At 43.0% G+C, this 131915-nt stretch overlaps 2 protein-coding genes across 3 annotated transcripts; both read right to left on the reverse strand.

Annotated features, from left to right (window-relative positions):
• Positions 1-16819: 16819 nt before the first annotated feature.
• Positions 16820-32107, reverse strand: LOC124551329. Of its 2 annotated transcripts, none has more exons than XM_047126345.1 (6): positions 32057-32107; positions 28328-28451; positions 27975-28155; positions 24393-24478; positions 23521-23671; positions 16820-17223 (listed from the first exon to the last, which is right to left on the reverse strand). In XM_047126345.1, exons 2-6 carry the CDS (start codon positions 28400-28402, stop codon positions 17147-17149), a joined length of 570 nt encoding a protein of 189 aa, XP_046982301.1. In that variant the 5' UTR covers positions 28403-28451; positions 32057-32107; the 3' UTR covers positions 16820-17146. The 2 variants fall into 2 exon arrangements, with proteins under 2 accessions (XP_046982301.1, XP_046982302.1); XM_047126346.1 differs by having other exon boundaries at positions 28328-28445; positions 32057-32087.
• A 15573-nt stretch (positions 32108-47680) lies between these two features.
• On the reverse strand, positions 47681-116945 carry LOC124551290. Its single transcript, XM_047126292.1, has 9 exons — positions 116838-116945; positions 101454-101563; positions 75959-76035; positions 75100-75190; positions 72907-72998; positions 72453-72579; positions 68428-68519; positions 64019-64157; positions 47681-48202 (listed from the first exon to the last, which is right to left on the reverse strand). Exons 3-9 carry the CDS (start codon positions 76031-76033, stop codon positions 48099-48101), a joined length of 720 nt encoding a protein of 239 aa, XP_046982248.1. The 5' UTR covers positions 76034-76035; positions 101454-101563; positions 116838-116945; the 3' UTR covers positions 47681-48098.
• Between the last annotated feature and the right edge of the window lie 14970 nt (positions 116946-131915).

Genomic DNA, 131915 nt, shown 5'->3' on the forward strand with positions numbered 1-131915 from the left:
TTGAATACTGCTCACCAGTGTGGGATCCGTACCAGATAGGGTTGATAGAAGAGATAGAGAAGATCCAACGGAGAACAGCGCGCTTCGTTACAGAATCATTTAGTAATCGCGAAAGCGTTACGGAGATGGTAGATAAACTCCAGTCGAAGACTCTGCAGGAGAGACGCTCAGTAGGTCGGTACGGGCTTTTGTTGGAGTTTCGAGAACATACCTTCACCAAGGATATCTCGAGAAGAGACCATTAGGATGAAATCAGAGAGATTAGAGCCCACACAGAGGCATACCGACAATCTTCCTTTCCATGAACAATACGAGACTGGAATAGAAGGTAGTACCGATAGATGTACTCAATGTACCCTCCGCCACACTTGCGGAGTATGGATGTAGATGTAGACTTTTTTGTTTCGAATGATCATTTCCGTCATATCCCTGAATATTGATCATAACTTCTGAAACACCCAGTATACAGTAGCCATCGAAATATACACCGTACGGCGGCAATTTCATCACGTAGTATCTATAGTGTGATTGACGTCGGATTGGTGCTTCATGGTGTAACGCTTTGCATTTCCGCCTGTGTGTGTGTACGACGCATCACCCCTCACACTGTGACGAGACAGGCGAAACACCAGTTGGTAGCGGCGTGGTCTTCTAGTGCGTCTAAGCTGCGCACGGAAGATTGCTGGCTGTCCATATCTCAGCAGTGACGCCGCTGTTTCCTCGGCGCGAGACGATGTCGGCAGGCGTTGAGCTGCGTGTGCGTCTCGCATTACCCTACGCAGGAGCTACGCGCCGGCTCAGCACCGCTCACGCACTTCCTGCGGGAGAGAAGCTCCCAGCTTCTCGCAGCACAGCCACGCGTGTACCACAGTCCAACATAGACAGTCACGACACTCCTAACTACATTTTTAGTGTTTCCCACCTCAATTGGGAGAAACGGAACTCTTTAAAGGATCACTTCGTCTGCCTCTCTGTATGTCTATCTTTCTATCCCTTTTCTCAGGAACGGGTAGACGCTTCAATTGAAATTTATGTCACAAATTCAGGTCCACGGTCACTTGGCGATGTAGAAAAGTAAATCTCCTAAGACAGTGCAGTCAAAACATACGGCCATTTCTGTCACATATTTTGACTTTCGTAACCTCACTTATAAAAACCCACAGGGTTGACCTAAAATCAAAAAATTTGCCAAGAAGCAAGGTGCCACATTACAACCGAAGAAAAAAAATCAGGAAATTATTAATTTGTAACCATATCTCACGAAAAAATAAATTTTTCGCCGTTTGTTATCAGACAGTTTTTCTGTCAGTCTGTTGAGACTCCCTTTCTCTCTGGAAGCGTAGACGTATCACTTTAAAATGTATGTCACATACTGAGGTCTATAGTAACTTAGTGGCGTAATGAATCTAAGCTTCTAAGTCAGTGCAATCAAAACATACGGCTATTCATGTCACGTACTTTGATATTCGCAAATAGCCGGCCGATGTGGACGAGCGGTTCTAGGCCTTTCAGTCTGGAACCGCACGACCGCTACGGTCGCAGGTTCGAATCCTGCCTCGAGCATGGATGTGTGTGATGGCCTTAGGTTAGTTAGGTTTAAGTAGTTCTAGGTGACTGATGACCTCAGATGTTAAGTTCCATAGTGCTCAGAGACGTTTGAACCACTTCATATGCGCAAATACACTCATGAAATCCTACAGGCTACTTCGTGTTGCATAGAATCATGACATTTGCCTGGAAGCAAGGTTTCACAGTACATCCATAGGAAAAAAGTCCAAAAATTGGCAATTTGCAAAAATACGATGCAAAAAAAATTATCATTTATTATCAGATTTCGTAAAGGAAGGACAACCAGTGATAAAATTGCCTGCATTCAGTGGGTTATGGAGGCAAGAGAATTCGAGAAAGAGGTGTAGCTCTGTTTTATTGATTATGCCAAAGCCTTCTACTGTGTCGATTACAATAAATTATGGTAACTACTCAAAAATATGAGAGTTCCAGATCACCTCATTCATCTCATACGGAGTTTATACCGACCAAGAAGCCACGGTGAGGACTATGTAGGGAATAACTAAATGGATCAACTTATTTATTCAATCTGGGTTCATACTACGAACTTACTTATTTAATCTGTATGCATAGCACGTTCTGAGGAGTGCCGGGATAGATGTAGAAGAAACTGGAATTAAAGTGGCTGGGCTATATGTAGACAACCTTAGACACGCAGATGATCTATGCTGTTGGCGGAAAGGGGAAGAAGAGTTCAAATGGTTCAAATGGCTCTGAGCACTACGGGACTTAACATCTATGGTCATCAGTCCCCTAGAACTTAGAACTACTTAAACCTAACTAACCTAAGGACATCACACGCATCCATGCCTGAGGCAGGATTCGAACCCGCGACCGTAGCGGTCGCGCGGATCCAGACTGTAGCGCCTAGAACCGCTCGGCCACCCTGGCCGGCGAAGAAGAGTTACAGATTGTCTTGCTGAAGGTTGAAGAAGAAAGTGAAAAAGCTGCTCTTAGACTGAAAGTCGAGAAACGAAAATCGTGGCAACTACAACCATCATTCCATGGCATATAGGAGGTAAAACAACACTGGTACTATCTATGTTCAATTATCTCGGTTCCCAATTTCTAATGATGTTGACTGCAGCCACGAAATCAGCAGACGCTTCCTGCTTGGTAGAAAGGCAATGGTTAACCTTCACAAGGTTTTAAGGAGCAGAGATATAACTTTAGCAACAAAGATCCGTGTTGTAAGTACAATGATCTTTCCAACTGTATGGATATGAATCCTGGACCAGCAGAAAGGTGGAACGGCGAAGGATATACTCATTTGAATTGTGATGTTGGAGGAAACTCCCATGGACTGCAAGGAGAACGAATAGGTCAGTATTAGAGCAAATAAAGGGAGAGTGCTCCCTGGCAGGTCTGATACTAAAACAGAAGATCACCTACTTTGAACACATCATAAGAAGACATCTGGAGAAAAAAAAAAACAATGCTGAAAAAGATTGAAAGGACTAGGAGAAAGGGGCGTCAGAGGATGAGATGGATCGACGGCGTGACAGAAGCACTGTGTTCCAACGCGAAAAGCCTATGGGAGAAAGAGCAGGACGGAAGAAATTAGCGTGCTGCCGGCCGGAGTGGCCGAGTGGTTCTAGGCGCTTCAGTCTGGAACCGCGCGACCGCTACGGTCGCAGGTTCGAATCCTGCCTCGGGCATGGATGTGTGTGATGTCCTTAGGTTAGTTAGGTTTAAGTAGTTGTAAGTTCTAGGGGACTGATAACCACAGATGTTAAGTCCCATAGTGCTTAGAGCCATTAGCGTGCTTTGGTTCACGGAGCACGGACAGTCGGAACAGATTGAACGAATAGAGAGAGAGAGAGAGAGAGAGAGAGAGAGAGAGAGATCAGATTGCCTGCCCGTCCGTATGTTGATACCCTTTTTTATCAGGAGCATGATGAGGTATCAAGTTGAAATTTATGTCACACACTAAAGTCTATTGTCACTTGGCGTTGTAATGAATGTAAGCTTCTGAGTCAATGCAGCCAAAAGGTACGGCTATTTACGTAACTGAAAACTCGCGAATCAAAACTTATAGCGTACTTCCGCATCGCGACATTGCTACTCGCGTAGTTCGAGATCCAATGACTGTTAGCAGAATATGGAATCGATGGGTTCAGGAGGGTAATACGGAACGCCGTGCTGGATCCCAACGACCTCGTATCACTAGTAGTCGAGATGACAGGCATCTTATCCGCATAGCTGTAACGGATCGCGCAGCCACGTCTCGATCCCTGAGTCAACAGATGGGGACGTTTACAAGACAACAACCATCTGCACGAACAGTTCGACGACGTATGCAGCAGCATGGACTATCAGCTCAGAGACCATGACTGCGGGTACCCTTGACGCTGCATCACAGACAGGAGCGCCTGCGATGGTGTACTCAACGACGAACCTGGGTGCACGAGTGGCAAATCGTCATTTTTTCGGATGAATCCAGGTTCTGTTTACAGCATCATGATGGTCGTATCCGTGTTTGGCGCCACCGCGGTGAACGCACATTGGAAGAAAAAATGGTTCAAATGGCTCTGAGCACTATGGGACTTAACTGCTGTGGTCATCAGTCCCCTAGAACTTTGATCTACTTTAACCTAACTAACCTAACGACATCAGACACATCCATGCCCGAGGCAGGATTCGAACATGCGACCGTAGCGGTCACGCGGTTTCAGACTGTAGCGGCTAGAACCGCTCGGCCACTCTGGCCGGCGCACATTGGAAGCGTGTATTCGTCATCTCCATACTGGCGTATCACCCGGCGTGATGGCATGGGGTGCCATTGGTTACACGTCTCGGTCACCTGTTGTTCGTATTGATGGCACTTTGAACAGTGGACGTTACATTTCAGATGTGTTACGACCCGTGGCTCCACGCTTCATTCGATCCCTGCGAAACCCTACATTTCAGCAGGATAATGCACGACCGCATGTTGTAGGTCCTGTACGGGCCTTTCTGGATATAGAAAATGTTCGACAGCTGCCCTGACCAGCACATTCTCCAGATCTCTCACCAATTGAAAACGTCGGGTCAATGGTAGCCGAGCAACTGGCTCGTCACAATACGCCAGTCACTACTCTTGATGAACTGTGGTATCGTGTTGCAGCTGCATGGGCAGCTGTACCAGTACACGCCACCCAAGCTCTCTTTGACTCAATGCCCAGGCGTATCAAGGCCTTTATTACGGCCAGAGGTGGTTGTTCTGGGTACTGATTTCTCAGGATCTATGCACCCAAATTGCGTGAAAATGTAGTCACATGTCAGTTGTAGTATAAAATGGGTCAAATGGCTCTGAGCACTATGGGACTTAACATCTATGGTCATCAGTCCCCTAGATCTTAGAACTACTTAAACCTAACTAACCTAAGGACAGCACACAACACCCAGCCATCACGAGGCAGAGAAAACCCTGACCCCGCCGGGAATCGAACCCGGGAACCCGGGCGTGGGAAGCGAGAACGCTACGTTGTAGTATAATATATTGTCCAATGAATACCCGTTTTTCATTTGCATTTCTTCTTGGTGTAGCAATTTTAATGGCCAGAAGTGTAGTTTTTACGATACGGAGCATAGATAGTGGCATCAAAATCGGCACTAACTAAAAAAATAGGCCAAATGCTACTAAGTCTCGTGCACTTAGAGTTCCGTACAAACTTTATTATGTGCGTAGATTGTTCATCCATCCCCGGCATCGAGAATCTAGACGATTTATTCCTGTTACTAATATCGATATTAGCGAGATACGGATCCCGGGAATTGCAAGACCCCATCAAAATTTCTACAGTATTTTCTGAGCCTAGCCCGAACTTACCAAAAGAAGCGTCCAGAGAAATTCAGAGAGAGGAGATTCAATAAAATCCTTTCCATTTAGTCACTAAAACATGGCTACAGCTTACATTTTACGTTTGCATGATTCATACGCGCTCTGGAAATGGTACATTAACGGACTGTTTATCAACGTTTCTCTTGTAATCTATAGAGGCATACTGAAGAACTAATTTTCCTTTTAAGATAAAAAAATTGATCGTATACTGCAAAAAATGTTTTGCAGAAAGTCGTCGTATATCTACTCAAGAGCGAGAAGTTTTCTTCAGTACACATTTGGTGAATTCAGTAAATTTGGAACGTAGGAAACGTGTATGGAATACAATGCTACATTAGTTAACGTACCAAATAAGCCACCACAATATAGCTGAATGGAAAACCACACATACGTGATAAAAGAAAGTCAAAAGGCATTAAACTGTTTAACACAGAAGAAACCAGTTCCATAATTGTTACTACATATGGCCCATAAACGATAGCCTCCTTCAACATACTCGGTTTTGAAGCAAAAGTGCTTCAATTTTCAAGAATAGCCTTTCTTCGAAAAGTCGAGTGAAGTGTAAGAATGAGCGCATCATTAGACTCTTTTCAAAACTGTCACGCATCAGAAAAACTGCCTATCATAAGAAGAACGGACAACAGGAATATATGTTTCTCGTACATGATATATGTGTTCGTATTGCCGTTCTGCAATTCTGAACATATTCGAAAGTATTTCTTCCTGAGTAAGTTGCGGCTTATATCACTGAATCAGTGAGATTCACCTGCATTTTTTCACGATCATTCCTGTCTCTTGACAATTTACTGATCATCATAACACAAAAATGTAACAACTATTAGGTTAATTAAGTAGAAAAATAATCAAAAACAAACATTAATCTTAAGGCTGGATTTCTCGCCGCTAGGGTCGCTGGTGTCGTTCCGACTGTCAGACGGTGACTATTTTCGTTGTAGTGAGTGTCGCGACTCTGTGTGTGTTAGACTGGGCCTGTAGTTTCAGCGTGTAGGAATTTGGCTCAAAAGTCGCCTGTGGTCAACTTCGCATCAAGCCAAGTAGTGCCAACAGACAGAGATGAAATTGGAATGTCATTAGGTGTCTGAAGAGTGGAGACTTGGATCTGGTTCTGCTGCTTATGTAACATTTACGTACAGCATGAAGCTCTAGCGTTTCCCTTCTATACGCGTTTGCGACTCCGGTCGTATTAGCGGTGTCGTTATCGGTTCTGGCAAACAACCAAATCATCGTCAGATTATCTGTTGAAAAAGAAAGAATAGGTACGTACTACCTAACTCATACAGGACTTTTAAAGTTTAAAATTTAATCAGATGGGTAGTCCTGGTTCTTACTGTTGCAGATACTTTTAGGCCTTATGGATGAAAGTTAAATTGTTGCGACAGGTTCCGCATCAAGTCTGTTTGCGGTATTTATTTTTGTCGATACAGAAACTGAGAACTTTGATTCATACATATACGCAGTCCTTTTATTTGGCCATAGAGACATTTAAACACAAGAAATGCTACATTACAATTTGTTTGGAAGTTTCATGGTAAACATTAGTTTGCGTTGTGTCCTGGTACGCAGTTACGTAGGCTTAACACTGGACTGATTCGAAATAAAACTAGTTTTACTTCAGAGTAAACTAAAACGAGTAAAGAAAATATAACACAGGATACACAGTGGTAGTATGGTACGAAAGCCCTACTGGTAAAACAAGAAGGAATGATAAATCGTCATTGGTACACATTTAGAATATTCAACTCCGTCCATATTAACGACTGTTGTTGTTGTTGTTGTTGTGGTCTTCAGTCCTGAGACTGGTTTGATGCAGCTCTCCATGCTACTCTATCCTGCGCAAGCTTCTTCATCTCCCAGTACCTACTGCAGCCTACATCCTTCTGAATCTGTTTAGTGTATTCATTTCTTGGTCTCCCTCTATGATTTTTACCCTCCGCGCTGCCCTCCAACACTAAATTGGTGATTCCTTGATGCCTCAGAACATGTCCTACCAACCGATCCCTTCTTCTAGTCAAGTTGTGCCACAAAATTCACTTCTCCCCAATCCTATTCAGTACCTCCTCATTAGTTGTGTGAACTACCCATCTAATCTTCAGCATTCTTCTGTAGCACCACATTTCGAAAGCTTCTGTTCTCTTCTTGTCCAAACTATTTATCGTCCATGCTTCACTTCCATACAAGGCCACACTCCATACAATAACTTTCAGAAATGACTTCCTGACACTTAAAGCTATGCTCGATGTTAGCAAATTTCTCTTCTTCAGAAACGCTTTCTTTGCCATTGCCAGTCTACATTTCATATCCTCTCTACTTCGACCATCATCAGTTATTTTGCTCCCCAAATTGCTAAACTCCTTTACTACTTTAAGTGTCTCATTTCCTAATCTAATTCCCTCAGCATCACCTGATTTAATTCGACCACATTCCATTATCCTCGTTTTGCTTTTGTTGATGTTCATCTTATATCCTCCTTTCAAGACACTGTCCATTCCGTTCAACTGCTCTTCCAAATCCTTTGCTGTCTCCGACAGAATTACAATGTCATCGGCCGACCTTAAAGGTTTTTTTTTTTTTTTGTCCATGGATTTTAATACCTACTCCAAATTTTTCTGTTGTTTCCTTCACTGCTTGCTCAATATACAGATTGAACAACATCGGGGAGAGACTACAACCCTGTCTCACGCCTTTCCCAACCACTGCTTCCCCTTCATGTCCCTCGACCCTTATAACTGCCATCTGCTTTTTGTACAAATTGTAAATAGCCTTTCGCTCCCTGTAGTGTACCCCTGCCACCTTCAGAATTTGAAAGACAGTATTCCAGTCAACATTGTCAAAAGCTTTCTCTAAGTCTACAAATGCTAGAAACGTAGGTTTGCCTTTCCTTAATCTAGCTTCTGAGGTAAGTCGTAGGGTCAGTATTGCCTCCTGTGTTCCAACATTTCTACGGAATCCGAACTGATCTTCCCCGAGGTCGGCTTCTACCAGTTTTTCCATTCGTCTGTAGAGAATACGCGTTCCTATTTTGCAGCTGAGACTTATTAAACTGATTGTTCGGTAATTTTCACATCTGTCAACACCTGCTTTCTTTGGGATCGGAATTATTATATGCTTCTTGAAGTCTGAGGGTATTTCGCCTGTCTCATACATCTTGCTCACCAGAGGGTAGAGTTTTGTCGGGACTGGCTCTCCCAAGGCCGTCAGTAGTTCTAATGGAATGTTGTCTACTCCCGGGGCCTTGTTTCGACTCAGGTCTTTCAGTGCTCTGTCAAACTCTTCACGCAGTATCGTATCTCCCATTTCATCTTCATCTACATCCTCTTCCATTTCCATGATATTGTCCTCAAGTACATTGCCCTTGTATAGGCCCTCTATATACTCCCTCCACCTTTCTGCTTTCCCTTCTTTGCTTAGAACTGGGTTTCCATCTGAGCTCTTGATATTCATACAAGTGGTTCTCTGTTCTCCAAAGGTCTCTTTAATTTTCCTGTAGGCAGTATCTATCATACCCCTAGTGAGATAACCCTCTACATCCTTACATTTGTCCTCTAGCCATCCCTGCTTAGCCATTTTGCACTTCCTGTCGATCTCATTTTTGAGACGTTTGTATTCCTTTTTGCCTGCTTCATTTACTGCATTTTTATATTTTCTCCTTTCATCAATTAAATTCGGTATCTCTTCCGTTGCCCAAGGATTTCTACTAGCCCTCGTCTTTTTACCTACTTGATCCTCTGCTGCCTTCACTATTTCATTCCTCAAAGCCACCCATTCTTCTTCTACTGTATCTTTTTCCCCCATTCCTGTCAATTGTTCCCTTATGCTCTCCCTGAAACTCTGTACAACCTCTGGTTCTTTCAGTTTATGCAGGTCCCATCTCCTTAAATTCCCACGACTATAAATCTAAATTTACGATAAAACATCCTGTAAGAATCGTGTTAGAAACTGCAGAGAGGGAATTGAATATCTGTGCAGGTCTCCAAGTACAATCTAGTCAGGCAAATAGTTTACAAGAATCAGATTTGTGTATGACTGTCACACGTGTAGGCACATCAATATTCAGATACATGCATAAGGGAGTTACACGGTGACATACATTTAAAGGCTGAGCATTTCATATTCTTCTGAGTAGCACTTGGGAGTATGATCAGTTAACTGAACTTTTGGTGTTCTACTGGAAATGTATGAGCGCCATCTATCACTGCATAAAACTTTGAATCATTTATTTCATTTCAATAACTAGTACACCATCTTTAAATCTGTCCTATCTCTTTTAAATAGCATTACTCTTTAAGAGATACTGTTCAATGTTGATATATAATGTCAACTTATAAGTAGCTATTCAGTACATGGACTACAACTAATAGACATGTTCCTTGTTTTCTGTTTCAGGTGAGTTTCAAGCCTGATTGCGTCGCAGCAAACTTCTTACCTCGTGTTTGTTACAAACTTGTAAGTACCACTGCAAATTTTTTATTGAAGTAGGGGTTGTCAGTATCCCCATTTTGACGGGTTTAAACCTTCTCCGTTTTGAATAACATTTCACGTGATATAGTCCGTTCGTTACGCGAGAGCCTGCCGCTGTGGCCGAGCGGTTCTAGGCGCTTCAGTCCGGAACCGAGCTGCTGCTACGGTCGCAGGTTCGAATCCTGCTTCGGGCATGGATCTGTGTGATGTTCTTAGGTTGGTTAGGTTTAAGTAGTTCTAAGTTCTATGGGACTGAAGACCTCAGATGTTAAGTCCCATAGTGCTTAGTGCCATCGTCATGCGAGGGTTTAAAGTAAGACGCACTCTTGTGATCTTAATTGTACTTAAAAAATTCAGTTTTTAGTCCGAAGAAGAGACAAATTGCCAGATGTGCGCTAATCACCCGTTGTATTCAGTAGCACGTCTGAAGTTGACAAACAAAATGGCTTTAGTTATTATGCATTTCGCGAAATGTTCTTACAACTGGATCCGTCGTCAGACGGCAAAACTAGCGAAATGCTAGTGCCGAGAAAGAAAAAAACAGAAAGAAAAAAAACAGAAAGCCGAGTGTAATAATGGATGCCGTAAGGTTTTGCTCGTGGCTTAATAAAGGTACAGGCGACTAACACTCACTGTACTGAAAGCCCCTCATGTCTTTGTGTGGATCTCACAGAGGCGAACGTGGCTTTAAAAGTAGAAGTTAAAAAATCCAGACTTTGCACTAAATAGAAGAGACAGGTTCGTAAAAAGTCTCGACTTTTAGAGTAAGCCTTTCAAAATCGGTTGAAGAGTGTTTTATGGATGTAGCAGTTACTATCACAGCTGTTGCAATTTTTGTTCTGTTCTGGCTCTAATGCCTTAATGCCTGACAGTATGCTACAGAGACTTCAGACGTCACAAACCTGTGTAAATTGGATCGTAACTACCAGGACTGAAAGTCTCTGCAGGAGCCGTTTTCTTTTTCCAAATGTGACAGGGAGACACCTTCTTGTTATCTACAGAAGCGTCAGTATAACCGCTGAGTCGTATACCTTTCAATAAGCTATTCTTTATATAGTCGACTTACAAATCGTCAACGCCCAAATATGCTGTATTACGGGCAGCCAAAGCCGAACTGTAAACCTCTTCGCACACGATATAAAGAGAACTCTCAGTACAGAAAAGGACCAGCGTCAGCTGATTCATCTGTAATAGATACCAGGACACGTTTGTTTTAAGGATAACGAATGTAGCGCTACCATACAGTGACTTTCATAATACACTCGCTAGCCAAGCAAAATAGGGAAGGAGAATGCTGTCTGTGTTTCTTACGATTTGTGCGTGTGTGTTGCCCGTGTGTAAGCTCTCCTGGCCTCAAACTACTTCTCTCTTACCTGCATGTCGTAATCTTCACTGTGCTCGATCTCGCTGCTAGGGTAGCCGGTGAATCATGCGAACGGTAGCGAGTGGCAGTTCAGTGGGTTGTTGAATTGGGGAAAGTCTATGGCTGATATGATAGTGGGGACACTCTACTGATGGTAGCAATGGTATTTTTTGTTGTTAGAACGATTTTTTTATGTTTCACGGTATTTTATGAATTGACAGGAATATTGTTCTTCTGTGGCTGGTCCTTTGTCATTAATATATCGTCTTCATATCTACTGCATTTTGCACCTTCCTGAAATGCTACACAATTTATGATCACAACTTTTTTCTACCCTTTTTTACTTATTTATACGTGCCCAGAACATATATATATATATGTGTATATATATATATATATATATATATATATATATGTGTGTGTGTGTGTGTGTAAATATATATGTATGTGTGTGTGTGTGTGTGTGTGTGTGTGTGTGTGTGTAAATATATATGTATATTTGTGTGTGTGTGTGTGTGTGTGTGTGTGTGTAAATTTATATGTGTATGTATGTGTGTGTGTAAATATATATGTATGTGTGTGTGTGTGTGTGTGTGTGTGTGTGTGTGTGTGTGTGTGTGTGTAAATATATATATATATATATATATATTCCACGTGATACCCAGGAATTTCGCTGTACGAACTGCCTTATCATTGACGACAACCAGATCATCCATAGACCTGTTCTGCCAGTTCCCAGCATTTGAGTAGGTGCTGGTGATCTTGAGTTTCACCACTCTCACACGGACGTATCCCCATTTTTTCATGTTTACCTTACATCGAGATACTGCAGTTACAGTCGCCTGAGAACTTTCCATGTCTCGTATGGGAGGTGATGACTAGCAGCAAGTTCGTCTGTAGGTTCATCCCAATGTTCCTCTGATTATGAAGTACGCCAGGGTTATGTCCTACACATTGCAGGTGGTGTCTGAATTGGTTGTGTTGTCTGCAGTAAACTTTTTCTGGATTTCAGTCTGTGGCATGTTCATGTCCAAAGAGGGAATTTCTTTGGTCTGTTCCTGCTTCTTTACTTCTGTTCCAGCTGCAGTTCTACTTCGGATGTCTGGAGGTGCTACGCCCAAGAGAGAACAGATTTTGTTAACCGCGGTTGCCCGCAGGCAGCCTGTCACAGCACTTCCTGTTTTATTTAGAGCAATATTTACCTGTTTAGTACGTCTGGCGTTCTGCCACATATGTGATGCATATTCTGCAACGGAGAAGCACAAAGAAAGGGCAGATGTGCGGAGGACATCCGGATGTCCTCTCCGGTTGTTGCGTGTTAGTTTTCGAATAATGTTGTTCCTAGCATAGTTTCATTTTTGTATCTGTGCAGTGTGTATTGAAGGTGACGCAGCGGTCCAAATTTACTCCCAGATATTTTGGAGTGCCGCAGTGTGTTAGTTGTTGACCTCTCCAGGTTATGCTCAGATTCCTCCTGGTCTCTATGTTCCGTAAGTGTAATGCCTTTCAAGGGTTTGGACTCAGGTAATTACTATCATAATAGTCATATAGTGGCTTAAGACCTGTAGTTAGTTTTTCTTCCACCTCGGAGGTCACAATAGCTTAATTTTTTCCACACTTCTATCATTACCCTACGTATTAGTAAATAAATGAATAAAGAAATTGTGTAAAAAGTAAGCAGTGGCAGTAAATGTTTTCTCAGCTACAAAGATCGAAGAGTAAGGTAAACATCCAACTCATTCGCTATATGTTCAAGAAAGTTTCACCAGCTGATTATGCAAGGGGGCCTAATTAAAAAGAAATGACTAATATTAATGAATTAACGCAATAATTTTACTACCTGTGTGACCGGTTACGAATTCTCGTAACCAGTTGGCTCTGACTATTATTAGCAGGCAATCTGACTGCATAAAATAAAAATAAAGAATGACAAGGAATTTCCATTAACACAATTGATTAATTAAGTCCCCTGCAACTATAAAAGCTACTACACAACAAAGCACAAGTGTAACTGTTCTGTGTGTGGTAGTGTGACTCAACGTACATGTATCTGGCTCGGTTCTTTCTCAGTACGACAAAATATTTTAAACACCATTTACAATCAACTAATTGAAAAACCAGAAATACTATAATTGCACATAGAAGCCGGAATTACATGTCTAATAAATGAACACGAGCCAGATGGTTTGTTGACTGTACCTGTGAGCAAGAGGGATTGTTATTAAAGAAGACTGTAATACCTTTTTACCTCATTATATATTGACGAAAATATTCCATTACACAAACATCATAAGTCAAAAGCCCACTCCTTTCTCAAATATATTCTGACAATTGCATCTTATTCCATCTATACATTACACCAACCGAACAGTACAACATTTCAGTCAACACTCAGATCGTCTACTCTCTCACCCAACAGAACAACGACTGCCCTCGACATCCTCTGAACTACTACTGCACCAGTGGAGGCGGCGGAATAATAATCTTTGGCGCAATCTCTGGCGCTGTGACTCAGTGTAGCCACCTTTCAATTAACACTCACCGAGATCACGAAACTGTTCCAGGGAAGTGTGATAGAACAGCTCCTGTTCTTCCCACACCTAAATTTGTCGGATAGCTTGGACAGTAATCTGAGACTGTTCGCTGAAGACGCTGTTGCGTACTGACTTTAGCAAAATTTTTATTTCATGCGATGCGTAGTAGTTCCGTAAAAATATGGATGAATGTAAGTTAATGCAGATGAATATGAGAAACATTCGTGGTATAAACATGGGTGAACATAAGTTAATGCATATGAATAGGAGAACCATTCTTGTAATTTAGAATACAGTGTTAGTGGCTTGCTGACACCGACGCGTCAATTAAATATCTAGGCGTAACGTTGCAAAGTGGTATGAAAAGATGGAACAAGCACGTAAGGTCCCCTGCCAGTAATGCTACTTGTCGTACTGTGGTAGGTTTCAGTGTGCGTATGGGGGCGGTAGAATGTCGGGTAATTGGATTCCGTTCCGCTAAGCACACTAGGTGCTTAGAAGAATCGAGATTTTGCTTCCCTAGACAACTATTGCAGAGAGATGGTGAGTCTTCTATTAATGTCTGATTTTGGAGCTGGCGTACTGTACACATTTCTTCAAGCAACTTTCACGAGCTTCTCCATTGTCCCATCGTTGTTCAGTCGAATTGTTTGCCATAATTCCATTTCATTATGGTTTAATAATATATTTGATATTACTATATTTACATCTTTTCAAAAAGGGTCTTTTTAACTGGATAAATAATTATTTCATTGATTATGGCTTCACATACAAATGTGCTGTGTGTTAAATTACTACTATTTTGTGCTATTCTGTTCGTGTTATAAGTGTATACTAACATTATGACATTAATTCTTTTTCTTAATCAATTTAAAAGTTTCCACACGTCAGTATGCACAAACATATATTTCAGTAGCTTGGAACTTGTGGTTGCTTTCAACATACAGCAAGGTCAAGTCAGCCTTTCTCAAAGTGTCTTCTTCTGATATACCTTGCTAATTTATGACCCTTCTCATTCACTAGATGCTTTTCTGTGCTTGTTCGGAAGCCGGAACTGAGACAGGCTCAGTACATGTACTGCCCTGTGACCAACTAGTTCATGTGAGCAGAGGAAAAGTTAATTAACGCAGATTCTTTAATAGTTCACTTTCAATCCTCTATTACTATGCTTCCTCAAAGCAAAATCTGTAAGTTTCTTTTCTTGTGACCGCCAATGCAATGCTTGAACTACAAGACACACTTATCAAAAGAAGCGGAGTGAAAACCAGAAAGAAAGAAAAAATAACACTCGCAACATCAGACCTGGGAATTTTGTTTAGTGACTCCCTGTGCTGTTACTACCAGAGGAATTTTCTAAAATTTGCCAAATAGCACTACACTTAAAATATAGACAAAAATCAGTATAAAATTTAAATCCATGTCTTTTTAGGGAACCCGACGACTCTAGCAACAAGTTCGGCCACCACCTGATAAGTTTCATCAGAAAGTGGTGTACGACGCAGATAGCAATTGTAGAGCAGACATGCCACTAGTTAAAATTAAAAATGAGCGTGTTATCTGTGGAAACGTAATAATAACAACAGCTGGAAGAAGGGAGTGGAAATACAAACAAATATGCATTATGTAGATTTTGATACTTTTGTGAAGATTTCAGTGTTCGGCATGTTTTTGCTGTGTGTGTCGTATTGTATTTCACAATAATGTTCCATAATAATTAGTACGATGCGATGCGTAATGGGCATTTATTATGCATGTATTTTATAAGGAAAAATAACAGCCTAAAGAAGTGGTAATACGTAGTTTATTAATTTCACTAAAAATATATTTAATCATTAATCTGTACTTGTCTTTCTCGAGCAAAGCACATGTAACGTAACATAAAATGTACAATAATAGGTTAAAATTTTTTAGAAAAGCAGTAAATTACTCTTTTTTAGCGCACTGAACAACACATCCTTCACATTCCATTGCTTCGACAATTATTGTATGGAAACCATCATCTCTTTGATGTGAAATTTTTCTTTTTTGCAGTATTTACATTCACAAACATTTTCAGAACGATAATATCTCGTACAGAGTTTGGATTATGGCAAAAGTACGTGAAAGAAATCAACCATTAGTTCTACACGTACGATTGTCAAAAATAACAGTATTTTCCTAACACTTTTGCAGATTGTCATTGAAGCTTCTTTATTAATTAAGAGTATTTCTTTCTACACAAATCTTACGATGGCTTTTATGTAGTGATCTTAGAAAAGTATGTGCAGAAATTTATTAAACGCCATTAGTACTGTCTTTCTTTCTACCAATTCTGAAGTAGTTCCGGAAAAATGTATCAACACTTGGCTTGAAACGGAAAATTTTGTGAAAGGGGACGAGCGTAATAAAACACATCGTTAAACATTTTTTCACCTGAATCATTTGATAATGAGGCGCTACCAGTTTTTAAATTTCCTCTGAATTTACAATCTAAAAGAAAAAAAAGGAATTTAACGAATGAAATCGGTACTACAGAAACATTTATCTATGGGCTTAATAATAAGTGTTCTCCAGTACGGTGCACATCTTGTCCTAATGGAGTTTTAGCGTCTGTAGTAAACTGAGAAAAAGCAATGAAACATCAACTCCTATTTTGCATAATAATCGGACGCGATGCATAGAAGTGGATGTCATAACAGCATAAAAAAACATTTGACAGTTGCTTTTGAGGAATCTCAATCTATTTGAAGCTATATAAAGTTGAATACTTCACTTTTTATATTGAACTTCTAACATGATTGTACCTCTTAATAAGTAGATTATGGCTGCATTTCTAAATCTGTTAAATAATTATATGAAATACTGAAAATCGAATTTTTGTTACCCCTGTAAGTCGTTGAGATAGGCAGCCTGTAACTGTATAGCTTTAGTCATTTAGTAATACAGGTCCCTGAGCAACCTCCAAAATTTTGTCAGTGTAGTTAGAGTATTGTATACAGATGCAACAGTAAACACAAAGCTCAGACATCGCCGAATATTAAAACCGCAATCATCAAATTAATATTGGTAATTCACATGTGTGATAATACGAGGTAAATGTGTTAAAATCCATACATTAGGTATAAATAGGAAAAATTGTATAACCACATTATGATAGGCCATCGGCCTTGACCACCCATCACATGACGTTGATACAGGTTGAAATATTAACACGGCAAAGGTAAAGGGCATGCACTGTTTATATTATCTATGGTCTAAGTTACAGTCAGCACACAGAATTTTGTAGTCGCAGAACTGACGTGGTTCAACTCATTTGTCAACAGCGATGTGTTGCAGATAAAGGGTAGAGACGGAAACTTGCACAGATCTCCACTTGGCTTCTCACACGCGCTGTCTTGCCTAAGTGCGTTCCTGGCTGCGTTCGCAGAGTGTCTGGCACAGGCTGGACACCACCAGTAGGATGTACACATTCAGCACTGAAATGAAGCAAGCGTGATATCACATCAGCTGACACTGAACATAAATACAGGCTGTTTCAAGAAGATTTAACCAGACTATGTATTCTACATCAGTGAACATCGAAATTTAGAGCAAATTGTAACCCGCAGGACTATGAACAATCAGCCTCGTGACCCCCTGAAAACCATCAATTCGACACTAAATTAGTTAGTTAACGATTATTTTTTCACATCACGTCCTTCAAATCTGCACCCCACGCTTAACGGTGCCATGGATGTCTTACATCAAGCCATGGAATGAACAGTCTAATGACTACAGTATCAATACACTTTACTGAATTGAAGTCGCTTGCCGCGTTCTTATGTCTGACTGTGACGGAGAATCTCAGGGACTGCTGTAGAGATTTTGATACAGGTTTCACTAACGCACTGATTCACAACGAAGGGTTGTGTATGCAGATTCGTCAGAAACAAAGCTTGCAAGGTACGTTGTGGTGAGAAATAATTGTTAAGAAAAAAATTCGATACGTTGAAACGTTTCCGAGTTCAAATGTTCAAATGTGTGTGAAATCTTATGGGACTTAACTGCTTAGGTCATCAGTCCCTAAGCTTACACACTACTTAACCTAAATTATCCCACCAGCTTGGTAGTGAAGGATCTTGTGTGTAATATTGAAACATTATCAAATAATGCAGTTCATGAAATAAGTTCGTGGCTTGTGGAAAATAATGTGATGCTAAATCACAGTAAGACTCAGATTTTACAGTTTCTAACTCTCAACTCAACAAGAACTGATATTTTGATCAGACAGAATGGGCATATTATCAGCGAGACGGAACAGTTCAAGTTCCTAGGCGTTCGGATGTATAGTAAGCTGTTGTGGAAAGCCCATGTTCAGGATCTTGTTCAGAAACAAAATGCTGCTTTATTTACCATTAGAACAGTATCTGAAATAAGTGACAGTTCAATACGAAAAGTAGTCTACGTCGCATATTTTCATACGCTTATGTCATATGGTATTATTTTTTGGGGTAATTCTTATGATTCAAAAAGGGTATTTTTGGCTCAAAAACCGGCTGTTCGAGCTATGTGTGGTGTAAGTTCGAGAACTTCTTGTCGACCCCTATTCAATAGTCTGGGAATTCTGAGATTGCCCTCACAGTATATATTTTCTTTAATGTCGTTTGTTGTTAGCAATATTAGCTTATTCCCAAGAGTTAGCAGCTTTCACACAGTTAATACTAGGCAGAAATCAAATCTGCATGTGTAATGCACTTCCTTCACTCTTGTGCAGAAAGGAGTGCACTATTCTGCTGCATCCATTTTCAATAAGCTACCAGAAGAACTCAAAAATCTTAGCACTAGCCGAAACGCTTTTAAGTCTAAACTGAAGAGTTTCCTCACGGCTCACTCCTTCTATTCTGTCGAGGAGTTCCTGGAAGAGCTGAAAAATTAAGCAAACTCCAGTGTTCCATTGTTGTTTTTCTTTATTTAAACTTACGAATTGTCGCCTGAATATGTTTCTTATATTTCATTTTATCTGTTTCTACTATCGTGTTATAATTTCATGTATTGACTCGTTCCATGACCATGGAGACTTCTTCTTAATTTGGTCCCACGGAACAATAATTAAATAAATAAATAAATTCCAAGGACAAACACACACACACAACCATGCCCGAGGGAGGACTCGAACCTCCGCCAGGGCCAGCCGCACAGTCCGTGACTGCAGCGCCTTAGACCGCTCGGCTAATCCCTCGCGGCGTTTCCGATTTAATTAGAATCGAAGTTAGCCAATCCACTGCGCGAGCAAATTCAAGCGTCCCACCATATACAACTAATGACAGTTGTTCTGATAGCGTAGATGGTGGCGCACGAGACTGCGCAGCCCCTGGGTCGGGTCGCCACTTACTACTGCCCGACGTCCAGTTTCTGTATCACGCCCATCTTCGGTTTTAGGAAACCAAACGAAGAACACGTTTGCAGACACCGCCCCTGGCGGGCCGTTTGAATTTCCGCGCACAGGGGCCTAATTGAATATGGACAGGTACCAACAGACAACTGAACACATTCCTAGAACATCTAAATTCACAACACAAAGACATACAATTCACCATGGTGCTAGGTGACAAATCCATTAACTTTTTAGACCTTAACATAGATATCACCACAAATACACATACTTTCAAAATTTACAGAAAACCCACAACAACAGACACAGTAATACCCTCATTTTCACAACACCCAATAACACACAAACATGCAGCCTTCCATTCCATGGTACATAGCCTCACATCCATACAAATGTCAAAACCGAATTTCGAAACAGAAGTAGACACCATTAAATGTATTCCATATAACAATTGATATAACCCCGAATTAGCTGACAAAGAAACAAAGAAAGAAAATCTTGCCCTACATTTATGCCCTCTCTACAATAACAACTACACCAAAAACCCACTGGTGTACTATTCTATATCTAGGTAAGCCATCAGACAAACTAGCCAAAACACTGAAATCCCAAAACTATAAAACATCATTTTATGTAAGAGGTACTACAGTTAATCTCCTATTCAACAGCAAGGACAAAACAGATAAATTAAGCAACAGTGGGGTCTACAAAATAACTCGCACTGACTGCAATAAACTGTACATTGCTCAAACGGACCGGGCCCCAGCAACAAGGCTGACTGAACATGAACGTAGCTGGAGATTAAATAAATCAGACTCCACCTCTGCTGAACATGTCCTCAAAGAAGGACGCAAATATCTAACACACACAGAAGTGCTACATATCGCCAACAAAGGCAGAAAACTCAGCGTACTAGAAGCACTTGAAATTAGCAAGCACTTAGCTCTAAATCCCCAGTTGGTCCTAAATGACCAATTGCAACTGAGCACATCACCACTCTCAAACTTTACACAATACAGTAGACCTGCTACTAACCACAAAGTGTCCCAATAGTAAACAAATTCACACCCCAGTATAATGTAATATCCCTTATGTATTTACATTCCTAACTGTAACTCAACTGTAACAATGTAATATTTGGTATATATTAATGCACAGTTTTCTAATAACAAAATGTAACCCCCAAAGAAAACATTGCTGTTGTACAACCTACAATTAATGTCCAGTACAACTGTTTACAACAAATACCAAAAATTGTAATTTTGTTATAATGTGTATTCTAAACAGTTCCAATTATTATCATACATGGTACTGACAAACCATAAAATATGATTTATTGTGTTAAATAACTGTTTTACAGAAGAAAAGTCGAAAGACCCGTTTGACAATTCCAAAGACAATACCACAACTAAAGATAGTATGTAAGTGCGTTATATCTTAGTACAGAATGCTTGGTTCTTAAGAACACAAGCTCCTTGTAAACAATAGCCAGTAGTTATCTGAAGATGGCCTAATAAGCCGAAAACTAGTTCATACAAATAAAAATCAGTAGAACAAAAAACCGCCTAACTGTTATTCTACCCTCAATAATTGAACAACCTCGATGCTAACTCGGAAACGGTGTAACTTATGGAAGTTTTTTCTTAATAGTTATTTCTCACCATAACCTACCTTGCAACACCCTTACAAGCTTTTCAGACAGTTCGTGACTACCCTGTATAAATTATTATCGCTACGCCAGACAATTTCTCCAGCTGTAAAAGCTGTCAAGCCAGGACAGGTCATTGAAGTGGACCGAGAGTAAACTGAACGAAGACGAAAGTAATCAGAAGCAGCAGATACGAAACTTGCGGTGACCTTAACATCAAAATTGGGGGCTATGAAGTAGATGAAATCAAACAATTGTGTTGCCTTGTAAGCTAAATAACACGTGATGACGAAGCAGTGAGGACATGAGAAGCAGACTAGGAATGGACAAGAGGAAACTCTTGGCCACAAGTTGTCCTTTAGTGTTACACATCAGCCTTAATTTGAGGAAGAAATTTCTGTAAAGGTACGTCTGGAGCACAGCACTGTACGGAAGTGAATCATGGACAAAGGGAATCCTGGAAAAGAACAAAAAAGAATCGAAGCATTTCAGGCGTGGTGCCGTAGGAGGAAATTGAAAATTAAGTGGAATGATAAGGAGTGAGAAGGATCTCTGCAAAATAGGTGAGGAGAGGAACATCTATGGTACTAAAAGGAGATGTAGAGGGTAGAAACTGTTAGGAAAAGGCAGATATTCGAGAATATCAATCAAATAATTGAAGATGATCGATGAAGAGGTTGATACTGGAGATGATGACGTGGTAGGCTGTATCTAAGTAGTCGGAATACTGGTGGAAAAGAGTGGTTCTCGACGACTCGGACATAATTTTTGTTTGGTCTGATGAATGAGAGCGAGAAATATACACATTCTGACAAAAAGAGTGAAACACCCAGAAAAGGACAAGGAAACAGAAATAAACTTAATGGGTTGAGAACATGTGTGATGTTATGTGATTAGAGTATAGTCAAAGTTACAAAGAACTTGGCAGTTATACTACTACTAATGAAAAGTGTATAGTTTTTTTGTCTATTTTGGAACCAATTTGTCTTCATGCGCAACAGATTTCACCAACGATACTCGCCGAGAAAACCTTCATCCCTGTACTGAGAACAAATTTGGAGAACCAGTGTTAAGACACATTAATGAACTGGTCCGCAGCCTCTGTTGTTCGTGTCGCTTGAGGACAAAATAGAGGCGATTAGGCTTCGTGCAGACGCTCACGGCTAGTCATTTTTCTCTCTGTTTCCAAGTGAAACACGAAGAGGGATGACTATAAATGGTACAAACTACGCTATGCCATGTACTGTACAGTGGTTGCGGATTACCTACGAGGCACGTTCAGAAAGTAAGTGTACTGTCATCATTACGGGCTATGTTTCTTTTTTGTTTCTTGTTGTTTGAGGGTTGGCAACACTGAGTGGTCGAGGAGGCTTCCTTCTCAAGTGCAAGAATGGCAGGAACACGGTACTACGTAAACTCATGACGTAGTGTCCAGCTGCGTGAAAGCTGTCGATAAGAAATACTAAGTGCGAGCTACGTTCTGTGATCAGCTTTCAACTCGTGGAAGGAATAGCACCTACCGAAATTTTTTCACGAATCAAAACAGTTTACGGCTAAAGTGTTACAAACACAAAGAGTATATTTAAGTGGTGTAGGGATTTTAATGAAGGCAGAACAAATTTTCATGGCATCAGAGGAGTGGAAGACCTTCCATTTTGACTGATGAGTTTGTGCAAAGAGTGGAGAAAACTGTTCCTAAAGACAACCGGTTGATAGTTAATGAAATTTCTGCGATGTTTCCGCCACACTCTTACACGAGACACTCACAGAAACGCTGCGAAAACGGACACGGTGCGCAAGATGGTCCCGAAACAGCTGACAGAGCAGTACAAGAAAAATTGGACCAGTAGCGTCCGTGAATTTCTTGAGCGACTTGAACTGGAAGGTGGGGGTTTTCTGACCTCTGTTGTGACTGGAGATGAAAACGAGAGTGGCTCATTACATGGTTGAGACAAAAAGACAGTCATCACAGTGGCGTCACACTAATTCTCCGTCTTCCAGAAAATTCAAAACCACCATTTCGGACAAAAAAAAAGTCGTGGCGTCATTGTTTTGGGGCCGAAAAAGCGTAATTTCTGCCTCAGTATGAGACCATCAGTGGACAATCACATTGTAAGGCCCTAAAAAATCTCAAGATCAGAGGAATGCTGTGGAGGGGAGTGTATTTTTTACACAACGGCCGTCCTCACGGTCTTAGCCACCAGCGCGTACCTGGACTCATTTCGTTGGAATATTTGGAACGACTCTCCCTATTCCCCGGACTTGGCGCCTTCAGATTATCATCTTTTCACTTCCCTGAAGGCACATATGAGTGAAATTAAATTTACAGCCGAACGAGGTTCTTATGTTGGGGAAGAACATGGCGGCAGAACTCTTTGAGGAGGGTATAAAGAAGGTTTTGCCATGGCACTGAGCGGGATGGCGATTATGTGGAAACCTAGTCAACAAGTGTATCAACAATATCTCGCAATTGTTCTTCAGATACATGTTTTCTAAAAAGATAAAAAAATCTAGTACACTTACTTTGTGAATATGCCTCATATGTAGTTGATTTACAATACGAAGTAACTGGTCACGTGTACACTACGGCTACGCCACTCCAAAAGTTCTCCCGGTAAATCCAAGTGGTCCATTTGCACTCCATGAACTTGAGTTTGTGTGTGTTCGTCCGTATTTACATCAATCTGTCACATTATTCTCGCTCTTAGTCGACACAGACCATACCACCGCACAAAAATAAATATAGGTACTTACTAAGGCAAATGTAGACTGCACCAACCACAGGATAGTGGGATATCTCGACAGCATGGAAAAAGCGTGCACATGCGATAACGCTCACAATAGTCATCGTTATGATGACTAGGCTTTGCACAACCATCCACGGTAGGAGCAGAACTGGCTTACTCTGAAATACAAAGCAAACAAAAAACATGTCTTAAGTACACTATGGGTTTAGAACTACTTAGTAAAATACTTCTAATGACTTGCATTTTAAGGGTCTGTATCAGTGTTATGTAGCAGTATTAATTGTCAGCAAATTGATTACAAACATTGACGCCATATGGAGGTTTGGCTAAAATCATTCTTCCCACGCACAGGTTAGCTAGGAAGAGATTGTCGTACCCTCCACCACACACCGAAGGTAGCTTGTGGAACATAAGTGTAGAATAGAAGGTCATATTAACGGCCTGAAGCCTTCCGTTCACTTAACTCGCCCCCCCCCCCTCCCCCCTGTGTTAGGCACACTGCCAAGTAATATGGTTCTCTTCACAAGGACACAAATCCAAATTGCAGTAGTGTCATTCGATTCGCCTCTGGCTAATGATGCACGAGAGTCAAGAAAACTTTATTTTGGGTCCAAAAAAGGAGTGATCTTTGTGTATTCCATGGCGCCGCGAACATCACTATCGTTTGGGGTGTGCGGTAAAATAATTCTGCAATTGGTCTTTAACCACTTAGAGTCAGTTGTCCTCTCCCTCTGTTTCTGTGGGAGGCCTCATGAAATAGAACAGTTATGAAGTAGCAACCCTAATTTAGTGTATCAGTAGCTCCAGGTGTTGTTAACGTCCCATGCTTTGCCCAGTTTCTGCTAAAAATCACATATTTCTGGAATTCGATATATTTACCTCACTCGCTCCAAAGAAGAGAAGCGTAGCACTCACTGCCTGGGTAATGCCAAACACAAGGCATACGATAAGCTGCGTCTTCGTAACTGAAACAGTAATAGGAAAAATAATGATTAGAACTTTCAGAAGTTACCTGTTAATCCTCGTATAAAATACACAAAGTTTCGTCTTGGTCGCCAAAATTCTTTACTGGCCAATCACCGCACGTTCTGCGCTTACGGTTAGCCCCATCATGAGATCAACATACATCCATACAAAGTACTTCATCACGTGTTACATGTACTACCCCCATCTGCCCCATTATCAACATAAATAGGGATGATAGTATCACATTCACTGTGTGATGATGATGGTTCTGAGCACGATGGGACATAACATCTAGGTCCCCTAGGACTTAGAACTACTTAAACCTAACTAACCTAAGGACATCACACACATCCATGCCCGAGGCAGGATTCGAACCTGCGACCGTAGCGGTCGCGCGGTTCCCGACTGAAGCGCCTAGAACCGCTCGGCCACCACGGCCGGCAGTGTGTGAAGAGTCGCTTAATATCCCCATGTGTAGATCTGGTGACGGGGATAACCTAAAATGCGTAACGTATGGTGATGGATCAGCATTGAACTTTGGTGACCATAAGAAAAAGAGGCTACCTTTAGTGCCATACAACGGCCTCATATGTCTTTTAAGACAATATACCCGAAAAGGGAAAAACACTAGTGGATTCACAGTTAACATTTCAGTCCTGCTATCAGCTGACCGTTTCCCATGCATAACAACAGATTCAATAAATTTGTTGACATGCTAATAAACTGCTTTCTTGCACGTTTCAACGTATAATCTCATCAATACGAATATTTAATTCATTTTCCACGAGAAATCCAGAACTACGTCTCTACCATATTGCATGTAGGGCATCTACTGCATACAGTTCATATGTAATGCCTTGTAAATGTCAACACCATTTCCAATGTATAATTCAATTTCCTTTTTTTATTTTGTCAGGCCTAATATGATATTCCTCTTACAGCAGATGGTCTAAATTATTGTCTCGTCCATTACTTCTATCAAAATTTTTTTGCAGAATACATTTTACACTAGAAATTACGTATATTATGTTGCAGGCCTTACAGCGGTTAAATTATTGCTGACATTCCTTGTATATGTCTATTGTAGCGAAGTTATCTCCTGAAAGCGAAATTTGAGTGGATACGTTTGTTGATTCACAAATCGATGGTTTCCAATAGATCAATCTTTTTTTTTATCACGTCTCTTCTTTCACTTTCGAATCACTACTCACAATTAGCAGCAACGGGAATTTCCGACTTTCCTCTAAGGTGCGTAGTAACAACTTTCCTCAATGCTAATATTGTACAGATGCTTGGTACGTGGTACCACTTACGGATACCAACCCTCAGGCGTCGCAAAATTGGAAACGAAATTGCAAGTTTCCGTTAGACGCCGATAGTGGTCATACAGAATCTGGTGGATCCAATGGTGCGCACCCACTGAGCCACATCTGCAATGGCTCCCTACTGCAAGCACCCCTCAGCCTCTGTAATATAGGACAGCTGGCAGCGGCCATTTGATCCCACTTGCACTTCGATCCTTACTGCTACAACACCATAGTTTGTGCTTAGTCACAGTGAGCCTCATCCTAGCTGCTATTGTCTGAGCTATTCTAATTCTCACTGCATTGTTTGTAATGAGTCTTTTTTCGCTTGGAGAAATACAGGTTGAGTAACATTACACCGTACCAGGGTTTCACACATACGTACTATTTTTTTACCTCATAGTTCCCTAAGAAATAACAATTTTAATATGACAAATAGTACACTACTGGGCATTAAAATAGCTACAACAAGAAGAAATGCAGATGATAGACGGGTATTCATTGGACAAATTAATTGTACTAGAACTGACATGACATTACATTTTCTCGCAATTTGGGTGCGTACATCCTGAGAAATCAGTACCCAGAACAACCACCTCTGGCCGTAATAACGGCCTTGATACGCCTGGGCTTTGAGTCAAACAGAGCTTGGATGGCATGTACAGGTACAGCTGCCAATGGAGTTTCAACACGATACCACAGGTCATCAAGAATAGTGACTGGCGTATTGTGACGAGCCAGTTGCTCGGCCACCATTGACCAGACGTTTTCAATTGGTGAGAGATCTGGAGAATGTGTTGGCCACGGCAGCAGTCGAACATTTTCTGTATCCAGAAAGGCCCGTATAGGACCTCCAACATGCGGTCGTGCATTATCCTGCTGAAATGTAGGGTTTCGCAGGGATCACATGAAGGGTAGAGTCAGGGGTCCTAACACATCTGAAATGTAACGTCCACTGTTCAAAGTGCCGTCAAAGGGAACAAGAGGTGACCGAGACGTGTAATCAATGGCACTCCATACCATCACGCCGGGTGATATGCCAGTATAGCGGTGACGAATACACGCTAATCACTTGCATATCACAGCATCCTCTTCCTATCCGTTAAATGTCGCGACTGTAGCACGTCATCTTCGTGGTGTAGCAATTTTAATGGCCAGTGCTGTATTAAGATGATTTGAGTGTCTGTAGTGACAATGTAAGTAAGTAATACTGACTGTGAATTAATAAAGTTTATACTGGCAGTACTTGTACTAGTGTTGCTGCTGTCATTAGTAGTGATAATAGTAAGGATAACAACAAAGTGGCATATAAAAAATTTATAAGTGAACAAAATTGATGTTTTCTGGTATCCCGAGTTCTGGGGAAAGGAAATTTAACAGACTGTACAATCTAAGAATATTGGGAAATGTGGAAGATCTGCTTGGGAAGGAGGATGTAAGAGGGTAACAACTGTGAACGAGGACAATGGTAATCATAATTGTTGGTTTGTGTTCGTAAACAGGGTGAGTCAGCTGCCCCTACCGCTGTCGTTTTATGCAACCTGCACTACGTCTGTATCAGGAATGGTATCTAGACTGGCGACAGCCATGCAATCGATATGGTTCTCTCTCAGAGGTTTGGGCGACTGTTCACAAAAGAAATCATACAGCAAGAATACAAGTGAAGATTGGCGATGAGTTACACGGTATTTTTGCGCCAAGAGACACCTTACTTCTGCCTCCAATCTCTCTTCATGCAATTAGCGGTGTAGTCAGTATATGTTTTTGATGTCTCTGTAAGTTTATTCTGTTTATATTACTTAATTGTTATTAAATGGTTCAGAAACGTTGCCTTGTAAAGTGTGTTTTGCCATCAGAAACAACGTAATTAACAGGAGATATCGAAATTGGAAGTATGGAAGTAACAACTTATCAGTATATAACGCAATGAAAAGATTGACACCTGACTCGCCACAGTAATCTGCTGAAGTATTCTCGCAAACAAAATTTGTACGACAGGTCTAAGATGTCTTCTTGTATACCTACTTTACCAGTTACTCGGCGACATTCTGACAATGTGGTGCTCATCTCCAGAACAAACAGGTCAGCAATATTGTTCTGTCACGTCAGGTTGCATAAAACGAAATCGGTAGGGGCAGCTGAATCAGCAAGTGTATTGTGCGACTAGAAATGCGAATTTTGTGGCACTCACCTTTCAACAGGCACAGCACTGTGCCCAGTTTGTTGCAGTAGCCGGAATTCTCGCTACTGAAATCCAAAACAACAACTTGAAAATTCTCATCATGTGGGAACCTCCTACATTTGTCCATGGCGTTGCTGTAGTTCTCATGCAGACATATCGCTGCCATTCCTATCTCGAACACACTGGCGACCTAAAAAAAAATACATTAAGTTAATTGTTTCCAGACTATGCTTCATGCAGTGTAATGACATTTTTTTCAGACACACATACACGGATGAACTATATTCACTTTTTTTGTTATCTTAAAACTGTTCAGACTGGCAGCATGCGCGCCTACACCCACATACAAATATATAACTCACCAGATATATGACGGCAATTATTTTGGTACCCGTCTTGAGGGAACAGCCACAGCAAGACTGTTTTAGGGCTGCCATTTCCACAAAACTGCGTTTTCCTTTTCGTCACAAGGTAGTTGGTCTGTAACTAAGTGATGGACAGTTACACGCTGTCCACATTCCAGGAAGAACATTTCAAAAGTAATTACCGAAAAAACTTATACAGGACCTTTCAAACATACTGCAATGTTTAGAAATGCAGTAATTAAGTCGAAAGTGCATCTAAATACGATACAGGATGACAGCCAAAAACAGTTGCAGGATAAAAATTTATTAAAATTCTTGCCCAAGGTTTCGGTACATATAAATATACCTTCATCAGAACTGCAACTGTTTTTGGCTGTCATCCTTTATCTTGAAGAATTTCAACAGTTGCTGTTGCAGCCATGTTTAAAATCTTGATTCATCTAAATAAAAATTCTTATTTTATTTTCAGCTGCATACACACTCATTTAAATGTGGTTGAATAATATCATTCATTTGTCCACCTCCGCTGTCTCGGCAGGCAGTTACTTGGTCTAAGACGTTCATGGTGACCCTTTCACCGACATCTCGTTGCTCGCACGTTGTATTTCTTTCTTAAGTTGTAGAAATGTAGACATTGGACTTCACCTAACACCGTGAAAAGAAGTTGCATAGAATAAGGTCACAAGATTTGGGAGGCAACTTTGAGCCGTCACAGAGTGAGATCACAAAGGGAGTTCTTCACGGAATAGGGTTATTGTCTCGCAGGTTGTGTGACACGTAACCCCGTCCTGCTAACCCAAATATTGGCTGTATCCACTTCATACAGAGCAGACCAGAAGTTGTTTTCTGCGAATACGATCAATTTTTAACGCAAGGATTAACGATAGCAGCTTTAACTTCCATTTGAAGCGTATTTAAAATCATTGAAACCACAACGCAATACACTACGAAAACACAATACGTCATGTCACATCGTACACAACACAAAGCGCTCGATTATGGATTCAGATTTCTCGGGTTCGATCACCGGTCGGTTCTAGGATCTTCATCTATCACTTAGCACTTAATTCAACTCTGGTACCGTTTGCAAATGTGAAATATGCCGAGCTGCACTTGGTGCAAAGTCCATATAAAGCTGCAGATCCCCATGTACGTGGCTGGGCACTTACTACGGCACTGTAATGTTCGAAACAACCTTGAGGATGATGGTAGCTTTACTTGATTTGTTAAAATCGCAGGATAGAACAATAAAAAATGGTTCAAAAGGCTCTGAATACTATGGGACTAAACATATGAGGTCATCAGTCTCCTAGAACTTAGAACTACTTAAACCTAACTAGCCTAAGGACATCACACACATCCATGCTCGAGGCAGGATTCGAACCTGCGACCGTAGCAGTCGCACGGTTCCGGACTGAAGGCCCTAGAACCGCTCGGCCACCGCCGACGGCATAGAATAACAGTTAGACATCGTTGTGTGAAACGACTTCCTCACATTATAGCAGAAATTTATCGTAGGTCGCTGAAACCACGATGTGACCCAAGCGATTGGAAAAAAGTAATAATAAACAAAAATAAGATCAATAGTAAGTACATAACATTCAACTAACGAATCAAAAGCAGACTGCCAAAAGAACATTGCTACACACTGCGAAAAGTCCTTTTACATGTCAGAAAAATGTTTTCCCATATTACAGTTTCAAGCGTAAACAGGTAAAATAAAATCGTCAGCAGTGGGGTTCGAACGCTGGACCATTCATACGAAGACCGCGCGCAATACCAACTCACCCACGAGAGATTTATGAACCAATAACTGACAGACACGGTTTTCCTATGCTCTGCAGTTTTGGTATTACTTTTAATTACCGTTTACGCACGTTCTGCTGCACAACATATAGCACGAACTATATCGGTGTTTTGGTTGGTGCTCCATCGACATACAACGTTTGGCACCGATCCGACTGGCTGACATGTGAAGGTTTGGGTGTTCGCGGATGACATCGTTCCCCTTTCCCTTATGTGGCAAATATCTTTTATACGATGCCTCTGGAAACATCAGAACATTCTGGCAATCTTGGTTACGGACGTGCTCATCATAAGACCACCAGCGATCGAATGCTCTGAGCTTCGACATAATGCACTCAGAAATACCCAGAACACATTTCCGACCACGGCTGACACTGGCAACCTATTTGGAACGTCGCAGAGATGCCGTTCGGGGTCAGATGCAACAGTGCTACCTGCAGGACCGGGTAGCATGTGCATTTATCTTCAAGTATGGACTTTTCACAGTGTTTCCATATCTTTGTCCAGCCCCTCAAGGTGCCAGCCTGAGATTTATCCGAATAGTGTAGTTTTTACACGAAAGTATTGGTCTACAGAACACTCGTTCCATCGACCTATTGGTGCGAGAGCCTCCCGCAACCTATCATCAATTTCCTGTGGCAGACGCTACAAGAGAGGCGTTGCGCAACAGGGAGACGTTTACAGATTCAGAGCGCGTACTTTCTAACAAGGGAACCACCCCATCGCACCCCCCTCAGATTTAGTTAAAGTTGGCACACTGGATAGGCCTTGAAAAACTAAACACAGATCAACCGAGAAAACAGGAAGAAGTTGTGTGGAACTATGAAAAAAAATAAGCAAAATATACAAACTGAGTAGTCCATGTGTAAGATAGGCAACATCAAGGATAGTGAGAGCCCAGGAGCGCCGTGGTCACGTGGTTAGCGTGAGCAGCTGCGGATGGAGAGGTCTTTGGTTCAAGTCTTCCCTCGAGTGAAAAGTTTACTTTCTTTATTTTCGCAAAGTTATGATATGTCCGTTCGTTCATTGACGTTTCTGTTCATCGTAATAAGTTTAGTGCCTGTGTTTTGCGACCGCACCGCAAAAACTGTGCGATTAGTAGACGAAAGGACGTGCCTCTCCAATGGGAACCGAAAACATTTGATCGCAAGGTCATAGGTCAACCGATTCCTCCACAGGAAAACACGTCTGATGTATTCTATACGACACTGGTGACGGCATGTGCGTCACATGACAGGAATATGTTGTCGACCCACCTAACTTATACTCTTGGCGAATGGGTAAAAAGATTCTTCTACCTTGCCCGATTTAGGTTTTCTTGTGGATGTGATAATCACTCCCAAATAGTGATGAAAACATAAGAGTTTGTCACATAAACTGGAAATAAAAAATGAAACTTTTCACCCGAGGGAAGACTTGAACCAAGGACCTCTCCTTCCGCAGCTGCTCACGCTAACCACGGGACTACGGCGCTCCTGAGCTCAGATCCTACTTTGTTGCCTATCTTGCGCATGGACTACTCAGTTTGTATATTTTGCTTAATTTTTTCATAGTTCCACACAACTTCTTCCTGTTTTCTCGATTGATCTGTGTTCAGTTTTTCAAGGCCTATCCAGTGAGCCAACTTATAACTAAATCTGAGGGGGGTGCGATAGGAAGGTTCCCTTGTAAGAAGAACCAGGCAACCTATTACTTCCTCCAACGTACGTCTCTTCCTATTCGGGCACCATGAGAAAATCGGAGAAATTAAAGCTCATACGGAGGCTTAGCGTCTGCATTTTTTCCCACTGCACCATTCCGAACGGAACAGGAAGGCGGGGAAAAATTGCTGGCACCAGAAGTATCCTCGACCACACTACGAAAAGTGAAAGTGTTAGATGTAGAAGTGATGAGGCTAGGGCCTCCAGAGCGAGTACTCACCAGGATGTGTAGGCAGCCTCGCCGTTCTCCAGCCTATGGCGACGCCTCTTCTGGTCGCTGGCGCACGCCGCTGCTCCGACCACGCCCAAGCTTGCTCGTGTTATCGACATTTCCTGCGCACCCTGTGACGTCACACAGCGACGCTCTGACCCATTGGCTTATGCGCGAGATCTTCCTTCTTTCTGTTCTTATCCTCTTTTTGCCTAATTCTCCTAGACGATTAAACATGTCTCTGACGACGACCCATATGATTTGCCCATTGTTGCGTTTTTCATTATGACATTATCAAGGGATACCTTTCGTGACGTAACTCGACCCACCACAATATTTTTTTCTTACTTCTTTTTTGTTTCCTCCTGCGTATTTTGTCAGATAATGGGAATGAGTTACGAATGAATAATCTACCGGGTTTTAGACACTGATCAGTTAGAACTTTATGACCACCTGCCTAATCGCCAGTATGTCCACCTTTGGCATGGATAACAGTGGTGACGCGTCGTGGCGTGGATGCAGTGAGCCCTTGATAGGCCGCTAGAGTGAGTTGGCACCGTATGTGTACATACAAGCCAAATAATTCCATTGAATTTCGGGAAGGGGAACGATCAGCTCTGACGCTACTTTCCATCCCAGATCTGTTCCATCAGGTTCAGATCTGGCGAGTTGTGGAGGGGGGGGGGGGGGGGGAGGGAGGCAGCACATCGGTTGCAACTTGCAGCTGCGTTCCTCGAACTACTGTTTCTTGGCCTTGTGACGCATTATCTTACTGGAAAATGCCAGTGCCATCAGGAAACATGGTCGTCATGAAGGGGTGTGTCAGTCTGCAAACAGAGTACGTTACTCCTTTGCACGAGCTCCACTAGACCCATAGATGACGACGTGAATGTTCCCCAGAGCATAACAGAGTCACCATCAGCTTGTCTCCGTGGCGCAGTACATGTGTCGAGAAGCTGTATTCGCGCCTTCCCGTGGGTGTGATGCATGTATCGGGATTCATCAGACTGTGCAACTCTCTGCCACTGCGCCAGTGTCCAATGCCGATGGTCCCGCGCCATTTCAGTTGCAGCTGCCGATGTCGTGGTTTATTTATTATCGTATGCATCAATTACAGTAATACACATTTAGCAAAACAAAGAAATATATATATAAATGAACATGTGAAATTATATATAGTACACAAGCTTTAAAACGGCTCAGACTACACTCGGATGTTGATGGACTCGATCCAGTGGAGTGCCTCGTGGGATGCTTGATGGAGCTTCTCAATGCCACCAGAGAAGCGTCTGATTGGACAGTCATTCACAATGTGGCTCATTGTTTCGGTGTTACCACAGTCACACACACTGTCATTTGAAAAGCCCCACTTGTGCATGTTGTATTTGCACCTACCCTCTTCAGTCCGATATCTGTTTAACTGCACCCACACCTCCCTTGGTTGGTGGAAGCCTGGAACTGGAACTGTTGGATTGTCTACAAGTTGGTGGTTTTGGGTTCTTGTAGCTTGCCACTCACGTTTCCACTCTGCGTCCTGGTCGAATCCTGTGGATAGTATTTGGACTCCCATTTCATATGCTGATCTTCTAGATTTGAGGCGTTTCCTGGGCAGTGATAGCAAATCGTCATGAAGAGGGATCGAGTTGTTTTCAGAAACTTGCTGACAGAAGCTGTAAAGAGCAGCCTTTCGACGGATGTCTGGTGTACAGATGTTTGAAAGCACTGGTAGCCAGCGAGTAGGTGTAGACCGGACTGAACCACTACTCACTCTCATAACTGAGTTCAGTTGGAAGTCTACTTTCACTACGTGGGCGCTTCGGAGTCAGACTGGTGCACAGTGTTCTGCTGCAGAGTATACCAGTACACGGGATGCTCCTCAGAGGACTGATGTCGTTGCTCCCCATGTACTGCCTGCCAGCTTTCTCACGAGGTTCACTCGTGTTTGTATCTTCTTGGCCAAGCTGGAAAGGTGTTTTTTGTATGTTAAAGTTCTGCCCAGAGTGACTCCCAGGTATTTTGGGCTTTCGTTGTATCTCACTGTGCCAAGAGGGCCGAACTGTGGACTGAACCTTGCTGATGAAAGACGATTAGAGAGGTGGAACAGGCTCACCTCGAATTTAGAAACATTTGGTCTCAGTCGCCATGTCTCAAAATACTCATAAAGTTTAGTAAGGCTGTTCGTTAGATGTTCTTCAAATTCCCAGGTCATCTGCATATTGAAATTTTCGGCAGGTCAGTTGTGTAGAGGTTGAATAACAATGGAGCAAGAACAGAGCCCTGAGGTAATCCGTTACTGAGTACATGCCATCTGCTTTTCTCTTCTCCTTGATGTACTTTAAACCGCCTATTGCTTAACATGTTAGTTAAGAGGTTGCCTAGAGATGTCGTGGTGTTAACATTGGTAAATGCATGGGTCATTGGCTGTGCAGGCCCAGCATTAGGAGTGTTTGGTGCACTGGCGGTTCAGACACACCTGTACTCTGCCCAGCATTAAAGTCTAATGTTAGTTCCGCCAATGTTGGCCACCTGTACTCTTTTTCCAGTCTGCCCAGCCTATGTCGCCCGACATCTGTAATGAGGGACGGCCGCCCAACCCCACGACGTCCACCATGTGTTGAAGACGCTCACCACAGCACTCCTCGAACGCCCGACAAATCGTGGAGTTTCCCAAATAGCTGTGCCGAGCCTCTGAGCCATCACAGACTGAACTCGGTCGAACTCAGAGAGACCGCACACCTTCCCCATTCTACACATCGACAGCACGCTCACTACATACACCGTGCGTTGTTTGACTGGCAGTCATTCCACGCCAGGTGACGCTGCTATCTCCTGGATGGGTTGACATCGATAGTAGGTAGGTGGACATAATGTTCTGGCTCATTTGTGTAACTGAAGTGCAGCTAGTCACGGAGGTACAGTGTGTGCTGTAATTATCGTATAGCAACGAAACTTGGTAGATATGCTAATGTGTTAATCAGGAACCGATGCACGCTGAAAAAAAAAGTTCCAATTTTGGCGACCAGTTGCAAATATAGCGCTCTAGACTGTTCGTATGACATCCGCGCTGTCATTTGACAAGCCATAACGTCAGTAAAAGGTACGGCTATCTGGAAGAGGAACCGTGAGCTGTTAGTGGAACTGTTCTATGCCAACGGCAGCAGTTACGGTACTGCATTTTGGGAATTTCGCCGACTGAAAGGTATGGGATGAGGCCCGATGTCATTAAATGCTATAAAGAAGATGATGATGAAATTCGAAAACACGAGTGAGCTTGGTGTGGCACCTGGAAGAGGACGGTGTCCTATCGTGTTGGAGGTTACTGGCAAGGCTGCTGTTGCTGTAACTGACCATGCAGCACGTGGCCCGAGTGGAGTTAGGACTCGTGGTGTGTTACGAGAATTATCCACCGACAGTCAATAGTATGGGAAGTTTTGCGGTCTACAGGGTCTCCCAAAAAGAATGACCCGATTTTAACTTGTAATGCGCTATTGGCCATTAAAATTGCTACACCAAGAAGAAATGCAGATGATAAACGGGTATTCATTGGACAAAGATATTATACTAGAACTCACATGTGATTACATTTTCACGCAATTGGGGTGCATAAATCCTGAGAAATCAGTACCCAGAACAACCACCTCTGGCCGTCATAACGGCCTTGATACGCCTGGGCATTGAGTCAAACAGAGCTTGGATGGAGTGTACAGGTACAGCTGCCCATGCAGCTGCAACACGATACCACAGTTCATCACGAGTAGTGACTGGCGTATTGTGACGAGCCAGTTGTTCGGCTACCATATGACCAGACGTTTTCAATCGGTGAGAGATCTAGAGAATGTGCTGGCCAGGGCAGCAGTCGAACATTTTCTGTATCCAGAAAGGCCCGTATAGGACTTGGAACATGCGGTCGTGCATTATCCTGCTGAAGTGTAGGGTTTCGCAGGGATCGAATGAGGGGTAGAGCCACGGGTCGTAACACATCTGAAATGTAACGTCCACTGTTCAAGGTGCCGTCAGTACGAAAAAGAGGTGACCGAGACGTGTAACCAATGGCACCCCATACCATCACGCCGGGTGATACGCCAGTATGGCGATGATGAATGCACGCTTGCGATGTGCGTTCACCGCGATGTCGCCAAACACGGATGCGACCATCATGATGCTCTAAACAGAACCTGGATTCATCCGAAAAAATGACGTTTTGCCATTCGTGCACCCAGGTTCGTCGTTGAGTACACCATCGCAGGCGCTCCTGTCTGTGATGCAGCGTCAAGGGTAACCGCGGCCATGGTCTCCGAGCTGATAGTCCATGCTGCTGCAAACGTCGTCGAACTGTTCGTGCAGATGGTTGTTGTCTTGCAAACGTCCCCATCTGTTGACTCAGGGATCGAGATGTGGCTGCACGATTTGTTACCGCCATGCGGATAAGATGCCTGTCATCTCGACTGCTAGTGATACGAGGCCGTTGGGATCCAGCACGGCGTTCCGTATTACCCTCCTGAACCCACCGACTCCATATTCTGCTTACAGTCATTGGATCTCGACCAACGTGAGCAGCAATGTCGCGATACGATGAACCGTAATCCTGATAGGCTACAATCCAACCTTTATCACAGTCGAAAATGTGATGGTACGCATTTCTCCTCCTTACACGAGGCATCACAACAACGTTTCACCAGACAACGCCGGTCAACTGCTGTTGTTGTATGAGAAACCGGTTGGAAACTTTCCTCATGTCAGCACGTTGTAGGTGTCGCCACCGGCGCCAACCTTTTGTGAATGCTCTGAAAAGCTAATCTTTTTCATATCACAGCATCTTCTTCCTGTCGGTTAAATGTCGCGTCTGTAGCACTTTATCTTTGTGGTGTGGCAATTTTAATGGCCAGTAATGTTATATTGAGACAAATGTCACTAGGTAATTGAAACAGCGCTAGATGTAATCGGCATGGTCTACAGTTCCAGAAAAAAAATCCGCTAGAAATCGCTACGAGCGCTGACCTGGAACGTACAGCCAGTGTCGGGCAATATGGCGTCCGCGCAACTGAAGGCGTATTGTGTTACTGAATTTAGTCGTACTCAATGAGTGGTTGCAGTTAAGCGGGCGTTTCATATTCGATTTCGTGCTAAACCACCATCACCAAAGAACATTCGACCGTGGAATAAACAGTTTGAACAAACAGTATACATCTGTAAAGGCAAAAGTCTTGGCCAGCCACGCGTGCCTGAACAAACAGTGGATCAAATCCGACGAGCATTTGAGCGGAGTCCCCGCAAGTCAACGCGCCGTGCTGGCCGAGAACTTGCGTTATCGCGTATGACAGTGTGGCGTGTGTTACGGCGTCGTTTAGCCCTCAAACCATACCGATTACAACTCTTCGAGATACTGACAAAGTAAAGCAAGTGGACTTGAGCAGTGCTATTCTAGAGGACGTGGAAGATTACACTTTTATGTCACGGTTGATATTCAGCGATGAGGCAACTTTCCATACTAGCGGTAAGGTTCACCGTCATAATGTGCGTATATGAGGGCTCGAAAATCCTCATGAAACAACTGAACATGAACGAACCAAAAGTGAATGTTTTTTGTGCTGTCTGCAAAGCAAGGTTTATGGACCGTACTTTTTTAAGGAAGAAACTGTAACAGGAGAACCATATCTTGCCATGCTATGGAATTGGTTATTCCCACAATTTGAGTCTGGCAATTTCATCTATCAGGAAGATGGAGCACCACCGCACTGGCAAAAAAACGTGCGCAGTTTCGTCAAAGCCAACGTGCCTCAACGTTGGATAGGGCGTACAGGACCGCGAGACCAGGCTTTACTCTCTTGGCCTCCTAGGTGCCCTGACTTAACACCGTGTGATTTCTTCCTGTGGGGATATATTAAACAATGTGTTTACGTTACTCCCTTACCTCGTGACATTGATGAACTAAAAACCAGAATATCAACTGCCTTAGCTTCAGTGACAGAAGACACCTCACGCTCAGTTTGGGATGAATTTGGCTATTGGCTAGAAGTCGTCCGTGCAGCCAATGGTTGGTTGGTTTTTGGGGGAGGACACCAGACAGCGAGGGCAGCGGTCTCATCGGATTAGGGGCGGATGGGGAAGGAAGTCGGCCGTGCCCTTTGAAAGGAACCATCCCGGCATTTGCCTGGAGCGATTTAGGGAAATCACGGAAAACCTAAATCAGGATGGCCGGACGCGGGATTGAACCGTCGTCCTCCCGAATGCGAGTCCAGTGTGCTAACCACTGCGCCACCTCGCTCGGTGCAGCCAACGGACGACATATTGAACATTTATGATGGATTTTTGTAAACTTCTGTCTTTTCTGAGTAATTAGTATGCAATTTGTTGGTGTTACGCCCTTCTTCCTAATTAATAATTGTTTTTCATTCTTTTTGGGAGACACTGTATTTTAGACTGTTACCCCTATAAGATCCACATGGTGCAGCAACTGAAACCTTATGATCCGCAGCATTGTTCTGAATTTGCTTTTCAGTTCCTGGAATGGATTGAAGCTGATTACATGTGACCTGGCAAGATTCTTTGACGAGGCCCATTTTACACTACAGGGTACAATGAATACACAGAAGTGTCGAATTTGAGGTACTGCTAAACCGCGTGTTGTGCACGAACATCGATTGCACTCGCCATATGTAACTGTGTGGTGTGGACTCACAAGTACCTTTACACCCGGTCCGTTCGTCTTTGAAGACAGTACACCCAGAGAACCTGTCAGGTATACCACTGCACGTGATGGAGACCTCATTGTAAAAAATGTGATTAATTCTTTGGAGGAGCTCAACTCCGTGGGAACCACTGTTTTCATGCGAGGTGGAGCAACACCTCATGTCACTCGCCCTGTGAAAGATAAGCTTAATGCAACTTTTCACAGACGTGTTAGCTGGAGAGGTTTTCCAGGTGGAATGCCTGAAAGATTACCTCACCTGAACCCATGTGACTTTTAGCTCTGCGGATACCTGAAAGAACGCATTTAGCTGGGACACATTTGGTCTCTACCTGATCTGAAGACCAGTATAAAGAAACAAATTGCTCAAATTCCACCAAAACTGTTGCGAGTCATTTTACGGATACAGCATCTTGTTAACGTCTTTGATGCTCATACTGAACAAATTGTGTAAGTAGCGGATAATAATAAAATCGTCATAGTACCATGCCTCTCTCACTTATTGAGCCTTTACTGCCCCATTACATGTGGAAGTTTTTCTGTATGTCTTACATTCACAGCGCCAGACTTGCATGAGGTGGCCAACACTGGAACCAATGTTACATACGTACTGTCTTAAGTCTCCTGAGTGAGTCTGCCAAGTTCCCGTCTCTTGCTACAGATAGTGTAGCTGCAGGACAGCTTCAAAATGGCGTCTGTAGGTGATGTATGTTACGTGCCGTCATTGAATTTCTCACTGCAGAGAAAGAAACTGTGGGGAATATTCACATACGTTACTGCCAAGTCTGTAGTGCGTCTGCTATCGACAGAAGTACAGTTAGTCGCTGAGCAGGGAGGGTGACATCACGGGAAGGCGGTTCGGCGCAGCTCCACGATTTGCAGCGGTCGGGGAGACCATCTACGGCTGTCACACCTCACCTGCTGCAGAGAGCTAATGTTTGCAGGCCGCATCTCGTGGTCGTGCGGTAGCGTTCTCGCTTCCCACGCCCGGGTTCCCGGGTTCGATTCCCGGCGGGGTCAGGGATTTTCTCTGCCTCGTGATGGCTGGGTGTTGTGTGCTGTCCTTAGGTTAGTTAGGTTTAAGTAGTTCTAAGTTCTAGGGGACTGATGACCATAGATGTAAAGTCCCATAGTGCTCAGAGCCATTTTTTTAATGTTTGCATTCGCCATTAAAGAATGCCAATAGTGGAAGGCATTTTAAGGACGATGAGGTGGTGATTCACCAAGTGAAGCACTGGCTCTGCCACCAGGACAAGGATTGATACCGACAGGGAATACACGCCCTTGTTTCGCACTGGATGAAGGCCATAGAACGGGATGGAGGTAACGTGGAAAAATAGCGTGTGTATATAAAACACCATTCTTTCGTGTGTGTAATTCTCATTATGTTCAATAAAGAATTGTCGAAGAAAAAAGTGCAGTGCATTACTTTCTGGGCAACGCTCGTACAATCCATACTGGACCTATGTGATAAACCGCACTTTAGTTGCAACCATCGGGTGTAACGTTACAAATAAGGTGCATGCATGTCCGAAGGAAAAATTGCATTGTACTTCTGAGCAACATAGGAAATGCAATATCGTATTTATCTGTGAACACCGGGCAGGCGCCGGCCGCTGTGGCCGACCGGTTCTAGGCACTGCAGTCCGGAACCGCGCTGCTGCTTCGGTCGCAGGTTCGAATCCTGCCTCGGGCATGGATGTGCCCTTCAGTTTAAGTTGTTCCACGTTTAGGGGGCTGATGATGATCTCAGATGTTAAGTCCGATAGTGCTTAGAGCCGTTTGAACCATTTTGAACCGGGCAGGCGACGTTCATTTAAAGTGTCTCCCGTGGTAATTTATGTACGAGTGCAGGTTGTGACTCATTGTTGATGACGGATGAAACGTAGATTCTGACAGTGAAGCGTGTTCGGATAACTTAATGGTAACGTGACCATTAGAAGTCCGGGTTCGAGTCCCTGTCTGGCAACAGTTATCATTGTCATTCCATTACACAGCTGATGGTTGTCCACACTCGCAATTGCGAATATATTTCGTGTATTTGTGGGATGAGTTAGAACGTCGATTATGCTTCAGACCGAAGCATCCAAAATATCTGCTTTATCTTCTTTCAGCTCTACGGCAAAAATGGGCTACCAATGCTCCACAGACATTCACACAACTCACTGAAACTGTCCCTAGCAGAGATCAAGTCGTCATAAGGGAGAAAGGTGGACACACCACATGTTAGCACCTGTATGCGCAACAGATGTCTCGATACTTTGGAGCAGATTGTGCATAGACGTCTACTTGATTTGAAGATATCAAGTAAAATACAGAACCTCTGATCGTTATAAGAATAGATGTGAGAGTAAACACCATTAAAAGACAATATATTAACTAAAGAGTTGTAATGAGGTAAGACAGTGTGGCTTTATTGTAGCTTTTTTTTATAGTAACAATCATCAAATTTAACACAGTTGCCTGAAGAACCATTGTAGTAAACTTTTTGCATCACTTCTACTGAAATAAGAAGGACAAAAATTATCAGGCGGGTGTTAAATCTTTAAATTGTTTTTTTCGTGATGGATACAGTGCAGCTAGTGGTCGATAAGAAGCAAGAATAGGAACCGGCGCCACTGCCTCACTTCGTCACTAATACGTGATCTGTATGCTACTCGACTTTTCCGCGTTCCGGCTGTCCTGTTGTTCAGACCGTCTGGAGACTTCTGTATAAAGACGAGACAGCAGACCTGCGAGGATCTTTTCCTAGGTGCGTAGGTCTGGGATGGGGACCACTCAGTCTCATGAGGCCGAATGAGGAGCTGCTTGAAAAAAGAACCAAACCGCGTCATCAGGATTCATCTACTGGATCTGGCGGCACGCTGATTACGATTGTAAACCGCTGATCGTACTGTCTTTTAGACAGCAGTCGACCTGTCGTAGCCGGCCTCTGTGGCCGAGCGGTTCTAGGCGCTTCAGTCCGGAACCGTGCGACTGCTACGGTCGCAGGTTCGAATCCTGCCTCGGACATGGATGTGTGTAATGTCGTTAGGTTAGTTAGGTTTAAGTGGTTCTAAGTCTAGGTGACTGATGATCTCAGATGTTAAAAAACGTCCCATAGTGCTTAGAGCCAATCGAACCATTCGAGCAGTGATAACACGCCTAATCACTAATCCACGAGTGGTGTAAACATGCGCTTACACTCAATAATATTTTTAAAAATTAGATGTTACATTAAAATTTGCGGCTTTCCTGCCGCTAGAGGGAGTGGTAGGACTGGGTTGAGCTGTGAGTGGTTCCTGCTCCTTGCTAAAATAATTTTTATTTTATTGAAACAAGTTCTGAATATTTTCTCATAAAACGTACCAGAATTTAGAAATTTAATAGACTTAATTTTTCCAGACTAAAATTGTTACTGTATTGGCAAACATATCAGCTTTGTAGCTACTCAACAAGAATTAACTCAACACCTAAGTGCTCAAATAACAGCATGAAATTCCACTACAGTGAAAAGACTTGAAGTATCAATTCCACTTCGTAATAAAAGAATGATTTAAACTACATTCGTACTAAACGTTACACAAAAACTATTACGCAAGAGGCAAATTCTGCTTCAGTTCTGTAAGAGAATTTTTATAATAAAAATACAATTAAAATTAGCATCATGTGCAGCGTGACAGTTAAATAAGCATTGATTCCATAGAACATAACGAAGAACCAAATAACATCAAATCCAGTGGCCAAAAGAATATGCATCTGAAAATCTTAGAGAATCGACAGCTGACAGATACGAAGCACAGTTGGAAGGCAAGTACTGGTTTTGTAATATATGTGCTTATCAAGCTGAATTCACTCAGTACACACGGCAGCGCACACCACTGAAAAACATCTGCAGACCTTCCACACAAGAGAACAGCCCTGTCTGTTGACACACTCACACAGGCAATTCCGCTGTATCCATTTTCTGCTCCGGTAACAGCCAGCCAGAGAACCCTGAAGCAAACTGCGCTCAGTCTCGCCATATCGCAAGTCTGAGGCACGCATCCTCTACCTAGTTGTTGCCGCCATCACGGCCGCCACGGTGTACAGTTAAATCGCACGGCCGCTTCCTCTGCTGAGTGAGCTGTGTTTCAAATGGCTCTGAGCACTATAGGTCTTGACATCTGACGTCATCAGTCCCCTAGACTTATAACTACTTAAACCTAACTAACCTAAGGACATCACACACATCCAAGCCCGAGGCAGGATTCGAACCTGCGACCGCAGCAGCAGTGGGGCTTCGGAGTGAAGCGCCTAGAACTGTTCAGCCACAGTGGCCGGCCATTGGTTCTCAAACACGAGTCATTTGGTAAGCATATATTACTGTCGCAAGTAAATATGATGAATAGTGAGAGCAGGCGAGATGCCGCATAGAACTCTTGCAGAAATGAAAACAACTAAATGGGTGTGAACTACGTTACAACAAAAGAGTTCAAGAATTACAGTGCCCAGGTGAGAGTTCATAATTTTGTAGGTAAAAAAAAAAAAGACCAGTGGGGCGTGAGGCAGATTTGAACACGGATCTCTCCACCCGCAGTCCAACACCGTGACCACATAACCGTGGCGCCATGGTTGTGCAAATACGCAGAACGTTGCACATCTGGAGCTTTAACCGTTCACTGTTTCTATTTTGCTCCTTTTTTCATAGTTCACTATATTATACAATATGTACAAGAGGGATTAATAAGAGTGGACCGCCAAGAACGAAGTGCTCGAATTAAATAAGTTGTAAGACAGGATGTAGTCTTTCACCCCTCCTGTTCAGTCTGTACATCGAAGAAGCAATGATGGAAATAAAACTAATGTTCAGGAGTGCAATTTAAATCCAAGGTGAAAGGATATCAATGACACGATTTGCTGAGGACATCGCTATCCCGAGTGTAAATGAAGAAGAATTACGTAATCCGCTCAATGGAATGAACAGACCGATGAGTACAGAGTATGAATTGAGAGTAAATCGAAAAAAGGCGACAGTAATGAGAAGTAGCAGAAATGCGAACAGCGATAAACTTAATAACAGAATTGGTAATCGCGAAGTTGATGAAGTTAAGGAATTCTGGTACCTAGGCAGGAAAACAACCAATGATGGGCGGAGCAAGGAGAACATCAAAAATAGAATAGCACTGGCAAAAAGGGGATTCCTGGCCAAGAAAAGGCTACTAGTCTCAAGCATAGGTCTTAATTTCAGCAAGAAATTCCTGAGAATATACGTTTGGATTGCAGCGTTGTACGGTAGTGAAATGTGGACTGCGGGAAAGCTGGAACAGAAGAGAATCGAAGCATTTGAGATGTGGTGCTACAGACGAAAGTTGAAAATTAGGTGCACTCTTGAGGTAAGGAATCAGGAAGTTCTGCGCAGAATCGGAGAGGAAAGGAATGTGTGGAAGACAGTGTTGAGGGGAGAGGACAGGATGATAGGCAATCGGTTAAGACATCAGGGAATGACTTCTACGATACTAGAGGAAGCAGTAGAGGACAAAAACTGTAGAGGATTTGGAATACATCCAGCAAATAATTGAGTACACAGGTTGCAAGTTCTACTCTGAGATGATAAGGTTGGCAGAGGACAGGAATTCTTGGCGGGCCGCAACAAACCACTCGGAAGATTGATGACCGAGAAAAAAAATTGAGTACTTAGAGATTTTCAACAAACTTTAGACATAATTTCAAACTTTTTCTCTTCATGAAAAGAAAATACGTATCACTTACTATATTTCCGACGTTCATACGGTAAAACAATCGCATCCAGCGTGGCTTCATGATGTTAAAATTTATTACTACTTTGATACTAACTCCATTCACACACATTAAGCAGACAGTATCCACATACGGTGCTGAATGTGCCCAACAAAATTATATCATTACATTACGGAGAGAGGGCGAGGAGGAGATGGATAGAGAAAGAAAAGAGGAGGAGATGTACAGGGAGATGGCAGAAGTTAGATGGACATAGAGAGGAAAGAGGAGGCGGACAGAGAGGGAGGTGATGGATAGAGAAACAAAAGAGGAAGAGATGCACAGGGAGACGGCAAATGTTAGATGGACATAAAAAGGAAAGAGGGACAGAGAGAGAGGGGGAGGAGGTGATGGATATAGAAATCAAAGAAGAAATGGATAGAGAGAGGGGGTGGAGCAGATCGACAGACAGAGGAGGGAGTAACAGATGGACAGAGAGGGGTGGCAGGATGTGGACAGAGTGTGGGCGATGGAGAAGGTTGACAGAGAAGGAGGCGAAAGAGATGAACAGAGAGGGAGAGGAGGAAGAGATGGACTTCTAGAACTGAAATAAATATACACCCCAGCAACGTCGGGTACTCATCTAGTCTCTGCATAACAGTGCAAGACGACATCCTACGACGGCTCTTTGGAAAGTAAGGTTCAATTGGTCACGAAATAGAAACCACTATGAATATCAGAAACGTTTTATTTGCAACAGGTAGCTACGCCTTCTAACAGCTTCTCTATATAGTTGGTCGTAGCGTTGTACCAACTTTCCAACGCTCTCATCATGGAAGGCGGCCGCCTGTGCTTTACGCCAATTCTCTACGCTGGACTGCAGCTCGTTGTCACTGTCAAAATATTGCCTTCATAGCCAGCAGTTCGTGTGAGAAGACATGAAACTCAGCGGTAGCAGTTACAGGCTGTATTGTGAGTGATCAGATACTTCCCACGCTGCAGGAGCATCTTCACTGCCCTGCAGAGAGCGGGGGAGAATTGTGATGAGGCAGGAAACGCATGACAGGTATGTTATGTGGGCTGCAGAGCATCATGCGAAATCTCTCACCAGGCCTTCTTAGATGCTGGGAGATCTTTTTCAGGCATCTTTCGTGCTCACTGGGCCCTTAGAACTAGAAAGAGCGACACAATGCGATCGACAGGCATACTAGAGACACTGCCCAACACATATGTGGAAAGCCTCATCAGCTTTTCACTGTCTTTGCGATTTCGCGCCCAATTGGATATTAGTTTCTGAATAGCCCTCATAATTTCAGTCTTGTTTACCATGTGACAATAGGACGCACATTCAATGAAATATGTAAAGTGACTTGAAGTTCAGTGTGCTTAAGTATATTTGTTCATACATCTGTACAAAGCTATTTAGTGGATTAAGGGGGTAGGACGTCAAACGGACCGACTTGGAGCAGGAGAGGCACCACAGGACATTTTAATTTCCACTGTCTATACTTTTACAAATAAATTCATAAAACTTTGTCAGCATAACCAGGAAGGATTCAGGATTCACACTCATAGCAGTGGAAGTGCAAAAAAATAACAAAATAAATTCTTTTAATATATGAAATTTCATCATTTTTTTCACTTACTGTTGGCTGCGTTTGTTGCTATAGGTACATTTTTCTTCGCAAGTAAGAGAGATTCTTTGATGAATTTTGCACAGCATAAAAACCATACTTACAGGTGTACGAAACTAGAATTTTCCAAATCTATTAAAAACTGTGGTAAAAATTGAGATAATTAACTACAAAATTAGATTTTTTCTAAACATAAAGTTTAAAACGTAACAGCTCATTCATTTTTTCGTAAATTAAATAGATTCTAGAGTTTCAGACACCTGTAAGTATGGTTTGTATGCTGTGCAAAATTCGTCGAACAGTCTCTGTTACTTATGAAGAAAAGTGTACCTATAGCAACAAATGCAACCAACAGTAAGTGAAAAAAATAATGAAATTTCACATTTAAAAAAAATATTTTGTTATGTTTTTGAACTTCCGCTGCTACGAGTGTGAATCCTGAATCCTTCCTGGTCGTGGTGACAAAGTTTTATGAATTTGCGTGTAAAAGTATAGACAGTGGAAATTAAAATGTCCTGTGGTGCCTCTCCTGCTCCAAGTCGGCCCGTTTAAATGGTTCAAATCGCTCTGAGCACTATGGGACTTAAGTTCTAAGGTCATCAGTCCCCTAGAACTTAGAACTACTTAAACCTAACTAGCCTAGGACATCACACACATCCATGGCCAAGGCAGGATTCGTACCTGCGACTGTAGCGGTCGCGCAGTTCCAGACTGTAGCGCCTAGAACCGCTCGGCCACTCCGGCCGGCAATCGGATATTAGTTTCTGAATAGCCCCCATAATTTCAGTCTTGTTTCCCATGTGACAATAGGACGCACATTCGATGAATTATGTAAAATGACTTCAAGAAGTTAAATGTGCTTAAGTATATTTGTTTCTACATCTGTACAAAGCTTTTTAGTGGATTAAGCAGTCTCAGTATGGCGACTTCTTTGCCGAAACTGTTAATGTGAATAGTTTACATCTGTCTAATCGATCCTGACGTAATGAATTATTACACGAACATTTATGTGAAATAATCGTACTTGATCGGAAAGTGTATAAGAATACTACAATCAAAACATATACTATTTACGTGGTTGACTTGAAAATAATAGCCGCGCGGGATTAGCCGAGCGGTCTCCAGCGCTGCAGTCATGGACTGTTCGGCTGGTCCCAGTGGCGGTTCGAGTCCTCCCTCGGGCATGGGTGTGTGTGTTTGTCCTTAGGATAATTTAAGTTAAATACTGTTTAAGCTTAGGGACTGATGACCTCAGCAGCTAAGTCCCGTAAGATTTCACACACATTTGAAGATTTGAAAATAATATTGCTTACTTTCGTGATCATCATACGCTTTGGCAAGTTTATTATACTATCCAGTGCAAGACAGTTAATCATCTACAACAATAAATAGTATCATAAGGTTGGTTTAATTACGACATGGAAGGAACTTAGCAAGGATAGTAACATGCAAAAATTTGTCATTTTTTAATTTCAGTAAAAATACATTCAAGCACTGATCTTCAGTCAGTTGCACAAATTAGTCAAAACATCTTTCATTTGTTCTACAAACCACATGTAACATAAGATGAAGACAAACATCACTCATTTGCAGAAATGGAAATGTGGTGGTAGAAATGCATATAATCAAAGTAAATAGGTATATATTTTCGAGCACATTCAATAGCGAAAAGTGAACAGTTGCTCATTAGCTGCAGCAGGCGAGGCTTAAAGTTCAGTAGAAAAAATTTCGAAATGAATTAATGTACTCTGCAGTGATTTCTGGAATTATTCATGAAATTCTCTCTTTGTGAAAATGGGAACAGCATGATCAGTAAGAGGTACATAGTTCTCGAAGTGTTGACACTGTTTGTAGTAAGTGTTGTAGCTGGATTCTAGATGCACTGTCAGGGCCAATGATATCTGATAACTTTGCTTCCTCCAATATTCGCAGATGTGTCCACAAGAAAAAACCTGAGTCAGAAACAACTTCACCAGTGACACACCTCACATAAGTTTTGTTGACTGAACCTGTCAACTGTAATCATCTCACATCATATCCCAGCAGTCTCGATGTCTGCCAGCTTGGCAGGGCGTGGTCTCTCACACAGAGTTCGAAAGTAGCTGTACACGACTCGCAGGAAGTAGATGTTGAGCACTGGCGGAAGAAAAAAGTGAGAATTACACAGAGGGTATAGGCAGATGTTCAGCAAATCAAATATGAAGTGGTATTGCTAAGAAGCGTATCACAGGTTCTAGATACGAGAATCAAAGGTTTTGTTTAGATTGAAACACACTGTATCACTCTGTAGACTGGCAGATGATTCATTCACTCATATATCGTGCCAGGTATACAGTAACAGAAGACAAAGAAATATAACCTGCATGCTGTATTAACACCAAACTTTTGCTACATTATTCAAAGTTTTTTATCTTCATGCCAGCTAAATTTAGTCGAGTAGACTAGAAATATCCCTGATACTCTTGACAAAGTTGCTGTCTCCTCAGTTGCCGCGCGGGATTAGCCGAGCGGTCTGAGGCGCTGCAGTCATGGGCTGAGCGGCTGGTCCCGGCGGAGGTTCGAGTCCTCCCTCGGGCATGTCTTTAGGATAATTTAGGTTAAGTAGTGTGTAAGTTTAGGGACTGATGACCTTGGCACTTAAGTCCCATAAGATTTCACACACATTTGAACATTTTGTCTCCTCGGTTATACTATCTAAATAACTACTCTTTATATTCTACTGACAGCTAACTAAATGTTACGTACATATTCCAGATTCTCAACTACTATTTACAGGATGTAACCCATGGGCATTTCTGTACAGTATTCTTTGGTTAATTGAATGTTTACACAGATTTGCAAACCCAAAATCAAAATTTCAGCAATTTGTGGAAGATATAATTCATAAAACATGATATTTATGTTCAAATTCCTGGAGATTTCTAAGTCTATTGCAATTTTTTTTAAAATTCTTCCATTTTGCACTGTTTTGTCGGTAAGGGACGACGTGGGACCTGGAAAATTTCGAAATAGTGTGTGAGGTCCAGAATGAGATTTTCACTCTGCAGCGGAGTGTGCGCTGATATGAAACTTCCTGGCAGATTAAAACTGTGTGCCGGACCGAGACTCTAACTCGGGACCTTTGCCTTTCGCGGGCAAGTGCTCTACCAACTGAGCTACCCAAGCACGACTCACACCCCATCCTCAGAGCTGGCAGAAGTAAAGCTGTGAGGACAGGGCGTGAGTCGTGCTTGGGTAGCTCAGTTGGTAAGTACTTGCCCGCGAAAGGTAAAGGTCCCGAGTTCGAGTCTCGGTCCGGCACACAGTTTTAATCTGCCAGAAAGTTTCAGTGTGTGAGGTATTTGCGAATAGTGCAATTGGTAGTAGGACGGGCTTGCAAAGGGCAGGGATCTGGCTGAAGGTCTGGTATGTTCCAAAGCTTGAATGTATCACAAATATTCAGTGATTTGTGGCCTCAAGTAAGGACTAGAAATGTGTCGTATATCCTTAACTGAACTGGGCCAAACTTTGTCGATGAAAGCGTACACACCAGCGGTTCATAGTGAATAATGGTCATATGAATGGGGCACCCAATCTCCCTACTCCCCCCCCCCCCCCCCCCGGTCTACTAAACATATAGAGCCCCATGAAATCAGGCTATCAGTTAACCAGAAGGGCATACAGAAGAATACCAGACAACATAGAACTCCCTGTACACCATGACCTAGTGTCTATAGACGGACTTAAATCCAGGTACCATTATGGAAAATCGGCGAAGAACTGCAAGGTTTCCACTCGGAGACAGCTTGGAAAGAATTGTGGTCTGTAAGTGGACATAAGAACCGAAACGTGGTGGAGGAGACCAACAAGAAGATAGGTAGATTCAACCTGCTGAGAAAATTGTGGACAGCTTTGAAACATGTCAGCATGAGTGTTGATAGGTATAAGCAACTAATGAACAAATAGCGCCTATCGGACTGTCCTAAATATGAGTGTGAGAAAATCCAAACACTGGACCATTTACTTCTGTATGAAGTGCGTGGCTAGGAGGGTGATCTGAATAATTTACACGCACCCTCTGACTCACTCGTAGAGCGGCTCAAGAATATTTGTAATATTCTACAGTATTATAAGGCATATGTAAAGAATATTGTACTCATTGCAGGGCTCCAAGAATAATTTACTTAATACATTTCGTAAATGCAGAACGAGTAAATAAACAAAACCTGAATGGGGTGCATGGTTTTGGAATCATACGTCACACACTTGTTTCAAAAGAGAGACATAAAAAGTGGAAGGCAAAAGGGAAAAAAGGAGTCTTTGAGGGCTACGCCGAATGTGTTGGTTTTCGCTTGTAGATGAACGCTTATGCACAGTTCAAAGTAAATAAAGTGACGGAAGCAGGACAGCAACGGGTGTTACCGTATTGTCGCACACTACTGGTCTTTAAATTGCTACACCAGGACGAAATGCAGATGATAAAAGGGTATTCAATGGACAAATATATTATACTAGAACTGACATGTGATTACATTTTCACGCAATTTGGGTGCATAGATCCTGAGAAATCAGTACCCAGAACAACCACCTCTGTCCGTAATAACGGCCTTGATACGCCTGGGCATTGAGTTAAACAGGTGGTGGTGGTGGTTAGTGTTTAACGTCCCGTCGACAACGACGTCATTAGAGACGGAGCGCAAGCTCGGGTTAGGGAAGGATTGGGAAGGAAATCGGCCGTGCCCTTTCAAAGGAACCATCCCGGCATTTGCCTGAAACGATTTAGGGAAATCACAGAAAACCTAAGTCAGGATGGCTGGAGACGGGATTGAACCGTCGTCCTCCAGAATGCGAGTCGAGTGTGCTAACCACTGCGCCACCTCGCTCGGTGAGTTTAACAGAGCTTGGATGGCGTGTACAGGTACAGCTGCCCATGCACCTTCAACACGATACCAGAGTAGTGACTGGCGTATTGTGACGAGCCAGTTGCTCGGCCACCATTGACCAGACGTTTTCAACTGGTGAGAGATCTCGAGAATCTGCTGGCCAGGGCAGCAGTCGATCATTTTCTGTATCCAGAAAGTCCCGTACAGGACCTGTAACATGCGGTCGTGCATTATCCTGCTAAAATGTGGGGTTTCGGAGGTATCGAATGAAGGGTAGAGTCACGGCTCGTAACACGTCTGAAATGTAGCGTTCACTGTTCAAAGTGCCGTCAATGCGAACAACAGGTGACCCAGACGTGTAACAAATGGCACCCCATACCATCACGCCGGGTGATACGCCAGTATGGCGAAGACGAATACACGCTTCCAATGTGCGTTCACTTCGATGTCACCAAACACGGATGCGACCATCATGATGCTGTAAACAGAACCTGGATTCATCGAAAAAATGACGTTTTGCCAATCGTGCACCCAGGTTCGTCGTTGAGTACACCGTCGCAGGCGCTCCTGTCTATGGTGCAGCGTCAAGGGTAACCGCAGCCGTGGTCTCCAAGCTGATAGTCCATGCTGCTGCAAACGTCGTCGAACTGTTCGTGCAGATGGTGGTTGTTTTCCAAACGCCCCAATCTGTTGACTCAGGGATCGAGACGTGGCTGCACGATCCGTTACAGCCATGCGGATAAGATGCCTCTCATCTCGATTGCTAGTGATAAGAGGCCGTTGGGACCCAGCACGGCGTTCCATATTACCCTCCTGAACCCACCGATCCCATATTCTGCTAACAGTCATTGGATCTCGACCAACGCGGGCAGCAATGTAGCGATACGATAAACCTCAATCGCGAGAGGCTACAATCCGACCTTTATCAAAGTCGGAAACGTGATGGTACGCATTTCTCCTCCTCACACGAGGCATCACAACAACGTTTCACCAGGCAACGCCGGTCAACTGCTGTTTGTGTATGAGAAATCGGTTGGAAACTTTCCTCATGTCAGCACGTTGTAGGTGTCGCCACCGGCACCAACCTTGTGTGAATTCTCCTAAAAGCTAATCATTTTCATATCACAGCATCTTCTTTCTGTCGGTTAAATTTCGCGTCTGTGACACGTCATCTTCGTGGTGTAGCAATTTTAATGGCCAGTAGTGTACCTGATGTAATGGTGCACACATTGATGCAGATGGCTCCATGAACTGTCCAAAGTCTGAGAGGTGAGGTTTATAGCAAGTGCTATGTTCACAGAGGTAACAGCCTCACATATTACGCTGATCTCTGTGAGTATTACTTGCAATGTAAACCACTGAGAAAAGACTTATCCTACGGAATAGAGAATAAATGTTCAACATACTGATTCCGTCCAAGAGTAGTGCCCATTCATTAAACTTCATTGTTAATGCTGAACCATACAGTGGAGAGGTAATACACTGATTTACAATGACACTGTCTCGATTATATTTAGTTATATTAAAAATACACTCCTGGAAATTGAAATAAGAACACCGTGAATTCATTGTCCCAGGAAGGGGAAACTTTATTGACACAATTCTGGGGTCAGATACATCACATGATCACACTGACAGAACCACAGGCACATAGACACAGGCAACAGAGCATGCACAATGTCGGCACTAGTACAGTGTATATCCACCTTTCGCAGCAATGCAGGCTGCTATTCTCCCGTGGAGACGATCGTAGAGATGCTGGATGTAGTCCTGTGGAACGGCTTGCCATGCTATTTCCACCTGGCTCCTCAGTTGGACCAGCGTTCGTGCTGGACGTGCAGACCGCGTGAGACGACGCTTCATCCAGTCCCAAACATGCTCAATGGGGGACAGATCCGGAGATCTTGCTGGCCAGGGTAGTTGACTTACACCTTCTAGAGCACGTTGGGTGGCACGGGATACATGCGGACGTGCATTGTCCTGTTGGAACAGCAAGTTCCCTTGCCGGTCTAGGAATGGTAGAACGATGGGTTCGATGACGGTTTGGATGTACCGTGCAGTATTCAGTGTCCCCTCGACGATCACCAGTGGTGTACGGCCAGTGTAGGAGATCGCTCCCCACACCATGATGCCGGGTGTTGGCCCTGTGTGCCTCGGTCGTATGCAGTCCTGATTGTGGCGCTCACCTGCACGGCGCCAAACACGCATACGACCATCATTGGCACCAAGGCAGAAGCGACTCTCATCGCTGAAGACGACACGTCTCCATTCGTCCCTCCATTCACGCCTGTCGCGACACCACTGGAGGCGGGCTGCACGATGTTGGGGCGTGAGCGGAAGACGGCCTAACGGTGTGCGGGACCGTAGCCCAGCTTCATGGAGACGGTTGCGAATGGTCCTCGCCGATACCCCAGGAGCAACAGTGTCCCTAATTTGCTGGGAAGTGGCGGTGCGGTCCCCTACGGCACTGCGTAGGATCCTACGGTCTTGGCGTGCATCCGTGCGTCGCTGCGGTCCGGTCCCAGGTCGACGGGCACGTGCACCTTCCCCCGACCCCTGGCGACAACATCGATGTACTGTGGAGACCTCACGCCCCACGTGTTGAGCAATTCGGCGGTACGTCCACCCGGCCTCCCGCATGCCCACTATACGCCCTCGCTCAAAGTCCGTCGACTGCACATACGGTTCACGTCCACGCTGTCCCGGCATGCTACCAGTGTTAAAGGCTGCGATGGAGCTCCGTATGCCACGGCAAACTGGCTGACACTGACGGCGGCGGTGCACAAATGCTGCGCAGCTAGCGCCATATGACGGCCAACACCGCGGTTCCTGGTGTGTCCGCTGTGCCGTGCGTGTGATCATTGCTTGTACAGCCCTCTCGCAGTGTCCGGAGCAAGTATGGTGGGTCTGACACACCGGTGTCAATGTGTTCTTTTTTCCATTTCCAGGAGTGTATAACTGAAGCACTGAATGTGCAAATGTAACGATGTAAAAGTTGTTCTCCTGCATGGTTTTGTTTGTATGCAGTAGAGTCAATGTTGTCGTCATCTTCATTGGGCGTCAGCCACTCTGCGACTGCACTCTCTTCAGTCAGTCGATAACACAAATTTTCCGAATGTGTGCTTCCAGGAGGTCGATAGCGCATTTTATGCTGCACTTTGTGTATCCTGTTGCATGGTGGTGCAAGTGCAACTGGTTTGTCTGCACACCCGTGCAGCATTTTTTTCTACATGGAATTATTCTCAGATCTCGCATCTGTGCACTGTCTATTCTGCGCTTATCATTTTCGTAAAGCACACTAGGTTCACTGCGATACAAAGACCCAGTTTTGATATTACGTTGTGAGACCTAATTTTATTTCATTTCTCATTCGTTTGCAATTTTTGATAATGTGCGATTTTATTTATTAAACTTGATTATGTTATTCTCTATGTATGTCCGCTTTGTAACTTGCGGTATATGGCTACCCAAATATAACTACTACTTCTGTAAATTAATTTTTTTTATTGCAGCTTTTACTCTTGAATGATTTTTTCCCAGTAAGAGCCAATTTTCTTTATTTTAGTTTCTGCGATTTTCATATTGCTCTTTTGGAAGTATGCATGTGCATCTTTGTAACTCACCTTCGCTTTTAGCCATTAATACATGGTCATCTGCAAATTATCATGCTTCAAGCATTTTGTTTTTGTCATTTTTTGCATCAGGTTGCTTTATTTCTTGTCATTTCTAATTCGCTGGTCGATAGTGGTAAAACAAGAGTATTGAAACACACCATACTACTTTAAGTCTGTGATTAATTTCTGCACTTTCTACAATTATATTTTTACAGAACATGATTTAAATCTTAGCACCGTAAATCAGAGTGGAAAGTACCTTTTGTGGAAACCCTTGAGATCACTTCAATCAGTAGGACTCTCCGTTGCAAGATTATGGCCCAGTACGTCGGTGTTACAATTATAGCAATAATCTAAAACTCGAAATTTTTCAAAAGAAACTATGTATCATTATGTCAAAATTGAAGTGATGCTGTTACGCTGTGTGTATAGGTAACGCACTGTGCCATAAAACATTTCACAAAAGAATGCGTCAAAATGGGGTAGAATTGATCGAAACTGAATAGAAAGAGAAACGGGCCAGTATTAATCTCAGAAAGAGGACTAAGAAAGCAACTGCTGCCACGGGATAAACCAAGACCAAGCAAACAATGAGGCAGATGATTGATGACCAGAAATAACATTAAAGAATTGTCAAAGGCACATCGCTACTAAAGACCGTTGAAACTCTTAGAATTACAAAACGGAAATGGGTTTTAATAAAGTGACTGAATTGATTTTATTTGCTCTCTGAACATCGTGTACAGGGTAAAAAACGAAAACCTTGGTTTGTTTACTTTCGCAAAGCATGTAGAACGTGTTACCTTTGGCTAAGTGGGTGAAGTGCGGTAAAATTAACGTCATTAGAAAACGTTCGTTCAGTTCGTCAGAATACTGTGTGCACCAACAATCAACCAACGGACAATGATAAGTCTAAGACTCCCACACTATTGCAGACAATCACACAAGAGAATCTTACAAACATACAGTCATTTGACCATCGGACACTCCAGTATGAACGATATAGTTACATGCATATCTGGCGAAGAGAAACAACTCAAAGATTTGAATGCAAATAAATCACCAGGTCCGGATGGAACCCCAGTTTGATTTTATAAATAGTACTCTACGGTATTGGTCCCTTACTTAGTTTGCATTTATCGTGAATCTCTCGCTGAGCAGTAAGTCCCAAGCGGCTGAGAAAAGGCGCAGGTGACTACAAATATAAGAAGGGTTAAAAGAACGGATTCGCAAAATTACGTATCAGTATCCCAAACTTCTGTTTGCTGCAGAATCCTTGAACAAATTTTCAGTTCGAATATAACAAGCTTTCTTGAGGCTCAGGAGATTATGTCCACGAATCAGCGTGGTTTTATTGGGAGAATTTAAGGAAAGAGTGCTTCACCTGTAAAGGAGACCGCATATACACAGTGTTGCAAAAAGGTACGGCCAAACTTTCGGGAAACATTCCTCACACACAAATAAAGAAAAGATGTTATGTGGACATGTGTCTGGAAACGCTTGATTGCCATGTTAGAACTCATTTTACTTTCGTCAGTATGTACTGTACTTCCTCGATTCACCGCCAGTTGGCTCAATTGAAGGAAGGTAATGTTGACTTCGGTGCTTGTGTTGACATGCGACTCATTGCTCTACAGTACTAGCATCAAGCACATCAGTACGTAGCATCAACAGGTTAGTGTTCATCACGAACGTGGTTTTGCAGTCAGTGCAATGTTTACAAATGCGGAGTCGGCAGATGCCCATTTGATGTATGGATTAGCACGGGGCAATACCCGTGGCGCGGTACGTTTGTACCGAGACAGATTTCCAGAACGAAAGTGTCCCGACAGGAAGACGTTCGAAGCAATTGGTCGGCGTCTTAGGGAGCACGGAACATTCCAGCCTATGACCCGCGACTGGGGAAGACCTACAACGACGAGGGCATCTGCAATGGATGAGGCAATTCTTCGTGCAGTTGACGATAACCCTAATGTCTGCGTCAGAGAAGTTGCTGCTGTACAAGGTAACGTTGACCACGTCACTGTATGGAGAGTGCTACGGGAGAACCAGTTGTTTCCGTACCATGTACACTGTGGGCAGGCCCTATCAGCAGCTGATTGGCCTCCACGGGTACACTTCTGCGAATGGTTCATCCAGCAATGTGTCAATCCTCATTTCAGTGCAAATGTTCTCTTTACGGATGAGGTTTCATTCCAACGTGATCAAATTGTAAATTTACACAATCAATATGTGTGGGCTGATGAGAATCCGTACGCAATTGTGCAATCACGTCATCAACACAGATTTTCTGTGAACGTTTGGGCAGGCATTGTTGATGATGTCTTGACTGGGCCCCATGTTCTTCCACCTACGCTCAATGGAGCACGTCATCATGATTTCATACGGGATACTCTACCTGTGCTGCTAGAACACGTGCCTTTACAAGTACGACACAGCATGTGGTTCATGCACGAAGGAGCTCCTGCACATTTCAGTCGAAGTGTTCGTACGCTTCTCAACAACAGATTCGGTGACCGATGGATTGGTAGGGGCGGACCAATTCCATGGCCTCCACGCTCTCCTGACCTCAACCCTTTTGACTTTCATTTATGGGGGCATTTGAAAGCTCTTGTCTACGCAACCCCGGTACCAAATGTAGAAACTCTTCGTGCTCGTATTGTGGACGGCTGTGATCCCCCTGCGGGTCCGGGGGTTAGAATAGGCCCGAGGTATTCCTGCCTGTCGTAAGAGGCGACTAAAAGGAGTCCATCCCCCTCAAGGGGGTAGTTAGCGCCTGCGTCCGGAGACGGACGGTTCCACGACCTATATTTGTGGTCTTTTTGGTTTTTCACTTCTCGTTTCTTCCTTCCTTTGGTTGGTTCCTTTCTTTGTTCTTCTCCATCTCACTGTCTTCCTTACTCTTCTCCTTGCCTTCTTCTCCTTGCCTTCTCTGGTCTCCGCTTCGGCGTTTGAGTCAGTCTGTCCTCTCTCTCTTCTTTTTCCTCTTCTTCCTTCCTCCCTGTGCGCGCCTGAAGGCCGATCCACGCGTTCGCACGCGTAGCCGGTGACGGGGTAACACCTAATTCCCCGCCCTGGGTAGACAAGTAAGGCACGCACGTACCCTCTGGTAAAGGCCAGGCCCAGGGAGGGGTGATTGCCTGAGCTGATACCTTCTGACCATGCCGATTGGTCCCTCCGTCTGTTTCTCGGGAGGTGTGACCTGAGGTGTAAACATTCACCTAAGGCGGGAGTGCCCTCTGAGAGGGTCCCCATAAGGAACGAGCGCGCCATCGGAGACGCTGGCAATCATGGGGGATTCCTCCGCAATGGATTTCTCTTCTTCTCTCTCGACTTCTGCCCACAAACGGAAACATGACCAGCCACCAGTGACAAAAGTACTACCGCCTGCCCCCACAGTTCCTCGTCGTTTCTCGATCTGAGGACGGAAAGGACTTTTCCTCTGTCAACCCTTTCGTTATCCAGAAGGGCGTAATGCCATAGCCGGTACTGTTAAGTCTTGTACAAGGTTGCGTAATGGTACCTTGTTACTAGAAACTGAGAGCGCCTTTCGGGCACAAAAACTGCTTCGAGCCACACTCCTGTACACGTTCCCTGTCCGGATGGAGGCTCATCGAACTTTGAATTCGTCTCGTGGTGTGGTCTATACTAGATCCCTCGACGGATTGACTGACGAGGAGATTCAGTCTTTCCTCGCTGAGCAGGGCGTGACGGCTGTCCATAGGGTCATGGAAAAGGTCAACAATGACCTTGTACCGACCCGGACACTTTTCTTGACCTTTGATAGTGTTAAGCTGCCATCGCGCATCAAAGCGGGCTACGAGGTTATTTCTGTTCGCCCCTATGTCCCGACACCTACGCGCTGCTACCAGTGTCAGCGTTTTAATCACACTCGCCAGCGTTGTTCCAATGCGGCTAAATGTGTCACTTTTAGCAAGGGATGCCCATGAGGGTGACTGTCCACCTCCGTCTCCTCGTTGTGTGATCTGTCAGGGTGACCATGCAGCGTCCTCCTGCGACTGTCCCATCTATAAGGAAGAACGCTGTATCCAAGAAATTCGGGTCAAAGAGAAAGTGTCCACCTCGGCTACTCGCAAGCTATTTGCTAGTAGGAAGCCCACGCTGCTCCCAGCGGGGAAATACAGTACTGTCCTCGCTTCCCCTCGGACTACCAGGGAGGTGGCAACCCAGACATGCGATCTGACCTTCAGCACCACGGTCGTCCGTTCGGCCAGTGCTAAGATCGCGCGGTCGACGTCTCCTTCTCCTCCCATCACCCCACAGACACGAGCCCCTTCATCATCTTCTGTTAAGACGATGACCCAGAAGTCAGATGCACGGGCCTTCAAGAAGGAACCGTCCCGTGCAGATTTCCTACGTACCTCGACCTCCCAGCCATCGACCAGTACTTCCACCAAACGACCTTCCAAGAAGGCTCGTAGGAAGCACAGTTCTCCTTCTCTGCCACGGCGCATTTCTTTTCCTGCGCCACACAGCGGTTGCCGCCCCAGGCCGTCATCCGTTTCGCCTGGCCGCACCGCTGGTAGCCGAACATCTGGCCGTCCACCGGCGGAGGAAGCTCCTCCTCCCGGCCATCTTCACGAGATGTCCGATGAACCTATAGAACCAATGGACGATGACTGTCCGCCTACTGATAGCGGCGGCGGTGCTCGCTCGAAGCCAGGCCCTCAGCGGCCTTCGAGGTGACCCCTTCTTTCATCTTCCTTTTCTTCTTACGATGGCACTTATTCACTGGAATATTCGCAGCATTCGCTCCAACCGAGAGGACTTGAAGTTGCTGCTCCGCTTGCACCGTCCGCTCGTCGTAGCGCTCCAGGAAACGAAGCTACGCCCATGCGATGAAATTGCCTTGGCACACTACACCTCTGTGCGTTTTGACCTACCCCCTGTGGTAGGTATTCCGGCTCATGGAGGGGTTATGTTGCTGGTCCGGTATGATATTTACTACGATCCCATCACATTGCACACCGGCCTGCAGGCAGTTGCCGTCCGAATTACTCTCCCCACTTTTACATTCTCCATTTGTACCGTTTACACTCCATCGTCGTCTGCCGTTACCAGGGCAGACATGATGCAAATTATTGCTCAGCTACCTACACCATTTTTGTTAACTGGAGACTTCAGTGCCCACCATCCCCTTTGGGGCTCTCCAGCATCCTGCCCGAGGGGCTCCCTGTTAGCAGATCTTTTCAACCAGCTCAATTTTGTCTGCCTCAATACTGGCGCCCCTACTTTTCTTTCGGACACATCTCACTCCTATTCCCATTTAGACCTCTCTATATGTACTACCCAACTTGCACGCCGGTTTGAGTGGTATGCACTTTCTGATGCATATTCGAGCGACCACTTGCCGTGTGTTATCTGTCTCCTGCAGCATACCCCCTCTCCGTGCTCATCTAGTTGGACCATCTCCAAAGCAGACTGGGGGCTCTTCTCTTCCAGGGCGACCTTTGAGGATCAAACCTTCACAAGCTGCGATCGTCAGGTCGCACACCTCACGGATTCTCACTACTGCTGAATATTCCATCCCTCACCCTACTTCTTCTCCACGTCGCGTACCGGTCCCCTGGTGGACCGCAGCATGTAGAGACGCTTTACGTGCTCGTCGACGTGCTTTACGCACCTTTAAACGCCACCCTACAGTGGCGAATTGTATCAATTATAAACGATTACGTGCACAGTATCGTCGTATTATTAAAGAAAGCAAGAAAGCCAGCTGGGCTGCTTTCACAAGCACCTTCAACAGTTTTACTCCTTCGTCTGTTGTCTGGGGTAGCCTGCGCCGGCTATCTGGCACTAAGGTCCACTCACCAGTTTCTGGCTTGACGGTCGCGAATGCCGTCCTTGTGGCCCCTGAGGATGTCTCCAATGCCTTCGGCCGCTTTTTCGCAGAGGTTTCGAGCTCCGCTCATTACCACCCTGCCTTCCTCCCCCGCAAACAGGCAGAGGAGGCTATGCCACCTAACTTCCGCTCCTCGAATCGTGAAAGTTATAATGCCCCATTCACCGTACGGGAACTCGAAAACGCACTTGCCCGGTCACGGTCCTCCGCTCCAGGGCCTGATTCTATTCATATTCAGATACTGAAGAACCTTTCTCCTGCGGGTAAAGGTTTTCTTCTTCGTACTTACAATCGCATCTGGATTGAGGGACATGTTCCCGCGTGCTGGCGCGAGTCTACTGTTGTCCCGATTCCTAAGCCGGGGAAGGACAAGCACTTGCCCTCCAGTTATCGACCCATCTCGCTTACCAGCTGTGTCTGTAAAGTGATGGAGCGAATGGTTAACTCTCGTTTGGGTTGGCTGCTCGAGTCTCGTCGCCTACTTACCAATGTACAATGTGGATTTCGTAGGCGCCGCTCTGCTGTTGACCATCTGGTTACCTTGTCGACCTTCATTATGAATAACTTCTTGCGGAAGCGCCCGACCGCGGCTGTGTTCTTTGATTTGGAGAAGGCTTACGACACCTGTTGGAGGGCGGGCATTCTCCGCACCATGCATACATGGGGCCTTCGCGGTCGCCGCCCTCTTTTTATTCGTTCCTTTTTAATGGATCGACAGGGTACGTGTGGGTTCTGTCCTGTCACACCTTCCGCCAGGAGAATGGGGTGCCACAGGGCTCAGTTTTGAGCGTCGCTCTCTTCGCCATAGCGATCAATCCAATAATGGATTGCCTCCCAGCTGATGTATCAGGCTCCCTTTTCGTGGACGATTTTACCATCTATTGCAGCGCGCAGCGTACATGTTTCCTGGAGCGCTGTCTTCAGCGTTCTCTTGACCGTCTTTACTCCTGGAGTGTCGCCAATGGCTTCCGTTTTTCTGCCGAGAAGACGGTCTGTATTAACTTCTGGCGCTACAAAGAGTTTCTCCCACCGTCCTTACGACTCGGTCCCGTTGCTCTCCCATTCGTGGAGACAACAAAATTTTTAGGTCTTACATTTGACAGAAAACTTAGCTGGTCTCCACATGTGTCATATTTGGCTGCCCGTTGTACCCGTTCTCTAAATGTCCTCCGTGTTCTCAGTGGTATGTCGTGGGGAGCGGATCGAACCGTCCTACTTCGTCTATATCGGTCGATCGTCCGCTCCAAGCTGGATTATGGGAGCTTCGTATACTCCTCTGCACGGCCATCCATCTTACGCCGCCTCAACTCCATACAACATCGGGGTTTACGACTTGCGATCGGAGCGTTTTATACTAGTCCCGTCGAGTGTCTTCATGCTGACGCTGGTCTTATCGTTCCTTTTTTGACGACTCTCTTGACCGTCAATACGGGTTGTATGTCTCTGCCCTGCTACCCCCTGGAGTTCGCTTTCGTCGCCTCCTTCAACACCTTAATTTTTCACTCCCTGCAACCTTTCGAGTGGGCGAGAGCCACACGCCACCTTGGCTCCAGGCTCAGGTTCGCGTTCACCTTGACCTCAGCTCGCTCCCAAAGGAGGTTACCCCCGGTCCGGTCTACCACTCCCGTTTTGTCGAACTTCGTTCGAAGTTCATTAATATGACCTTCATTTATACAGCAGGCTCTAAGACCAATGACAGGGTCGGGTGTTCTTTTATTGTCGGGGCACAAAGTTTCAAATACCGGCTCCATGGCCATTGTTCGGTCTTCACAGCTGAGCTCTTTGCCCTCTACCAGGCTGTTCTTTACATCTTCCGCCACCGACATTCTGCTTATGTCATCTGCTCCGATTCCCTGAGTGCCATCCAGAGCCTCAGTGATCTGTATCCGGTTCACCCTTTCGTGCACCGGATCCAACGCTCTCTTCAGCATCTGGTGGACGACGGTTCTCCGGTTACCTTTATGTGGGTTGCTGGCCATGTCGGTATCCCTGGGAACGAAGCTGCAGATGCCGCGGCCAAGGCTGCGGTCCTCCAGCCTCGGACAGCTTCTTGTTGTGTCCCATCGTCAGATTGTAGTAGGGTCATTTGTCGGCGCATTTTATCGCTGTGGCATGCCGATTGGGCTGCCCTTACAGACAACAAGCTTCGGGCCTTGAAACCTCTTCCTGCGGCTTGGACGTCCTCCTCCCGCCCTTCTCGGCGGGAGGAAGTCGTTTTGGCCCGGTTACGAATTGGACACTGCCGGTTCAGCCATCGCCATCTGCTGACGGCTGCGCCGGCGCCGTTCTGCCCATGTGGGCAATTGCTGACGGTCCGCCACATTTTAACGTCCTGTCCGGATTTTAACACACTGCGTCTTGATCTTGGCCTGCCCTGTACTCTAGATGCCATTTTAGCGGATGACCCATGAGCAGCTGCTCGCGTTATTCGTTTTATCAACTTGACAAACCTCTCTAAGGACAATTGATTATGCTGTTTTTTTTTTAACCCTATGCCTGTCAGTCTGTCTTTTATCGTGTTTTCCCTTTTAGCTGCTGTTTTAAACTTGTGCCTCGCGGTGCATTCCTAACGTAGTCTGGGCGCTAATGACCATTGAAGTTGTGCGCCCTAAAACCACAAGAAAAACGGCTGTGATACAATATGCTATTCTCCAGGGCTGCATCAGCGCATCAGGGATTCCATGCGACGGAGGGTGGATGCATGTATCCTCGCTAACGGAGGACATTTTGAACATTTCCTGTAACAAAGTGTTTGAAGTCACACTGGTACGTTCTGTTGCTGTGTGTTTCCATCCCATGATTAATGTGATTTGAAGAAAAGTAATAAAATGAGCTCTAACATGGAAAGTAAGCATTTCCGGACACATGTCCACATAACATATTTTCTTTCTTTGTGTGTGAGGAATGTTTCCTGAAAGTTTGGCCGTACCTTTTTGTAACACCTTGTAGACGCTGTTGCGGCCTATTCTTGAGTTCCGCTCGAGTGTTTGGGATCCATACGAGGTCGGATTGAGGGAATATATCGAAGCAGTTCAGGAGCGGGCTGCTAGATTTGTCGCCGGTAGCTTTGAACAGTGAGTAAGTGTTACGGAGATGCTTCAGAAACTCGAAAGGAAATCACTGGAGGCAGTGCGACGTTCTTTCCGAAAAACACTATTGACAAAATTTAGAGAACCGGCATTTGAAGCTGACTGTCTAACGATTCTACTGCCGCGAAAGGACCGCGAAGGTAAGATACGAAAAATTAGGGCTCATACGGAGACACGCAGATAGTCGTTTTTCTCTCTGTCTATTTGCGAGTGGAACAGGAAGGGAAATGACTAGTTACCCTCAGCCACACACCGTACGGTAGCTTGCGGAATATCTATGTCGATGTAGATGTAGATCTGATGATAAATCGCTAGATGGTTCGAAACTGGTAATGGGATTTTAAAAATTGAAGAACAAAACCAAAGGGAACTGGTTGCAATAATTTCGAGAAGCATTTATTCGATTATTTATAGTACCATTGGCTGGAATGAAAAAATAGAGTAATTCTGGTGGCGGTTAGTGACTTTTGCACCAGTCTGTATAATAATAAGATGTATAGTCTGTATAATAATCGTATACTTACACAAAAGCAAGAAGGTAATAGCGACAATAAAAAGGCCGTATGAATCCGCCGCCATGAAGACGACCACACAAATCACGATCGCTGCTGCGGTGCCCAGGGTTTCCAGAACGATCCATGGAAGAAGAATGCTAGCCTTTTCCTGAAATGTAAAAGAAAAATCTGATCTTACTTAGCTTTCTTAGTTAGCCTTCTGCTGCCGAGCAGTGTGTCAACAGTGCGCAAGTAGCAACATTACTGCATTTACTAGGCAGTCTTTTATTTTAATAACCGTTTAAATTTTGTGTCGATTTGTTTGTGCTCTCTGTAGATTGTTTCAGACGTTCTTTGCACGACAGTATTTAGCATGGATAGGAACTGCGACTGCTGTGTTCGGATGCGGGCTGAGATGGCTGCCCTTCGCTCCCTGCTTCAGGCAGTGTTGGCTTCGGTCACACAGCTTGAGGCTGTTGCCAGTGGGCATCACTGTGGGGGTCCGAATGGGGGTTTGTCGGGGACGGCCAGCTCGTCCCACGCATCCCCCGATCGAACTACGGCTGTGGCTGCCCGGGATACTGCCCACATTGAGGATGACCACTCACCCGTGGTAAAGTGGGAGGTCGTCTCGAGGTGTGGCAGGGGGCAAAAGACATTCCGGAGGGCTGAATGGAGGGCCTCTCCAGTTTGTCTGACGAACCGGTTTCAGGCTCTGTCTCTGGCTAATACTGATCTTTGGCCGGACATGGCTGCTTGTTCTGTTCCAGAGGTTGCCCTCAGTCGGCAAGATCCGGGCGTTCGCAGAGGGTGGGCTTACTGGTAGTTGGGAGCTCCAACGTCAGGCGCGTAATGGGGCCCCTTAGGGATATCGCAGTAAGAGAGGGGAAGAAAACGTATGTGCACTCCGTTCCAGATGTGGGAAGGGCCCTTCCGGATACCATGAAGGGTACAGGACGCACCCATCAGCAAGCGGTCGCTCATGTCGGCACCAATGATGTGTGTCGCTATGGATCGGAGGAAATCCTCTCTGCCTTCCGGCAGCTATCTGGTGAAGACTGCCAGTCTCGCTAGGGGGATGGTAGCAGAGCTCACCATCTGCGGCAACGTTGACAGGTCTTACTGCGGACCTTTGGTACTGAGCCGAGTGGAGGGTCTGAATCAGAGGCTGAGAAGGTTCTGCTACCGTGTGGGCTGCAGATTCCTCGACTTGCGCCATAGGGTGGTGGGGTTTCGGGTTCCGCTGGATAGGTCAGGAGTCCACTACACACAGCAGGTGGCTACACGGGTAGCAGGGGTTGTGTGACGTGGAATGGGTAGTTTTTTTCAGGTAATATGGCCTCGGGCAAGTACAGAAAGGGCAACAGCCTCAAAGGGTGCGGGGCAAAGTCAGGACATGCGGGGACCAAGCAGCAATCGGTATTGTAATTGTCAACTGTCGAAGCTGCGTTGGTAAAGTACCGGAACTTCAAGCGCTGATAGAAAGCATCGAAGCTGAAATCGTTACAGGTACGGAAAGCTTGCTGAAGCCAGAGATAAATTCTGCCGAAATTTTTACAAAGGCACAGACGGTGTTTAGAAAGGATAGATTGCATGCAACCGGTCGTGGCGTGTTTGTCGCTGTTAGTAGTAGTTTATCCTGTAGTGAAATAGAAGTGGATAATTCCTGTGAATTATTATGGGTGAAGGTTATACGCAACAACCGAGCTAGGATAATAATTGGCTCCTTTTATCGACTTCCCGACTCACCAGCATTAGTGACAGAACAACTGAGAGAAAATCTGGAATACATTTCACATAAATTTCCTCAACATGTTATAGTCTTAGGTGGAGATTTCAATTAGACTGGAACACTCGGGTGTTTAGGACAGGTGGTAGGGACAGAGCATTATACTAAGTGCACTATCCGAAAATTACCTCGAGCAATTAAACAGAGAACCGACTCGTGGAGATAACATCTTGGACCTACTGATAACAAACAGACCGGAACTTTTCGACTCTGTAAGCGCAGAACAGGGAATCAGTGATCATAAGGCCGTTGCAGCATCCCTGAATATGGAAGTAAATATGAATATAAAAAAAGGGAGGAAGGTTTATCTGTTTAGCAAGAGTAATGGGAGGCAGATTTCAGACTACCTAACAGATCAAACCGAAAATTTCTGTTCCGACACTGACAATGTTGAGTATTTACGGAAAAAGTTCAAGGCAATCGTAAATGCGTTTTAGACAGGTACGTGGCGAGTAAAACTGGGAGGGACGGAAAAAACCCACCGTGGTTCAACAACAAAGTTAGGAAACTATACTGCGAAAGCAAAGGGAGCTTCACAGCAAGTTTAAACGCAGCCAAAACCTCGCAGGCAAAAGGAGGGCTATGCGTGAGGCGTTCAGTGAATTCGAAAGTAAAATTGTATGTACCGTCTTTAGAGAAAATCCTAGGAAGTTCTGGTCGTACGTTAAATCGGTAAGTGGGTCGAAACAGCATATCCAGACACTCTGGGATGATGATAGCATTGAAACAGAGGATGACACGCGTAAAGGTAACACCTTTTTCCAAAGCTGTTCCACAGAGGAAGACCGCACCGCAGTTCCTTCTTTAAATCCTCGCACGAACGAAGAAGTGACTGACATCGAAATAAGTGCCCAAGGAATAGAAAAGCAACTGAAATCACTCAACAAAGTCCACTGCACCTGACGGGATACCAATTCGGTTGTACACAGAGTACGCGAAAGAACTTGCCCCCCTTCTAACAACCGTGTACCGCAAGTCTCTAGAGGAACGTAAGGTTCCAAATGATTGGAAAAGAACACAGATAGTCCCAGTTTTCAAGAAGGGTCGTCGAGCAGATGCGCAAAACTATAGACCTATATCTCTGACATCGATCTGTTGTAGAATTTTAGAACATTTTTTTTGCTCGCGTATCATGTCGTTTCTGGAAACCCAGAATCTACTCTGTAGGAATCAACATGGATTCCGGAAACAGCGATCGTGTGAGACCCAACTCGCTTTATTTGTTCACGAGACCCAGAAAATATTAGATACAGGCTCCCAGGTAGATGCCATTTTCCTTGACTTCCGGAAGGAGTTCGATACAGTTTCGCACTGTCGCCTGATAAACGAACTAAGAGCCTACGGAACATCAGACCAGCTGTGTGACTGGATTGAAAAGTTTTTAGCAAACAGAACACAGCATGTCGTTCTCAATGGAGAGACGTCTACAGACGTTAAAGTAACCTCTGCCGTGGCACAGGGGAGTGTTATGGGATTATTGCTTTTCACAGTATATATAAATAACCTAGTAGATAGTGTCGGAAGTTCCATGCGGCTTTTCGCGGGTGATGCTGTAGTATACAGAGAAGTTGCAGCATTAGAGAATTGCAGCGAAATGCAGCAAGATCTGCAGCGGATAGGCACTTGGTGCAGGGAGTGGCAACTGACCCTTAACATAGACAAATGTAATGTATTGCGAATACAAAGAAACATCCTTTATTGTATGATTATGATAGCGGAACAAACACTGGTAGCAGTTACTTCTGTAAAATATCTGGGAGTATGCGTACAGAACTATTTGAAGTGGAATGATCACATAAAATTAATTGTTTGGTAAGGCGGGTGTAAGGTTGAGATTCATTGGGAAAGTCCTTAGAAAATGTAGTCCATCAACAAAGGAGGTGGCTTACAACACACTCGTTCGACCTATGCTTGAGTATTGCTCATCAGTGTGGGATCCGTACCAGATCGGGTTGATGGAGGAGATAGAGTAGATCCAAAGAAGTGCGGCTCGTTTTGTCACAGGGTTATTTGGTAAGCGCGATAGCATTACGGAGATGTTTAGCACACTCAAGTGGCATACTCTGCAAGAGAGGCTCTCTGCATCGCGGTGTAGCTTGCTGTCCAGGTTTCGAGAGGGTGCGTTTCTAGATGAGGAATCGAATATATTGCTTCCCCCTACTTACACCTCCCGAGGAGATCACGAATGTAAAATTAGAGAGATTCGAGCGCGCACGGGGGCTTTCCGGCAGTCGTTCTTCCCGCGAACCATACGCGACTGGAACAAGAAAGGGAGGTAATGACAGTGGCACGTAAACTGCCCTCCGCCACACACCGTTGGGTGGCTTGCGGAGTATAAATTTAGATGTAGCTGTATATATTTGCTTCTTTAATTAAATAAATGTTGTGTTGTGAGCACTATGTATTTGCTGTCCTCAAAACAAAATCCCCTGACTTCAGCTGATAAAAATAATCATTTCTACGGAACTGACAAAATGTGCTTCTTACGAAAATCAGATACTGTACAGTAAATAGTAACAATAATAATAATATAGGTGAAACAGTCTCAGTATTTCATTTGAAATATCAGGAATGAAATTAAAGGTTACGAAAAGATAATTTTGTTCAGTTTATGATCAACAAAGTGTATTTCTCAAGTAACACATTTTACCTGCGTGACTCCAACGAGGAGAATTATGCTACACACAGTATGGATAATGCCACACACGAGACCTATGATTACTTCCAGTTTAGTATCTGCAACTGAAACAGGAAAATTATTACTTGACTCTCTCATAACTAAGGTATGTATACAAAAGACAATGAAGAAATCACATTGTAATTGAATACCTGCTGCGTCTCCATATTTCTCCTTACACAGTCGTGTGTTTAGGTTATTAATGGTGTACTGAAAGGCAGGCAAATTAACTCAATAAAGGCATTGAATGAGCTCCTTACCACACATGAGCTCATAAATGTCTCTGTACAACTAATTTGCTGCTTTAGCTCTGTCATTATAAATTGTTAATGTGGTTATCGAAACTGAATAGAAAGAGAAACCGGGCAGTATTAATCTCAAAAAGAGGACTAAGAAAGCAACTGCTGCCTCGGGATAAAGCAAGACCAAGCAGTCAATGAGGCAGATGACTGATGGCCAGAAATAACATTAAAGAATTTTCAAAGGCACATCGCTACCAAAGACCGCTGAAACTCTTAGAATTAAGAACCAGAAATGTGTTTTAATAAAATGACTGAATTGATTTTATATCCTCTCTGAAAATCGTTGACTGCGTAAAAAACAAAAAACAAAACTTGATTTATTTACTTTTGCAAAGCATGGGAAAGTGTTACCTTTGGCTAAGTGGGTGAAGTGCGTAAAATTAATGTCATTAGAAAACATTCGTTTAGTTCGCCAGATTACTGTGTGCACCAACAATCAACCAACGGGCAGTGAATAATAATAATAATAATAATAATAATCATCATCATCATCCCAGAGCAAACAAACAAAGAACAACACGCACCAATTAAACAATCAGAGGAAAACGAAATCTTAAAACAGCCACCAGAACAAGCACAAATAGAACACGAAGTGACACACATGTTAGATATAGAAAAAAGATTTCAGCTGACATATATAGAATACAAAGACACAAATACAGACAATAGACCATTCTTGCATAGACCACCAAATAACCCACAAGTCGAAACAACAATAAAAACTATCAACACAATCATACACAACAAAATAAATGAAAATACAACTATGGACGAGTTACAGCTACTGGTTTATATAGGAGCACTCACTACACTAAATATACACAGTAAGCAGAGATCAAAATAAACCAACACACAGAAGAAACCCACAAAACCAGCACGGCAACACAGGCTACAGATCAGAAAAGAAAAACTGAGAAAAGACATCGGACAGCTAACACAATTTATAGGAAATGAAATATCAGACAAAAAACGAAAAAGGTTAGGTAAAATCTCACAACAAGAAGCGATAGAACAATTAGACGAAAAGAAGCAGACATTACAAGCATTGGCCAAACGACTTAGAAGATACAAAAAAAGTGAAAATAGAAGGAAACAAAACCAAACATTCAACACAAACCAGAAGAAATTTTACCAGACAGTAGATAACACACAGATTAAAATAGACAATCCACCAAACATAAGACATGGAACACTTCTGGAGCAACATATGGTCAAACCTGATACAACATAACAGGCATGCACGGTGGATACAAGCAGAAACAGACACATACAAGATGATACCACAAATGCCTGAAGTGATAATTTTGCAACATGAAGTCACCCAAGCAATTAAATCTACTCACATTTGGAAAGCCCCTGGAAATGATAAAATAGCAAATTTCTGGCTAAAGAAGTTCACCTCTACACATTCACATCTAATTAAATTATCTAACGGCTACATTGCAGACCCATACACAGTCCCTGATACAGTTACACATGGACTAGCTTATCTGAAACCTAAAGATCAAGCAGACACAGCAAACGCAGCTAAATATCGCCCCATAACATGCCTACCAACAATATACAAAATATTAATTTCAGTCAATACACATAAATTAATATCACATACAACACAGAACAAAATTATAAATGAAGAACCAAAAGGCTGTTGCAAAGGAGCACGAGGATGTAAAGAGCAACTGATAATAGATGCAGAGGTGACATATCAGGCTAAAACTAAACAAAGGTCGCTACACTACACATACATTGATTACCAAAAAGCTTTTGATAGTGTACCCCACTCATGGTTACTACAAATATTGGAAATATACAAAGTAGATCCTAAATTGATACAGTTCCTAAACATAGTAATGAAAAATTGGAAAACCACACTTAATATCCAAACAAATTCAAATTATATCACATCACAGCCAATACTGAGTAAGCGTGGAATATACCAAGGAAACTCATTAATTCCTTTCTGGTTCTGCCTTGCTCTGAACCCACTATCCAACATGCTAAATAATACAAATTATGGATACAATATTACTGGAACATACCCACACAAAATCACACATTTTTTATACATGGATGATCTAAAACTACTGGCAGCAACCAATCAACAACTCAACCAATTACTAAATATAACAGAAGTATTCAGCAATGATATAAATATGGCTTTTGGAAGAAACAAATGTAAGAAAAATAGCATAGTCAAGGGAAAACACACTAAACAAGAAGATTACATATTGGATAACCGCAGCGACTGCATAGAAGCGATGGAAAATAGATGCCTATAAATATCTAGAATACAGACAAAAATAGAAATAGATAATACAAATATTAAAGAAGAACTAAAAGAAAAATATAGATAAAGACTAACAAAAATACTGAAAACAGAATTGACAGCAAGAAACAAGACAAAAGCTTTAAATACTTAGGCTATACCAATATTGACCTACTCACTTGGAGTAGTGAAATGGAGAAACACAGACCTAGAAGGATTCAATACACTTACACGATCACAATGCCACAAATATAGAATACATCACATACATTCAGCAAAAGAAAGATTCACATTAAGCAGAAAGGAAGGAGAAAGGGGATTTATCGACATAAAAAACCTACATTATGGACAGGTAGACAATTTAAGAAAATTCTTTATAGAACGAGCAGAAACTAGCAAAATACACAAAGCAATCACTTGTATAAACACATCAGCTACACCATTGCAATTTCATAACCACTTCTACAACCCTTTAGATCACATAACATCAACAGATACGAAGAAAGTAAATTGGAAAAAGAAAACACTACATGGTAAGCACCCGTATCATCTAACACAGCCACACATCGATCAAGACGCATCCAACGCATGGCTAAGAAAAGGCAATATATACAGTGAGACGGAAGGATTCATGATTGCAATACAGGATCAAACAATAAACACCAGATATTACAGCAAGCATATTATTAATGATCCCAATACCACAACAGATAAATGCAGACTTTGCAAGCAACAAATAGAAACAGTAGACCACATCACAAGCGGATGTACAATACTAGCAAATACAGAATACCCCAGAAGACATGACAATGTAGCATAAATAATACATCAACAACTTGCCATACAACATCAACTAATAAAACAACACGTTCCCACATACAAGTATGCACCACAAAATGTACTGGAGAATGATGAATACAAATTATACTGGAAGAGAACCATTATAACAGATAAAACAACACCACATAACAAACCTGACATCATACTCACCAATAAAAAGAATAAATTAACACAACTAATCGAAATATCCATACCCGATACAACAAATATACACAAGAAAACAAGAGAAAAAATTGAAAAATACATCTAACTGATTGAGGAAGTCAAGGACATGTGGCATCAGGATAAAGTTGACATTGTACCAATTATGCTATCAACTACAGGAGTCATACCACACAGTATCCACCAGTACATCAACGCAATACAGCTACATCCAAAATTATATATACAACTACAGAAATCCGTAATTATTGATACATCTTCAATTACCCGAAAGTTCCTAAATGCAATGTAACATACCGTACAGTTAAAAGGAAGTCACGCTTGATCAAGGTCCGCGTCACTTTCCATTTTTGACCAGACATAACGTCTGAGAAAAGAAAGAATAATAATAATTAGATGGATAGTCTGAATAATAATCGTATACTTACACACAAGCAAGAAGATAATAAGGCTGTATGAACTCGCCGCCATGAAGATGACCACACAAATTACTATCGCTACTGCGGTGCCCAGGGTTTCCACAACGATCCATGGAAGAAGCATGCTAGCCTTTTCCTGAAATGTAAAAGGAAAATCTGATCTTGCTGGTATATATTTGCTTCTTTAATTATATAAATGTTGTGTTGTGAGCAATATGTATTTGCTGTCCTCAAAACAAAATTCCCTGACTTCAACTGACAAAAATAATCATTTCTACGGAACTGACAAAATGTGCTTCTTACCAAAATCAGATACTGTACAGTAAATAGTAACAATAATAATATAGGTAAAACAGTCTCAGTATTTCATTTGAAACATCAGGAATGAAATTAAAGGTTACGAAAAGATAATTTTGTTCAGTTTCTGATCAACAAAGTGTATTTCTGAAGTAACACATTTTACCTGCATGACTCCAACGAGGAGAATTATGCTACACACAGCATGGATAACGCCACACACGAGACCTGTGATTACTTCCAGTTTAGTATCTGCAACTGAAACAGGAAAACTATTACTTGACTTTCTCATAACTAAGGTATGTATACAAAAGACAATGAAGAAGTCACATTGTAAATTAATACCTGTAGCGTCTCCATATTTCTCCTTACACAGTCTTGTGTTTAGGTTATTAATGGTGTACTAAGGGGCAGGCAAATTAACTCAATAAAGGCATTGAATAAGGTCCTTAACACACATGACCTCGAAAATGTCTCTGTACAACTAATCTGCTGCTTTAGCTCTGTCATAAATTATTAATGTGGTTCCACCCCTCAGTCTGTAAAAACGGAACTCTAATTGGTTCATTTTCTTTCCGTCTGCCCAACTGTTGAGGATCATTTTCCCCCAGGAAAAGTTAATTACATCAAGGTAAACTCCAAGGTATTTACTAAGGTCCAGGGACCCTTGCCGATGTAAAAAATTTAGGTTTCTAAGTCAATGCAATCAAATGATATGGCCATTTGCATCACACATTTTGATACTGGAAAACTCGCTCATCAAGTCTATCTGGTGATTCCCGTTGTCTTATAACCACGTAATTAGGCAAGAATCAAGGTTTTACATTATAGGTAAAATAAAAAATCTGAAACTTGTTAAATTGCTACTGTATCACATAAAAAATATCTTTTGCCATTGGAACACGCATTTCATTCATCATCCGTCACAAGCATAATGGACGAACATTCCTGCATGCAAACAAAAAACGTCACTTGTAGTCATTTCTTAGTACGTAAATAAAAAAATGTTTTGTTAAACCTTCTCTCCCTACATAAAAATGTCCACTGCTAGTTTCCTCTTGTATATCCAGGCTAGTCTGAGGAACTGTTATAGAGAATTTGATATGGTCTTGGAATTCCCAGGATCAATATTCTGCCAGCAGCGATATCGATTGCAGGCAAAAATCATGAAGGTTCTCAATTCCCATGATGGACGAACTAACGTAATTTTGTACAGAACCCTCAGTGTGCGAGCCCTACTCACACTTGGCCACTTTTTTTTTTCTTCATTATGTCAGCTCTTTTTTATGATTAACCACCCACGTAGCTAGCGAAAGAAACGAAATGTAAATATAAATTGGGGAGGGGGAACGAAAAAAATATGTATTACTAACGAAAGTTCAGTGAAGTATTATATAGGACTTTCGCGATAGCAGCTCACCCTTCTACTCGTTATTCTCATTGCAGCATGAATGTTGAAAACTTCATTCGAGGAAACGTGACAGATAAGAAGAAACGCTTCCGAATCAATGATTAAGTCTGCCTCTCAAACAGGCCATCGTCAAGGTTAGCTAGTGCTGTAATTGCTGCTTAGATGAAGAACAAACATACAGAGAAGCAGAGTTAATTTGAAAATAAAAGCATTAAAACTTTAAAATAGGTCCAAAACTGGAGAATAAAATCTGTTCGTTCAGGTGTATTAAGACTAAATGCAAAGAAGAAAATAACTTTCAGCTTCATAATATTCACCTCTTGTCAAAGTGCAGAGTTTAACAAAAGTCAAGGCGATGTCCAAAAGTCTAAAATAGTATCAATCACGCCATTAAAAATTATGCTGAAAGAGAAAAAAAAAAAGAAATAGGGGGACAAGAACTTCGAAAAAATGCTGAGAGCAGAAAGTAAAAGACGATAAGCTTTAGGAACAATCTGTGAAAATAAAGCGTAAATAGAAGACCTCAAACTCTATTAAATCAAAACTGTGCGCCAACTACGAGGCGAGAAAAAAAAAAAGATATCTTTTGCGCCAGTTGCGGCGAGAATTTCGAAGACTGTTGAGCGCGGTGTCAGCAACAAGGGCACAAGGCATTTTGTAGTCATGCAGGCTCAGTATCTCATCTTTCTGATCATTATTCAAGCTTGATGACTGCGCGATTTTAACCTCCACTAACTCCGGCCTTACCTGACAAGTTGACCCAGACTGTGCAAATGTGAACTTCGTAAAAAAAATCGCTAAAACAAATAATTTACAGTTAGAGTTTAACTTGTCATAAAATTGGTAAATCAAACTACTAGATAATATGCACATTGATGAATTCTTTACTTGTTACAGAGTAAAATTGGTCTTTCCACAGCAAAAAGTATATGAAGTGTGCATTCTTACCCATCTCTTCCGCCTTAACCTCATCGCCATCGACGTACTGACGGGTCTCCAAATTGTACGCTGTTGTTGCTATCTGCACACGGCTCGAAACCTGCAATGCAAAAAAAAAAAGGCATTTGCACTTACTTGGTTCCGGGTTATGCGTGATACATTTTAAGGGGACCACACCGTGCCTATCTAACCCATGTTAATTTAGGCAAGTATTTGATCCATTTCTGAAAAAACTATTTTGATGCAAGACCTTAATATTCTTACTGTATGTTGCATGATGCTAATAGTCAGCTGTACTGAAAATTACTTTATCCATTTTATAGTTTTTTAAGAAATACATTTAAATTCATTAACAAAAAATATTAAGTTATTTCTGGAGAAAATAATTTTTTGTGAACTTCCTGATGGGGGGAATATGAAATGGAGTAATATGGAAGAATGTAAAACAAAGGCTGGACAGTGGAACGTCAAAATGAACAATTACCTACCAAAAAAAATCCAATGGACAGAACTACACAGAAAAAATGACTGGTTGGTGGTATATGTGCTGTAGCATCCAGGAATAACTGACAGGGTGCAATGATACGGAATGGTAGTGGGAAAATATAGTAGGGCCATGTAAAGAGTAGAATATCCAAATTAGGTTATATGGAATGTTGGGTGCAGTAACCACGTAGAATTGACAAGATTGCAACAGATAGCGAAAGATAGAACAGCACCAAACCAGTGAAATGCTTGTTGCGTTAGAAAACATAAAAAAGAGCATGAGCGGAAATAGGAGTTCACTTTTTATGCACAACATCCGGGTGAAGTTGTCAATACAAGGAAGCCACAATAATTTCATTACTATAATTTCTCGTGTACTCACCAGATAAAAGATGGCAATGCTGATGGTGGTTGTTTTCAGGGAGCACCCACAGGAACACTGGGTTAGAATTGCCATCTCTGCAACAAAATGGTTCAAATGGCTCTGAGCACTATGGGACAACTTCTGAGGTCATCAGTCCCCTATAACTTAGAACTACTTAAACCTAACTAACCTAAGGACATCACACACATCCATGCCCGATGCAGCATTCGAACCTGCGACCGTTGCGGTCGCGCTGTTCCAGACTGTAGCGCCTAGAGCCGCTCGGCCACACATTCCGGACCATCTCTGCAACACATTTTCGTTTTGTGTCTGGAAAGTGGTTCTGTAATAAAGGAACGATGGTCACGTTTTATACAGAAAGTTGTAGCGGTCAGGGAATAGATGGCTATATTTTTATGGGAGCTGGTGGGCAGCGCTAAAAATACACTGCTGGTCATTAAAATTGCTACACCACGAGGATGACATGCTACAGACGCGAAATTTAACCGATAGGAAGAAGATGCTGTGATATGCAAATGATTACCTTTGCAGAGCATTCACACAAGGATGGCGCCGGTGGCGACACATACAACGTGCTGACATGTGGAAAGTTTCCAACCGATTTCTCATACACAAACAGCAGTTGTCCGGCGTTGACTGATGAAACGTCGTTGTGATGCCTCGTGTAAGGGGGAGAAATGCGTACCATCACGTTTCCGACTTTGATAAAGGTCGGATTGTCGCCTATCACGATTGTGGTTTATCGTATCGCGACATTGCTGCTCGCGTTGGTCGAGATCCAATGACTGTTAGCAGAATATGGAATTGGTGGGTTCAGGAGGGTAATACGGAACGCCGTGCTGGATCCCAACGGCGTCGTTATCACTGGCAGTCGAGATGACAGGCATCTTATTCGCATGGCTGTAACGGATCATGCAGCCACGTCTCGATCCCTGAGTCAACAGATGGGGACATTTGCAAGACAACAACCATCTGCACGAACAGTTCGACGACGTTTGCAGCAGCACGGACTATCAGCTCGGAGACCGTGGCTGCAGTTACCCTTGATGCTGCATCACAGACAGGAGCGCCTGCGACAGTGTACTCAACGACGAACCTGGGTGCACGAATGGCAAAACGTCATTTTTTCGGTTGAATCCAGGTTCTGTTTACAGCATCATGATGGTCGCATTCGTGTTTGGCGACATCGCGGTGAACGCAGATTGGAAGCGTGTATTCGTCATCGCCATACTGGCGTATCACCCGGCGTGATGGTATGGGGTGCCATTGGTTACACGTCTCGGTCAGCTCTTGTTCGCATTGACGGCACTTTGAACGGTGGACGTTACATTTCATATATGTTACGACCCGTGGCTCTACCCTTCATTCGATCCCTGCGAAACTCTACATTTTAGCATGATAATGCACGACCGCATGTTGCAGGTCCTGTACGGGCCTTTCTGGTTACAGAAAATGTTCGACTGCTGCCCTGGCCAGCACATTCTCGAGATCTCTCACCAATTGAAAACGTCTGGTCAATGGTGGCCGAGCAACTGGCTCGTCACAATACGCCCGTCACTACTCTTGATGGACTGTAGTATCGTGTTGAAGCTGCGTGGGCAGATGTACCTGTAAACGCCATCCAAGCTCTGTTTGACTCAATTCCCAGGCGTATCAAGGCCGTTATTACGGTCAGAGGTGGTTGTTCTGGGTACTGATTTCTCAGGATCTATGCACCCAAATTGCTTGAAAATGTAGTCACATGTCAGTTCTAGTGTAATATATTTGTACAATGGATACCAGTTTATCGTCGGCATTTCTTCTTGGTGTAGCAATTTTAATGGCCAGTAGTGTACATGTGCTCTGTGCCTTCAACTGGTTGGCTGAGCATGTGACTGGTTTACTTTCATCGACCTCTTACTTGTACTTCTCTGGATGAGAATTGTGTTGCATGTAAGTAAACCACCATAGCATGTGTAAGCCAAGTCTGTACTCGTTGCTCGCACATTTTTGTATCATCTGCTGCTTTGCAGATGGCATTGAAGAAACTCCGTACCGTGCCCCCTACGAGGAATGGTCGGTATGGTTCTGAAATTGGTGAGGCGTGTGTAGCGAAGGTAAGAGAGTCGAGTGGGTCTAGGACGAGGAGTGTATGGTGCGCGAGGTTCTGGCTTGCGAAGTGGGGAGCTGTTTTTGAAAGCCACGAATCACTGCTGTCGGACGTTGGGGTTTCAACCGTCTGTCTCTGATGAATTTTTGTGCGACAGAGCACAACAGTGAACATAGCGCGCGATTTATGGTGGTTGTCTAAGCAGTGTGGGGAACATTGTGTGCGTTCAGCGGCAGTGAGCTACTGGGCAATGTATTGTGATTGTACACCACTTTTCTTTTGGTATGTAGTGTGATAGAACTGCACTTGTAATGGGGCATACCGTCTGAAGTTATATTCTGAATTTGATTAGTCTTGTCGGCTTGACTTGCCACCTGTAATTTGAACGGACTTCGCCGCCCACTTTGGAATATACGGTGGACCATTACAGTGATACAGACATCGTGCTTACACTGTATTGTATCTTGAAAGTGCAATGCTAGTGTGTCGTTCGAGATTAGCTATTGCATCACTCCACTGAGTGTTCTCTAACATGAATGAGCTATTCGCTGGCTTTGAATGGCTGTGGGAGAGAGGGTTATTTGGCAAAGAAATACATCCCCTAGGATAGTTTTGGCTGAACAGCTATCCGTTTCATTTAGCTAAGTATGATTTTTTCATTTATGACCAATGAAAAACGATTTACTGGGTTTTTTTATTTTTGTTTTGTTTTTTGCAAAACAAGCTTAAGGGAGGTAGGACGTCAAAGCTTTGGAGCAGGAGAGGCATCGCAGGACATTTTAATTTCCAGTGTCTATACTTTTACAAATAAATTCATAAAACTTTGTCAGCATCACCAGGAAGGATTCAGGATTCACACCCATTGTAGTGGAAGTTCGAAAACATAACGAAATAAATTCTTTTTACGTGGGAAATTTCACCATTTTTTTCACTTACTAATCGCTGCATTTGTTGCTATAGGTACACTTTTTTTCATAAATTAAAGAGATTCTTCGATAAATTTTGCACAGCATACATATCATACTTACAGGTGTACGAAACTCTAGAATTTATTTAAATTATGGAAAAACGAATGAGCTGTTATATTTTAAACTTCATGTTTAGGAAAAACACAAATTTTATAGTTTGTAATATATTTGGAAAATTTTAGAGTTTATACACCTTTAAGTGTGGTTTGTATGCTGTGCAAAATTCATCGAAAAATCTTATTTACTTATGAAGAAAAGTGTACCTATAGCAACAAAAGCTGCCATTAGTAAGTGAAGAAAATGATGAAATTTTACATGTAAAAAAATTACTTCGTTATGTTTTCGAACTTCGACTGCTGTGAGTATGAATTCTGAATCCTTCCTGGTCATGCTGACAAAGTTTTATGAATTTATTTGTAAAATTATAGGCAGTGGAAATTGAAATGTCCTGTGGTGCCTCTCCTACTCCAAGTCGGCCCGTTTGACGTCCTACCCCCATTAAGTTCGTCAGTGTTTGTTCAGAATTGAACTCAGAGCAATAATTCTACTTATTTCAGCACATCATACTCACACTTAATTCGGACTGGTTCTTGCAACATTGCAAGACAAAATTATTCACGAGAGTTTTTCTTAATTTTCAATTTTTGTTATTGCATACTGTAAATAAATAATGAAAATTTTGAAATAAGACATAAAAACAAGATTATGCTCTTCAGTAGTTTATTATTCGTTGCGCAAATCGTTCACTGTGTGATAGATTAAGCTTTTGAGTAAGTTTGTCTTTATAATACGATCGTTTCCTAACTTTAGCTAAGTGATATGATCGTTTTGTACTAACTTTACCTAAGTGATATGATCGTTTTGTAAGTTTGTTTACGTAATACAAACTATTTACATACGTTATTATCATAAACTTTACACGGCATGTAATATTTCGTTCGGCATCGTATTATGTTTACTGTTATTTTGTGCACTGTGTGAAACAGTTCTGGTAATTTTTCGTATGTTAGCGTGTACAGTCTCAAGTGTATAAGAATAAAATATGTGTAGCTATAAAACAATTTAATAGTCATCGGTGACTGGAATTCGACAATAGGAAAAGGGAGAAAAGGATACATAGTAGGTGAATTTGGATTGGGACTACGAAATGAAAGAGGAAGCCGTCTGGTAGAATTTTGCGCAGAGCATAACTTAATCATAGCTAACACTTGGTTCAAGAATCATAAAAGAAGGTTGTATACATGGAAGAAGCCTGGAGATACTAAAAGGTATCAGATAGATTATATAATGGTAAGACAGAGATTTAGGAACCAGGTTTTAAATTGTAAGACAGTTCCAGGGGCAGATGTGGACTCTGACCACAATCTATTGGTTATGAACTGTAGATTAAAACTGAAGAAACTGCAAAAAGGTGGGAATTTAAGGAGATGGGACCTGGATAAACTGAAAGAACCAGAGGTTGTACAGAGTTTCAGGGAGAGCAAAAGGGAACAATTGACAGGAATGGGGGAAAGAAATACAGTAGAACAAGAATGGGTAGCTTTGAGGGACGAAGTAGCGAAGGCAGCAGAGGATCAAGTAGGTAAAATGACGAGGGCTAGTAGAAATCCTTGGGTAACAGAAGAAATATTGAATTTAATTGATGGAAGGAGAAAATATAAAAATGCAGTAAATGAAGCAGGCAAAAAGGAATACAAACGTCTCAAAAACGAGATCTACAGGAAGCGCAAAATGGCTAAGCAGGGATGGCTAGAGGACAAATGTAAGGATGTAGACGGTTATCTCACTAGGGGTAAGATAGATACTGCCTATAGGAGACCTTTGGAGATAAGAGAACGACTTGTATGAATATCAAGAGCTCAGATGGAAACCCAGTTCTAAGCAAAGAATGGAAAGCAGAAAGGTGGAGGGAGTATATAGAGGGCCTATACAAGGGCAATGTACTTGAGGTCAATATCATGGAAATGGAAGAGGATGTAGATGAAGATGAAATGGGAGATAAGATACTGCGTGAAGAGTTTGACAGAGGACTGAAAGACCTGAGTTGAAACAAGGCCTCGGGAGTAGACAACATTCCATTAGAACTACTGACGGTCTTGGGAGAGCCAGTCCTGACAAAACTCTACCATCTGGTGAGCAAGATGTAGGAGACAGGCGAAATACTCTCATACTTCAAGAAGAATATAATAATTCCAATCCCAAAGAAAGCAGGTGTTGACAGATGTGAAAATTACCGAACTATCAGTTTAATAAGTCACAGCTGCAAAATACTAACGCGAATTATTTACAGACGAATGGAAGAACTGGTAGAAGCCGACCTCGGGGAAGATCAGTTTGGATTCCGTAGAAATGTTGGAACACGTGAGGCAATACTGACCTTACGACTTATCGTAGAAGAAAGATCAATGAAAGGCAAACCTACGTTTCTAGCATTTGTAGACTTAGAGAAAGCTTTTGACAATGTTGACTGGAATACTCTCTTTCAAATTCTAAAGGTGGCAAGGGTAAAACACAATTTGTACAGAAACCAGATGGCAGTTATAAGAGTCGAGGGGCATGAAAGGGAAGCGGTGGTTGGGAAGGGAGTGAGACAGGGTTGTAGCCTCTCCCCGATGTTATTCAATCTGTATATCGAGCAAGCACTAAAGAAAACAAAAGAAAAATTCGGAGTAGGTATTAAAATCCAGGGAGAAGAAATATAAACTTTGAGGTTCGCCGATGACATTGTAATTCTATCAGAGACAGCAAAGGACTTGGAAGAGCAGTTGAATGGAATGGACAGTGTCTTGAAAGGAGGATACAAGATGAACACCAACAGAAGCAAAACGAGGATAATGGAATGTAGTCGAATTAAGTCGGGTGATGCGGAGGGAATTAGATTAGGAAATGAGACACTTAAAGTAGTAAATGAGTTTTGCTATTTGGGGAGCAAAATAACTGATGATGGTCGAAGTAGAGAGGATATAAAATGTAGACTGGTAATGGGAAGGAAAGCGTTTCTGAAGAAGAGAAATTTGTTAACATCGAGTATAGATTTAAGTGTGAGGAAGTCGTTTCTGAGAGTGTTTGTATGGAGTGTAGCCATGTATGGATGTGAAACATGGACAATAAATAGTTTGGACAAGAAGAGAATAGAGGCTTTCGAAATGTGGTACTACAGAAGAATGCTGAAGATTAGGTGGGTAGATCACGTAACTAATGAAGAGGTATTGAATAGGATTGGGGAGAAGAGAAGTTTGTGGCACAACTTGACTAGAAGAAGGGATCGGTTGGTAGGACATGTCCTGAGGCATCAAGGGATCACAAATTTAGCATTGGAGGGCAGCGTGGAGGGTAAAAATCGTAGAGGGAGACCAAGAGATGAATAGACTAAGCAGATTCAGAAGGATGTAGGTTGCAGTAGGTACTGTGAGATGAAGGAGCTTGCACAGGATAGAGTAGCATGGAGAGCTGCATCAAACCAGTCTCAGGACTGAAGACCACAACAACAACAAGAACAGCTATAAAACAAAAAAAGCAATAAAAATTAAACAAATTAAAAGAAAATAATGTAATTAAAACACGAAAAATAAAATAAAGAAAATCCCCCGGGTGTGTAATCTTGATGTGCTCTGATGACACTAGTCCAGTATAACTGGACGCGTACAATCACACCGGGCAGGTAGCTATGGGGAGGGGGGGGGGGGGGGGGAGGCGAGGGCAGACTCGAGCAAAGTGGTTGGAAACACGATAAAGAAACCTCTACCAGATCAACCATCTGTTGCCAAGCTATGGCGGTCTAATGTGAAAATAACTGCAGAGTAAAACTTGTACCCAGAATGAAAAATGCTCGTACCTCAGCACAAAAAAGGCGAATAAGTCCTGGGCAGAGTATTAGTGTGTCTTTTTTCCTTACGAGTTAACCCTACTTCCCCAACTCACTGAGCTCTATTAGCTGCAAGGTGTTGGCACACATGCATTTATGGGCTAAAGTCCCTGATACTGCGCCCGAAATCCAGAAGACTCGAGAGCCATAGTAAACAATATATAGGCCCTATCATACGGCTGAAGAACAACAATGTAATAGCTAAAAAAAATATTCTGGGGCGATGGATAAAATTTCTGGTGGTGGATACGTTCCTGGTGGGGAGCTAAAAAGCGTTTCTGATTTTTGGTTGGTGGTCGTTGATTTTTCTCCACAGGGGGGCTATTTCTCCCCCAAAATCATCCCCTGTTTCATGTACAGAGAGGGATGTGAGAACAAATAGACACAAATGTATGTTCTTCTAGAGTGTGGGAGGCATCTACAATGCAAAGCATCGGAGAGTGGGGGTGCTTCTATAGCAGGAAGTATTCTACATCTACATTTATACTCCGCAAGCTAACCAACGGTGTGCGGCGGAGGGCACTTTACGTGCCACTGTCATTACCTCCCTTTCTTGTTCCAGTCGCGTATGGTTCGCGGGAAGAACGAATGCCGGAAAGCCTCCGTGCGCGCTCGAATCTCTCTAATTTTACATTCGTGATCTCCTCGGGAGCTGTAAGTAGGCGGAAGCAATATATTCTATAGCTCATCCAGAAATGCACCCTCTCGAAACAGCAAGCTACACCGTGATGCAGAGAGCCTCTCCTGTAGAGACCGCCATTGAGTTTGCTAAATATCTCCGTAACGCTATCACGCTTACCAAAAACCCTATGACGAAATGCGCCGCTCTTCTTTGGATCTTCTCTACCTCCCCGACCTGGTAAGGATCCCACACTGATGAGCAATACTCAAGTATAGGTCGAACGAGTGTTTTGTAAGTCACCTTCTTTGTTGATAGACTACATTTTCTCCCAATGAATCTCAACCTGACACCCGCCTTACCAACAATTAATTTTATATTATCATTCCACTTCAAATCGTTCCGCACGCATACTCCCAGATATTTTACAGAAGTAACTGCTACCAGTGTTTGTTCCGCTATGATATAATCACACAATAAAGGATCCTTCTTTCTATGTATTTGCAATACATTACATTTATCTATGTTAAGGGTCAGTTCCAACTCCCTGCACCAAGTGCCTATCCGCTGCAGATCTTCCTGCATTTCGCTGCAATTTTCTAATGTTGCAACTTCTCTGTATACTACAGCATCATCCGCGAAAAGCCGCATGGAACTTCCGACGCTATCTACTAGGTCATTTATATACATTGTGAAAAGCAATGGTCCCATAACACTCCCCTGTGGCACGCCAGAGGTTACTTTAACGTCTGTAGACGTCTCTCCATTGAGAACGACACGCTGTGTCCTTTTTGCTAAAAACTCTTCAATCCAGCCACACAGCTGGTCTGATATTCCTTAGGCTCTTACTTTGTTTATCAGGCGAAAGTGCGTAACTGTATGGAACGCCTTCCGAAAGTCAAGGAAAATGGCATTTACCTGGCAGCCTGTATCTAATGTCATGAACAAATAAAGCGAGTTGGGTCTCACACGATCGCTGTTTCCGGAATCCATGTTGATTCCTACAGAGTAGATTCTGGGTTTCCAGAAATGACATAATACGCGAGCAAAAACATGTTCTAAAATTCTACAACAGATCGATGTCAGGGATATAGGCCTATAGTTTTGCGCATGTGCTCGACGACCCTTATTGAAAACTGGGACTACCTGTGCTCTTTTCCAATCATTTGGAACCTTCCGTTCCTCTATAGACTTACGGTACACGGCTGTTAGAAGGGGGCAAGTTCTTTCGCGTACGATTATAAAATGACTTTTATCTTAGTAATATGAATATTTACATACGTGTTTGGAGAGAGAGAGATTGATTTTTGATTGAGATTTTTACTTTAAGTCGTAACTGGTACCTGAATTTTGGTTGCTGCCCCCTTCAATGATCAGCTTCTGCACCAGTTGGTGACGTATTACAATTTGGAGGAAGTTATTGTTCTTTAAGGTTTAAAATACGACTGTGTTAGTTATTTGGCCGTATTGCGGATAGCTTTGAGCCTAAGTTTTCGTAGCTTTTCATACCTGAGGGACCATTGTTGTAAGTAAATAAGATCAAACAGCAATCTGCTTTTCGTGAGAAAAGGAGATTGCTTGGCACACAAACTTCCTTCAAACTACACGTACTGCTACATCAAAATTGGTCAGTGGAGTTCAGCACCATACTATTGTACAAGAACATAATCCAATTACTGTAATTAAGAAATTATGAGAGGTTGTTACTTATTGAATGAAAACTATAGAGAATGCATTTCTTTTCCTGTATTTTATAGAACTTTGTACACTTACAATTCTGTCGATTGATAGACGGCGACGACAATGAAGTTCACCTCCTTTTCCAAAAACAAGATATTTCTATTCTTAACTTCCAGAAAGTTTTTTATACATAAATGTTTGGCAACTCTTACACATACTTTAATCGGTTTTATCACTAAAATATCGATTTTCATTAAATGTAACAATACGTTCTGAGAGACGGCCTAGCAACACGTCCACTTTCCACAAGATACAGATTAACAGTTTTCCTCTTTTTTTAATAATAAATCAATTTTTTTTAGAATCCATACTCAAAGATTCACAACTACTATGGTTGCAGGGATAGCGCGCTAAAGAGTTTGTTGCTGTCCGGCTGCGCTTCACTTCACTTCAAGTACTTTTAGAATCAAATTTACATTTACGGTATTTACATACATTACTGAGCTTCTCAGAACAAAATCAGACACAAATTAGTTTTAAAAAAAGTGGGAGCAGTGAGGCTCACATAACATTACAGAATGGATGCGTTCTGAAGTTTAATGACACGTTGTGTCATATTGTACGACATGACAAGTGCCTGTTGGATGACCTGATGGCATGTATGGTGTTTCACAACATGTCATGTATCATGTTAGTTTACCTGACACGATGCAGTATATTACATGGCATGGGTACCAATAGCACCAAGTAAAACGCGCAAATCTATCAAGATGATTTGATATAAATGTATCAGAAGCTGACAGGTAAGTCGAAAGGCGACTTCCCTTCTTACACACTCCTATCTCTGCCCATGAAATACTCGCCTTTTTGTGCTACGACAGGAGCATTTTTCACTCTGGTATAACGTGTTATGCACAAAGGGGTGGATGCGGAGACTACTATTCTATTACACCATTGGTGACATAAAGCAGAATAATCGCATAAAAAAACAGAGGAAACTTCCTGGCAGATTAAAACTGTGTGCCGGACCGAGACTCGAACTCGGGACCTTTGCCTTTCGCGGTCAAGTGCTCTATCGACTGAGCTACCCAAGCACGACTCACGCCCCGTCCTCACAGCTTTACTTCTGCCAATACCTCGTCTCCTACCTTCCAATCTTTACAGAAGCTCTCCTGCGAACCTTGCAGAACTAGCACTCCGGGAAGAAAGGATATTGCGGAGACATGGCTTAGCCACAGCCTGGGGGATGTTTCTAGAATGAAATTTTCACTCAACAGCGGAGTGTGCGCTGATATGAAACTTCCTGGCAGATTATAACTGTGTGCCGCACCGAGACTCGAACTCGGGACCTTTACCTTTCGCGGGCAAGTGCTCTACCGACTGAGCTACCCAAGCACGACCCACACCCCTTCCTCACAGCTTTAATTCCGCCAGTACGTCTCCTACCTTCCAAACTTCACAGAAGCTCTCCTGCGAACCTTGCACCATCGCAGGGGAGCTTCTGTACAGTTTGGAAAGTAGGAGACGTACTGGCGGAATTAAAGCTGTGAGGAAGGGGTGTGGGTCGTGCTTGGGTAGCTCAGTCGGTAGAAGCACTTGCCCGCGAAAGGCAAATGTCCAGAGTTCGAGTCTCGGTCCGGCACACCGTTTTAAACTGCCAGGAAGTTTCATATCAGCGCACACTCCGCTGTAGAGTGAAAATTTCATTCTAAAAAAAGATGTTTGAAACGTAGGTGCCAGACTGAGAACCGTGGAGGAATTCAATTCGACCACGAAGGAAATGGTCTACAAAACAATCGCTCCTTCGACAAATGATCGTCAAGCAGGCGCTAAAACCTCACAGAGCGCTTCACCCAACACTACAGTGGCAAGCGCTGCAGGAGAGGCATTGCGCATCACGACGATGTTTATCAGAGCGCATAGGTTGCAAGAACTGCCCGGCAATACGTTACTTGCTACCACGAACCTCTCTCGCAAAATGGCCGTGATGAGAAAAATGAGAGAAATTGTACCTCATACGGAGGGTTAACGTCTTTATCACGTGCCATTCGCGTATGGAACAGGGAAAAGGAGAACAGCTACGGACACCAAAACTGCCCTCGGCCGCGCTGCGAAAAGTGAACGTGTTAGATGCAGAGCAGACGAGGAGATCGCCTCCACAGCGAGTACTTACGCGGATCGCTGGCGCACACTGCCGCCCCCACCGCGCCGTCGCTTCCTCTTATCGACATTTCCTGCGCACCCGTTAGGCCACGCCTAGAGGGGCTGCGCCTGATTGGTTCACACATTGATTTCCTGCTTCCACTACTTCCGCGTTTTCCGATATGACGGTTTCGAGGTATTTGTCCGGACGCAGCTGCACTCAGTGTAATATTTTTTTTTTTCTTTCTTTATTCTCTCTAACATTCTGCGTGGTGTCTCTCTGTTCTATGTCGTGTCTCCCTACCACTTTCGCGCAACGACGCTCTGAGCGTGTTTTTTAGGGAATTGACTAGTTTGAACCTGGGAGCTGTTGCTTACGCCAGACGACACATGACATGTAGAGTTCAGAAGAGTTCTGTGAGACTAGCGATGAAATAACCAAATACTTAAGGATTTCAGCGTCAGCTCCACTGCACTCCCTGTAAAAGAATCTTAATACTAACTAAATTTAGTGGAAGGGCTTAAGGGGCTCCGGAACGCCCTATACTTGAAATGTTAAAATAACGCTTATAAATTACATCTTTCCTCCCAAGTATTTGAGGTAGGAAGTTGAACGTTTTACAGATTATTTATTGGAATATGGGCTACAACTTAATACAGGGATTTTACAAAATTTTAGTTCAGTTATTAAAGATGATTTTTTTCAATTGTAATGAAAATTCACAACCTTTTTTTTGCAATTTTTTATTTATATATTCAAAAATATACAGTTTTTTGGAAAAATGCTGTGTTAAATTATGCAGAAGGTACTGTGTAACATTTACTGAAAGTTTGAAACAAATATGTTTGGAAGATCCTTAGAAAACATGTAATTAGTATGAGAAAATAAAAGTTTTGGGAATCGAGCGACAAAGATTGGATTAACTTTTTAGTGCATTCCAGGTCCATAGCATGGATTATCTTCATCCTCTGCAAACTCCTCCTCCAGCTTCCTCTTGTTCCTCCTCCTGTTTACTCTTGCTTGTATTTCTAGACTCTTTACAGCCCTGTCTGCAGCCCGAAGGCGTTCTTTGTCTAAAGCAAGCATCGCTCGTTGTTGTGTTCGTAGATTTTGCTACCATTTTCTTCAGTTGCAGTTACTGCAACACTGTTCCAAAAGGTGGTCATGTATGAACACTTATCACATTTCAGTTGTATTTCACTAGCAAGTCCTACGTGCTTTATTATTGAGAGTTCCAGACCAACTTCACTACAATGAATACATCTTACACAGTTTGAAAAAATTCCTTTGTGAACCGACATATCAAATATTTCATTCACATCCGATTCGCCCATAAAACATACATAGTTTTCACTCATTGAACCAAGCTTCTTCTGTGAAGTATTTTCTTTCCCACTTTGACTGCTATGGGCAGGTGTACTTGAGAGGTTAGGTTCACTCACTTGGTTATCGTCTTTATTGTTTACAGTAATAACACATACCTTTGGCTTTCCAACATTTCTCCTTTTCTTAAAAGCCTTCAGAGGATTTCTAATAACTTTACTTTTACTCATTATTATACTTCAACAAAACAGAGACTCAAGAAACAGAATTAATTACGAATATTTTCGAGATAACGACAGAGTAAATAAACATGAAACAGTCGACAGTCACACCAGCGATATATATTGAACCATCACAGGTTAGCCACAACACATACTTTATCTCACATCACTAAAATATACCTGGTGAACACGGACGTTAATAATAACACCATTTGACAGCAGTTTAACAGCGCCACAGTGGGTCACGCCCATGTAGGACACATTTCAAAAAAAATTTAAAAATAGTTGTAGTCTTCGGAATTGAATAAATTATATATCTATTAAAGGGTAATAGTCTGCAGATTCAGAAAACGCAAAAAAGTAAAAATTGAACTTTTCATGATTTTGAGCCTTTCTGGAGCCCCCTTAAGGCTTTCCTATTTTTAGTTAGCTGGTAAAATAACATCGAAAAAGCAGTTAAGTTTACCATTGGAATTTTTATTCTACTTACAAAACATTGTTTATATATTGCACTATTTATAAAAGGAGATATTTTAATACAGGTTGATAAAAACCAACTGCGTTCAACAAAAATTTGAACGAATATTCCCTGAATGGGCAAGTTCTATAATGGATCGAAGGTTGACCTATGTCATATCACATCTATAAGCTATGTTTAAATTGAGTTTCATACAAGAGAAAACTATCAAAAATGGTCTACAGTGACCCTCAATTATCTTTAATTACTTATTTAACTTGTCGTAAATTACAGTGGCTGATGTGGCATCTCAATAATTATATAACAGAAAAATCATCGCGTTTCAGATTTTAACTTCTAGTAGCAAATGTGAATACCACGAAGTTTAATTGACGATCCGCACTAGTATTACGTAAAAAGGGGGTGTAACAGATGAGATTTCTGCAGTTCTGAGTGAAGCTTTATGCGCTCTTATGCAGCATTGCGTGCGTTTGTTACCTTGTCGGTGTTTAGGCAGTGCCAGGGGGCGGCGGGTGGCACAGCTCCACACACCTCGCCGTCTCGGAAGCAACTCTTTCTAACTTTTCCTTACTACGATTTACCGAAGTTGGTTTAAGAAAAGCTATCTGGCTATATTTTCAAATGCCCAATCTGGGTCTCAATGTTATCCTTAAGCTCTGCCTACAAAAATTCTGTCTATCCAATGAGAAACAATATAATTTTCGTGGTGGGGCAATGTTTTAAATGTTTGCTACGTAACAGAGACGCATATAGTCTAACGCTAAAACTTGCAGCTGGTGTGGCCCTTTTAGTGTTATCATAAGATCTATACTGTTCTTCTGGAGGGCTCTATCTTTTAACATGGGCTGGGGGTGGTCTTGGCGGTCGGCTGGCGATGTGGGTGTCCGTCACTTGTCGTAGGGCCTTCTAGCTTAACACGATTCTGCTCTCGGCTTCTGTTCTCGTTTCTCCCCTCGGAACTGCGTCTGTTTCACGGTGGGAATGTATGACATGCATTTAGGCGTTCTTGTGTTAATCTGTGGCATTCCATTTGCTCACTCGTTGATCGTATTACTTTGGTTAATTTAATGTGGGGATTTATTCGGAACTATGTGACGTACTGTTGGATTTGCTATCATGTCAGGGTTTTCATGGAAGGTGTTGGATTTGCCTGACACATTCTTTCATGCGCCATATTTTGCTACATAATGGAAATGAGCTGTGAAGGAATATTTTTAAATATCATAAACAAGAGTCTAAATTTTTTCCATGGTACCTAAGACGAATATGAAATTTCCCTTCTTTCTCTATTGCTGCGTGCTCGTTATGAAAGTATCAGGGCATATGGGCAAACTTTACTGAACCCCACATAATATTTTCTTTCCATTTTCTTTCATCCAGCATATTTCGTAACGTAATGAAAACAAGTTATGAACGAATATTTTAAAATACTGTAAATTAGATTCTAATTTTTTTTCTTCTGTATATAACTCAGTGTGCATTAATCGCCGAAAGATACATTATTAGACGATGGAATCGCGCTCGCTGCACAATGTGATGAAACAGCGCAGGCGAAAAATTTGTAGCAGTTGCAAGTGTCAGAATCAGAGACAGTGTGAGTGGAATCACCAAATTTGCGCGGAACAACGACGGTGTCGAGGAATTATCATAAAGGACTTTTATTGTTTATTTATAAATCGCACAGTTGCGAATAGGGCTGACGTTCTGTGGGTATCGTACAAACTTAATTACGTTTGTAGATAATTCATTTACAGTGGATAGAGTCATATCTAACCGAAAGAATGCGGAAAGTTCTTAACTATACAAACCAACGTTGTTCAGGACACAATTCTGACTGGGAAGAAATCACATATGGGGTTCTTCAGGGTTCAGTCTTAGATCTACTGTTGTTCCTCGTGTATGTAAACAATATTCTAATATACAAATGGCTCTGAGGGGATCTTCCTGAGCGACCGGCTCCTGACACATTCCTCTGTCACAGCAGCATTGTCATGACTTAGAATCCGGGCTATATCTTACCTGATACAACTGGAGGAGGTTATGCTCTTCTCAGACGTGCCTCAGTAAAGCTCCCTCTGTATGTCAGTATACGAGATCTGTTAAAAAAGTATCTGATCTTTGGCCGGAAAAAAATCTTTCTTACCTCGCGCGTTGGACTCCTAATCACCGTCAAAGTAGTTGCCTTGGGACTCCACACACTTTTCCCAGCGCTGCCGCCGTTGTTGGAAGTACGCCAAGAAAGCCTCTTTCGGAATGGAGTTCGGCTCGGCTGTCGTTGCTACCATTGACAGGAGCCATCGGGTGAGACGAAAACTACCAGGTGCTACCAAACCTCGTCCAATAATAATTAAATTCGTCTCGTACCGAAAAAGGGCAGAGATCTTTACCCAGAAGAAGAAGTTAGCAAGGACAGGGCTTACAATAAGGGAAGATCTGACACACGAACGGCTAAAGATTTTAAACAGTGCCATATCCCATTTCGCTCTTCAGAATGTGTGGATTCAGGATGGCAGAGTAATCATTAAGACAGCAGCTGGAAAGAAGACAGTCACAAACATGGCAGAACTGAATAGTATTAAGTGAAGCTACTCGAGCCAAAAGTGCAAACTTAACACCATTTGCAAATTGTAACAGCCCTATACTCAGATATACTCTTGTAATTGCATTAACTTTTTAATTATACCCATATTTGTACTTTCAACTAATTGTTTTTGTAACTGTATTAACTTTTCACTATTTTTTTGTGTCTGTAGCTCTAACCATTACTTAATTTTAGTTACTGTTAATACTTTTTTCATTTTCTCAGTTTATTCTCTTCCATTCTGTAATAGTTCTATTGCAGTTATTAGTCTCTCCTTTAGTTCATTAATCACCCATCTCTTCGGTTTAAATTGTTCATAACAAAAATCACTATCAGTACCACTTTAGCAAATTTCAATCTAATTGTAGCTTCCTACGATAATCGCTACCAGTATCACTTTAGTAAATTTCAGTTTAATTCTAGCTTCCTACGATAATCTATTAATTATTAAGCTTACTTCTCTCTGCTGGCAGCATCGGCCTCTTAAATCACTCCCCTTTCCCTTATTTCCACCCTAACTTGTTTCAAATACACTAATTACATTTCTCCTCTTACGACATAGGATACACAGTGACACACAGCCGTCACTATTTTGGTCATATTCTCCTTGCACCGAATACCACTAATCCATTTTATATACTCCCGCAACCTCAGGAAATCTCTTGCAGTCGCCTTTCTTTCGGCACTCTCGGAGTCACAAACAGGGCGCGCAATATCTCGGACACCCCTGTGTTATGTTATGTCACTCGGCGGTAGCAGCGGCCAGTGCCCCTCGCAGCAGGTAGTGCCTAACAGAGGGACAAACCAGTCTGCCACCCTACTCCAGGCTGCTCAGCGGAACGCGTCAGAGCTTTTAGCAGCTCACTGCAACATCCAGTCTTTACCTGCCCATTACGAAGAACTTAGCCTCCTCTTCAACCAACTAAACTACCACGTAATCCTCTTATCCGAAACGTGGCTGAAACCACACATATCCTCTGCATCTATTCATCTCCCAGGGTACACATTTCTTAGGGCAGACAGATCAAAAAAGCGAGGTGGTGGGGTCGGCGCGTATATACGAACAGATCTCAAAGCGAAAGTCTTATGTACGTCAAATCCTGCTGAAGAAAAAGAGGCTGAATTCATGTTCATTGAAATAAATATACAAAGTCGGAAATTCTTGACTGGCGTCGTGTACAAGCCGCCAAAAATAAACTCAATGAGTTCCTTCCTGTCGGAATTACATTCACTTCAGTGTCAATACCAACATGTCATCGTAATGGGTGACTTGAACATAGGCCTGCTAAGAGACACTCCCTCCGCAATAAACCTAAGAAGATTGTTTAGTTGCAATAGCATGAACATTCTTCCATTACAACCTACACACCATACGGCACACAGTCATACTCTTATAGACGTAATCGCAACGAAACAGACTGACAAAGTAAGAGATGTTGGTCAAACATCGGCCCCTGGCCTCTCAGCACATGATGTAATATTCCTACTCTGTGCAGCCCCCAAGGATCAAATCGCGTTACATAACTTGTAGGAACATGAAACGTACTGACCTTGACGCTCTAACAGCCGATTGCTCAAAAATCTCATGGCATCAAATAATCAGAGAACCTACAATCGACGGCAAAATTAATGAACTTGGTGATAAACTCACTGCCCTCTATGACAAACAGGCACCTGTGCGCACAATCCGTGTAAGAAAATCTCCTGCTCCATGGCTGACAGCTGAATTACGTCAAATGATGACTAATAGGGATGCTGCTCACAGGCGTTACAAGGCAGATCCGAAACCCGAGCGTTTCGAAGAATATAGAAAGCTACGGAACAGAGTGAAACAATGCATTCGCAATGCTAAAATCGGCCACGCTCGCTCCCTTGTATGCAGCGATCTGACGCCCACGACTCTATGGAAGAATCTCCGTAGCTTGGGGGTCGGAAAGTCAAAATCGGAAACTACTTTTCATGTGTCAGCTAACGAATTAAATGAATTCTTCTCTGCACCTCTGAATACCCGCACGGCTGATAATTACCGTCCACAAGAATCCCCAAACAGGATAACTAACAACGATACCTTCCATCTAAAACATGTAACAACAAATACGGCAAGAGAAGCAATAATGAGAATCTCTTCTGATGCAATAGGCAACGACAGTATCGGTATAACCATGATTAAGAATGTTGCCGTTATCTTAGTACCCGTCTTAACTGACATATTTAATTTTTCCCTCGTGAACGGAATATACCCCACTGCATGGAAAAGAAGCATAATTCGACCCATCCCTAAGATCGAAAACCCGCAACTGCCTAGTGATTACCGACCAATTAGCATACTGCCTGCTGTTTCCAAAGCACTTGAATATATTGTTCATGACCAAATCACTGAACACTTGCATGAATTCAGCCTATATGACAAATTTCAATCCGGTTTCCGTAAACATCACAGCACAAACACTGCTCTAATTAAAGTAACTGATGACCTGAAATATGCCATCGACAATCGAAAGGCAACAATATTGACGCTACTGGACTTCAGCAAAGCTTTTGACACTGTTAACTTTGACATATTGCTCAGAAAAATGCAACAGCTTAATTTCTCTGATAGTGCAATGAGATGGTTTGAAAGCTACTTAAAAGACAGACAGCAATGTGTTGTCTGTGTAAATGAAAAATCTTCCTGGAAACATGTTTCCTCGGGAGTGCCACAAGGATCAGTCTTAGGACCACTTTTGTTTTCTTTATACATCAACGATATTTCGTCGGTTCTGTCCTCCTGTAAATATCATTTCTATGCCGACGACCTCCAGCTCTACCTAAGCGTCAGACCTGAAGATGTAAACACTGCAATTTCTCAGACGAATGATGATCTGTCTTCAGTAGTGAGATGGGCGAAAAACCTGGGGCTTAAACTAAATGCAAAAAAGACGCAAGTAATCTTAATAGCCCATCAGAAATTAATAAGTTCAGATTTCCGCGAACGGCTACCTCCTATTCTGCTCGACGGTACTCCAATACCATATCAGAAAACAGTGAAGAACTTGGGTGTAACTTTGGATGAGCATCTCAACTGGGCGGAGAATACAGTCGCAGTGTGCCGAAAGACGTCTGCTTGTCTCTATGCTCTCAAAAAGTTTCGGAACGTATTTCCACAGGACTTGAAACGCCAGCTCGTGCAAGCACTCGTTCTACCGAACCTCCACTATTGGGATGTGATTCAACAAAGCATGAGTAGTGAAAACAAAAGACGGTTAGAGCTAACCATCAAATAACTTCCGGGAATTCAGCCAGGTAACACTTTCAGCGACCGCCGATATTTTGGCGGGAGAACACCCCGCCATTTTCAAGGCAAACTGCAACGGACAGGCGGCGTACATGCAAATTTAATACCTCGGTCCTCGGACCCAAGCAGGAAAGATAACACACACACACACTGAACACTAGTGCCACCAAAGATGGCCAAAGTCAGAGCTATCGATAGTGAGACTATGAATTCGCAGGTGAGGTAGCATTGAGTCTGTCCCTCTGTTTCTTGACAAGGGAGAGAGCCGGATTCCAAACAGAGTTTAAACAGAAACCTCCATCCCTGTTAACAAGGTTGCTCGCTAATTTAATCTCAACTGCCTCCCGAATCACACTGTCCCAATAGCTGGACGTGCATGCCAATATCTCGGTGTTATTATATAACATGGGGTGACCAGTATCCAAGCAATGTTCGGCAATAGCAGATCTATTAGGCTGCTGTAATCGTGTGTGCCGTTTATGCTCAGTACATCTGTCCTCCACGGTCCTGATAGTTTGACCAATATATGCCATGCCGCAGCTACAAGGGACACGATATACACCCGCCTTACGCAGTCCAAGATCATCCTTAACGGAACCCAAAAGTGCTCTAATTTTCGATGGAGGTCGGAAAACGCATTTCACATCGTATTTCCGTAAAATACGACCGAGCTAACCATGAATGCCTGTGTGCGTTACACCTGCAACATTCGCCGATATGATCATGTTAGTGCTTCATACTCCGAGCTAGGGTGGCTGCGGCCGGACAAATTGCGTGACTACCACACTCTATGTCTACTTCACCGACTCCTCGTCGCGCAAGCACCCCAGGACCTTGTTTCAGAGATTAAAAACCTGTCATGCCGTCATAATCGAAACACGAGGTCACTCTTATTTGGTATCCTAACTGTGCCCACTCACAAAACAAAAACTTTTGCAAACTCCTTCTCAGTTGCCGCTGTCCGTCTCTGGAACAAACTGCCCCTTACCTTGCGCAAAATTCAATCTCCTGCTGCTTTTAAGAAGAAGTTGAAGCATTTCCTACTATCATCCTCATAAAGTTCTCCACAAAATTAATGTACAAGGCCAATCCTCTCATCTGTCAAATAGCAAAGCTAGCGTCTCCTATCTTGCTCCTGAGATGCCTTCCTCTTCATCTATCTCTATTAGCTACGCAATCTTCTTTTCCTTTATATTTCCTTAATCATGTTTCATCATGTCTCTCTATTCTTCTCCTCCTTCACCGTGAATCTCCCTCATACTCCCTGCTGCCAGCACTCCTATCTAAAATCTGTCTCTTAATTAATGTCTAATTATAACAGTGCTTATGATCTACGAATATAAACTCTATATGTATGTATTTTTCCAGGTGTACCTTTCTAATTGTTTATTTCACTTTTTGTACTAGATGTAGTTTAACATGCCTACTAAAACATATGAATGTAAAATAAGTAGAATGCCTGGTTAGATGTAAGAGAGGGCCTGATGGCCCTAATCTTGCCAGGTTAAATAAATCAGTAAATAAATAAATAAAAATAATGTCCTCCATTGTCTGAAATCGCGTTCCTTTCAATGGCCTGTTGAGTTTGAGGAACAGGCAAAAGTCACAGGGGGCCGTATCAGGAGAGTAAGGAGCCTGTAGAAGCTCAGGAATCTCATTTTTTGCCAAAAAAAGTCTGAACCAAGTGTGAGGAACGTGTTGGAGCGTTGTCGTGATGGAGGCGCCAATTTCGTGCTAACCGCAAGTCCGCACAGCATGATGTAGACTACGTGGGACATTCCTGTAGGTGATTGTTTGACCCTGTGGTGTGTACTCGTGGTGTACCACACTGCGGGAGTCAAAGAAAACAGTCAGCATCAGTTCGACATTCGTGCACACTTGGCGGACCTTCTTCGCTCTCGGAGGTGAGGAATCCTTCCGTTGTGACCGCTGGGATTTGGTTTCTGGGTCATACCTGTACACCCAGGACTCGTCATCACCAGTGATCACGGCGTTCACAAGGCGGGATCACTTTTTGTGGAGTCCAGCACGTCCCGTGTGAGACTTCAACATGAAGCTGCTCATGATCCACCATCAACAGTTTCGCCGACACATTCTTCGTGGCCAAATCTTCGGTCACAGTGGAATGTCCCGAAGAAGTGCTGATTCGCACAACTTCTGCAATTTCTCTGACAGTCATAAGACGGTCGCGCTTCGAAACAGCGTTCACCTTGGCAATGACTTGGTCATTTCTGCATGTTGATGGCCGACCGGAGCGTGGCTCGCTCTCCACCGATGTGCAGCCGTCGTAAAACGATTTTACCACTCCTTCATCTGTGTGAAGCCCATAGCATTATCTTCGAAAGCCGTTTGACCCTTCCGAATTGTTTCCATCTGGCTTTCGTCCAGTTTCTGGCAAAATTTGATGCAGTGGCGCTGCTCCAGTGGTCCCGTTATTTCCCTTGTAATGAAAAACCGACGCGATCTCTACCCATTACCTCACTCAACTGCTGCTTGCTAGCAACTGTCGCTCTAGACAGGTGGGAAAAAAGTTCACGCATGCGCAAGAAGGTTCAAGGTGGGTTCATGCAAGCGCCCTAGATTCAAATCCAACAGGTGTACAAAATAAGAAAGGTCGATATACGTTTATAATAGACTTCGTCTTCAGGTATCTGAGTCTTCATTTAGCCTACCCAAATTTCTTCTTTCTCACGGACTTTCCTAGTGTGCAGAAACTTTCTGCTCCAAGATTCATTACAGAACTTCGAGCGGTGTGCCTACTGCTTATTCATTCAAGTTCCCTGTCAATTAACAGGTCTTCCTTCTTAGCTCTCTCTCCAGGACACTACACCATGGCACCCTGGAACAGCTGACCTGGAGGAATATACAGGGTGGTCCATTGATTGTTACCGGGCCAAATATCTCACGAAATAAGCGTCAAACGAAAAAACTACAAAGAACGAAACTCGTCTAGCTTGAAGGGGGAAACCAGATGGCGCTATGGTTGGCGCGCTAGATGCCGCTGCCATAGGTCAAACGAATATCAACTGCGTTTTTTTATATACGAACCTCCATTTTTATTACATATTCGTGTAGTACATAAATAAATACGAATGTTTTAGTTGGACCACTTTTTTCGGTTTGTGATAGATGGCGCTCTAATAGTCACAAACATATGGCTTACAATTTTTGACGAACAGTTGGTAACAGGTAGGTTTTTTAAATTAAAATGAAGAACGTAGGTACGTTTGAACATTTTATTTCGGTTGTTCGAATGTGATACATGTAACTTTGTGAACTTATCATTTCTGAGAACGGATGCTCTTACAGCGTGATTACCTGTAAATACCACATTAATGCAATAAATGCTCAAAATGATGTCCGTCAACCTCAATGCATTTGGAAATACGTGTAACGACATTCCTCTCAACAGAGAGTAGTTCGTCTTCCGCAATGTTCGGACATGCAGTGACAATGCGCTGACGCATGTTGTCAGTCATTGCCGGTGGATCACGATAGCAAATATCCTTCAACTTTCCCCACAGAAAGAAATCCGGGGACGTCAGATCCCGTGAACGTGCGGGCCCTGGTATGGTGCTTCGACGACCAATACACATGTCATGAAATATGCTATTCAATACAGATTCAACCGCACGCGAGCTATGTAGAACATTATGTAAGAAATCAGCATACATTGCGCCATTTAGATTGCCATCGATAAAATGGGGGCCAATTATCCTTCCTCCCATAATGCTGCACCATACATTAACCCGCCAAGGTCGCTGATGTTCCACTTGTCGCAGCCATCGTGGATTTTCTATTGTCCAAAAGTGTGTATTATGGCGGTTTACTTTACCGCTGTTGGTGGATGACGCTTCGTCGCTAAATAGAACGCGTGCAAAAAATCTGTCATCGTTCCGTAATTTCTCTAGTGCCCATTGGCAGAACTGTACACGACGTTCAAAGTCGTCGCCATGCAAATCCTGGTGTATAGAAATATGGTACGGGTGCTACCGATGTTGATGTAGCATTCTCAACACCGACGTTTTTGAGATTCCCGATTCTCGCGCAGTTTGTCTGCTACTGATGTGCGGATTAGCCGCGACAGCAGCTAAAACACCTACTTGGGCATCATCATTTGTTGCAGGTCGTGGTTGACGTTTCACATCTACTGAACACTTCCTGTTTGCTTAAATAACGTAACTAACCGGCGAACGGTCCGGACACTTGGATGATGTCGTCCAGGATACCGAGCAGCATACATAGCACACGCCCGTTAGGCATTTTGATCACAATATCCATACATCAACACGATATCGAACTTTTCCGCAATTGGTAAACGGTCCATTTTTACAAGGGTAATGCATCACGAAGCAAATACCGTCCGCACTGGCGGAATGTTACGTGATACCACGCACTTATACGTTTGTGACTATTACAGCGCCATCTATCACATAGCGAAAAAGTGGTCCAACTAAAACATTCATATTTCCTTATGTACTACACGAACATGTAATAAAAAATGGGGGTTCCTATTTTTTTAAAAAAAAAAATATCCGTTTGACATATGGCAGCGCCATCTAATTTCCCCCTTCAAGCTAGACAAGTTTCGTTCTTTGTAGATTTTTTGTTTGATGCTTATTTCTTGAGATATTTGGACCGGTCACGATCAATGGACCACCCTGTATAATAGAGTCAGATAAATAGATTATCCAGAATACGTTATATGGGAAGTTGGGTGGAGTTACCATGTAGAATTCAAGACAGACAGGAAAAGATGAGACAACGCTAGACTGATTGGTATGGCTAATGCATGAAAGTAAATCACGGAGAGGTGGAAGTATGACTCGCAGAAACCCTGAGAATCGAGAAATTCAACGAGTTTTGCCTATTGTCGATATCAATACTGGCAAAATATTGGTCCTGGGAATTCCAAGACCATATCAAAATCTCTACAGTAGTTCCTCAGACTAGCCCGGACATACAAAATAAAAGCCACCAGGGGACTTCGTTTACGTATGGTGAGAGATAAGATTAATAAAACAATTTTATTTACATACTAAAACATGACTACAACTTACATGCAGTAACGTTCGTCTCTTGTGGTTTTGGCTCTGAGCACTATGGGACTCAACATCTGAGGTCATCAGTCCCCTAGAACTTAGAACTACTTAAACCTAACTAACCTAAGAACATCACACACATCCATGCCCGAGGCAGGATTCGAACCTGCGACCGAGCGGTCACGCGGTTCCAAACTGTAGCGCCTAGAACCGCGCGTCTTGTGGTTTTGACGTATGATTGATGCAATGTACTTTAAAATGGCAAAAGATATTCTTTATGTGACATAATCATAATTTAACAATGCTCGTTTGACAACACTTACCACAAACGTGACGTCATTTTGACGAGCACATGCTCGGCTAACGACTCTGTGACACAGAAATATGTGAATGTAACTGGTCCTCCATACAGTCGCAGCAATTTAAGCTGTCCTTGTAGGTTCCTGTCTAATCACACACTCACCAGAGAAATATTTGTGAAAGGGAAAAATTTGAATTTTATTGTTGCTCGTTTCAGTCGCAGCAATTTAAGTTGTTCTATCTTCCTGCCCTACCACACACTCTAAAATCGCTAAATATTTATTTCTCAAATCTGACGGAATGTAAATACATCGAATATTGCACAACATACTTGTATTACATTCATAAGAAAGTCCCGGAATACGTTAACAACGCTAACACGAAAAAAATATATTGGCATATGATGCGATGCGAACTCCAAAATCCACGATGTTACCCATTACACACACACTTAATCCGATGTTTTGTCTGCTATCTGCGTTCTCATAGTCTCACTTGGAGGGTTATATCGTTAATGCGTTATTGACATTTAATGATAATGGTGACGTTTTTTCAGTGTTCCGTTACCATGAAACGGCATAATGCAAATTATAAAACAAGCATGTGTCATGCTTAATTTCTAAATCAAGTTATGATAAATCGTTCCAAGAATGACGTGTTTTTATAAGTCTCCCGTACGCGTGCATGAAGTCTTGTGAGAGGCCCGTATCGAACGCTAACAAAAGTCGATAGCCGATGATGTGGTCATTGATATTGCATGTGATGTCAAAATGACTTCACGTTTGTAGGAACTGTTGTGAAACGAGCGTTACCCGCGATGTATAGAACACAGTGAAGTTTTCAATGCAAAGAAGCCCCAATACTTAAATTACTATAGGTATCTTATTTTATTTTTCCTGATGTACTCACCACGAATAGGAAGGCGATGATGATGGTAGCGTTCTTGAGAGCGCACCCACAGCAGAACTGATTCAGGACTGCCATCTCTGGAACAGTGGTTTTCTGTCCGGGAAGTTACTCTGTAACAAAGGAATGAAATCTGAAGCACGTTCAGGCAATAATAGCCAGATACTATCAGTTGGTGATCAGCAACGGTGACTACACTTTATAGTTGTGAGTGGTTTATTTGACCAAAACTGGTTGTTCTAATTAGGCTATTGAATTTTTTTAAAGGTCATTTCGACCCAGAAAATATTCAAGAAACTAGAAATATTCCGCAACATACAGTATATACGGTTGCATCTCGACTCCAGACCCGTACGAACAGCGGTGTCCATTTTTGGTATAGCGGCTAAGTGCGCTACATATGCCTCACAGACCACAATCATGCAACATTTCTGCCAATGTGTCGGTCCCGTAACCATGAAAACGTCAGTGCGTATCTTGAGCTTATTTTATGCGCCAAACAAAACTTCAGATTACTGTAAGTCGAACACATCGCCGAATACCTTGTGCTGAATCAGCGACAGAGGCGTTAGAAACAAATGAGTTTCGTGAAAGACTCCAAACATTCCCACGAGAAAGACACCTCTCCATTGGGCTCGTTATATTATCCCAGTGATGCATCACACATTTCTCCCTATCTTATGACTGATCCGATTGAACTAGGACAGCGTACAGAGAAACGATTCGACCTGAGGTACGGGAAGAAAATTGCGACTTCGCTCAGAACGCGGAAGCTGGTAACCGAAATGTAAACGAAGCTCGCGCTTGGTGGAGGGATGACTCGAGGGGAAATAGAGAAGGAAGCAGAAGTTACATACGTAAAAAAAAAAGAAAAAAAACTGTGTCTAAAGCATATCGCCGGATAACTCAGAAAACATTGAATTCAATAGAAGAGAAGAGAGAATATAAAAATTCAATGGAAGCAGCAGGCTAAAGAGAATACAGACGTCTAACAAATGAGACTAACTGTAGAAAGTTCAGTATGGCTAAGCAGAAATGGCTAGAAGAAAAATTTAAGGCTGTAGAAAAATCCGTAACTATAGGAATGGTAGATGTCGACTATAGGGAAATTAAAGACTTCTTTGCGGGAAAGATTAGCAACAGGATGAATACCAAGAGCTCAGATGGGAAGCTAGTAGGCTACTAAGCAGAGAAATCTTAAAGGTGTGTAAGGGGAACAAACTTGAGAACTATATTAAAGGAAAACAATGGAGAGTAGGTGAAGAGGATATGGTAGACATGATACTGCGAGTAGAATTTGAAACGGCAACGATAGAACTAAGTGGAAACAGTGCCCTTGGACTTTCCAATATTCTTTCAAAATTAGTGAGATCGATGTCATAGCCAGCAATTACAAAATTTCTTCATTTGGAGCACAAGATACATTAGACAGCTGAAATACATAGTACTTCACGATGGATGAAATAATTCGAACTGCATTGAAAGAAGGTGCATTTGTAGGAAAGACGAATGACTGACTACGGTTCATTGGAAAATTTTCAGGGAAACTCCTCCTATTTGCAACGTCGATAATCGATTTTCTCGGTAAAGTAATATTTCTATTCATCTTGATGGTGTAGCAATTTCTGTCCATATTTGCTCACAAGTCAGTCTTTTACCTAACTACGTTCCGCTGAAGATAGAGTATAACCAATGATTAATTCCAGTTAAACAACTAAAATGTGTCCTTTACTGCCTGTACATATATAAATTACAGTTATTTAATAAACTAATCACAAAGTTGAAGGTGTTTGCTGATGTAAAAACCGTAAGTTTAATAAGTAATACTTGCAAAATATTTACACCAATTATCGACAGAAGTATAGGAAAACTGTGGTTTAATAAGTAATACTTGCAAAATATTTACACCAATTATCGACAGAAGTATAGAAAAACTGTGGTTTCCGCAGAAAGGTAGGAACACGCGAGTCAATGGTTCAAATGGCTCTTATAACTACTCCTTTTCTTACTAGGCTAATTACTGTTTAGCTCTACAGGGCCATTATACTGAAATGTTTCCCCCACCACCTAGTATTGTCTTTCTATTTGTGTGAGTAACTGTATGTTCACTGTTGTGGGTAAATACATACAGCGTACACAGGGCGGTGTGTGAAACTGATGGCGATTACACGCTTCCGCTGTTGTAGAAATCTGCTCCAGATGCTGCAGATACCGTGTTGAGCTGAAAGTGGTAACCAAAATACGGAGAAATATTCTTCGGGGGTCTGTTGCATAGCAATCAGATTGCTTTCAGTTCTGAGGAATGTCCAGTTACTATTGTGGATTTGAATGATCCATGAAGTGACTTCTTTTCCGAAGAAAACATCGAACTATTTCACTAGAACTGAACGCTCCCGTCGGAACTGTTCTCAACTGCTGTTTATTAGTAAATCACAATAGCAGTACATCGCTGGGTGTATAATAAGACGTACCTTCTTGAAATGAACAATATTTTATTGTTCTATTAGCTGATTTCCTTCCATATGCACTTATATTTTACAATGTGAATCAAAAACTCGCAATGGCGTCGATTTTTTACATCACAAGAATGGCTCTCCTCTACTAAAAATTACTCTTAACCAGAACAAACAAAAACTATATCCTAAGAATAATTATGTGAGCGCTGTCCGCCACAGAGTAATAAACAATATCTTTGTCTCTCTCTCGCACTGTCACAGCAAGTTACGCTGCATGATACATCATATATGCCCCTGTTGTGGACGAACGTTTTTGGGCAAAAACAAACACGAGCGTTCACACAACACTATATCGGTGATTGTTTATGACGCTGTATTAAAGTCCACTAGAGTATTAATGTCCACTGTATTTCTTATGATATTTTGGTATTAGTGAATGACTATCTAAATTTAAATTATAGATTTGGGTGCATATACTGTTGACAAAGGCTGTGCTGAATTCCTGATGCAGCATATATGCATAGCTTACATGTTTGCTTTTATTCATTTGTCGAGGATGGCATGAGATGTGATCAGAAACCTTTTTCATCATCACTCAAAGCTTCTGTCACTCGCCTTGGGATGTCTCAAACGGATAATCTAGCCATTCGGCCAAGCCCCACAAGGAAAAACCAAGGAAAACCTCGGGGTAGATTTACCATCCTCGTATTTCTCATTTGCAAGGGTAATTAATTGAATTACAATGGAAAATAAAAAAAATATTTACAATATGGATTTTTTTGTTGAATGAATTTAAACACTGTTCACAAAAGAAACACAACACTGTTAATCTTCTGTGTCTTGAGGTGAACCGTCGACGCGTTGGTTTACGTCCATCTACGATTCCCTTCTATCAGTCATCTCCGGGTAACTGATTGAATTCTATTCCCATTTCACCGTCTCCTCGTGGGTATTATGGTTTTCCGCATATGGTTAATATGAAAATAAGAGTCAGTGTAAGTTCCGTGGAAAAGGTGTTTGATCTATGCTGAGCTGAAATAGAATCTAATCTAAAGTTCTTTCTAATTCTCTGTCCTGAATTCGAAATATTCGGAAGTCGTAAGGTGTTCTTCATTTCTATCAACAACCCTAGAATGCACTGTACACAAATCCAACTGGAGCTGCCGTGTCAACTTATGCTCGTCATCTTTCAGATGGACTTTAACACTTGTTGATGGGCTTATAACTGAAAGGCATTCGCTCAGTTGGTAACTTCGCGAGCAACAATTGATATAACATAATTTACATACACAGGTATGTTACAACAATAGTACAATTCTAAAGACAATGTTCATCACAAAAGATTGAAACAAAGTAATAGGCGTCCTTTTAAAACTGAGAACGGGTTACCCCTTCCGAACAGCATGACTTCAGCTCAGCGAGTAAAAAAGCAAATACAAACATACATTGAGATTGTTAAGTTGACATAAGAAAAAATATCTTGCCGTAGACCAGATTCATTTGAGTCACTGACCCATGGTCATTATGCATTGTGAAACCTGATTGAAATTACTATCTACTAAATAAAATTTTTTTAAAAGAAATCATTCATACTATAGCTAAATTCTCTGCATACTGAAAAGAAAACTTATCCTTACAGTGGAAAACCTATACATAATGTCTGCATATCTCTCGTACAGTATGCCTGAAAAGAAAAACTAACTACTAAATTGCAAAAAAAAAAGAAACTATCCTTAGTATGATTCATAGGTTTAATGAAAATTCTCTAATCAATATTATTTGATAAGAATAGTATTTTCAATCTTCAGGATCTTCAGTCATCATGAAATTGCTTTAACAAGTGATGAGGATACATTCCTTTCACCTTTCCATTCTTCACATCCTTCAAAACATAAGTTCCTGGATGGGGTATTTTGGTAATCACAAATGGTCCTTGATACAATAATTGCCATTTTGTGTTCTTCCTCTGTACAAGTGAAGCCTTAGGATGAGTTTTTACTAAAACTTGGTCTTTCACTTTATATGTTTTTATTTTTCCAAGTCGATTGTCAAAATATATTTTCCTTTTTCTTGCCTTGTCCATTATATTGAGTAAGGATTGTCGTACTTTATTTTGTAGGTCTATTTTGTTAATAGCTACTTTAGGAATTGGTCGAATCCACTCATTCTGTTCCTGTTTTCCAAACATCAGTTCGTATGGGGTGTATTCTGTCGTAGTATGTGGCATATTGTTTACAATTTCCTGAAAATCGTGAAGATAATCGATCCATTTGGGTTGCTGGTTGTGGCAATATGTTCTCATGAACCGGTTTAATTCACGAAAAATTCGTTCCACGGGATTCGCCGAAGGGTGGTACACTGATGTTAGAGTTTGTTTTATACCACAACTGGCTAATGTTTGCCTCCAACGAAATCCAGTGAACATTGACCCATTGTCAGAAAGAATAGCCTCTGGTTTGCCTACTTTGACTATATAATCTTTGACCAGCTTCTTGGCTATGGATGCAGCAGTAGCTGATTTTAATGGATAAAGTTTGACATACTTAGTGAATATATCAAGAAAAGCTACAATATATTTGCATCCTCCCCTTGATGATGGTAGAGGACCACAGACGTCGACCGAAATGATTGACAGCGGTTTAGTGGGTATAATAGGATGTAGGAAATGTTTCACACAAAAATTTCCTGGTTTGGCTAGCTGACAAATTTTACATTTCCTTAACTGTCTGTGCACTTTCCTGCGAATGTTTGGGAAGTAGCAATATGCTTGAATCTTCCGAGCACACTTTAATACTCCAAAATGTCCCCAAGTGATGTGCGTGTGCAAAATTAAGTCATTCTCATTCTTCTCGGGAATACACACCTTCCAATTATCTGAATCAAGATGCCCTTTGAAAAATAAGACATCGTCCTCAACTTTGTACAGTCTCTTCAGATCATCGTTTCCAGGCTTTGCTAAAGTTTCCTTTATTGAATGCCAACGAGGATCTTCATTCTGTAGTTTTTCCATGTTCTTACACATGTCAAGAAAATGTTTCCTATATATTCTATCAGTCATTATAAGAACATTAAATTCGGACAGATTGCCGGTGATGTTGATAGTTGACAAATCTCCATCTGGCATTCTAGACAGTGCATCAGCAATGAAATTATCCTGTCCGCTTAGGTATTTAATTTCAAATTGAAACTCTTGGAGTGAGAGCGTCCATCTTGCTAATCTTGGATGTAATAATTTAATGTTTGCAAAAAACTTAACGCTTTGTGGTCACGGTATACTGTTGTCTTCGCTCCATATAAGTAATAGTAAAATTTCTTAAATGACCAGACTACGGCCAATGCTTCCCTTTCGGTAGTCGTATATGCTCTTTCACAAGCAGTTAAGAGTCGGCTAGCAAAAGCTATTGGACAGAAAGTTGATTTCCTATCTATCATCTTTACTTGGAAGAGGCATGAACCTATTCCAATTTCCGAAGCATCTGCCATTAAACCGAATTCTTGGCTCATATCCGGATGATATAATATTTGTGAATTGACTAAGGCATGTTTTATTGCTTCAAATGCATTCTGACATTGTTGCGTCCACACCCACGGAGTATTTTTGCGCAACAAGCTGTACAACGGTTCTGCATTAATAGAGTGGTCGTGAATGAAACGCCTGAAAAAAGAGACAACTCCGAGGAAGCCCTTTAACTGTCTTTTTGTTGTTGGAACTGCAAAGTTTTTGATTGGCTTTAGTTTCTCGGAGTCCGGTAAGATGCCTTTTTCATTTATAAGATGACCCAAAAATTTGATTTTATCTCGAGCAAAATGGGACTTTTGCAGATTTGCGGTTATGCCTGCTTCCTTGAAACGTTCTAACACTCTTCTCAATAAATCAACGTGCTCCTCCCATGTGCTCGTAGCTATGAGCATGTCGTCCACAAATAAAGTTAAATTGCTTCGAAGTGCAGGTCCCAATGCATGATCTAGAGCATTTATAAAAACTCCTGAGCTCACGTTTAGCCCAAAAGGTAAAACCTTAAATTGATAGCTTCTACCTGCATGTACAAATGCGGTGTACTTTTTTGATGGTTCGTCTAGAGCCACCTGCCAAAATGAACTTCTCAAATCAATATTTGTTAAGTATTTCATCCCCTCGAACTTTTGAATTAGCTCATCGATGTTTTCCGGGTGAGTTCGCACGGGCATGATAATCTTATTTATCTGCCGTGCGTCTAGCACGAGACGAACTTTTCCTCCCTTTTTCGAGACAACATGAAGCGAACTACAGTATGGACTCGTCGAAGGTTCGATCAGATCCCATTCAAGCATCTGGTGGATTTCCGCATCAACTGCCTTTCGTTGGTGCCACGGTACTGGATAAAAAATACGGCAGAAAACTTGGTGTGGTATCACATCTAAATGGCATGTGTATCCCTTGATTACACCAGGTCTTTCTTGAAAGACTTCATGATATTCCTGTAGAAGATCATATAATTGCTTTCTTTGATGTTGTTGCAAATATTCAGGTTCTTGTACCTTTTCATATACCATATCTTCAGGGTTTAAAACTGGTTGCAAGTAATTAATTTTGTAATACCTTACAGGTTTGCTATGTATCCACTTTATTTGCCGCTTTCGTCCATGACAATACTTTCCATGGGTACTATATTCCCTGAGAAGATTCACTTGATGTTTCTGATCCATTGTTGTAAAACTGGCACGGCCTAGAGAAAAATCGATATGCCAATTTCTCTCTCTAAATTCATCTATACCCAGGATACAGTCCTCAACCAATTTTTTTATTACAAGGAACGTGCAATTTATAGCTACATTTCCTATATCTAACTGGAGTTGAGTCTGCACTTTAACCTGAGAAGACTTATGACCAGTAGGACCTACAATTCTACGACATTGAACAGGAAAAATCGGTGGATCTGCTTTCTGAAGTATTCTTTGAAATAACTTCTCAGAAATGACATTTACTGCTGCTCCTGTATCTAAAGTAACTTGCACAGTAATGCCTTCAATTGCCGCCCGAATTTTCGCAACAGGTTCAGTGATATGTTCCTCTTGACAAGGCATCATATCCTGCTGAAGTTCTTCTATTAATAATTTGCCATCATTGTACCGAAAGAAATTGACGCTTGAATTTTCGCCCCTGAAAACTTCCTCGACTGCACCGTCGGGGCTTCTGACAGTCGAGTTTAGTTTGACGATTGCCCATTATTAGTAGATTTCTGCTCCGTTACGTCGGTTATTATTGGTGGTTGATTTCTCCATTCATTTGCATTATCATTTGGTATCCAACCTGAAGTTTGTGGTTGGTTGTGATATTCTTGGGTTGGTTGCTGATATCGGCGTTTTTGCTGATAATTCCCTTCTTGATAGTATCCTTTCCTCTTCTTATTATTCTTCCTCCATTTCCGTTTATATGTTTGTTCACATTGTTGGTCACGATTACACTTGTCGGGATTTTCGTTACCAAATTTCACGTTTTTCTGGAAATAATTCACCTGTGGGTTTGGTGAATTGTGTGCAAAAGGTTTGTTTCCATACTGTTTGTTGTTACTATTGTATTTGTTAGGTTGGTAACTTGGTTGGTTATAGCGCATACGAGATTCTTCGAACAGAATGTCTATTGAATCCAATGTGGCTAGAAAATCTTCCACATGTTGTTCAGGCACATGTAGAAGTTTTTCCTTAACTTCAAGTGGAAGTTTGCCCTTTAATATTCGAATGATATCCTGCGTCGGGATTGGTTCATTCCAGTATTTACTTTTATTTATATACTTCTCGAAATACTTTCTTAAAGATCCATTTTTGAAAGAAAAAGGTTGTGGGTCAAAAACTTCCTTACGTAGTCTTTCTTGTACACCTTTATTCCAGTATTTGTGCAAGAAAGCGCGTTCAAATTGGTCATAATCTTGACACCAATCGGATGCTTCTGACGCCCACATCGATCCATCTCCATGTATGAATCCTGCAGCGTACATAATTTTTTGTTGCTCAGTCCACATTCGCGGCAATATCCCTTTAAATTGCTTGATAAATACCACGGGATTGATCGACTTCCTTTCGGGAATAAATATCTGGAATTGACGATATTTAAGCATTTTTTCTTCATTCATAGTCACAGGTGTATTCTGGTGGCTACTACGCGGTGAATGATAATCTCGATAATTTGTTTCTGGTTGATTACGTAAATATGCACCAGTACATGGATATTGTTGCATGGATTCGGTTTCACTGGTTTCATCAGGAATGATGTCTGCTTTTGATAAACTGCAAGTAGTATGTGCCCCTCTAGTATTAACTAGACCCTGCTGGCATGCTTTTGATGTATTTTCTATCTTTGCTTTCCAAGCAGGAAATTCATCTCCTATATTCTCCTTTCCTCTTTAACTTCTGCTTTAAGTTGTTCTTGTGCAGCTTCGTTGTTAACTTGCACGTTAGAAACCGTTTCTTTCAAGGTTTTGTCAACATAATTTCGCACTGTCTCGGTTTGCTCTGTCGCCCAATCTTCAACGTCCTTAGAAAATGCGATCTTATGTTCATTGAAAAGTTTCTCTGTGTGTTTCTCGCCTTCGAGACTGAGAGTGTCTATCCTCCGAGTAAGCTCAATGACAGCTTGCTCGTTATCGTGCTTAATTGTATTCACGTCTTGCGCAATAGTGTTCTGTACATGAATAACTTCTTGCACTTGATGATTTAGTGTATCTTGACGACATAAGATGTCTTTGTATTTGTTTGTTAATTCCTGATACTGTTGTTCTTGTGTAACTATGAGTTGTGCCTGACTGGTAATCAAGTGACTCTGCTTTGATTCCAAACTCTGGAATTTTTCAGTAATCTTATCATTTATTTCTTTTAGTTTATTAGATTGCTCCTGAGCCAAATTAAATTGCGCACTCTCCAATGCCTGGAATCTACGATTCATGTCGTTTGCAAACGTGGATTGTGCCGTTGCAAGATTAGATTGCGATGTTTCCAATGCCTTAATCCCTTGTGTTATGACAGTCAAACTTGACATCAGCTGGGATAACAAATCGGTGTTATCAGCAATTGGCGATTGCACTGGGCTTAATGAGGATTGTACCGACACAATTTTCGGTACAGTCATTTCGTTTTCGCACGCGTCTGTGTCAGAGATGAAATTCATGTTGTTTGTTGGTTGCTGCATATTTCTCTGGACTTCTTTCGACATATGAATGTCGGAACTAGCAACCGTTTGTGTCGACGGCGTGAGCGCATTAATTATTGCTGGTTGCTCAGCCGTAATCGACATATCGCTAACTACGGCGGTATTAAATTCTGTGGCACTAGTTGACGATGCATTCACACTATTTAATTCATTTTGTGGCATTGTGATGCGTGCTTGCTTATTGGCTTTGAACATAGATCTCGTTATCACCATGTAAATGAGCAATTGACAGTTTCTCCTCTAAATAAGTCCCACAAAAGTGACTATTAAACTTTTACACACGCAAAAACGTTAATGTCCTAATGCTGTTAATGTACACTTTACAATGTGACACAAAAACAGTGCATAGATAACACATAAAATGTTGTCTTACTATATCTACTGAAATACTGGAATTCTAGTAAAAGTAATATAGCAACTCTATTTATACTTAGAAAATTTCTACATGAAGGGTCACTACAATGCATAAATGCTCAAGAAAGCTAGTAATTCAAATGTTCTGGCCTTTTTGAAGTTTCTGCTCGGCTGCTGGGACGGCTTACTCGTTCTCTTCACAAGATACTCCCGCACTTTCAGTTAGCATGAAACATACAAAGGACCATAATGTAGTTACTCTGTAAAACTAGACATATATACACACAATGAAACATTAATTACTAAATTACTAACATTTATATTGCAGGTTCACTATGAGTGTTGCATCAGGATCGTGTCCTGTCTAACGGTAGACATTTATAACGACTCCTTTTCTTACTAGGCTAATTACTGTTTAGCTCTACAGGGCCATTATACTGAAATGTTTCCCCCACCACCTAGTATTGTCTTTCTATTTGTGTGAGTAACAGTATGTTCACTGTTGTGGGTAAATACATACAGCGTACACAGGGCGGTGTGTGAAACTGATGGCGATTACACGCTTCCGCTGTTGTAGAAATCTGCTCCAGATGCTGCAGATACCGTGTTGAGCTGAAAGTGGTAACCAAAATACGGAGAAATATTCTTCGGGGGTCTGTTGCATAGCAATCAGATTGCTTTCAGTTCTGAGGAATGTCCAGTTACTATTGTGGATTTGAATGATCCATGAAGTGACTTCTTTTCCGAAGAAAACATCGAACTATTTCACTAGAACTGAACGCTCCCGTCGGAACTGTTCTCAACTGGTGTTTATTAGTAAATCAAAATAGCAGTACATCGCTGGGTGTATAATAAGACGTACCTTCTTGAAATGAACAATATTTTATTGTTCTATTAGCTGATTTCCTTCCATATGCACTTATATTTTACAATGTGAATCAAAAACTCGCAATGGCGTCGATTTTTTACATCACAAGAATGGCTCTCCTCTACTAAAAATTACTCTTAACCAGAACAAACAAAAACTATATCCTAAGAATAATTATGTGAGCGCTGTCCGCCACAGAGTAATAAACAATATCTTTGTCTCTCTCTCGCACTGTCACAGCAAGTTACGCTGCATGATACATCATACTCTGAGCACTATGGGACTTAAAATATGAGGTCATCAGTCCCCTAGAACTTAGAACTACTTAAACCTAACTAGCCTAAGGACATCACACACATCCATGCCCGAGGCAGGATTCGAACCTGCGACCGTGGCAGTCGCGCGGCTCCAGACTGAAGCGCCTAGAACCGCTCGGCAACAACGGCCGGTCATGCGAGTCAGTACTGGATTTATGAGTCATCTTAGTAGATAGTCTGAAGTAATAAAACCTAAGTTTATAGCATTTGTAGTTTTAGAGAAAGTTTTTTACTATATGGACTGGACTACACTCTCCGAAATTTTGAATGTAGTAGGGATGAAAAACAGGTACTGAAAGGTCATTTAGAATTTGTAGAGAAACCAGACTGTAGCTATGACAGTCAAACGACATGAGAGTGAAGCCGCATTTACGGGAGTGAGACAGGGTTTTAGCGTGTATCCGACAATATTTAATCTGTACACTAAGCAAACAGTGAAAGAAACCAAACAGAAATTTCGAGAGGGTAATAAAGGCCGGCCGCGGTGGTCTCGCGGTTCTAGGCGCGCTGTCAGGAACCGTGCGACTGCTGCGGTCGCAGGTTCGAATCCTGCCTCGGGCATGGATGTGTGTGCTGTCCTTAGGTTAGTTAGGTTTAAGTAGTTCTAAGTTCTAGGGGACTGATGACCACAGCAGTTGAGTCCCATAGTGCTCAGAGCCATTTGAACCATTTTAGGTAATAAAGCTCATGGAGAAGTAAGAAAAAATGTGTGGTTTTCCGATTACTTCAAAATTCCCTCACAGACATCCGACGATTACGATATTGCAGTGTCTGTGTAAATGAGAAGTACGGTGCAGTTTTACTTCGGAAATGTACGCATATCCGAAGCAACAGGCACTGCAGCCATTATAGCCGTTACGGAATATATGATACGTATTTGCAGTTGCGAATGTGGACAGTCAGTCATTAGACCAGAATGAAATTTTTACTGTGCAGCGGAGTGTCCGCTGTTACGAAACTTCGTGGCAGATTTAAACTGTGCGCCGGACCGAGACTCGAACTCGGGACCTTTGCCTCTCGCGGGCAAGTGCTCTACCATCTGAGCTACCCAAACATGACTCACGCCCCGTCCTCACAGCTTTACTTTTGCCAGTATCTCGTCTCCTACCTTCCAAACCTTGCAGTAGCTCTCCTGCGAACCTTGCAGAACTAGCACTCCTGAAAGAAAGGATATTGCGGAGACATGGCTTAGCCCCTGCCTGGGGGATGTTTCCAGAATGAGATTTTCACTCTGCAGCGGAGTGTGTGCTGATGTGAAACTTCACGGCAGATTAAAATTGTGTGCCGGACCGAGGCTTGAACTCCTGAAAGTGCTAGTTCTGCAAGGTTCGCAGGAGAGCTTCTGTAAAGTCTGGAAGGTAGGAGACGAGGTACTGGCGGAAGTAAAAGCTGTGAGGACGGGACGTGAGTCGTGCTTGGGTAGCTCAGATGGTAGAGCACATGTCCGCGAGAGGCAAAGGTCCCGAGTTCAAGTCTCGCTCCGTCGCACAGTTTAAATCTGCCAGGAAGTTTCATATCAGCGCACACTCCGCTGCAGATGAAAATCTCGTTCTGGGGGGCTGTCAAAACATACTTGGAAACGTTGAAATTGGAAGTCCTATTCTACCCGCCATATTCTCCAGGCACTGCTCCGTCTGACTGCTACCTTTTTCTATCAGTGGCAAATGGCCTGGCTGACCAGCGCCTCCCGTCACATGAAAAACTGCACAATTCTGCACAATTAGATGGATTCGTGGATCTCCTCAACAGAAGCCCAGATCTTCCTCCGCGGCATTCTTATGCTGCCAGAAAGATGGGAGAAAGTAGTGATCAGCGATGGCGAATACTTTGAATCGTAAATTATGTGAAGGTTTTTCAGAAGGAAGACTCTAAAACGGCATAAGCAAAGTTATAGACCTTACAGCTCATACGGAGGTTTGTCGATTGTCGTTTTTCCGCACGCCCCATTCGCGAATGAAACAGTGAACGGGAGAAAAATTACTGAGACCAGAAATACCCACACACCAAACAACGAAAGGCCACCGTGTCAGATGTAGAATCGATGAGGTTGTAAGACGTGTATATTATTGTCAAGCCATAATTTATTAAATATGTTTATATTTTATTAATAGGATTAAGTAGGAATAATTAATATTTGTCATGTTGGAAATAATTGCGGTAGCAGGAAATGTCTGCACTAAAGTATTGTTGGCAAGAGAGACCGCACATTGATATAATTTTAAAAAGGGCGGGAGAGACAGCGTATGGATACATTTTAAGAAAAGAGCGGGAAAGACCGCGCATTGATACATTTTGTAATGGTAGCAGGGATTATCTGCACTAGAAAGCATTGTTGGCAGGAGAGACCGTGCTTTAGCATTCGTAAGAACTGAGTAGTAAGCGAGAAGTGAAGCGAGTCGGTAGCAGGTCTGAAGCGAGAGGTTGAGAGGAGCGGTGTGCCTGCCAGCCACCAGCTATGATTTATAAGAGATTATAAATGGATGTACAGAGACATGAGCTAACTATTATCGTAAGAGGAACTAATATTATTGAATTATTTTTTTAAGAGAAAGTCAAGACTACTGAAGGTATGTTTGCGCAATGCTAGTAGTAAGGTTATTGTGTAAAGGAAGTCCCATTTAAACGTTTGTAAAATCATTTCATTCAGAATATAATAAATTTTTGCCAGCAATATTGCATTACTGATTATAATCCATCTCAAAAACCATCAACGTAAAACTTCGTAAAATTTTATTGTTGTCAAGAAAAAGTTTAACTATGAATTACGTAACTTCAGTCAAATTCATTAAAGAATAACATCAGCTTTGGTAATAAATACAGCCACTTATTATGACATCCCACCAGCAGCTAATAGAGTATAGTAAAACAGAGTAAGTATATTCTACATCTACATCCATACTCCGCAAGCCACTTGCCAGTGTGTGGCGGAGGGTACCTTGAGTACCTCTGGCAGTTCTCCCTTCTATTCCAGTCTCGTATTGTTCGTGGAAAGGAGGATTGTCGGTATGCCTCTGTGTGGGCTCTAATCTCTCTGATTTTATCCTCATGGTCTCTTCGCGATATATACGTAAGAGGAAGCAACATACTGCTTGACTCTTCGGTGAAGGTATGTTCTCGAAACTTCAACAAGAGCCCGTACCGAGCTACTGAGTATCTCTCCTGCAGAGTCTTCCACTGGAGTTTATCCACGTTTCACGATTACTGAATGATCCTGTAACGAAGCGCGCTGCTCTCCGTTGGATCTTCTCTATCTCTTCTATCAGCCGTATCTGGAACGGATCCCACACTGCTGAGCAGTATTCAAGCAGTGGGCGAACAAGCGTATTGTAACCTACTTCCTTTGTTTTCGGATTGTATTTCCTTAGGATTCTTCCAATGAATCTCTGTCTGGCATCTGCTTTACCGACGATTAACTTTATATGATCATTCCATTTTAAATCACTCCTAATGCGTACTCCCAGATAATTTATGGAATTAACTTCTTCCAGTTGCTGACCTGCTATATTGTACCTAAATGGTAAAGGATCTTTCTTTCTATGTATTCGCAGCACATTACACTTGTCTACATTGAGACTGAATTGCCATTCCCTGCACCATGCGTCAATTCGCTGCAGATCCTCCTGCATTTCAGTACAGTTTTCCATTGTTACAACCTCTCGATATACCACAGCATCATCCGCAAAAAGCCTCAGTGAACTTCTGATGTCATCCACAAGGTCATTTATGTATATTGTGAATAGCAACGGTCCTACGACACTCCCCTGCGGCACACCCGAAATCACTCTTACTTCGGAAGACTTCTCTCCATTGAGAATGACATGCTCTCATGCATATTCATGTCGCAGTTCGATGTAGCAGTCAGATGGCGATCCAGTAACAGCAAAAAAGGTAAGGAACAGTTTTGGGTTATTGCAGGTAACGACTGAGGGCCACGTCGACGACACATTCAATGTTTCGTCGAAATAATCAGAAAATATCTTTTAATAAGCAGCATTTAAATTTGTATGCGAAGATGGAGAAAGAGAATTAATTTCAAAGGGAAGATTTCATTTGTTATTATTAGAAATCCAAAGGGAAGGTTTCATAGGTTATTGTAAAATGAAGGTTGCATAACAAAAGAGATATAGAGGAGATGGTTATTGCGTAACAAAAGAGATATAGAGGAGACGGGAAGGTTTCAAGGTTAAGGCCTCCGAATCGAGCACTCACCTGGACAGAAAGGCAGCCTCACTTTTTTTCCAGTCGATGGCGACGCCGGATCTGTCCACTAACGCACGCAGTTGCGACCGCCCCAGCTTCTTATCGTGTTGTTGACATTCTGATATCACAGACTGGGTGAAGCTCTACTTTATTGGCTCTCGTATGAGATTTGCCTTCTCCCTCGTCGACTCCCTGTTTCATGCGCGAATAATGATTACCATTCATAAATTTTATCTTGAAAAATATTGTGCATAAGATGATATGTAATGTTTCAAAAAAGCAGCTGAGATAATATTGAGCTGTCGACAATTCGAAAAATATTACCGGTATCAGAAGAAAGCCTCTAACTCCGAGAGAAAACGTCAGAAGCAAAGTTGTGGTCCCTATAGCTCATACGGAGTTTTGCCGACTTATTATACCGCCGATTAATGTTATTCTTGTGTGTTGTACAAGCAACGTTAATAACATTGGACATTGGTCACAGGCCGGCCGCGGTGGCCGTGCGGTTCTAGGCGCTCCAGTCCGGAGCTGCGCTGCTGCTACGGTCGCAGGTTCGAATCCTGCCTCGGGCATGGGTGTGTGTGATGCCCTTAGGTTAGTTAGGTTTAAGTAGTTCTAAGTTCTATGGGACTGATGACCACAGTAGTTGAGTCCCATAGTGCTCAGAGCCATTTGAACCATTTTTGACATTGGTCACATACTAGAATTTAGCAAGCCACAGAATACGCTGAACTTTCTCCTCTGCGCCGTTCACATTTCTATTGACGTGGCCTGATCTGCTGCTACTACACAGTTTGTCGTGTAGTGTCATTACCTGAATGCACACATCACTGATCATCATGCTACAAAAACTCTTTGCGATACTTACCAATACAGATCAAGTTTTAAATTTTGTTTCGATTCTTATAGCCACGACATGCTTTCATAACTGCACCATGGCTTTTCGAACGCACTGTATTTCCTATTAAAATTCAGTCGTCAGTTGCGCAGTCGGGAACAGAGCTGGACACAGGGGGGAAAGGAGCTAGCACGACGGATATCATTCCAATATGTATATATACTATGGTGGTACCTGTTCTTTCCGAAAGAACAGATACCTCGGGGACCATGCAGCTCGTTAGAATCAAATGAGCACCCTTAGCTGCTTACAGGCGTTGACATACGTCAACGAGGACAGATGAAAAATGTTTGGCCCGACCGGGACTCGAACCCGGGACCTCCTGCTTACATGGTAGACGCTCTATCCATCTGAGCCACCGAGGACATAGAGGAAAGTGCGACTGCAGGGATTTTTCTCTGCTACGCCTCCCGCGAAATCCACATTCTCAACGTATTGTCCTGCATTACATTCGTAGTGCCCCCACCTATTATACTCATTACTCGCGGCGCGTTGCCGATTCCCTTAAGAGGTCGGGCACTGTTTGTGTGGCCGGTGAGATATATATATATATACATATACACTCCTGGAAATTGAAATAAGAACACCGTGAATTCATTGTCCCAGGAAGGGGAAACTTTATTGACACATTCCTGGGGTCAGATACATCACATGATCACACCGACAGAACCACAGGCACATAGACACAGGCAACAGAGCATGCACAATTTCGGCACTAGTACAGTGTATATCCACCTTTCGCAGCAATGCAGGCTGCTATTCTCCCATGGAGACGATCGTAGAGATGCTGGATGTAGTCCTGTGGAACGGCTTGCCATGCCATTTCCACCTGGCGCCTCAGGTGGACCAGTGTTCGTGCTGGACGTGCAGACCGCGTGAGACGACGCTTCATCCAGTCCCAAACATGCTCAATGGGGGACAGATCCGGAGATCTTGCTGGCCAGGGTAGTTGACTTACACCTTCTAGAGCACGTTGGGTGGCACGGGATACATGCGGACGTGCATTGTCCTGTTGGAACAGCAAGTTCCCTTGCCGGTCTAGGAATGGTAGAACGATGGGTTCGATGACGGTTTGGATGTACCGTGCACTATTCAGTGTCCCCTCGACGATCACCAGTGGTGTACGGCCAGTGTAGGAGATCGCTCCCCACACCATGATGCCGGGTGTTGGCCCTGTGTGCCTCGGTCGTATGCAGTCCTGATTGTGGCGCTCACCTGCACGGCGCCAAACACGCATACGACCATCATTGGCACCAAGGCAGAAGCGACTCTCATCGCTGAAGACGACACGTCTCCATTCGTCCCTCCATTCACGCCTGTCGCGACACCACTGGAGGCGGGCTGCACGATGTTGGGGCGTGAGCGGAAGACGGCCTAACGGTGTGCCGGGCCGTAGCCCAGCTTCATGGAGACGGTTGCGAATGGTCCTCGCCGATACCCCAGGAGCAACAGTGTCCCTAATTTGCTGGGAAGTGGCGGTGCGGTCCCCTACGGCACTGCGTAGGATCCTACGGTCTTGGCGTGCATCCGTGCGTCGCTGCGGTCCGGTCCCAGGTCGACGGGCATGTGCACCTTCCGCCGACCACTGGCGACAACATCGATGTACTGTGGAGACCTCACGCCCCACGTGTTGAGCAATTCGGCGGTACGTCCACCCGGCCTCCCGCATGCCCACTATACGCCCTCGCTCAAAGTCCGTCAACTGCACATACGGTTCACGTCCACGCTGTCGCGGCATGCTACCAGTGTTAAAGACTGCGATGGAGCTCCGTATGCCACGGCAAACTGGCTGACACTGACGGCGGCGGTGCACAAATGCTGCGCAGCTAGCGCCATTCGACGGCCAACACCGCGGTTCCTGGTGTGTCCGCTGTGCCGTGCGTGTGATCATTGCTTGTACAGCCCTCTCGCAGTGTCCGGAGCAAGTATGGTGGGTCTTTTTTCCATTTCCAGGAGTATATATATATATGCCACGACATCTTGGTATATGACTGTTGCAGTGTCTGTGTGTTTATGGGTTGCATTTTTTCATATGACTTGTCAAGCCAATGGCAGCACGGCATCTCTTGCCGCAATTGTCACAAGTGTATCTGGCTGCTGAGGCAGGAGCAGTGGTAGCATTGCGAAGCTTTTTCTGCGTTAATCTGTCTAACAAGCCTTCATCATGCTTCGACATTCCAGATGATATATCATCACGCCACTCTGGTCTTTTGGCTATAGAAATCTCTCCAAGCATCACCTCACTTGGTAATGTGTCAGGATCCATACGGTGGACGTGTCCCAGCCAGCGGAGTCGTCTCTGCTTCAAGATACCTGAAATACTGTTGCAGTTAGTTTTAGATAGCACTGCTTCGTTGGTCACTCGGTCGTTCCACGTTACTCCGAGGATGGAATATCACACTAGATATTGACAAGGAAATTGATGCTCCCATTGGAAGAGCTGTGACAACTTTTGGCAAACACTCTACACGTTTTTGGATGAACAACAATTCTCTTTGACCACTAAAATTCTTGTATATCAAACTTTGGTGCTCAGCATCCTTTTGTATGCATTGGAAACATGGACTACCTATGCCAAACAAGAACGTCGCCTTAAGGCTCACTGGCCACCTGACCATCTTCTTCTTCTGTGCGAGTGCTCAAACAGTGCCCGAACTCTTACGGGAATCGGCAACGCGCCGCGAGTAATGACTATAATGAGTGGGGGCACTACAAATGCAGTGCGGGACAATACGTTGAGAATGTGGGTTTCGCGGGAGGCGTGCCAGGGATAAGTCCCTGCAGTCGTACTATCCTCTGTGTCCTTGGTGGCTCAGGTGGATAGAGCGTATGCCATGTAAGCAGGAGATCTCGGGTTCGAGTCCCGGTAGGGGCACACATTTTCATCTGTCCCCGTTGACGTATGTCAACGCCTGTAAGCAGCTAATGGTTTTCATTTCATTGTAATTTCATTCCAATATGTGCCAGAGGTAGCAGGTGACCAGTCGTCGCGTGCCCATCGTTAAGCAACCCATTTCGAGACGTTCTCCATAGGTGAGATGTCTGGCAGAGGCAGCAACCGAACTTCCTTTCTATCGACGTATACTGATCAGCCAGAAGATTATGACCACCGATCTACGAGGTGCATTCAAGTTCTAAGGCCTCCGATTTTTTTTCTAATTAACTACTCACCCGAAATCGATGAAACTGGCGTTACTTCTCGACGTAATCACCCTGCAGACGTACACATTTTTCACAACGCTGACGCAATGATTCCATGGCAGCGGCGAAGGCTTCTTTAGGAGTCTGTTTTGACCACTGGAAAATCGCTGAGGCAATAGCAGCATGGCTGGTGAATGTGCGGCCACGGAGAGTGTCTTTCATTGTTGGAAAAAGCCAAAAGTCACTAGGACCCAGGTCAGGTGAGTAGGGAGCATGAGGAATCACTTCAAAGTTGTTATCACGAAGAAACTGTTGCGTAACGTTAGCTGGATGTGCGGGTGCATTGTCTTGGTGAAACAGCACACGCGCAGCCCTTCCCGGACGTTTTTGTTGCAGTGCAGGAAGGAATTTGTTCTTCAAAACATTTTCGTAGGATGCACCTGTTACCGTAGTGCCCTTTGGAACGCAATGGGTAAGGATTACGCCCTCGCTGTCCCAGAACATGGAGACCATCATTTTTTCAGCACTGGCGGTTACCCGAAATTTTTTTGGTGGCGGTGAATCTGTGTGCTTTCATTTTGCTGACTGGCGCTTTGTTTCTGGATTGAAAAATGGCATCCACGTCTCATCCACTGTCACAACCTACGAAAAGAAAGTCCCATTCGTGCTGTCGTTGCGCGTCAACATTGCTCGGCAACATGCCACACGGGTAGCCATGTGGTCGTCCGTCAGCATTCGTGGCACCCACCTGGATGACACTTTTCGCATTTTCAGGTCGTCATGCAGGATTGTGTGCACAGAACCCACAGAAACGCCAACTCTGGAGGCGATCTGTTCAACAGTCATTCGGCGATCCCCCAAAACAATTCTCTCCACTTTCTCGATCATGTCGTCAGCCCGGCTTGTGCGAGCCCAAGGTTGTTTCGGTTTGTTGTCACACGATGTTCTGGTTTCATTAAACTGTCGCACCCACGAACGCACTTTCGACTCATCCATAACTCCATCACCACATGTCTCCTTCAATGTCGATGAATTTCAATTGGTTTCACACCACGCAAATTCAGAAAACGAATGATTGCACGCTGTTCAAGTAAAAAAACGTCGCCATTTTAAGTATTTAAAACAGTTCTCATTCTCGCCGCTGGCGGTAAAATTCCATCTGCCGTATGGTGCTGCCATCTCTGGGACGTATTGACAATGAACGCGGCCTCATTTCAAAACAATGCGCATGTTTCTATCTCTTTCCAGTCTGGAGAAAAAAAATCGGAGGCCTTAGAACTTCAATGCACCTCGTACTATCGGTTTACAACACGAGCAGGCAATAGCAGCACCACGTTGAGAGGAGTGCCTGTTAGTCAGTCAATCGCACGGTCCATGTAATATGAGTGAGTGTGCTGTCCATTTATAGAACTGGGAAGGTGTTCGATCTACCTGAGTTCAACCGAGGACAGATTGCGTTGGCCCAGAGGTTCGGCACGCAACTTTCGAAAACTGCACGACTTGTCGCTTGTTGAGAGAGTGCAGTGGTGTCTTCAGCAGGTGGTTGCAGGATTCTCGAGCATATTCGCAGTTCGAATATAATGAATTTCCTTGAGACAGAGAAGTTGCTGTCCATACATCAGCATGGCTTTAGAAACCATCGCTCCTCCGAAACGCAACTCGCCCTTTTTTCACATGATATCTTGCGAACGATGGATGAAGGGTATCAGACGGATGCCATATTCCTTGACTTCCGGAAAGCGTTTGACTCGGTGCCCCACTGCAGACTCCTAACTAAGGTACGAGCATATGGGATTGGTTCCCAAGTATGTAAGTGGCTCGAAGACTTCTTAAGTAATAGAACCCAGTACGTTGTCCTCGATGGTGAGTGTTTATCGGAGGTGAGGGTAACATCTGGAGTGCCCCAGGGAAGTGTGATAGGTCCGCTGTTGTTTTCTATCTACACAAATGATATTTTGGATAGGGTGGATATCAATATGCGGCTGTTTCCTGCCGATGCTGTGGTGTACAGGAAGTTGTCGTTGTTGTTGTTGAGTGACTGTAGGAGGATACAAGATGACTTGGACAGGATTTGTGATTGGTGTAAAGAATGGCAGCTAACTCTAAATATAGATAAATGTAAATTATTGCATATGAATAGGAAAAAGAATCCTGTAATGTTTGAATACTCCATTAGTAGTGTAGTGCTTGACACAGTCACGTCGATTAAATATTTGGGCTAACATTGCAGAGCGATATGAAGTGGGACAAGCATGTAATGGCAGTTGTGGGGAAGGCAGATAGTCGTCTTCGGTTCATTGGTAGAATTTTGGGAAGATGTGGTTCATCTGTAGAGGAGACCACTTATAAAACACTAATACGACCTATTCTTGAGTACTGCTCGAGCGTTTGGGATCCCTATGAGGTCGGATTGAGGGAGGAAATAGAAGCAATACAGAGGTGGGCTGTTAGATTTGTTACTGGTAATGTTGATCATCACGCGAGTGTTACAGAAATGCTTGAGGAACTCGGGTGGGAGCCTCTGGAGGAAAGGAGGCGTTCTTTTCGTGAATCGCTACTGAGGAAATTCACAGAACCAGCATTTGAGACTGACTGCAGAACAGTTTTACTGCCACCAACTTACATTTCGCGGAAAGACCACAAAGATAACAGAGATTAGGGCTCGTACAGAGGCATGTAGGTAGTCATTTTCCCTCGTTCTGTTTGGGAGTGGAACAGGGAGAGAAGATGCTAGTTGTGGTACGAGGTACCCTCCGCCACGCACCGTATGGTAGATTGTGAAGTATGTATGTAGATGGAGATGTAGGTGGCCAAACTGAGGCGAAACCATGTCCAGACGTCGAGAGGTTGGGCAGCCACCCCTCATTACAGATATGGACGTCGTAGGCTGGGCAGACTGGTGAAAGACAATAGGCGGCAAACTGTGGGCGGAACTAATGCTGGGCAGAGAACAATTGTGTCTGAACACACAGCGCGCCAGACACTCCTAACGATGGGCCTCCGCAGTTGACGACCCATGCATGTACCGATATTAACACCACGGAGTCAGCACCTACGACAGAAATGGGCATGTGACCAACGGTGCTGGACGTTGGCACAGTGGCAGTGTTGCATAGCCTGGTAAATGCCGATACCGTCTTCATCATGCCGATGGGAGGGCGCGAATCTGTCATCTTCCAAGGGAACAGCTCTTTACCGCACCGGTTAGACGAGTGGTCTAAAGGCGCTGCAGTCTTGGACTGTGCGGCTGGTCCCGGCGGAGGTTCGGGTCCTCCCTCAGGCATGGGGGTGTGTGTTTGTCCTTAGCATAATTTAGGTTAAGTAGTGCGTAAGCTTAGGGACTGATGACCTTAGCAGTTAAGTCCCATATGTTGTTGTTGTTGTTGTTGTGGTCTTCAGGCCTGAGACTGGTTTGATGCAGCTCTCCATGCTACTCTATCCTGTGCAAGCTTCTTCATCTACCAGTACCTACTGCAACCTACATCCTTCTGAATCCGCTTAGTGTATTCATCTCTTGGTCTCCCTCTACGATTTTCACCCTCCACGCTGCCATCCAATACTAAATTGGTGATCCCTTGATGCCTCAGAACATGTCCTACCAACCGATCCATTCTTCTAGTCAAGTTGTGCCACAAACTCCTCTTCTCCCCAATTCTATTCAGTACCTCCTCATTAGTTGTGTGATCTACCCATCTAATCTTCAGTGTTCTTCTGTAGCACCACATTTCGAAAGCTTCTATTCTCTTCTTGCCCAAACTATTTATCGTCCATGTTTCACTTCCATACATGGCCGCACTCCATACAAATACTTTCAGAAACGGCTTCGTGACACTTAAATCTATACTCTATGTTAACAAATTTCTCTTCTTCAGAAACTCTTTCCTTGCCATTGCCAGTCTACATTTTATTTCCTCTCTACTTCGACCATAATCAGTTATTTTGCTCCCCAAATAGCAAAACTCATTTACTACTTTAAGTGTCTCATTTTCTAATTCCCTCAGCATCGCCCGACTTAATTCGACTACATTTCATTATCCTCGTTTTGCTTTTGTTGATGTTCATCTTATACCCTCCTTTCAAGACACTGTCCATTCCGTTCAACTGCTATTCCAAGTCCTTTGCTATCTCTGACAGAATTACAAAGTCATCGGCGAACCTCAAAGTTTTTATTTCTTCTCCACGGATTTTAATACCTACTCCGAATTTTCTTTTGTTTCCTTCACTGCTTGCTCAATATACAGATTGAATAACATCGGGGAGAGACTACAACCCTGTCTCACTCCCATTCCAACCACTGCTTCCCTTTCGTGTCCATCGACTCATACAACTGCCATCTGGTTTCTGTACAAATTGTAAATAGCCTTTCGCTCCCTGTATTTTATCCCTGCCACCTTTAGAATTTGAAAGAGAGTATTCCAGTCAACATTGTCAAAAGCATTCTCTAAGTCTACAAATGCTAGAAACGTAGGTTTACCTTTCCTTAATCTTTCTTCTAAGATAAGTCGTAGGGTCAGTATTGCCTCACGTGTTCCAACATTTCCACGGCATCCAAACTGATCTTCCCCGAGGGCGGGTTCTACCAGTTTTTCCATTCGTCTGTAACGAATTCGCGTTAGTATTTTGCAGCTGTGACTTATTAAACTGATAGTTCGGTAATTATCACATCTGTCAACACTTGCTTCCTTTGGGATTGGAATTATTATATTCTTCTTGAAGTCTGAGGGAATTTCGACTGTGTCATACATCTTGCTCACCAGATGGTAGAGTTTTGTCAGGACTGGCTCTCCCAAAGCCGTCAGTAGTTCTGATGGAATGTTGTCTACTCCCGGGGCCCATAAGATAAAGAAGAAATCTGCTCCTTGACGCCTGTTCTGCAGGACCGAGACAAGCTGGCTGTGGCTCAATTATGCTTCTGGGGATAATTCACATGGGCAACCGTGGGTTCAGTGTAGCTCGTGGGAGGCACCATGACGGCTAAGGTGTATCTTGCACTGGTTGCACACCACGTGCACCCCTTCATGACAATCTCGTTTCCCGACGGCAGTGGTATTTTTCAGCAAGTCCAATAGTGTGATTGATGGTTTGAGGAACACACTACGAGTTCCATTTATGTGCTGGTCGCCCAACTCGAAAGATCTGAACTTGATCGAACACATGTGGGATGTGATAGAACGTGGCATCAGAGTTGATCGCCCTCCTCCGTCCCTTTCCCGGTATTGACGGGAATCAGGTGACTTGTGTGTGGAAGTGTGGGGCCAACTCCCTCCAGCAATCTACCAAAGTCCCACTGCTTACATGCCACTATTTCACAGAAACTATTTGGTAAAAAAAAATCATTTTTCTTTGCTTATAGCTCTGTATGTGAGCTTCGTGAAGATTGGCCCATCATTTCATTAATGACCATAGTTAGTGTGAGTTTCGCATGGAAGTAATACACTGAGCGAAATTCTAAAAAGTTTGCATTGAAAACCATGGGTCGCCACGATCGTAGCGTTTAATGTGCATGACGACATATGCTGCCACATATGAAATTTAGCTAACAATCGAATTTTTCCTTACATGGGAACCTCCCCATCGCACCCCCCCCCCCCCCCCCCACCCTCAGGTTTAGTTATAAGTTGGCACAGTGGATAGGCCTTGAAAAACTGAACACAGATCAATCGAGAAAACAGGAAGAAGTTGTGTGGAACTATGAAGAAATAACCAAAATATACAAACTGAGTAGTCCATGCGGAAGATAGGCAACATCAAGGACAGTGTGAGCTCAGGAGCGCCGTGGTCTCGTGGTTCGCGTTAGCAGGTGCGGAACGGGAGGTCTTTGGTTCAAGTCTTCCCTCGAGTGAAAAGTGTACTTTCTTTATTTTCGCAAAGTTATGATCTGTCCGTTCGTTCATTGACGTCTCTGTTCACTGTAATAAGTTTAGTGTCTGTCTTTTGCGACCGCACCGCAAAACCGTGCGATTAGTAGACGAGAGGACGTGCCTCTCCAATGGGAACCGAAAACATTTGATCGCAAGGTCATAGGTCAACCGATTCCTCCACAGGAAAACACGTCTGATGTATTCTATACGACACTGGTGACGGCATGTGCGTCACATGATAGGAATATGTTGTCGACCCACCTGATTCGTACACTTGGCGAATGGGTGAAAAGATTCTTCTACCTTGCCCGATTTAGATTTTCTTGTGGATGTGATAATCACTCCCAAAAAAGTGATGAAAACATGAGAGTTTGTCACATAAACTGCAACAAATGAATGCAACAGTTTCCCAGTCGCACAGTTTTCCCTGTGCTCTGTCAAAACATATTTTTTTAACGTTTTCAAATTTTTCCGTGTGTAGACCGTCAAATCCTGCATATGTCCAAGCAAACCTGAACATGTTCTGGAATTTTGGAGAGCGAAGTTGGTTATGTGTGAGTGCCTGAACTTTGATAATTGTCTGAAAATAGAAAATTAATCTTTTCACTCGAGGGAAGACTTGAACCAAGGACCGCTCGTTCCGCAGCTGCTCACCCTAACCACGGAACCACGGCGCTCCTGAGCACACATGTCCTTGATGTTGCCTATCTTGTGCATGGACTACTCAGTTTGTATATTTTGCTTTTCTTTTTTTTTCATAGTTCCACACAACTTCTTCCTGTTTTCTCGATTGATCTGTGTTCAGTTTTTCAAGGCCTATCCACTGTGCCAACTTATAACTAAATCTGAGGGGGGTGCGATGGGGAGGTTCCCTTGTAAGATTTGTGTGGAGGTCTCAATCTGTAACCAGTCTTGAGAAAATTGATCTAACATAGCGCACTCATTTGCAATGGCGCGGCGCCAGCGGCAAAACCAGAGTGAGGTATCCACAATATTCCTCATATTTCATAAACAATTTGAGATTTCGAAACGAGATTATTGCAAATGATAGTACGCAAGGAGGAGAGTATTCTGCCGTATGTTTATCATGCAGAACTTCATTATCTACTGTGTTATTCCACTAACTACAGATTTTTGTAACGAAAGAATTTAATTTTTAAGAGCCATCGATTGCTGGTAAAACGATAAACGCTCTTGGTTTGGAAGAACATAACTGAAGATATTACACGTTTATTTTTCTACAGCCGGTGTGCTTTTTCATAAGCTACTGACCCTACTTTTCCTCAGTTCCTCACTTAATAATTTCAATAAACCACTGTTTCAGAATTCTCTCGCAGGTTTGTCTACACAACATGTTAGTCAAGTGATAATGTAAACTCCGCTGCATTTAGTCAAAAGATGCAAATTTTAACATGACAACCAGAGAACTCGCCATTCACGACTCTTCTCTGAAAGTTACAAATGGTTAGCAAGCCAAGTGAAAATAAACCGCTACTTTTACGTCGAGACTCTTTCCAGATAGTAATTAAGCAGAGATGACATATCTCTTTGAATGGTGACGATGCAAGTGTGAGCGTGGAGTGACTAACTACATATTTACAGAAAAAAAATTGAGCTTCAGTTTAGAACAGCACTTTGTAATCTACCTTCCTAGTCCAGCTATTGTACTCGACGTGCAAAGTCTTTACTGAAGATTTAACAAGATTGAGATTACAATAAACTTAAGTTTACTTCTCTTTTCTTGTAGAGTTGGCTGCAGTTCTTCTTGTCTAAGGGTCTGATTCTTGAAGCCTAAATTCTCAACTGGTTGAGCTGATCTAAATAATTTTGTAGATAGTCGTTGCAGAATTATTTTTTTTTCATTAATTTATTTTGTCACGTTTTAGTATATCACAGAGTCTTTTAAATTTTCACATTAACAAATCTAAAATTACATTCTTTGCCCAAAATACAAAAATACTTGATAGTGCCACGCAAAACAACAAGCGGTGCAAAACATGACCACACCACACCACACCAACACCAACACCAACACCACCACCATCACCACCACCACCACCACCACCGAATTTTACTGTTGGCACTACATACACTGTCAGATGACGTTCACCTGGCATTCGCCATACCCACACCCTGCGATCGGGTCGCCACATTATGTACCGTGATTCGTCACTTCACACAACGTTTTACCACTGTTCAATCGTCCAATATTTACGCTCCTTACACCAAGCGAGGCGTCGTTTGGCATTTACCGGCGTGATGTGTGGCTTATGAGCAGCCGTTCGACCATCAAATCCAAGTTGTCTCACCGCTTGCCTAACTTTCATAGTACTTTCAGTGGATCTTGATGTAATTTGGAATTCCTGTGTGATGGTCTGGATAGATGCCTGCCTATTACACATTACGACCCTCTTCAACAGTCGACGGTGTGTCAATCAACAGACGAGGTCGGCGCTTTTGTGCTGTACGTGCCTCTTCACGTTTCCACTTCACTATCGCATCGGAAACAATAGACCTAGGGATGTCTAGGCGTGTGGAAATCTCGCGTCAAGACGAATGACACAAGTGACACCAAATCATCTAACCACGTCCGAAGTACGTCAGTTCCCCGGAGCGCCACATTCTGCTCTCTCACGATGTCTAATGCCTACTGAGTACTTGGCAGTAGGTGGCAGCACAATGCACCTAATATGAAAACGCATGTTTTGGGGGGTGTCCGGTTACCTTTGATGCCGTAGTATGTGTTTATACACTCCTGGAAATTGAAATAAGAACACCGTGAATTCATTGTCTCAGGAAGGGGAAACTTTATTGACGCATTCCTGGGGTCAGATACATCACATGATCACACTGACAGAACCACAGGCACATAGACACAGGCAATAGAGCATGCACAATGTCGGCACTAGTACAGTGTATATCCACCTTTCGCAGCAATGCAGGCTGCTATTCTCCCATGGAGACGATCGTAGAGATGCTGGATGTAGTCCTGTGGAACGGCTTGCCATGCCATTTCCACCTGGCGCCTCAGTTGGACCAGCGTTCGTGCTGGACGTGCAGACCGCGTGAGACGACGCTTCATCCAGTCCCAAACATGCTCAATGGGGGACAGATCCGGAGATCTTGCTGGCCAGGGTAGTTGACTTACACCTTCTAGAGCACGTTGGGTGGCACGGGATACATGCGGACGTGCATTGTCCTGTTGGAACAGCAAGTTCCCTTGCCGGTCTAGGAATGGTAGAACGATGGGTTCGATGACGGTTTGGATGTACCGTGCACTATTCAGTGTCCCCTCGACGATCACCAGTGGTGTACGGCCAGTGTAGGAGATCGCTGCCCACACCATGATGCCGGGTGTTGGCCCTGTGTGCCTCGGTCGTATGCAGTCCTGATTGTGGCGCTCACCTGCACGGCGCCAAACACGCATACGACCATCATTGGCACCAAGGCAGAAGCGACTCTCATCGCTGAAGACGACACGTCTCCATTCGTCCCTCCATTCACGCCTGTCGCGACACCACTGGAGGCGGGCTGCACGATGTTGGGGCGTGAGCGGAAGACGGCCTAACGGTGTGCGGGACCGTAGCCCAGCTTCATGGAGACGGTTGCGAATGGTCCTCGCCGATACCCCAGGAGCAACAGTGTCCCTAATTTGCTGGGAAGTGGCGGTGCGGTCCCCTACGGCACTGCGTAGGATCCTACGGTCTTGGCGTGCATCCGTGCGTCGCTGCGGTCCGGTCCCAGGTCGACGGGCACGTGCACCTTCCGCCGACCACTGGCGACAACATCGATGTACTGTGGAGACCTCACGCCCCACGTGTTGAGCAATTCGGCGGTACGTCCACCCGGCCTCCCGCATGCCCACTATACGCCCTCGCTCAAAGTCCGTCAACTGCACATACGGTTCACGTCCACGCTGTCGCGGCATGCTACCAGTGTTAAAGACTGCGATGGAGCTCCGTATGCCACGGCAAACTGGCTGACACTGACGGCGGCGGTGCACAAATGCTGCGCAGCTAGCGCCATTCGACGGCCAACACCGCGGTTCCTGGTGTGTCCGCTGTGCCGTGCGTGTGATCATTGCTTGTACAGCCCTCTCGCAGTGTCCGGAGCAAGTATGGTGGGTCTGACACACCGGTGTCAATGTGTTCTTTTTTCCATTTCCAGGAGTGTATATACGTCAACGATCTAAATAACTGCGTAAGGTTCTGTTATGCAGCCAATTGGCTATATACAGTTTGACTATTATTGAACTATATGGAAAAAAGAAAATTAGTTACAAACTACGGCGTGCACACAGTTTAGTCAACATGTAAACGCCACTACAGATACTCGAATTTAGGTTGTGATATGTTCGTTATGCCTGCAGTCATTGTCAATGATGTGGCGCAGACAAATAGCGGATATCTGCATGACCCACTGAAGTGTTGAACCATCGATCCTGTCGATGACCTCCTGAATAGCTGTTTTCAGGTCAGCAATGGTTTTGGCGTTATTGCTGCACACCTTCTCTTTAATATAGCCCCACAAACAGAAGTCGCGTCTGTTCAAATCCGAAGAATATGGCGGCTAATCGACGCCTATGCCAGTGGTCTCTGGATACCTCAGAGACAGAATGCAGTCCCCAAAATGATCCTTCAGGACATCAAACACTCTCCTGCTTGCATGAACCACATCGTGTCGAAATCAGGGTCACTTTGGATAACGGGAATGAAATTACCTTCCAAAACCTTCACGTGCCGATCGGTAGTCACCGTGTCATCAAGGAATATGACACCGATTGTTCCATGACTGGACATTTCACACCACACAGTCACACGATGAGGCTGAAGAGACTCCTCGATCGGAAAATGCGAATTTTCAATTCCCCAAATGCGACAATTTTGCTTACTGACGAACCCAACCAAATGAAAGTGGGCTTCTTCCCATCATGCCCCGCGGACAACCGAGCAGTTTAAATGTCCTGAAGCAAACCGTTCAGAAGTTATGGGTTTATTTCATATAGTTCAATAATTGTCGTCCTATATTTGGTTAATATGGGATCATTGCTTCAGTGGTGTAATTCAGCGGTGGCACCGGCTTCCTTACCTGAGCAGAGATTTTTGCAAATAACTCAGAATCTGAGAACTGTTGCAGTGGAATAGCTGCCAGTCAGTTGCTGTTCTCTAACTTTCTTGTGTAATTTTG

This window comes from Schistocerca americana, chromosome 9, assembly GCF_021461395.2.
Source record: "Schistocerca americana isolate TAMUIC-IGC-003095 chromosome 9, iqSchAmer2.1, whole genome shotgun sequence".
Classification (NCBI taxonomy): domain Eukaryota; kingdom Metazoa; phylum Arthropoda; class Insecta; order Orthoptera; family Acrididae; genus Schistocerca; species Schistocerca americana.

What these genes read in the sequence shown, in the direction of transcription:
- LOC124551290 (XM_047126292.1), bottom strand. Translation starts at nt 76,033, where the DNA reads ATGGCAATTCTAACCCAGTGTTCCTGTGGGTGCTCCCTGAAAACAACC. An exon ending in TCCTCGTTGGAGTCATGCAG is followed by an intron (nt 72,580 to 72,906) that starts GTAAAATGTGTT and finishes TTTACATTTCAG; the next exon opens with GAAAAGGCTAGCATGCTTCT. An exon ending in TCCTCGTTGGAGTCACGCAG is followed by an intron (nt 64,158 to 68,427) that starts GTAAAATGTGTT and finishes TTTACATTTCAG; the next exon opens with GAAAAGGCTAGCATTCTTCT.
- LOC124551329 (XM_047126345.1), bottom strand. Translation starts at nt 28,402, where the DNA reads ATGGCAGCCCTAAAACAGTCTTGCTGTGGCTGTTCCCTCAAGACGGGT. An exon ending in TAATTGCCGTCATATATCTG is followed by an intron (nt 28,156 to 28,327) that starts GTGAGTTATATA and finishes ATTTTTTTTTAG; the next exon opens with GTCGCCAGTGTGTTCGAGAT. An exon ending in AGTGCTGTGCCTGTTGAAAG is followed by an intron (nt 24,479 to 27,974) that starts GTGAGTGCCACA and finishes TTACTGTTTCAG; the next exon opens with TTACGAAGACGCAGCTTATC.